At 49.4% G+C, this 119888-nt stretch overlaps 1 protein-coding gene across 8 annotated transcripts; it reads right to left on the bottom strand.

Moving 5' to 3' along the window:
* Window positions 1-6331: 6331 nt before the first annotated feature.
* APCDD1L (APC down-regulated 1 like) lies at window positions 6332-58629 on the bottom strand. 8 transcript variants are annotated; one of them, XM_082428322.1, is made up of 7 exons: window positions 57777-57857; window positions 45848-45939; window positions 44264-44363; window positions 17885-18060; window positions 16465-16603; window positions 13144-13696; window positions 6332-8688 (listed from the first exon to the last, which is right to left on the bottom strand). In XM_082428322.1, the coding sequence occupies exons 4-7, from the start codon at window positions 18045-18047 to the stop codon at window positions 7933-7935; spliced, it is 1611 nt and encodes a 536-aa protein (XP_082284448.1). In that variant the 5' UTR covers window positions 18048-18060; window positions 44264-44363; window positions 45848-45939; window positions 57777-57857; the 3' UTR covers window positions 6332-7932. The 8 variants fall into 8 exon arrangements, with proteins under 8 accessions (XP_082284448.1, XP_082284446.1, XP_082284444.1 ...); XM_082428320.1 differs by lacking the exon at window positions 45848-45939 and having other exon boundaries at window positions 13144-13606; window positions 57777-58629; XM_082428318.1 differs by lacking the exon at window positions 45848-45939 and having other exon boundaries at window positions 57777-58625.
* Window positions 58630-119888: the final 61259 nt, after the last annotated feature.

Genomic DNA, 119888 nt, shown 5'->3' with positions numbered 1-119888 from the left:
TGTTCCTTCACCAGCATGTTGCATCGTCCACCTTTTTGATCTTTGCTCATCTGAAAAGCGCACTTGGTTTCCCAGCGTTAATTTGTGGTTTCTTTACGTGAGGCTGAGCAGCTTCTCATACGGTAAAGGATCTGCAGGGACATTAAAAGGCCACACAAAGGGCTGATGACAGAACAGCAGAAATGAAGATTCTGAGGACACACATTTATGAATGTGCAAATAGGAATCTATACATGATTTTACTAATAGGAAAATCACAGGCAGCGAAGGGTATAGAAGTGGATTGGGCAGGGGGAGGAAATCACCCTTTGTGGCCAACAAATTGAGCTTGGACTGTTGACCTGCATTAGCAGCCTCACTACTGCACCAGTCCAAACATCTCATGTCACATTCCTGGGGTCCTTTGACTATGGAGTCCACAGAGGATGCGAATGAGGTGGGATGTTTCAGCCTCCCAGTCCCTAGGGAGCTTCTGTAAGAGCGACTGAAAATGGTGGTAATCCTTAAAGGGTTAAAATCCAAGCTGTGAAATAGAGGCCTTTTTAACCACAAAAGGTGCCATTCTGAGGAAATAACCACACCAGTTTGCCATGAGCTTTCGTTAGTGCATTAGAAGACAAATCTCCCTGAGAATCTGCCAGGGTCCTGTAACGGGAGTGGCATGCCCCGTCAGAAACTGAGAATACCCTCGGAAATTGTACTCGGAGTCTAGACTTCCTTTTTTTTTTCAAGTAGAACTTCTGTTTCTTAGCAACGTTTAACTGCTAAGGTCACGTCAAAGAAGCAGAGAAATAGCAAAACTTTGGAGAAATACAAAATTAGTGTTATGGACTTTTGGAAAAATGTACTTTTATGCTATTTAAGAAAATGTTAGGAAAATGTGTATGCAAGGCAAGACTCTTTAAAGTCAAACCAAGACCTACTGTTATATTTTAAGCCCCTCCTTGCAGTCACGTTGCCAGTCCTAAACGTGATTCCAAAACATAGGAGTATCGTCCATTAGTAAAGATAAAACCATCAAAGAATAGCTATCCAGTCCCTGTGGCCCATACTTTGGGTATTTCCCTTCAGTATCAGACATTGAGGATAAGCCCACTTTGCAGACTGAAGATGTTATCTTCTCTCATCATCTGGCACTGCCTGCTCTACGGCACCCTCCCTACCCCACCACCCCTGCCCCCCCAACTCTCTGTCCCTTTACTGGATTAAGAGCAATTTGAAGGGATGTTCTAGGTTTTGTCATTGGATTTGGTCGTGTGGTATTTTTAGTTTTGTTTTTTAACCGAAGCATTTTGTGTACATGGTGTAAAAAGCCAAATAGTTGTAATAGGCTCATAATGAATACCAGCACACCCCCATCACTCCCAGCTTCCATCGCCTAGAGGCAGCCGTTTTAGCACTAATTTCTTCTGGGTATCAACCTCTATATTTCTGAATAATGTGCCTGTATTACTTTTTCTTGATTTTTCACGTCTAGATACTATCTATTGATTTCCTTCTCAGGAAGATAAGGATTTAGCTCCATTAACCTTTCTCTCCATCCCTGTCTGAAGCAGAGCCTCCTTCCCTGTCCCTCTCAGAGTGTTATGTCATCATTTCTGGCTGTGTCGGTATCCTTCTGCATGATTAAGACTACTTAAAATATTGTTCACAGCTCTGCCTTGTATGTTCTATGATTATATTTCCCTTTTATCCACAGTCCTTTTGCCCCTGGAGTAACTAAATCTCAGTGCTTTGTTTGCTTAGTTTCTATGATAAATTCAGCCCCAGACTCTGGCAGAAGTATAACTCTCTTTAGTACATTTGCACATCGGGTAGTCTGTGATGTTTTTCTTAGAAAGGTCCCTCCTTGGAGCTCTGCGTTCTCTTGCTACTCTCTGGGCTGACGGCTTCCTAGGCTTGCTGCACAGCTCTCATCCCAGGAGGGCTCTTCCCTCTCTTTCATCTTGGGAACTCCCTATGTTCTCTTCTGGGTTGGATTTCTTGTTTCCTGGATCTCTAGCTTGCTCTTCTTTTACTACCTCCTTTTGGTGGAGCACATCCTTTAGCAGGTTTCTGACGGAGGAGTACGTGGGAGATCATTTTTCTGAGAACTTTGCATTTCTGGAAGTGTTCCATTCTGCCCTCCCACTTGGTTGATAGCTGTACTGGGTATAAAAATCAAGGTTGGCAATCATGCAGAGGATTTTGAAGCATTGTTCACTGATTGCCAGTTTCCAGTGTTGCCCATAAGAAGTCTAAGGCCATTTTAATTCCTGATCCTTTTTCTATTTCTGGGGAAATTCTTCAACTTTAATTTCCAACTTTCTTTTGATTTTTTTTTCTGCTAACGTATTTATCATTTTCAAGAATTCTTTCTTTTCCACTTACTATTATTTGTTTATAGCACCCTGCTCTTGCTAGATATATATATAATTTTCTTTTCACTGCGGATATTATCATTCTTTTGTTGTTCTAGAAGCTTTCATTTTGATGTTCTGTATGAGGGACTAAAAAATGGTTGTGGTCTTTAAAAGGTTAACATTCTTTTCACCGAGGAAAGTATAGTTTTTGTTGTTCTATCTCCTGCATTATCTACTACTTACTACTCACTTTGGACTAGGTTTGTGTCTCTGTCATTTTGGAGGTTTTCTCAAATGCCTGGTTATCCTTGACCATCCTTAGGTATTTATTAGTGAAGCACTAAAAAGCTGATGGGAAGCTGCATGGGGGAAGGTGGGATTTGTTGAATGGTGGGTTTCTATGAAAGCTAACTGGGTAGGGACCTAACAGACACCTTTTTGGGGAATGTCTAGCTGTCGGTATCTGTAGTTGGTTTACCTTGGGCTCATTTCTCTAAAGAGGAATCTTACAGTCTCCTTCCTGGCAGCATTAGTCCGGCCATCATCTCTTAAGAAGGAAGAGACTGTACAACCTCACTGTTCCATGTGTAGAGTTGTCTTTACTACCTCTATTTTCAGCTTCATACCTGACCTTGCCCTGGGTGGTCTCCACGTATCAAGATCCCCTGATTAAACTGCTGGTTGTTAGAGGGGTTAGGGAGAGAATCTGGGGGCAAAACTCCTTTTATAGACTTGCAAGTGGTCCTCCTGTTTTCAGCCCCACTGCTCTCCCGCCTCTGAGGTGCCTTGGGCCACCAATTCCTAAGCCTTCAGAGCATGAGTAGACATGCTTCTGAGCTCTACCCCTCTGACCAACCTGCCAGCCCTTTTCTTTTGCTTTCTGTAGCCTGCTGTCCATGATAAGTGGCCCATCAGCTTTCCAGATGCCAGAATTTTGCTGACATCTCTTGTTGGCTGTTTTGTCTTTTCCTTTTTTTGTTTATCTGTGTGATTTTGTGACTTTTAATTCTTTTCCTGTAATTTATTGGGACTTCAGAAGGAATTGGAGGGAAAAGCATGTGTTCTACCTGACCACTTTAGCCAGAAGTTTGGAAGACCGTCCTTCCAAGGCACCCAGTATAGTCTTTGGCTCATGGTAGGTGCTAAGTCAATATATGTAGGTCTTATTAAACTGACATGGCTGATTTTAACAGAAGCAGTAACCACCTAAGTTTTGTGTTAACTTTTTTTCTCCTGAAGGATTAAAAAAATACCAAATGTAAGCGGAAGAGTAGTAAGTTGTTAATTAATAGCCCTTAGGAAATAAATATGACATCACTGAGAAAAGACCCATCCTCACTGAGAGTTTCCTGGTTTAAAGCCATTTCTCCTAGAATATATATCATTGATTCCTCTGGATTCACTTGCCAGCTATGGGCTTTCTGGGTGTTGAGGCTGGGTGGCTCCAGGAATTACCAGGTTTCAACTCATTTTGCTGGTGGGGAAACTGAAGCAGCGAGAAGGAGAGTCTTAGGTGTGTCTGTGAGGCTGAGGGGCCCCAGTCTCCCTGACCTCTGTTAAGTGTGAGAAACCTGAGGTGGACTCTCGGGGGACCCCGTGTCAGGCCGTGTTTCCCCCTGTGCTGGGACAGCAGTCCCTAATGTCCTTCCTAGAGAGAGCCTGGCTAGCAGAAAACAGGTATCCTCAAGATCACAGAGGTGTGCTCTGCCCATCTTATTAAAAAAAAAAAAAAATCAAAATTCCAAGCTGCTATTTAAAGTATGTGGCTATCATCTTGATGCTTGAATTCAGAGTACTTCCAGCCAGGTCTCAGAGCATTTCTTCAAGTAATCGGTGTTTATTGAGCCCCTACTCTGTGCCAGGCTCCGTTCCACACACGGGGGCACAGCGGGGATCCAGGCAGACAAGGGCTGGCTGTCGAGGAACTCGTGCTGTAGATGAGGGAGGCCGACCGGAAAGAAGCAAACCAACAAATAGGGTATTAGAGACCCTGAAAATTGCTGTGGTGGAATTAAAAGGGTGCCCTGGTGGGCAGAGCACTCCAGGGAGAGGGGGGAGCCGAGGCAACGAGCCTGAGGGGGACCGAGTTCCAGAGAGCAGGGAGGCCAGCTGGCTGGGGCTGAGGGAGGATGGAGGTGGCAAAAGGGGGATCCGGGGAATCCGGGGGTCGCAGGAGGGTTGGCCTGGAAGCTGAGAAGGTGGGTCGTCAGGAGTATTGGCAGGTAATTGACTCCATGCTCACCTCCGTCTCATGGGGGCTATGGGTGACAAGGAACTGGCTGGCTGTCACTTAAGGCCATCGGGGGCAGACTGGGGGTCACACGCTGCTGCCCAGGTCCACCCCCTCCCCCCCCTGGGCCACGGCCCCTCCTGCAGCAGGAAGCGCCGCCCCTCCCGGCTCCAGCCTGAGTCACCGGCCCCAGGGACCAGGGCAGTGCCGCATAGCCCGCGTCAACCGTGAGCCGTCGATCAGGCCAGCAGCACCACTGGGAGATGAAACGCATTCACTTATAGAAAGCAAAGAAATAACTTCTTTTGATAACCAGCATCTGTTAATGGGCCTCTGAGAGCTGTATACAATTTAAACTTTTTATTAAAAAAAACAAAAACAAAAACAAAATACTCATTTACCCTCCTGGGAGCCTGTGCTATGAAATTACAAACTGCATGGCTTTGTTTTTGTTTTTGTCTTCCTTTTAAACGTGACTGAACATACAATGGAGAACATTTGTTTTGTTTTGAACTAGAACTGTGGGTTTTACTTTCCCCTCTTCTGCTTAAAGCTATCTTGGGTTCTAGGTGGAGGGTCCAGACTTAACAATAAGGTGGGTCCCCATCCCTAGGAGAGTCCCCTCAGCCCTCGGACCCCAAACCCACCCCTCCCTGGAGCCTAGAGTCTGGGAAGCATGGCTTCTTGCCCGGGAGAAAAGAGCCTGGGATTTTCTGTCAGCACCAAATGCTCCAGAACCGAGAAGCCGGGGATGGGAGGGGGCCTCAGTCCAGTCAGTGGGGCCAGGAACATTCTCTCTTCCTGAGCACGGGCCTCCTAATTAGGGGAGGCTCAGCCAGTCCCACAAAGCAGCTCTGGACTGCTTTCCCCAGATACAGTCACGAATCCCACCCCTGCCAGGGACCAGAGCCCCAGAGGGACACCCCGAGATGGAGGCTCAGCTCTCGGGCTCTGGGGCCTGGCTTCGGAGGCCTCGGGCTGGTCCCTGTCTGCTCCGAGCCTGCATTCTCTCTGCAAGTTGCAGAGTCACACCCTGCACTGGGGGGCATCCTGTGAGGGAGGCATGCTGGGCATGTGGCAGTGACTTCTTCGCCAGCAAGGGTTAACCAGGATCACCAACGACCTGGTTTAGCCAACTGTATTCACTGAAGTTCTACCGGGGCCAGGTACAGCTGAAGCTGCTGGAAAAGATCCCAGTGACTGACTCAGTCCTTCCCTTGAGGCAGAGAATAAGCATGAATAAATCAGACACTGATCAGTAAGCATTATAAAGAACATAAAGCAGAGTGATGGGATGGATAGATAGGACAGCCGGCAAAAGGAGGCTGCTTTTCGGGGTGGGGGTGGGGGGATGCTCATGGTGGCTTCCCTGAGGAGGTGACATGTGGTCTGAGACTTGAATGAGAGGAGCTGAGCCTCTGCAGATCTGGGGGAAGAGGTGCTGGGCAGCGGCCGTGGCACGTGCAAAGGTCCTGAGGCAGGAAACAGCTTGGTGTGATCAAGAAACAGAAGGAACCCCAGTGCAGCCAGGGCAAGGGGAGGTTATCGCTAGACCTGGGATTTTATTCTGTGTGCACTGGAAGCCCCCAGAGAGCTTTAATTAGGACAGGGCAGTGGCGTGAAGTGAAGGTGCGTAACAGAGAGAGCTGGGGTTTACCTCCACTTGTTTTATTCTCTTTCACACGTTCTCTCAAGACACTTCACTTCCTTTCTTTAGAACCATAATCCCCTTGGTTGACTTTAATAACCAGCAGGAACATTTTTCAGGCTGTTTAATTTTATTAAAAGATTCAAATTTGATGATAAATGGTGGTATGGCTGCCTCAAGCCTTGGATACAAGACTTGCTCAGCCGTGGACATGTTCCCACCACCCACCCTCATCCCCACCAGGAACACTGCCACACCGCCCACCCCGATGCAGTCTGAGACTGTAAATAATCTAATTATTTCTTGTACTTTGGTAAATATGCCACGAACACTCATAGCTCTCTGAGACCTACAGAGAATATTAACTCGGTGGGTTTTTTGTTTTGTTTTGTTTTGTTTTAAGAAGGCTGTGTAGATAAGTTAGGGCAATTTCAGCGGGCTGATTGAACCCCACACAGCCGAACAGAGGACAAGGGCTTCCCTCTGAAAGCACCATTAGCTTCACAGACAATTGTTGTTCAACATCTGTGATAAGAGCCAGAGACAGGGTTCGGGCAGAGGAAGGAGGGCGTGAACCGTCGGCACAGCATCCCAGAAACCCTTGAGCCCACCAGGATGCCAGGTAATTTCACAGTGTACAGACGAGGCCCTGGGAACACAGGGTCCCTGGAGAGGCACAGCCTGTCCCCACCTTGGTGACAGCCCCCTCTGAGCAGGGAACGTCAGCACATCAGCACTGCAGCGAGCAGGCTGGGTGAGGTGTGGCCCTCTTCTCCCTCCTCCTCCACATGTGGCTGGGTAGCCCGCTGACCCTAGGATGGTCCCAAAGACGCGTCGGAGGTTTCTCTCCCTCCTTGTCAGCCAAGCACAGGGAAATCTTGAAAACAGAGGACGCCTGTGCAGGGCTAATTACAGAGCACATTAGTGTCACTGCTGTCATTAGTATTAATTACTTTCCAAAGGCTGGAAACGCTGCTTTCCTCCAAAGACCTGACCCCGGCCGCCAGCCCCACACGCTGGGGTTTGGTGTGGATGGGGCCGCCTTTATTTGCTTGCTGGCCCCGGGAGGGCTGGATTTACCCGCTCGCGGTGTTGACAGCTCGAGGCCTGACTCACAGGAGCATAGGCAGGCGCAGACAAAACGCCAGCAGTCACGACTCAAGAAAGCCGAGTTGCCCCCAAAGAGACGAGCCCTCTGCCAGCTAGCTGAGATGTGTTGAAAGCCCGAAGCAGCATCTTTAATTCATGGCTCGGGTTTCAGTTTGTATTGCTAAATCCGAATTAATAATCTTTAAACAACAACCCACAGACTCAGCAGAGCAGTGGCAGCCCGCGCGTGCAGAACTGTGTTTCCATTTCACTGAATCTCAGGGGCTCAGGGAGGGAACTGGGGTGCCGTCGGGCAGGGAGACGGGTGAGGTCCACTCCCCGGCGCCGGCCCGCGCACTGCCCAGGAGAGTCAGGAGCGAGCACTTAGGAACTCGGAGCCGTTGACGTTGCTGCGATGCCTGAGTTTGTGGTCATGATTCGAGTTGCTGGCCACGGTGTAGACTCTGCAGGTGCTGTTGAAACTCAGGTGCTGAGCCACTTAGGACGCAGGCCGGGCTGTGTAACTGTCCAGGGCAGTCACGGGTGGAGGGGTCTGTGCCAGCAGGGAGTCCACGGGGTCGGATGAGTGTCCTGAGGCACCGTCTGGAAGTCAGAGACCAATTTCATAGCCACTGGAGGAAGGCCAGCCCGAGAACCAGGAGCAGGAAGGGGAGAGGGGCCGCTGGGGGACCCAGCCCCCCACCGCCGACGGGCGTCTGCAGCAGAGGCCTGGAGAAGCCCCAGGCCACCCTGTCACAGAGCACCAGGGGTGCTTGGTAGGACGTGGGCCTCTTCTCCGGGGTGTCGGGACTGGAGCCGTCCGTGGGCCTCTGTCCGATGAAGAGCAGGCTTTGCCCGAGGGGGTCCTGCTCCATCCTGAAGAGCTCGTACTCCACGTGGGGCAGCCTGATGCCCAGCGGCAGGCACCCGTTGGTGGCCGTGACGTCCCGCTCGGCTCCCAGGTACCAGGCCCCCGGGCCGCCACAGCTGCTCGGCTCGGAGAAGTTGAGCATGGCCGTGGTGACCCGGTCCATGGGGGTGACGCGGGCCCGCGTGACCTGGAACACCAGCTCGGTGCCGCCACGAACCTTGGCCGACGGCGTGCCCTTGGTGTAGCGGCCGGCGGCGTAAACGGTGAAGGTGGGCTGCCGGCAGGTGGGGTCCGAGAAGTGGTGGTAATACCCTTCCCAGGAGCGGTTGTGCGCGTGGAAGGTGAAGAACCTGGTGAGGAAGAGCACGGCGGGGCGCACCTCGCACCCGGGGCTGACCCAGCGGCCGCCCAGGCGCAGGGGCAGGGCCGCCTGGCGGGGCAGCACGGGCGGGTGGTGCTCGTCGGAGCGGGCGATGAGGCTGCAGGCCGGGCAGGGGCGGGCGTGGTGCTGGCAGAGACAAAGGGAAGGCGGTGACGTCCGAGGCGGGGAAGCCAGGGTGCACCTGCGGCGGGCTGGCTCGGGGTCCCGCCCCCGGCCGCCCGTCACCCCTTCACTCCCCCCCTCCAGCCCGGACGGCCACTTCACTCTTCGTGGACCTCAGGCGGCTCCGCCATCCTCTGGGCCTTTGCACCTGCTGCTGCTTCTACCTGGAACTCCCCCCGGCACGTAGCCTGGCTGCCTCCTTCCCGACCTCTCAGTCTCAGCTCAGAGGCCTTAGAGAGACCTTTCCCGACCACCCCTTGTGCGGTGGGCCTCAGCCCCTTCTAGTGCTTGGGGACGTGTCATTCCCTATTTCCTCTGCGCTCCACTCCTCCCCCTTCATTGGAGAGTAAGCTCCAGGAAGCCCAGGCTGTCTCTCTGTGGCTGCACCATCCCCAGGGCCTAGCACAGTACCTGCTCGCAGCAGGTGTATTGGGCAAACGAAGGAAGGAGAGATGGAACTTGTGTCCTGGGATTTGAAAGAAGTTGTCCTTTCCCACACCCGGCCTGCTTGGTCCCAAAATTCGACCGTTAATGTTTACTGTCTTTCTCCTGCCTGTTGTTACTTCCCCCACCCCCAACTCATTCTTTTTTAGGTGCTTCGTAAGGGCCAGGAGCCGCGCTGAGCACTTTTCATGCACTGTTGCCTTACAGCCACTAAAATTCTCATGCCCTTGGCACCCCCTTGCTGAGCGTCTGTGCTGAGGCGTGGCTGAAAAGTTGCAAAGAGATTTGGCACAAAGATGTTCATGCTTGTGTTATTTATAATTGGAAACCCAGCCCCTCTGCGTTGTCAGTTGTGGCCACAGTCCTCAGTTGCCCGAGGCTGTTTTCCTCTCGCTTTGGCCTTATTTACAGTTGCCCCTGTCTTATAAATTCTCATGAGCTGGGTTTACAGTAAAACACGTCAACAGGAAGCAGATGCTAAACCAAACTGCGTGGGAGTAGTCAGTCTGCATTTTGGAGTGAAAAAGCTCAGTCCAGGCCAAAAAGAAACCAGATACAGACTTTTTTTTTTTTTTTTAAGGGAGCTGCTGCCCAGAATTTAGTTCAGAGCATCATTCTGAGAGGTAAATGTCCTGGAACAGCCACTTGTCAAAGCAGGCATCCCCAGCGTTTGCAGTTCCAGAAGGACACCCAGGGCCACGGGTGCACACAGGACAGGGAAGGGGAAAGGCATCTTGAAGCCCCAGCTGGGAAAACAGCTCCAACTTTTTTTGTTCAAAAAACAAAAGATTTCCACAGATTGCTGCTGGATGAGTTTCTTGCCAAACAAGGGGGCATTTGGGAGTTCTAGTTTAGAAAGAAAATATTGGACGATTGAGAACAGACTTTTTTTTTTTTTTTTCTATTTTGGATTGCTACATTATAAGCTCTTCTTATTTATTTCTATGATGAACCTAAAGTTGCCTTTTTTTCCATAATACAGAAAACGATATTATTTTTGGTTGGAGGATTTTGACCCAGAGGACTAGAAGGCACTTGGAAATGCTAATAAATGGCTACAGAAAGGTTTGTGACGGAAAGAAGCAAGAAAGCTGGGTAGTTAGCTGGAGTGCAGGTAATTGGAATGTTGGCTGGTAAGAGTCTCCTCTAATTTAGGCATTTTAACCCACATTCCAACTGTTGTTACACTAATGTGTATTGACAGGACATAGTGCATTACATCAGAGTAATCTCAGGGCTGCCTTTCTCCCTCAAAAGAGATATCTTTTGCAGACAGGACATCTGGGGATGCTGGTTGGTAATTTGGGGCAAGCAGTTTTCTGCATGGCAGAAACAAACGGAGAACTAGCAAGACTTGAAGGTGAGAGAGGGAGAGAGAAAGCATTTCCTTCTCTGATGCTCTGGAAGGGGATGGAAGAAAGCACCTGTCTCTATCAAAAACCTTCCAGGCATCGTTGTGCACAGGTCCGGAGTTGCACGTGTTAATAAACAAGGCCCCAGCCAGCAGAATTCACACTTGTGTGCAAGCCAAACTCTTACTGGTTTAAACCTGTTATATAAAGTTATACCAACAGCACATACAGTTTCTAATGAACCCCCAGAGGTGACACCAGGCTTAGATGATTTTGGTTGAGCGTTAGCTGATTGATTAGGATTCTATATCCAGGCAATGAATCTGGGGATCAAATTGATTTTAAATTAATTAACTTCTAAAAATGTTCATGTTTACCATCTGGTTTGGGTTGTGGGCAAGGCTTGGGCTCCGGAGAGCATAAGGTAATGACTAATTCGTTACTTGGGGGGTTTATCTGCACCGTATCCTTCTGTGAAATTATCTTCCTTTTTCTTTTTTTCATGCGGAGGGGGGCAGTTGGTGAGTGAACATTTAATTTAACATCCGTACATCTGGCCCTGCTGGTCCTGTATGTTCTGCTTGGCAATTGCACTGCAGGTTGCATGGGCCACCCTGGCTGGTCAGGCAGCGGGAGGGCAGGAGTCTGCAGCCCCAGAGCCTGGCCTGGGGACACATGACATTGTCATCCTCTGTGCCCTGGGGTCCGTTCTCTCTGCATTCAGAGCAGTTTGTCCTCCTAATGAGGTGGTGGGTGCCGGTAATCACCCCACCACCAGTGCCTTCTCCGCTCTAAGAAGGATGGACGTCAGACCAGCCTAGAACATTGGCTGCCAAAAGGGGAATCGTTTCGAGGTCATGAAGAGAACTCAGGCTGATTTTCTGATCATGAGAGCTTCATGTTGTGCTTCTTCTCTGCTACCCAGATCTTCGGTTGGAAGGAGGGAGGTGGGAGAAGGAGAGAAAGCAGATGGGCTCAAACCTGGTGCCCCTTTCCCCCACACACACACTGGGGATGCTTTGACAAGAAGCTGCTCTCAGGGGTGAGATGTTGCCCCATCTGGTTTAATTCCTTAAGTGTCTAGTATACAGCAGGCACTCAGTACATGCTGAACATGTGAGGGTTGCCTGTGGGCTCAAAGAGCACTTGATAGGGATTCCTGAACTCATCCATTCCCCCATCCATCCATCCATCCTCACCTTTGAAAAATATCCCTTGGGTATTTCCTACAGACATTCTTAACCCAGAGTCCTAACCTCGACTTCATTTTTACAAACCTCAACCTAAAATCAAAAGTTTCTTCTCATTGTGAATGTGGGCAACAAACCCCTGTAGCTTCAGTGGAACCTTCTGCTTTGTGGCCGATCTCATATTAACAGTGTTGCAGATACTAGAAACACTGTTTACACTCATTGCTACTTTGAAATAGGGAGAATAAAGAATTCCCATTCATAGTATTCCCACCTCAGAGTGTTTTAAGACTTGGGTAACTCTTTTAATAGAATTGGTTTCTGTTTAAATCCCATGTCTTTTATTTTATGCTTTTACAAATATTTTTCTGAGGAGGGGTCCTGGGGTTTCACCAGACTCACTGGAGTAGTCACAAGGCCCTAGTCTTGCCCACCAGGCTCTGTGCTATGTGCCAGGAGAACTTTACACACATGAAGTTCAGTTTCTTTTTGCCTGTGTGCTCATCGGACAAAAAAGGGCTATTAGATCTTCCCCAAATCAGGACAGCATGTTTGTGATGTCTTTAAGTTAAAGTCTAGGTTAATTGACTTCCGTGAAATTCACTCTGGGGTGGGCACATCTCAAAGAGAGGGCATCTCCCTTTAGACTGCAGCCTCCTGCCCAGAGGGTGGTCCATGGACCACCTGGGAGCTTGTTAGAAATGCAAAATCCCAGGCCAGACCGCGAACGTGACCGTGCTTTCTAAGAAGATGCCCAGGTGCCGGCATCTTGAGAACAGTCAGAGTCTGAGAAAGCGCTGCTCCGCCTGATGTTAGTATGATGGGGAGTACCCAGTGCCGCCGGCTCCAGGGTAACACTGGGTCCACATGGAGCTTTCGAGAGGGGCCTTCCGAGGGCTGTGCGGCCGCCTGGCAGAGCTCTGGAGGAGCTGCCCCCCTACTTCATTCACCAACATTTACTGGCCCAGCCCGTGTGCCAGCCCCTGGGCCAGGTGTGGGGACACGGAGGGGCACAGGGCCTCCCCCCGCCACGGGTGCTATTGGGAGAAGGCGGTCAGCCAGTAAACAGTGCAGCCCAGAGTGTGCCGAGTGCTGGGACCCGTGCAGAGTGGGGATGGGAGGGAACATCTGAGCCGGGAACTGAGGGAGGGGGGACCTGCCCGTGCATAGCAGGGGCAGGAAGGGACCCTGCCGGGTCCATGAGGAGGATGTCAGGAGGACCACACTCCAGAAGACTCCCCAGGAGTTCCTTCTGTCCAGACCTGAGAAAAGATGTCTCGAGTGGCGGGAAGAGCATGTGCAAAGGTCCTGAGGCAAGCAGACCAGTGCGGGTCGCGGTTGGGGGGGTGGAGGGGGGTTGTGCAGAGAGGGCCCTAGGCAGGGACAGATCCCACAGGCTCTCAGAGCTCGCCCTCCCGGGGCCCCAGACTCACCAGGGCGCTCTGCAGCGGGCGCTGGTAGCCGGTGGGCCGGTAGTGCCGCCGCTCGGCCCGGTCGGTGTGGATGTCCCCCAGGTAGAGCTCCTCCACCAGCCGGGGCGCGGCCCGGGGCTCGGGCTGCAGGCGGCGCTGCACGCGGACCAGGCTGAGCTCGTGCATGGTGAAGCCCAGGGCGGCCGCGCAGTCCCGCTCAGCCCCGGCGCCCAGCAGCTCGTACAGGGCCCCCGGCAGCCAGGCCCGGGCGGCGGGCAGGCGGCGCGCGCAGGCCCGGCCGGCCGGGCTCTGGTCCAGGCGCCCGGCCACGTCGAGCAGGGCGCGGCGGCTGTGGAAGACGACGCCCACCTTGTGCAGGTAGTAGTCGGCCTCGGTGGCGCCCCGGGTGACCCAGGAGGCGCGGCGCAGGCGCACCTTGCCCTTGATGAGCAGTGAGTGGGCGGGCTCCCGGCACGAGGGGTCCCTGTAGTAGAAGTGGTAGGCGCGGAAGAGGCGGTTGGGGTAGAAGGTGTAGGAGCGGGTGAGGAACTCCGGTCCCGGGCGCACCTCGCAGCTGCGGGGGCAGAGGGGGGTTGGGCGGAGCAGTGAGTCCCCCAGCCTTGCCCCGGGATCTCCCTCCTATAGCCTCTGTTTCAGGCCTCAGCTCAGGGCTGGGAGCCTGCAGCCTCAGTTTCCCCAACTGCTCTCAGCCCCACTTTGGGGGCTGGGGGCCTTCCACACTTGCCTTGTGGCCTCAGCAGAAGCTTTCCTTCCACGCCATCCCAAATGCCTTTTTCAGCGGACATCCCCCCTCCTGGCCCGGCTCCCCGTGGGTCCCGTGGATCCCCCTTGGCCCAAGAAACACACAGGCTTTGCAGCCAGAGGACCCGGGTTCAAATCCCATTTCCGTCCCTCCTGAGGAATGTGAGCCTGGATAGCGCCTGGCTCCTTCCTCTGGGACTCGGAGGTCCAGGATGCACAGTCAGCGTTTCCGGGAAGCAGCCAGCACAGTGGTGGCACCTGGGAGGAGCTTGAGAAACGGGGGCTCCTTTGCACCATTTGGGGGGCCCTGTGCTCTGAGCTCCCGAGGGCAGGGTCCTGCCTGTTCTCTCCCCGTTGGATTCCTGGCACCTGGTCCAGGGCCTGGCACACACTGGACCCCCCAACCCTGGTCCTCGCTGAGTGAATCATGAATGATGGGTGCTTACATTGTCTCCCCCCTGGCGAAGCTGACGGGCCCCCTGCCACCACATTTCACCCACATCTGTGACAGGCTTGTTGATCTAAACCAGTGAACTTCTCCAGTGAAGGGTCGGATAATAAGTATTTCTGTCTTTGTGGCAGTTACTCAAGATCGTGGTTCTGGAGCTAAATAGCCAGAGACAGTATGTACCTGGTGGGCGTGGTTGTGTGCCAATAAAACTTTATTTGCAAAGCCAGGCGTCAGGCTGGCCCTGACCCCCCAGGCCCTATTCTGCTGGTGATGAAACCATGACTCCTAGACCCCCAGTCACACCCTGGGCTGGGGGGCAGGAAGCCTCTGGGACTCTCCCAGCGGGGCTCCGCTGGGGTGGATGGTGGACAAGCTCCCGGGGAAGAAGAGCAGGCAGGCACCCCCTGCACAATGTTACGCTAACCAGGGAAATGTTTCATACCAGCGCTGCAGGAGCAGGAGAAATATGTTCTCGCTCACCCTTTTCTTTCAGTCTTTCTGGTTATATTAAGGAGAGAGTCTCGGTTGGAGTTCATGTGTCTTTAATACCAATCTCCCTTTTCTCCCAAAGTGAACAGACTCAGGGCCTTAGGCAGGCAGCGAATCAGGTGAAAATTTAATGATGTTGTTTTGCTTTCATTGACTTTCTTTTTATGGTTACCTCCTATTTATGGCAAGTGGCTCAGCTCCCCAGAGCCATAGTGATGTTACACTTCCTTTAAAAATAATCATAGTGCTGTAAATGTGTACAGTATGCCAATTATCCCCCAATAAAGCTGTAAAAATGCATGAATATATTTACACCAACAAAAGCAAGATGGTTTAAAGAAAAATCGTAAGGAAATACCAGTACAGGCAGTAGTTACAAATGGAGAGAGGTGACTCACATGCCTGAGGGTGGGAAGATTTGCCCAAAGGAATGCAGCAGGTCACACCAGACAGCTCGGTGGTTCCCAGACCCTGGGTCTTTCCCTGCACTACTCCCAGAAAACAGCAAAGCCTGTCTGAAGGGTACAATGGGGGACTTTCTGGGAAGAAAATATTAGAAGTTTCTAGAACTATCTGGAATGCTGTTGTCTTGGGGCAGGAACAGCCTGCAGCCAGTCCCCATCCTCCCCATGTCTCAGTTCTGTCTCAGAGTGACCCCGGCCAGTGGTGCATGAACCCCACCTGGCCTGTGGAGTCGAGGAGGGGGCAGAGCCTGGGAATGCATCCAGAGCATCTTTGCAGAACTCAAGTCCCCTTCCTCCCCCAGGGCGCTAGCAGATGTTTGGCAGTTGGATTTCTCCCTGACCTCGGGAGGTGCGTGGAGGACATGGAAAGTCCAGTTCCTGACCCCAGAATGGGACTGGCCCAAGGGGCCGGCCGGGGAGGAGGGGATGTACTGGGTGTGGAGGAGGACACTGCCTTCCTTCTCCCTGACCCTGGGAGGGAGGACCCAGCTGGCTGCCCCGCAGATGAGGGCAGAGCACAACGCCTATCGCCCCAGAGCAGCACTGGGGCCTCTGAAACGTCAGGTGAGCCTGTCAGGTTAGAAGGAGAATTCGATGGGCAGGCAGGACCCCTGGGCCCTCTCTGGCCTACTCCTTTCGGCCTCAGGACCTTTGCACCAGCTGCTGCCTCTGCCTGGCTCTGCCCCTGGCTCCCTGGATGGCTGACTCCTTCCTCCTTTCAGATCTCGACTGAATGTCACCACCTCCGAGAAGCCTTCTGTGACCGCCCTCGAAAGAGCCCTCCCAGGCCACTCACTCTCACATCCTCCATTTTATGTCTGTCACCATCTCAAGTTTATGTCACTTATTTCTGTGTTTAGGGCTTGTCTCCACCGCAGCTCCCCCTGCACCCAGCTCATAGTAGCTCCTCAGTAAGTGTTTGCACAGCAGGTGCTCAACGTGTGGAACAAGTGCATTTCATCCACTTGCTGTCTGTGGCTGGGGCAGGATGCCCAACACAGTCCCGACCCGCCAGGCTCGCTCTGGGGAGGGCGACAAGCAAGCACGTGCTTGGCAGGCCTCTGGACAGTTGGACGAATTGTGCCCATTTCACAGATATGGGACACTGAGGCTCAGGGTGGGTGAAGCCTCCAAGCCCAGGGGCCTGTGGTCAGCGTGACCTCAGCAGGGTCTTACCCAGTGGAGATCCAGGGCCCGTCCAGGCGTGGGGGCAGCAGTGCGGTGACGGGCGCTCTGTTGGGCAGGAGCTGCTGGCAGTGTGGTCCCCAGCGCAGGCGGCTACCCCCTGCCATCCCGGCTGCCTCTGCAGAGTGGGCTGCAAAGCAGACGGACCCGGGTCAGCGATCCCAGCACACCCTGGTTCTTCACCTGCCCGGCCAGCAGCGGGCTCCCCAGATCGGGGCGCCTCGAGTCAGCCTCGGGACTCACCTGCCTTCTGCGCGCCTGCCTGCCGTGGCCGAGTGCCGCCGGGCCCTGCACCCGGGACGGGAGGCAGCCTGGACTCAGAGGAGCCGGACGGTGGGACTTGCACCCCCTCCCAGCAGGAGCCCAGGCTCTGCTTGACCTCTGCCCCTGGAGCAGCCAGACCTGCACCCGCCGCTCGTGGCCACTCCCTTCGTGGTCCCCCCGTGGTGCCAGGCCCGGGTGTCGTCCATCCCCACGAGTGGGACCTGGCCGGCGCCGGCTCACCGTGGTGCTCGCTCGGGAGGCGTGTGGTGGGGTCAGGCAGAGGCGTGAGGCCAGCAGCGGGGCCGGGGAGGGCTCGGAGGCCTCGGGGAGGAGGCTGTGAGCGGTGGGGCAGGCCCGGGGTCCCCGCCCCCACCAGCTGGGCTCATCTCGTGGAGACAAGCCAGGCCTGGCCGTGGCATCTTCACTTCTAGGAGCGGCTCAGAGGTGAGACCACCAGGGCCTTCAGCTGCTAAAGAGCAGCGGTTCCCCTAGAAACTGTCATCCGCGCTCAGCGAGTCGGGCCTGACGCAGCCCAGATGGCGGGACGTATGGGAAGCTCGGTGAACGCGAGCAGCATCCAAATGTTACGGCAACAGGCTGCGCCCAGCGGCGGCCGCCTCGACCCGCCGGCCCCGCTCCTGCAACAGGCCTTCCCGGGGCGCTTCTTCCCACCACGCCTGTGGCTGACGTGGGTCGGGGGGCGCGGGGGCCTGGCGGAGATGGCGGGCAGCTGGCGAGGCCGGCTGGGCCGGTCCAGGAGGCCCAGGAGGGCGTGTGGGCTGAGGGAGGAGTGAACGAATGATGCCCCCTGCCGCCCACCCCCAGCACACAGTCACGTGGTCCTGTCCGGGTCAGGAAGGGCAGTTCGGCCAGGGAGGCTGGGGTCCCCGCCCTGCCCCTTGGAAGCCGTCTAACGGGGCCTGTGGCCCCCAAACTCTCTGCCCACCTCGGCCTCTCACAGTGGATTCCTCACTTTCCTGGAGGTCTGGGGTCTCACCGGGAGACTCTCGGGGTCCCCAGGGACCAGCTGAGAAAACTGGAGTGACACCGATGGGGACCACGATGTGGCATCAGTGGCTCCTGTTCACTCAGGACCGGCTCCGTGCACTTTTATTATATTATCTGAGATTTGTATACGTTAGCTCACCGTTGCAATGACCCCAGGAGATGGTGTTAGCATCCACTGCCTCTGATGGGTAGAGCCACGGGCTGGGCGAGCCGGGCTTAGCTGGCCTGGGGCCCAGGCTGCCCCCGGTGACAGAGCCGGGCTTCAAGCCAGGCCATCGGCTCTGGCCTGACGGCTTAGCCATGGCTCCTTTTGCACTGCAGGCAGGGGAAGGGGCTGAATGAAGGAATGAGTAAAAATCCTGTGTAGCACTGGGTCCCTGTATATTCCTGCTGTATCCTACACCTGATGTATAGGCTTTAAACAGCCAAATAAGAGAGATGAAAATAAACAACCAATGTACCAGGGCTGTGGTGTCCCCACAGACAGCAGGCACTTGGGCTGCCCCAGGGGCTCTCAGGGCCATTCTGCAGTGAGACCACGCCAAGGGGAGGCTTGAAAGAGTGGTTCTGTGTTAACTCGGGCACATCTAGCCTTTTGGGGACCAGAACCAGGATGTTGGGGTGGACAAGTGGGCATCCACGTTGGGCCAAACGCCCAGCATGGCCCCGTCGGGAATCCTGAGCTGGGACATACATGCATCCGTGCCCACGGCTCCCGCCTTCCTGTGCTCCTGAGATCAACTTCACCCGGACCCCCTGGGTCCCCTGGATCCAATTCTGTGGGTTAATTTGAACATCACTGGTTGTCAGTGAAGCTTGACAATGAAAGTGTTGATTTGGGGAATGGATGGGAGCAAAGGGAAGAAAAAGGTCAAAAGGGGGTGTGTGTTATTTGCCTGGTAGGAAAATCAAGCTTATGTCTCAGAGCAAAACCGTGAACAGGCCCCGAATATGACATTGGCGCTGTTTCCACAAAGCTTGGTTTCTTCTTTTTTTTTTTTTTTATAAATTTACTTATTCATTTATTTAGTTTTGGCTGCGTTGGGTCTTCATTGCTGCATGCAGGCTTTTTCTAGTTGTAGCGAGCGGGGGCTACTCTTCGTTGTGGTGCGCGGGCTTCTCATTGCGGTGGCTTCTCTTGTTGCAGAGCACGGGCTCTAGGCGTGCAGCCTTCAGTAGTTGTGGCATGCGGGCTCAGTAGTTGTGGCTCACAGGATCTAGAGTGCAGGCTCAGTAGTTGTGGCACACGGGCTTAGTTGCTCCGCGGCATGTGGGATCTTCCCAGACCAGGCTCGAACCCGTGTCCCCTGCATTGGTAGGTGGATTCTTAACCACTGTGCCACCAGGGAAGTCCCAAAGCTTGGTTTCTTGAGGAAATGTTTTCTGTTCAAAAGGAAACGAGCCTTTCCCCCAGGTACTCCCTCTGAAGGCACCTCGAAGAGATGTCGCCTTCACGACGTTAGATTTTGACACGAATCCTGAGATAGTATGTTCCCGCTAAGTGTGTTTTAGTTTGTCTTGCTTTTCTGCGAGAAATTGGGATTTAATTAAGTCAGGAGACAAAGAGATACGGTGAAATCTCACCATATTCAGAACATGTACATGCAAAACACAAAACACAACTGGAGCCCTTCTTTGTAAAAACCCGAGCGGAGCGTGCCACTGCCTCTCGGCTGAAGCTTCAACTTCAAGGTTGCAAAAATGAAGCCAACCGATTAGAAATGAACACACGAAATGTTTCCAGTCCCAGCTTTGGAGGTAGCTTATAGATTTTCTTTCCTTTCTCTCCCTCTTTTCTCCCCTAGAAAAGTCTGAGCTCAGGGAGCCACAGCTGAAAGCAGATGATGCCGTGGGCCGGCTTGCACAACTTTTCCTGGGGACCTGATAGACTGAGTTTAATGCGTGGGCCAAATTGATTTTTATCAACCATGGATTTTTAATTAACAGTGGTGTCCACTTACCGCCATCCATTATTTACTGTTTACCCACTAATTAAAAATTATGCTGCTTTGGCACTCATAAGAGCAGGACATTTGAAATTAGATCGCATCGTTCAAATTACCTGCAGAATTAAATCCAGAGCGTCGAATTGCTCAGACCAGGCTACTGGGGTTTAAAATATGATCTGCTCCAGCCTGTTGTATGATCATGAGTCAGAATGCCAGGAGCAGGCTACATGGCAAACATCGTGTGGAACCTGCCTGGGGTCTTAGGGGGGAGGGAGACCTTGGAGTCTGTCTTGAGCGGAGGTTGTCTCACCCAGGAATCCCAGGGAAGGCAGCCTGTCAGTGCACTGATGGAGTGCTTCCAGGTGCCGGCCATACCTATGGACCAGCAGGTGTCATCTGCACAACTGCCCATGGTCCAGGTTCAGTCAATGCCCCCATTTTGCAGATGAAGAAACTGAGGTTCAGAGGGTGGAGAGACTTGGCCACCCTACCCCAGGCAGATGCTTCTTATCCAATTAACAAATAAAATATGGTAAAATACACCTAACATAAAAGTCACCATTTTAACCATCTTAAAGCATACAATTAAAATTCGGTGGCATTTAAGATGTTCACCAGGCTATGCAAACATCAGCTCTGTCTAGTTCCAGAATTTTTCATCACCCCAAAAGGAAACTCCATACCCATTAGCAGTCACTCTCTACGCCTCTCTCCTCTCAAACCCTAGCAGCCAGTAATCTGCTTTCTGTCTCTATGGATTTGCCTATCCTGGATATTTTGTATAAGTGAAATAAAAAATATCTGCCCTTTTCTTATCTACTTCCCTTTTCTTATCTACTTTTCTTATCTGCTGTTCACAACACTTCTATTAGATGGACGTGATTATCTTCATTTTCCAGGTGAAAAATGGAGCCTTGGGAGAAGATTTACACCCAGGTCCACCATCCGTGTTTTCTTCAAAGAACATGAAAAGCGTAGGTCTGAATCAATGGCCGGGGGGTGGGAGGGGTGGAGAAAGGACATGGGGTTTGTAGCCAGAGCAGATGGAGAAATAATCAGGTCTTCAGATACCTTTCTTTTAGGGGCAAAAAGCAAAAGAAAAGCACTGTTTTTTGGGTTTTTTTCCCCCCTATCCTAATTGGCTTGTTCTGAGGTTCTGGGAGGTGTGCCAGGTGATTTTAGGTGCAGTGGTCAGCATTTCTTATTCCAGTGGTTATGCATCGATTTTAGAGGGTGTTAAAAAGCAGCTGCAGTTACCGTAGCAAAATTGTGCTCTCACAGCCCACATTGCCAAGGACAAGACTGAGTTTTAAAAGGGGCCTGGTCTGAACTGGATTTTAAAAAATTAAGTAATACTTTAAGTAAATAATATTTAATAAGTAACTATTTAATAAGTAAACGTGGTCAATAGCCTGAGGGGGGTGCACAGAACGAAGAGGGAGAGACGGAATTTAACTCCTCACTTCCCCTCATGGCTGTGCGTTCTGGAGCCACCACCACAAAGGACAGCAAACTGGGGGACCGAAAACAGCAGGACATTATTCTCTCACAGTCTGGAGACCAGAAGTCTGAAATCAAGGGGTGGGCAGGGCCGCGTTCTGTCCTGAGACTCTGGGGGAGGGTCCTTCCTGCCTCTTCCAGGTTCTGGGGGCTCCAAGCATCCTTGGCTTATAGCTGCATCCCTTCAATCTCTGCCTCTGTCGTCACAGGGCCGTCTTTCTTCTCTGTGTGTCTGCAGCTCTGTATCCAAACCTCCCTCTCTTTCCCTTATACAGATACCAGTCAGTGGATTCAGGTCCACCCTGATCCAATATGACTACATCTACATCTGTAAAGACCTTATTTCCAAATACGGTCACATTCACAGGTACCAGGGGTTAGGATTTGAACATATCTTTTTGGGGACGCAATTCAATTCACAACCGATACCAAGGGCCACCCAGGTCTCCCAGCACCCTAACCTTTGTCCGTCTACTCCTCCCCCACATGACCCTTGCATGGCTGTCACATGCCTTTGTAAAGCGGCACATGATGGCCGGAGTTCCTGTTCTCTCGGAGAGGCTGGCGTTAATCAAATAGTCCCACTATGGATTATAATTTCAAAGAATTGTAAGTGTCTCAAAGGAAATTTACACAGTGGCCAAAAACTTCCTAACACTTGGAGTAACATTCCGTGCTTTTCCTTATGATCTCCAGGGCCCTTCAACATCGGTTGTCTTCCTGTCTTTCCAGGGCCATACATCAGATCCCCCCATAATTCTCTATTGTGTGTTCCTAGGGATGAATAGCAAACTCTTTCCTGCCTCAGGGCCGTTGCAATGCTGTTCCTCGGCCAGAGCACCTCTCCCTCTGCTTTGAGCTGGGTGCTTCCCACGCACTGGGGTCTCAGCATGATCGGCGTTTCCTGGCAGGCTGACATCAAACATTCCCTTCTGCTATTTTCCCCTTCCCATCTCACCTGTGCAGCACTCATCACCTCTCTCTTACCTGCTTGCTGTTTTTTATTTACTTTTATTTTTTGACTTTTCAAGTTGATATCATTTCAGACCTACAGAAATTTTGCCAAAGCAGTAGAAAGAGCTCTAGTATACCTGGTTTCCCCAAAGGTTAACATCTTGCAAAGATATATAGTACAATGATCAAAACCAGGAAATTAACACTGATCCCATGTTAGAATTAGTCTACAAATCCTATGCAGATTTCACCAGTTGTCCCAGTAACGTCTCCTTGCTGGTCCAGGATCCAATCCAGGATCACACATCACACTTAGTTGTCACGTCTCTTTAGCATCCTTCAATCAGAGATGCTTCTTTGGTTTATGTCTTTCACAACCTTGACACTTTTGAAGAGTACTGGCCAATTATTTTGAAGTGTGTTCTTCGGTTTGGGGGTTTCCGATGTTTATTCATGATTAAATTCAGCTTGGGCAGTTTTGGCAGGAACCCCAAGGAAGCAATGTTTTGCCCCTCTCAGTCATTGCTTCAGGAGGTACTGAGATGTCAATTTGTCCCAACGCTGGTGATGTTAACTTCGACCACTTGCTTAAGGAGGTGTCTGCCAGGTTTCTCCACTGTTAAATTACTCCTTTCCTCTTTGTAATTAATAATTATCTTATGGGGATATACTTTGAGCTCATGCAAATATCTTGTTTTCCATTATACTCCCCCCACTAATTTTAGCATCTATTGACGAACATTGACGATTCTTACTTACAACAGTTATTACTGTGGTGTTTTCCAAATGGTCATTTTCTAGTTCCATCATTCTTTCTGGATTTATTTATTTTTTTATTGTTTTATCTGTAACTTTCTGGATTTATTGATTGGAATTTTGCTGTAAGGAAGCACCGTCCCTTCTCCCTGTTTATCTCTTTATTCAATTATTATTTGTCTTAGTATGAACTCAGGGATATTTATTTTATAGGTTACAATCCATTGCTGTCATTATTTACTTTGTGGCTCAAATTGTCCATGATTTGGCCATTGGGAGCTCCATCGACTTAGCTCCTGGGTCCTTTTTACATGCACTTGTCATTTTTTTTTTTTTTTTTTTTTTTTTTGAGCATGTCCTCATTTTCTGGCACTAGAAGATCTTCCAGGCTCAGTTTGTACTTTTCCTGACCCAGCCCTGGAATCAGCCATTGCTCCAAGGAGTCCTGGTTCCTTTTATTGGAGAATAGTATTTAGAAACCAAGATGTAGGTGCTGGGCGCTCACTGCCACTGAGGTGTCACCCTAGGTGCCTCAACTTCTTTCTTCCTTCCTCCCTTCCTTCCCTCTTTTCTTTCTCTCTTTCTCTTCCTTCCTTCCTTCATTTCCCCTTTTCTGCTTCCTTTCCTTTTCCTTTCTTTCCTTTCCTTTCTTTTCCTTTCCTTTCCACGAGGATAGGCCCTTATCTCTCTTGCTCCCTGCTGATTCCCAGCCCCTAGCACAGTGCCCGATGGATGCTAAATAAATATTTGTTGTGTCAATACATGGAGAGCACTTAGAACAACGCCGTCACATAGTAGACACTCAGTAAGTGCTAGTTGTGATTGCTACGTTTAGTTGAACGGATGAATGAATGACTTGTGCTCCGTAAGACCAATGCACATGAACTCCTTGTTGACATTTCTCCCACCCCCTTGAGGTTTCTCCTCCTAAAAATTGGCTGGTGATTTCCATCATGTGTGTGGCTATTAGGGTCAGGCTTGAAATGGACGTGGAGAAAGAGAAGGCTTGTAGCTGTTGGGATCACTAAGAATCTGGCTGAGGGTGAAAGGGTAGTCAGTTAGGGAGTTCCCAGCAGGCTGGGGACCCTGATTGATCCAAGCAGGTAGAGAGGAAAGAGAAGTAGGCAAAGGGAGATTTAAGTCTGAGCATCAAGTCCTGCCGAGAGTTTTGAGGATGGGCCAGATCTGGCATAAGAACCTGATGCTGGGTCCTTGGCCTTATAGCCTTTTTGACCCTTGGGACCTGCCCCAGCCAAACCAGGACCCTGATATGGTTCTACACCCCCAAGGAAGGCTCCATCTAGCTCCACGGCACTGTTCAATAAACAGAGACTGTGAGTCACACATTAAAAAGGCTAAAAAGTAGCAGGTGAAATTAATTTTAACGATATTTTATCCAGCCCCCAATAGTATATGTAATACATTCAACATGTATGAATTCAACATGTAATAGATATGAAAACTAGTAATGAGATATTTTATATGCCTTTTCAAATACAAGTCTTCGAAATCGGGCATATATTTACACTCACAGCACAACTCAGTTTAGATGGGTCACATTTCAGGGCCTCAGGGGCCATATGTGGCTGGCGGCTGCTGTATTGGAAGCATAGCTCCAGCTCAAGAATGGGATGTGTGTGTGTCGAATTTCGCTGCATCAGAGGTTTCAAGCTGTTTTCTGAAGCCCACAGGTGTTTTTTTCAGGAGACAAGGGGAGACCCAGTGAGTGGGACTCTGGCCTCCCGCCTTCTGCTTTAGCCCCCGCAGCCTCCGCCATTTGCTCTGGTTTATGTACTGGGGGGCTAATTAGGATCTGCTTTGAAAAAAGGGTTCTCTTGCTTCAAAAAAAAAAAGTCTGAAACCCTCTGGTTTATTTCAAAATCCTTAGCTTGAGGTAATTCACCTAGAATGTTTGTACTTGGAAGCTTATGCACATTTAAATAAAAATCCCCACCCAAAAACATAACCTCTCTTGATTAGAGGCGGCCGCTTTTTACAAATCAAGATGGGCTGGCGTGCAACAGCACACAGAGAATGTTTCGCCCACAAGCTTCAGAAACCGGCTGTTGAAATGGCAGCTGTCACTGTGTTGCTACAGCAAAAGATGTGCTTTCCAACGAAGCCATTGCACAAAAGGCACGCAGAGTCTCCGTTTAAACTCCCCGGAGAGGGTTACAGATTGGCACACTATGACAGTACCAGCAAATCACAGAAATATGAAGACAAACTTTGAATTCTAAGGAGCCTAAACGTCCCCTCTGGTGTGGATGGCTAGCCTTCACATTCCTCATATGTCCCTCATTTGGCCATAATTGAATCTCATTATCCATCTAATCTGAGAGTCTTTGCCTTCAAGGCTGGGGCGTGGGCCTGAGGCAGGATGGACTTTGCATTCTTGGGAAACTCAGAAATGGTGTGCTCTAGAAAAAAGTGCACACCACTTCCCAGCCCTGCAGCATCCCAGGACTGTGACATGTGCCCTCTTTTGCTTGGTGAGCTCAGAGTTTAAAGTTGCCCTGAGGAATTCTGGAGGGACCATGTGCCCGGAAAAACAGATTCTGAGCCGTTGAGGCGCAGGAGGGCCTCAGACTTGGATGTCAGTGTGTTGAAAGGCTACTGAAGGGACATAGCTTGGTTTGTCACTGTTTCCCCCGTTCTGGGTTAAAAGTCCCAGCTTGGGCTGGACCAGGGGGGTCGGTGGAAAAGGTGGACCTAATTGGTCCCACTTGGAGAAGGGGACTGTTTTATGTTTGTGTTTCCAAAATTGAAAACATTTTGTCAAAGGGAGTGGCTGACCGCGTAGCTATCTCCCCGTGGCCTGTGTTGAGCATTTCCTGCTAATGGAAGTGGAAACGCACAGCTCACGGGATGGGAAAGGAATGGGGGATTTGGAAGACAAAAAGTCTAGCCCACCAGGCCTGGCTCATAAGCCAGTTTTTGTTTGTTTGTTTGTTTGTTTAGGATTGTTCCAGCACAAAAACCGTTCACATCAAAACTCCCTCAGCCCCATGATAATGCTAATTATTCCTCGCTCTGGCTGGGGCTTCCACCCAGATGAAAACTGGAAAATTCCAGCCAAAGCCCAGCTGTTTCCAAATAGCCAAGGCATCAGGGTGATTGATGGAAGTGTTTCCCTTTTCACCCAGATGTTCTGGTGTCTTGGAGACAAGGCCTCCTTCGCTCAGCTTTAGCGCCTGTGTTCCCAGATCTGCACGTTGGCCCCTTAGATGTTCCTAATTTATACCAAATTTGGTCAGTGCTCTCCATGGATACCAACGTTCAGCCCTGTGCTTCGAGGGGTGCGGCGAGGGGGAGTTGGGGTCTGGAGAGATGGAGTGTGAGATCTCTCCGGGCTTCTGAACCTGGCTGGGTCTCGCGGAACATTCTGGTGCCTGCCCTGAGGGATGTAGTTACAAGTCAGTGTTTGCTAAACAGAACGTGTGTCTAGAAGTCTCCCGTTGGACTGAATCCTTCTTCGCTCTCTTGGCAGAAGACTGAAGGTCCCATTGTTCTACAGAGCAGGAATTTGGCAGAGGTAGTCCCAAGGTTTTGACACATTCAAGAAGAACAAGACGTTTGTGTAATCGCGGTGAAGACTCCCGGAAAAGGGCGCAGGAGTAGGGATCTTGGGGCGCCAGCTTGAGGAGCTTAACTCTTCATGGGGCCTTAGGAACTGGTTCTCCACCACGTCTTCCCCGGAGGGGCCAAGAGCCTTCTTGTCTCACAGAAGTATTTAGGCTTCGAGGAGAGCAGGATGGAGTCTGTCGGTCTCCATTGAGTGCCTTTGGGTCTGAGAGCTGCGCAGAGATGTGTGTGTGTGTGGGCGGGGGTCCGGGGAGCAGCCCCAGCGCTGGGGGAAGTGCATCACTTACGGGGCTGTTCTCGGGAGTTTCCACAAGGGGGCCCTCTTGAGCTTTGGCTGGGGCGGTTGGGCGGCCCCGGGTGAAACCCGGCGCCACCTCCTCCAGACCCGGCCTCCAGCCGAGGGCCTCCGGGCTCCCTCCGTTCACCTTGGCTTTGGCGAAGAGGGAGCCCCTGGAAGGCCAGCGCCGGGGCGCATGCTTCCTTCCACGTGGGCGGTCTTGGGTTCCGCTTGCACAGAGGACGTATTTGGAGACCGAAGGGCGAGGGTCACGGGCTCACCTAGCCTCGCCTCCTTTCCTTCTTCTTTCGAAGAAGTTTGCAACGCAGAACAAACACTCCGGTTGGAACCACAAGAAAGGGCATCTGGGAAGCTTCATCAACAGTGAAACCAACCATCTTGGCTCCTTGGGGCCTTTCCCCAAACACGCATGCAGGGGGGCCTTTGGGTCAGCCATGACAGGAGGCACGGAGGTTTTAAACGCGAGGAAATTATTGTAATTTAACAAGTCAATTTTTCTTACACTGTGTTGAGATTAAGTTCGTGGTCTCTTCCATACATTCGAAATATGGAATTTCCCTAGAGTGCGATTTTGAGGGAAAACCTACATCATGTTTCGAAAAACCCATTTTGTTGGGAGTTACCGGATTTTATTTTAAAAGAAATGGTAATATTTAATTACGGTATTATTTTACTGTCTAGAAAATTAATGTGCTTTTGGAGTTTCGGGAGAAAGGCCGGCTGTAAGTCCGAACCCTATTTTTAAATTACCATACAAATAGAATTCCCAAAGACGCACATATTGGCTTAAGTGTCGCAGACAAGGTACAGGAAAATGCGCCGGCTTCCTAAATGGTAAATAAACAGGCTTGTAATTCTTGCCCTCCCTTGCGACCCTGGATGGCTGCGTTCTTATCCTGGGGAGAAAGCACGCCGCTCACCGAGGGGACGGCAGCAGTGCTAATTGGATGAGCACAGTGGATTAGTCATCGGGCGTCTTGTCACCATCCTAATAACGAGGCGCACATTTCTGTGACGCTCTAGAGTCTGCGAAGCCCACGATTAGTTATCCACTGGGTCCTCACATCGAGCCTTTGGGGTTGGTACTGAGATTGTCCCCCCATTCTACGGACGAGCAAACAGAGGCTCCGAAAAGGAGTCTCTCAGAGAGTCTAGCTTCCATCGTGCACATCGGTCGGTGGAAAGGCCCAAACTGCAAACCAGCCCTGTTACCTGGAAACTCCACTCTCCTTCCAAAGGCACACACAGCCCCTGGTCTCTGCACGACAGAGCACCTACCGTGTGCCTGACCACGGGGGTGGCAAAGATGCTTCTACAAGGGCTCAGGGCCTGATGCTCTGAGCCAGGGCAACCCCGAGGGCTCGGCGTGAGGACCCAGTGGATAAGTGGAGGTGTTCTGGTCCGGTTTGCTGAAGGGAGGGACAAGGAGGGGGCCGCCAGGAGGAGCCCCGCCGCCCTCGGGCTCCTTGAGAGTCATAGGAACTAGGAGCTGCTTGACAGGTGGAGAGAGCCGTAATGGGAGCTCGGGCGGAGGCTGAGGAGGTAGCAGGGAGGTGTGAACCAGCAGCCGGGCTGAGCCAGAGGTCATCAGCGGCAGGAGCTGCAGGGGAGGCCTGCTGGCACCAACGGGGGAGCTGGGAGTGTGCTTCAAGCAGAGGGAGCGCCGCGGTACGGGGGCGGAGAGCAGGTGGACGTTCTGAAAGGCAGTGCTTTCCCAGGGGCCCCGTGCTTACCTGGGTGGCACTGCCGGTGATTGCAGGCGTAGGTGATGGACAGTTTACATCTGAATAGTTACATGTCTATTTCGACTCAGCTGGATAACTGACACATCCAGCCTGGGATTTTGTTAGCATGAGGCTAAAGCATACAAGGATAGGTTATCTTTAAAAATAAGTGAAAACGAGTTCGTTGATTTGGAGGGAAACGTTGACCCAATTATAGGACAGTAGCAATCAGATGTGGCCAAATTGCTGTTGGTGGCACACAATGACGGGCGGCTGGGGACCAAGGCGCTAAGGCCCTGCTGGCTTGTGTTAAGGATGACCTAGTGGATGTCGCGGAGGGGAAGGAGGGGCTTAAGGTGACCCGTGGGAGACCACCTCAAATCCCAGGTGTGGAGGCGAGGCTGGGGAAGTGGGGTGCTGAGCAGTAGGTACTGGAGATGGGAAAGCCAGCCTGGGGCTGCTGAGACGTGGGGTGAAGGCAGGGAGGGAGGTGTCGTGGCTATGCGGGTTCTCAGCCAGGAAACTGGGGGGGCTGGTGGTGCTATTCCTGAGATGGAGACCTGGGGAGAGTTGCGTTTTGGGGGTGTGCCATTTGAGGAGCTGACAGGCCATCCAGGAAGAGCCAGTCATGAGGAGCTGGCTGGGGCCACACATCTGTCTACAAGGCGCACGCGCGGCGAGGACAAAGGGTAAAGTTGGCCAGAGGCAGAATCCCAAGGAAAGCAGCCCCACGGGAAGGGCCAGGCAGGGGCCAAGGAGGACCACCTCGGGAGACGCAGAAGTGCCAGGGGGCAGGTTGTATATAAGTAGGGTGGCAGATACAACGCAAGATGCCCACTTAAATTTGATATCCAGATACACAATGAAAAATGTTTTAGTATCAGTGTCTCAACGATTGCACAGATGAGTGTAGGGGTTTGGAGAAGAGAGACAAGACCAAAGCGATAGAGAGATTGTGTTCTATGGCTTAATTATTATTTTTATATAAGTTCTTTCATGCCATACAGAGGGCAAAAAAACAGAATCAGAAGATATAGAAAAGCATGAAGGTGATATAAAAGCTCACGCCCATTGCCTCATGCAAAGTGCCTTGCCATTAACCTGCTGGTACATGTTACCCTCTGGATTCTAGAGTCTGGGTTGTCAAGAGAGCCCGAGCACAGGGACCGTGGTCCCCTTTGAACCTCCATCTCCACAACAATATCTGACCCATGGCAGGTACACAGTAAATTTTTGCTGAATGAATGAATAAATCTTTCTAGACTTTTTTTCTTTTCACACACACATACCTGCATTTATTCAATTTTTTTAAACAAAAATGGGACTGTCCTATGTATATTATAGGAAATCTATGTTTTTAACTTAATAATGGATTTTGGAAATCTTTGAGGAAGGTTGGCCTTTTAGGACTGGAGGGACTAAGACATATTCACGGTCTTTGAAGGAAGAACCCGAGGAAATGATGAAGTGGCACAAACAGGAGATGTAATAACCAGGGAAAGCAGGTGCTCTAATCAAGAAGAGTCCAATAAAAACAGGCTAATCTCTTCAAACAAAAGCAATATGTGGCTTGCAGTGGAATTTTCAAAATGTATAAAAAAGTTGTAAAATGAAAAGTGAAAGTTGCTTTTTACCCTGAAGACCTGGTTGCTCCCTCCAAAGTGAATCATTTTAACAGTTTCTTGTGCATCCTCCCAGAAAATGCATTCATGCCGATCTCTGCATATAAATGTATATGTTTTTTATTTGGCTATTAAAATTTTTGTGTGAATGCAATCTTTCTATATACATCGTTCTGCATTTTGCTTTTTACACTTAAATTATCACGGATATCTTTCCATCTTAGACTTATCCCTTTGTGGAAAAGACAAAATAGTATTCCATTATACAGATGAATCTTGATTTAGTTAACCAATCCTCTGTAGATGGTCATTTAGATTGTGGTCAATTTTTTAACATACAACAATATGTTGGACATCCTTTTAATGTAGCTTGGTATAAGTTTTGTGGGTGTCATACAAAGAAATTGTGCATTTAACATCTTGATGGATTTGACCTAACTGCCCTCCAAAAATGCCGTTTCAATTTACCGTCCACCAATGGTATAGGAAAGTATCTATGTCCTTACACATTTGGCCACACTGGATATTATCAAACTTTTCACTTTTTGCAAATCTAACATATGAACAATGGAAGAGAAATTACAAGCTGATGAAAGTTTGTGGCCAAACACACATTTGTGTGTGTGATTGTGAAATACCTATAAATAAAGAGGCACAAGTTATTAAGCAGATACTCCACTTGGATTCATACCCTTTTGCTCATTTTCACTGCCACCACTCTGGGTAAAGCCATCATTTCTCACCTGAAAGACTGACCTTGGTCCCTCTCTGTTTCTCCAGAATCTACTCTTCCCCCTGTAATCCATTCTCCATGGAGCAGCAAGTGTGATCTTTAGAAAATGTAAACTGGCATCCTGATTCTGCAGTGTGAGTCTGAATATTCTGAGGGACACCCTCCCTATGCACAACTAGATTTGATGTAAAGCATAATTTTCCAGAAAGTAGGGAAGCCTCTGAGTTCCCTGGTCCCCAAAATGAGCTGAAGTGGGAACTGTGGAGACTCTCCTGAGAGCAAAAGTCAGTGTCAGCATTGAGGCTGTGGGGAACCAGGATTTAGGGGGTTGCTAGTGCCCCTTGACTCCTGGGAGAAGCAAATATGAATGTTCTCTTGAGAAAAGCATGATCATTTTAGGTTCCAAAGTTTTCCATGAGTTTCCAATTAAAGATCGCCAAATAAACGAGTAAACAACCCACTATGGAGTAAGAGTTCACAGAAATAAAAAGCTTACATCCCAAGAGCATCAGATATTGCAGTTACTATAACAAAATAAAGAAAAGTATGTATGAAATGTTTAATGAAATAAAATATGGAATTTAAAAAAAATGAACAACAGACATGAACCTATAAAAATGACCAAACAGATTTGAAAAAAGAATCAATGGAACTTTAAGAAATAAAAAAATATAATTGTTTATATAAAAACTTAGTGCTTAGGTCATGGGGTAGATTAGATACTGTTGAAAAGGGAATTAGTGGACTGGAAAATAGATGTAAAGAAATTACTCAAAATTCAGGAAAGAGAGGGGGCTGAAAACTAAAACGGGTTAAGAGACATAGCAGCTACAGTGAGAAAGCCTAAGGAATGTCTTCTGGAAGGAGAGAAAAGAAAGTTATAGGAGAAGCAATAGGTGAAGAAAAATTGTCTGATAATTTTCCAGAAGTGATAAAAGACACCAAATATTGGTACCAGCAAGGAGAGTGAGTACCAAGCAGGATTAGTAAAAATAAATCAACACTTGAATCTTCAGAACACCAAAGAGAAAAAGAAGAGAAAAGAGCCAACAACCTAGATTTTTTTTGTACCCAGCCAAACAACCTTTCAAGATCAAGGATGAAACAAAGACATTTTCAGATAAGCAATACTGAGAGTGTTTACCACTATATGAAATGATATTGTATGCAAAGGAATTTGTGATGAAGGAAGGTCTGATTTTTAAGAAGGTATAATGAGCAAAGAACTTGAAAATTTAATCCAAAAAAGTGAATAAACTGATGATCTATAATTTTGTGGAGTTTAAAAAAAAACGACATCAACTAAAATACTGGAAAACAGTAGCATGTAATTTGGAAGAGGAATGATTAGGTTAATGTTCTAAACTCCTTGCACTATCAGGAAAAGGATTAAGATATTAAGATGGTATACTTTCAGAAGTAGCCACTAAAATAATAGAAGTATCATATAACTTCTAAATCCAAAGAAAGAAAGAAAAAAAAAGTAATAGGAATAAGTACAACCCAACCTTATTTAAAAAAAAAAACAACACCTTATTTTAAAAAAAGACAAGAAAGTAGGAAAAAAGCATAAAAAGCACAATTTGTAGAAAACAAAAATATGATAAAAACAAATCTCATTTACTTGCCAGTTAACAGACATTATCAAATTGGATTTTTAAAACTCCTCCTATATGTTACTTTTATACTTGAAGCTTAAAGACACAGAAAGGTCAAAGTAAAAGGATTGAAAATCCTTACCAAATACAAAATAAAAGAAAACTGAAACCAGATAAAATAGGATTTACTATAAAAAGCATTATTAAGGATAGAGGTCTCTCCATAAAAGGTCCAATCTGCCAGGAAGACGTGACCATCACATAGCATCAAAATATACAAAGCAAAAATTGCTATATAGGGAGATATTGAAAAATCCATCATCATAATGAGAGATTTTAGCACAACCCTTTCAATTATTTATAGGTCAAGCAGACAAAAGATTAGTAATGATACAGAAGATTTAAAAAACAGTGAATAGACGTAATTCATTTTATACACGTGTGTGCACATATACATGTATGTGTGTACATCTGTATGTGTGTTGTGTAAGTATATACACAATTATATATAGATAACTGTGCCCAACAATTAGAGAATGCACATTTTTTTTGAGCACACATGCAACATTTACAAAAACTGACTCTATATGAGGCCATAGAATAAATCTCAACAAATTCAAAGAATTGGTATCATACAGGTGATACTTCTGCAACTAAATTAAAAGTCAGAAATAAAAAACAATTTAAAAAATCCTGTGTTTGGAAATTTAAAATACTTCTGAACCACTCAATGAAGAAATCAAAATAAAATAAAATAAAAAACAGAAATTAGAGCTAAGCCCAAAGTGAAAATAGTACCTATGAAAACACGTGAAATGTGAAGAAAGACTCTGAGGAACGCTTATAGGTTTACATTTAAAAGAAGAAATTCTGAACATTCAAGATACTTTTCCAACTTAAAAAGTTAGAGCAAGAGAAACAGCATAAGCCTAAATCAAGTAAAAGGAAAGAGATAATAAGAAAAAAAAAAAGCAGACATTAATAAAGTAGAAAACAAAGCTTCGAAAGACAGAATCAACAAGGCCCAAGTTCATCCAATAAATTGGATCCACCTCTGGTAAGACTGACCAGAAAAAGAAAGAAAGAAAAGAGTGGCACAGTGGGTGGATGGGGAGAGAAGAGAAGAGAGGGAGAGTAATAATACTGGGAATGAAAAGGGGACATAACTACAGATCCTGCATACATACACGAATAGTTCTATAACTGAGAAATCAAACAGTAATTTACCACTGTCACTCCCCCAAATAAACAAAAAACAAACAAATAAAAACCCCAGGCCGGTGTGTTTTTACAGAGGAGTTCCACTAAAGTCTAAAGAAACAGATCATTCCAATTTTACATAAATTCCTCCAAAGAGCAAGAGGAGAGGGCCCACCCCCCCCCTCCAGCTCCTCTGTGAGTCCTTTGTCACCCAGGGCAGATCCAGGTTTTGTGGAGCCTGAAGGTTATTCAACTTGTGAGACCCTCCGAAGAAAAAGGGTGCAAATTTATACAAAAATTCAAAATTAGCATAAAAGTACATATTGATTGAGAATGGGAAAAATCATATGAAATTACAAATTTTATACAGTCGACAAATATTACACACATTACAAAATCCAGAACATACTATTTTTATTAATCAACAGCTTGAATCTTCTACAGCAGTTTCTTCCTGCATCTTTTGGGTTGTATAGGCTTCAATGGCCTCTTTATAAGACAAAGACTTTGTATTTTCTTTTTCTATGGTAAGAACGGAAAGGCCATTCAGTCCTTCTTTCGCCTTTGTTGATTGAATGTGTTTTTGGCTTTTGATAATTTAGAAATGTTTCTTTTTAGCTCCACAGCTCCTTATAATGTCATACATTTTTCGGGTTGTAATCAAGCTTTGGAAAACCTCTGTTAAGTTTCTTTCACCTATAAGCTATGAGATGTGAAACAACATTTCCTGCATTAGCTCCAGCTCTGGGCAGCTCATGTCTTGTCTCTTCTCTACCCTTGTGGTTCTGGTGACTGGTGCCAGAGGACAAATTCATGTACCTTCAGGACATGTGCCTTCATGTCCTGACAGTGGGAAGGGAGTCCAGTGAGAGGCTAGAGTCTTCCTGGAAGCCAGCCACCCACCTGCTCAGCCAGTGATAACTTAACAACACAGGGAAGTGGCTTCGAGACACAAGAACACATCTCACTAAATAAAAGAATTCCCAGCTCACCTTCTCCTTAAGCTGGATCCCTGAATGCCCGTGGTCATTCCAACACTTCACAGCAAGAGGCAGTGATAGAAGGTAGTCAGAGGGAAAAGGACCAGCGAAAGAATGGGAAGAGACTGTCTCCTAAATGACTAATGTTAACATAGCTTACATTTCCAATGTTTACAAAAATGGATGTCCACGTGAAGACCTTGCTAGGGTCCTGCCCCTCCTCCCGGTTTTGGAAAGGACCCTCACAAGAGAGAGACCCTGAAGCCTCTTGAGGACAGTGTGAGGAAGGGAAATTACAGGACAACCTCATTTTATGGACACGGTTGCAAAAATCCTAAATAAAATATTAGCAAATATATAAAATAGATAACTAGTAAGAACCTGCCGTATAGCACAGGGAACTCTACTCAATACTCTGTATGAGTACATGGGAAAAGAATCTGAAAAAAGAAAAGAGTGGATATAAGTATATGTATATACATATATGTATATATATAACTGATTCACTTTGCTGTACACCTGAAACTTACACAACATTGTAAATCAACTATACTCCAATAAAAAAAATTTTTTTTAAATATTGCAAATGGAATACATAGTATATAAGAAGGTCATGCATTATGTCCACATTGGGTCTATCACAATAATGCGAACGTGTTTAATATTAGAAAAATCTATAAATGTCATTCACCACGTTCACATATGGTGAGAAACACCATGTGATGTATGACTCATAGATGCAGAAAAAACTTTTGATAAAATCCACACCCGTTCACAATTTTTTAAAAATCTTATCAAAAGAGAAATAGTTTTAAATATCCTTATGCTGATTAAGGGCATTACCAAAATCCCTACATTAAATGATATTTCTTAATAGTGAAATACTAAACTGTTGGGATCAGAAATAAGAGATGCTTATCAGAGTGGATGCCAATTACTCTCAACATTTACTGAAGGTCCTAGCGGTAAGATAAGAAAAAGAAATAAAAGGCTTAAGGATTAGAAAAGAAATAACATGGTCACTATTTGTAGATGATATGATTACCTTCAAAGAGAAGTCAAAATCTACAGAAAAGTTATTGGAAACAATAAGAGTGTTTAGCAAGATGTCTGGATAAAATAAATCAATGTAAGAAAGTAGATTACATTCTATAACAGCAACAAACAGACGGAGGGGAAAAGATACCATTTACAGTAGTAAAACGTATAAGGTACCTAGGAATACATCTCGTAAAAATAAGCAAGACATATTTGGAGAACATTATAAAAATGTATGGAAAGACATTCCAGAAGATAGAAATAAATGAAGTGACATATTCATGGGTAGGAAATATCAAGAGATGCCTTTTTCTCTACAAACTGATCCATAGATACAGTGCATTCCCATCAGAATCCCAACAGATTATTTTATTTTACTTTTTATTTTATTTTATTCTTTTAGGATCTTGACAAGATGGTTATAAAATTTATATGAAAGAGCATAGGTGTCAGAAAGTGAAGAAAAATAAGGGATGGGGGAGTGTTGTATCAGAGATCAAGATTTATGGAAAACTAGAGTAATTGTAACATTGTATATTCTGTGAAGAGGTAAACAAATTGACCAAAAGAATAGAGTAGAGAGCTCAGATACTGACCGCGAAATTTGTAAGCTTGATATATGACAGAACTGCTTGGTTATCCACAGGGAAAACAAAAAGAAGTTCTACCCCTTCCTCACACCAACCCCCCAAATCAATTTCCAATGGATAAAAGAATTAAATGTAAATTTCAAAGTGCTAAAACTTTTAGAAGAGAATGTGGAAGAATATCTTTTTGACCTCAGGACAGGGAAGGATTTCTCAAACAAGATGCAAAAAGTGTTACCACTGGGAGACAAGCTAATAAATACATTAAAATTAGGAACTTCTGTTATTCAAAGACACCACAAAGGGAATGAAAGGAAAACCACAAACCAGGAGGAGATACCTACAACACACAGAACAAACAAATGATTAATGTACAGACTATATAAAGAAGTCCCAAACATCTTAAAGACAACACAATAGAAAAATAGGCACAAGACACAAGCCAGTATCTTACAGAAGAGGAAACAGAATGGTAAATAAAGCTAGGTAGAGACATTCAAGCCCATTAATTGTCAGGGCCATGGAAATTAAGGCCCAGTGAAGTAACATTTTACACTCATGAGATTAGCAAAAATTATGAATTCCAAAAATAGCAAGTGTAGGTGAAGATTAGTGGGAAGGCTGCTGCTTTGTAAAACCACTCTTGTAAATGAACATTATAAAAGTTTACAGGGACTTCCCTGGTCATACAGTGGTTAAGAATCCGCCTGACAATGCAGGGGACACGGGTTTGAGCCCTGGTTGGGGAAGATCCCACATGGCACGGAGCAACTAAGCCCTGTGCACCATAACTACTGAGCCTGTGCTCTAGAGCCCGCGAGCCACAACTACTGAGCCCGCATGCCGCAACTACTGAAGCCCGTGTGCCTAGAGCCCGTGCTCCACAAGAGAAGCCACCGCAATGAGAAGCCCGCACACTGCAACGAAGAGTAGCCCCCGCTCGCCGCAACTAGAGAAAGCCCACGCACAGCAACGAAGACCCAACGCAGCCAAAAAATAAAGTTAAAATGATACTTAAAAAAAAAAAAGTTTACAACATGAGATCAGTGGCTTACATTTTCCGTGACTCACAGTCAGAAATCTGTTTTACATCAACACCCAGTATGTATGCACTTGCACATGCAAATTATGGAAATGGAGGATTCGGGAAACAGTATTGGTTCTCACTATGAGACACCCACGCCCTTCTTACTGGTGCTATTTTGTAGAATAAGTAACAAGGTTGACAGGTTTTGTGGCAGTTGTTTTATACACTTTAAAAAATAATCTCAGGCTTCTCTTTTCATGTTTTAACATTTTCTTAATTTTTCTTTTGGTAACTAGAGCCATGTAACAAGTATGGGAAAAAATTGTGCATTGTTTCAATAGCTTTGCTAATTTTTAGGCTGAAAGATGATGGATGGATGCCTAGAGTTTGCCTTATTATGTTGAATTAAAATCAGTATTTCCTCTAACAATAACAAAAGAAAGCATTTAGGAAAACACACAGATTGGGGTCCTCTGGTGTGATTTCCTAACCCATTAATAGATCATTACTCAGATTTTATAACTCTTGCACATGTGTACCCGCAACAAGTACAAGAATGTTTGTAACAGCCTTGCTTATAATAGCCCCAAATTGAAAACAGATGGAATAGACCAAAGAACAGAAAGATAACCTTCAGCATTCTACATATTGGAATATTACACAGCAGTGAAAAATGCATGCCATGCAGCCACACAGAACAACACACACACACAACTTAGAAACCTAATATGGAGTGACAAAAGTGCAGAAAAACACGTACAGCACATAATAACTTATATAGCTCAAGAGCAAGGATCGAAAAATACATTCAGGGTGCACACACCCTGAAAAAAGCAAGGAACAGATAACCACAGAATTTAGGAATATAGGTGGCTAAAGACACTGGCAGTGTTCTGGTTCTTGGTGGAAGAGATGGGTTCACATGGGTCCATTTTATGTTATACTTCAGAGTACATATATTTTCATAGTTATCAAATATTATGTAATAAGAAGGTACATGGGAGCAAGTCACCCTCCTGTTTAAAACCCTTCCCATTTCCAAGTCCTACAAATCCAGTCTTTGCCTAAGATTGCTCTCTCTTCTTTTCTGCCAGCGTTTGGCACACCACACGCACTGACTTACTGTCAACTTTTTGTCACACCCAGTGCTACAACTGAATGTTTGTGCCTGCCCCAAATTCAAACATTGAAGCCCTGCTCCCCAGTGCAATGGCTTTTGGAGGTGGGGGCCTTTGGAGACATTAGTTTTAGATGAAGTCATGAGGGTGGAGCCCCCAGGATGGGATTAGTGATCTTATAAGAAGAGGAAGTCTTGAGCCCCCTCTTTCTTGGTGCTGTGAGGACACAGCAAGAAGGCAGACCAGGAAGAGGGCCCTCAGCAGACACAGAATTTGCTGGCACCTTGATCTTGGGCCTCCCAGGCTCCAGAACTGAGAGAAAGACATGTCTGTGGTTTAAGCCACCCAGGCTGTGGTGTTCGTTACAGCAGCCTGAAATGACTAAGATGCCCAGCTTGTACTCACCCCGGGGCCTTTGCACTGGCAGGTCCCTGGCCCAGGAATGCTCTTTTGGGACCTTCCAGCTCATTCTCATCCTTCAGCTCAAATGTCACCTCTTTAGTGAGAACTCCCCTGTGACCTTGTTGCAAGTGGGGCCCTCCAGTGCCCCCCAGGGCCTGCTGCCCCCCTTCACTGCCTCCACAGGGAACAGTGGGGGTCTGGTCACTACCTTCCCAGCACTGACCGCTGTTAGTGCAGATCAGGTCACTTGGGGATCACAGGCCTCCTCAGCTGACTGTGAGCTCAGGGAGGGCTGGAACACCTCTGCTGGGCCTGGTACCACACCTGCCAGACTCATGCACAAACACTGACCACCAGGACCAGCTCCATAAACTGCGGGGCCCAGTGCATACGGAAAAAGCAGGGCCCTTGTTCAGAAAGCATTAAGAATTTCAAGACAGCGAGAGCAGAGCACTACAGCCCACATGGGTCCCTGTGTGAATGCCCACAGCCGTGCCCTCTTGCAGATCAGTGTGTTAAAGGGCCGTGGCCTTAGGAAGGCAACGCAGGGCTTTGGAGCCACATTGCGTGACCTAACCACGCACGTGTGTCACTTTCCTGCTGAAGGCCTCTGCCGGGGGAGCTTCTCCACCCCCAGCACACACCTGTTCTTCAGCCCCCTGTGCCGAGGCTCCTTAAAGGCAGGGACCGTGGCCGGCGTGCCCCGTGGCTGGAGCCCAGGCTGGACCAGACAGATCCAGGCTGGAATCCGGGTTAGGTGGCTTTGGGTGAGAGGCTGGTGCTTCACCTCCAGACGCTCGGTTTCCTCACCTGTTCAGAGGCTGGCCATGCAGAAAGAGGTAACACAGGTGAAGTGTTTACTTCAGGTGTCTGACACGTAGGAAAGTCTCAGTCCACGCGTGTGATTCTTGTTGCAACGCAGAACGCGAAACGCCGGGCTGTGACGCGACGCCCTGGCTAAGGGTCCCCCAGTCTCCTCGGCACGGATGGGGCCACCTGCAGAGCAGGGCGCTGCCTCCTTGTTTTCCACCAGCCCCCGCAGGAGCCAGGACCCCCAGTCCTGGGGTCCCTGCTTGCGTGTTCGTGGGCACCTCTGTTTCCTCTTCCCCAGCCTGGGACTAATGCAGCCGCATCAGTCATTCCCGGCGCGGGGCGTGAGCACAGACGACAGGATGGCGGAGAGCTGAGCGCTGGGCCTGCTGCGGCGGGCTGTAGCCACGCTCACGCTCTATGAATATTTTTATGAGCAGAGGAGGGCAAGGGGCATTTCTATTCAGTCCTGCTCTCCCTGAGGTTAATGAGTTCAGGTTGATTTTCTGAATCCTGAAAAGAAATTTTAGTGTATGCAATTAGCAAGAATCTACACCAAACCCCAGGTCAGGTGTGGGAGAGAATAAAACCGATTGTGCCCCAGAGGGGTTCACTGCCTGGCCTGGGAGTGGAGGTGGGTGCCCAGGACGGGGGCGGGTGCTGTGCTGGGTGGGTGGGTGGGTACAGACGGTGTTCACATCATTTCAGGGATGAAATGTCACAAAAAACCCCGACACGATGGTGCGGGGGATGAAGAGGAAAACCAGTGAGGAGGGATCCCCCAGCCTGCAGGTCCAGGGAAGTTTTGGGAAGTGACACGTGGGTAATAAATTGAGGCTAAGGGAGCGGCATGTGCAAAGGCCCTGAGGACAGGCAAGGAGAAGACAGAGAGCAGCTCTGCCTGCAGAGCGGGTGGGGTCCACAGGTGGGGGACTCTGCCTGGGCAGAGCAGGCCCTGGGGCTCGGGCAGGGGTGGCCATATCCCGAGGCACAGAAGCCCTGGAGTTGCTCCGAGCAGGTGCAACTGAGGGAACACAGGGCTTGCAGGGGAGAGAGGGGTGGAGGAGCAGGAGACCCCTCCGGGCAAGGATGGGCAAGGCTGTGCATGGGGTGGGCGGCCGGGGAGGGGGGGAAGGGGCTTCTTATGAGCGGCACTGAGGAGGCGTCGTTAATAAGACTCGGATCTAATGTTGCGTGAAGCAAAAAAGTAGGCTCTGCAAACCGTGTGAAAAACAAAAGTCACTATGTGAACTTGCGTGTGTGTATTACTAGGTCTGAACTCACAGATCTGGTCACGGGGGCCCTCTGAGGAATGGGACGGCAGGAGAGAGTTTGAGGAGAGTTGAGGAGAGTTTCAGATTTACAGAAAATTTGGGAAGATAGTACAGAGAGTCCCCGTCTACACCAGCCCCATTCCCGTTATTAGCATTTTACATGAGTGCAGTACACTTATAACATTAAGCAACCAATCTTGGTACATCATTATTAACTAAAGTCCATACTTGATTCGGATTTTCTTCGTTTTTACCTAATGTCCCTTTTCTGAGAAACATGATTTTAAATTAAATTTAAAAACTAAAATTCAGTTCAGTTATTAGAACACTTTTAGGTTTTGGAACAACTTGGGTAAGTGCGTGCATGTCTTTTTCAACTGTAAATTTTATAAAACCTAAATACATAGCGAGTATTTTTTTTTTTATACTTTAAAAAAATTTTTGGCTGCATTGGGTCTGTGTTGTGGTGCGTGGGCTTCTCACTGCAGTGGCTTCTCTTGTTGTAGAGCACGGGCTCTAGGCGCGTGGGCTTCACTAGTTGCGGCGCGTGGACTCAGTAGTTGTGGCTCGCAGGGGCTTAGTTACTCTGAGGCATGTGGGATCTTCCCGGACCAGGGATCGAACCCGTGTCCCCTGCATTGGCAGGTGGATTCTTAACCACTGTGCCACCAGGGAAGGCCGTATCAAGTATTTCTGATGGAAATTTTGTGTCCAAAATGGGATGTGCTGTCACACCAGATTTCGAGTATTATTGCACATTATTTCAAAAATAATGCGAACTCGCTCAGTAATTTTAAAATATTGATTGTGTGTGGCCATATTTTGGATCTCTTGGGTTAAATAAGTTTACCATTAAATATGAATCAAAATGTATAATTATATAATTTCACTTCATTCTTTTTACCTTTTAAAAGTGTGGCTACTAGAAAATTGAAAATTACCTATGTGGCTGGTGCTGATTTGAGGGGCAGAAGCCTGTGAAAAGACAGAGGAGGGGTATTTGGAGAGGAAGGAGGGGTGTCAGAGCGGGAAGGCTGGGCGGGCCGGGCCTGGGGGCTGGGTTCACTGGGCCTCCAGGAAGCTGGCAGGGGGGATGGGGGAGGAGGGGAGGAGGAGGGGGGAGGGGGGTGGGGGAGATGGGGGAGGGGAGGGGGAGGAGGGGAGGGGGAGGGGGAGGAGGGGAGGGGGTAGGAGGGTAGGAGGGGAGGGGGGAAGAGGGGAGGGGGAGGAGGTTAGGAGAGGGGAGGGGGAGGAGGGGAGGAAGGGAGGGGGAGGAGGGGAGGAGGGTAGCGGGAGGAGGGTAGGAGGGGAGGGGGTAGGGGGAGGAGGCGAGGGGGGAGGGGGAGGAGGGAAGGAGGGGAGAGGGGAGGGGGGAGGAGGGGAGGAGGGGAGGGGCGAGGGAGGAGGAGGGGAGGGGGGTGGGCCCTGGGGCAGGGCACGCCCAGGAGGAGCCCCGCGGAGGCCTGGATGCCCTGGAGAATGAGGGGGGCGGGGGCCAGTGTGGGGACGCCCCTGAGGGGGGTTATAGGATCTCGGTGGGGACACCGGAGGGCTGGCCAGCAGTGCCGAGGTCTAGGGGGCCTTTTGAGGACAGAACAGGGGAACTGGGGTACGGTGCCGGGCCAGCGTGAGATCTGATGGTCACAGTCCCTCCAAAACCGCCTGGCGTGGCGTGCAAACAGCGGGACTGATTCCGGGCTGCGGGGTGGGGCCGGCGTGAGAGCGGCTTGGGTGGAGGTTGGTGGAGGCAGTTGGGGCGCCGAGGCTCCGTGTCCAGCTCAGGGCAACCTGGACGCCCCACTTCACGGGGGAGGACGCTGGACCCGCCGTGCCTCACTGTGTTAGGTCCCGGGGGTGTCACGCGGCCCCCCACTCTGGGGGCTTAAGCGACAGAAATGGATTCTCTCACGCTCTGGAGGCTGGGCGTCCCAGATGGAGGGACAGCAGATGTCGCAGGGTCGGCTCCTTCTGAGGCCCCGCTCCTCGGCTTGCGGACGGCGGCCTTCCCCTGTGTCCTCACATCGTTTCCCTGTAAGTGAGCCTTCATCCACGTTTCCCCTTTTTACGAGGACACCGGTCATACTGGATCAGGGTCCCCCCTAATGACCTCATCTTAACTCCATCACTCTGTAAAGGCCCTTTCCGCAAAGAAGGTAACATTCCGAGGTACTGGGGGTTAGGACTTCATTATACGAATCCTGGGGCGGGGATACAGTTCAACCCATAACACTTGCCCCGGCTCACCCCGCATTACTAAGAAGTGTGGCAGAGAAGCAGAATTCCCTTTAGTTCCCCTCAACATCCTTCCCTCTTCCCAGCTGCAACGATTATTATTAGTATCTTTCCAGACCTTTTTTATGGAGAAATATACATAAATATGCGTTGTATGTGGGTGGGTGGCAGACTGTTTTTAGAATAAAATTTAAATCCCCTTTACAGTGAAAAACTTAGCTAATGAAAATTATGTTTCAAAATAGATGGAGGCGTTCTTTGTGCTAAATATGGTGTTCTTTGTCTCATTTGCAATGGAAAAATCCCTCGTTTCAAAAAAAAATAATAATTATTAAGAAGCCTTACAATACAAACCACATTTTCCAACTCAATAGCCTACAAGGTCAGCCAAGCAAAGACAATGTAAACTAGCTTCGAAAGTGTGTTGCTCAATAATGAAATTTGTTCAGGGGGCAGCACGATAATCAGGCCTGGTGTAGGCTGGCTGTGATGCGGCTGAAATTTCAGCCTCCGCAACGCACCCCTTCGGTAACTGGGGACGTGTTAAAGGATGCTTAAGAGCAGCTTCAGATATTGCGTTCCTGACTAACAGGGATGTAATTTCTTGAAGGGAAAAAGGATTCCGTTCACATCCTTGGTTATCCTGAATTGGCCCTTGGGCAAAAGGAAAGGTCATTGGTCAGGTGGAAGCTGATGGGACACACTTGACCCGGAAGAGGGCTTTAAGGGGCTGGCAGGGGTGAAGGAGGAAGTTTAAGGGTGTCCGTTTAAACTGGCCACCCAAGTCCTGTGCCAAACCCTTTCCTCCCGTGCCTGATAACCTTGGTCTCCACCTGAATGTCAGCCTTCCTGGTGGCAGGTCCTAAGCCCATGCTGCTTCTAGATCATGGTTCCTCCTTCCTCAGGGGCAAAGCCGCTTGTCCGTGGGGGCTCCCCTGACACTCATCACCTCCTGGTGGACGTCATCTCCAGCCACCGGCCACTGCTCTTTCCTCACTGAGGCCCTGGGTCCCACTCTCACACCTCTGTCCCCTTTCTGGAGTCGCACATCCGTCCCGTGTCCACCTGGGAGGGCTGCGTTTCTACCAGGGTGAGGAGAGAAGGGGCGGGTGTGCCCTTCCTGTTATTCACACATCACTTCTCCTCCCAAGCCGTGGCCACACCAGCTGCCAGGGAGGCTGGAGAAGGCTGCGCCGTCTGCACGACCAAGCGCCCAGTGGAAATAAGGGTTCTAGAACAGAGAGGAAGGAGGATGGGTATCGGGAGAGACCCCCCCCCCCCGACAGACCGCAGCCCTGGCCATGCCTGCCGTCGCCAAGAGAGATTTTCTCCCACATCAGCCAGCGCCCTCTGCTTTCCCCAGCTCCTGTGCTGCCTGCCTTCTGGCAGCCGTGGCCTCGGCCATTTGGTTTCTTAAGGCTCAGTTGCTGGACCCACCTTCACTGACCCCAAGAGCTGCTGGAGAAAAGACCCAGACGTGCGCGGGGACTAGCGCTGCCCCTGGACACACCCGTGGCTCCTTCTCAATCAGCTCTGTTCCCTCCCCCTGGTGGCCCTGCGGAGCCTTCGCTGGCCTGGCCCCTACCTCTCCGGCTCCGGGGGTGACAGCCCTGCTCCCACCCCCATCCCCGAGACAGCGAGCTCCCACGTCCTCAGAGCGTGTGACCTGGGAGTGTGGGGTCCTCCTGTGCTCCAGAGGCCCCTTCCCCTGGCCCAGACCCCCCTCTCTAGCTCCTCTTCCAAGCTCTGTCCCCTCTCTCCTCTGGGATCTTCGACCTCCTTTCTCTGGCCTCAGACAGAGTTAAGCCTTCTCGACTCCCTCTCTCACCCCCTTGGCTTCACGTCACCAACAGGCTCTGTTCTCCCATTCATTCTTTCAACAAATATTCTGTGTGTGCGCCTACTTTGGACCAGGCATTTCCATCTCACACAAAGATTTTTTTTTAAAAATCTAATATTTTAGCTTTTTTTTTTTTTGAAGTATTTGTTTATTTATTTATTTATGGCTGTGTTGGCTCTTTGTTTCTGTGCGAGGGCTTTCTCTAGTTGTGGCAAGCGGGGGCCACTCTTCATCGCGGTGCGCGGGCCTCTCACTGTCGTGGCCTCTCTTGTTGTGGAGCACAGGCTCCAGACGCGCAGGCTCAGTAACTGTGGCTCACGGGCCCAGTTGCTCTGCGGCATGTGGGATCTTCCCAGACCAGGGCTCGAACCCGTGTCCCCTGCATTGGCAGGCCGACTCTCAACCACTGCACCACCAGGGAAGCCCTATGTTAGCTCTTAAATAAAAGGATAGGATAGATAGGCTAGGACACGTTACACGTAACATCTTTTAAATAAAGATGGCGGTCAAAGGGAGATTGGTATCACGTGGATCCGAGTGTGTCCTTCCTGGGCTGGACTCCAAGCTCCCCACTGGCCTCAGGATGGAGCCCGAGCTCTGGGCCAGGCTGGAGGCCACCGCTACGTGCCCTTGTCCGGCTGTCCACCTCCTACCCAGCCTTGTGGGGCACAGACAGCACTTCCTTCTTGTAGAGTGAAAAACCCCGCAACAGTACATGGCGCCCCGACCACCACAGTCTCCATCCCCCCTCCCCAGGTCCCTTCATCCCCCTCACATCAGACCACACATCCCGGAGTCATCTCTTTATCCCCTGTTTTGGGTTGAATTGTGTCCCCCTCGAAAGATACAATCAAGTCCTAACTAACTCCCGGTACCTGTGAATGTGGTATTGGAAATCGGGTTTTCCCAGAGGCTATTAATGAGATCATCCTGGCTGAGGGTGGGCCCAGATCCAGTGACTGGTGTCCTTAGAAGAAGAGAGAAATTTGGACACAGACACAGAAGACACAGGGAAGAATGCTGTACAGATGGGGCAGAGACCGGAGGGAGGTGGCCACAAGCCAAGGACACCGGGAGCCGCCAGAAGCTGGAAGGGGCAGGAAGGAGGCTCCCCTAAGCCTTCAGAGGGAGCATGGCTCTGCCGATATACTGACTTTGGACTTCTGGCCTCCAGAACTATGAAAGGATAGATTTCTGTTGTTTTAAGCCCCTAGTTTGTGGTATTTTGTGTGGCAGCCCCAGGAAGCCCCTGAGGTGCCCACGTCCAGTCCACGGACAGGTCCTGACCCTCCTGCCTCCACGCATACCTGGAAATAGTCCCACCTCTCCCCATCTCCACCAGTGCACCCCAGCCTTCACCACTGCCTCCCGTCCTCCACTGGGCAGCCAGAGAGTCTTTTGAACCCCCAGACCTGCCCCTGGCTTCCCAAAGCCCTTCAGCTTGACCACAGCCTCCCCCGAGGTCTTCAGGCGCCCCGTGAGCCGGGCTGCCCACCTCTCTGGCTCTCCATCGCTCTCTCCTGCCCCAGACATTCTGATTTTCCTTCAGTTTCTTACACGGGCCAAAGCGCCTTCTGTCTTAGGGTCTCTGCACCTGCTGAGCCCCTACTCAGGTTCCTTTCGTCCCGATCGTCACGCGGCTGCTCCTTTTCATCTTTTAGGAGCGAGCTTCAGTGTCACCTCCTTGGAGGGGCCTTCCAGGGACACCTCATCTGGCAACCCCACCTTCCCAGTCACTATCTTTACTTCTTTTCATAGCGCTGTTGCCCCGAGACGTTTTCTCGTTTGTTTGTTTGTTTTCTTATTTATTGTCTGTGCTCCCCCAACCACCCCCCCCCCCGCCCGATTAGATGCCAGGCCCCTTTTGTTCCTTACTGTGTCCCCAGGATGGGGAACAGTGCCTGGCACATCGTTGGCACCCACTGAACGCCCCTTGAAGAACACTGGAATGAACAAGTATTTCCATCGTTGAGTTGAAATGATAGGAAGTTATGTAAAAACATAGTAAATGCACGCTCATTCATTTAGTTCTTCTAAATCAGAATTTGGAGGAGAGAGAAGTTTGTCTTTGTATTAATACTTAAGTGGGATTAAAAAAAAGAGGAAAAGAGCTTTCTGAGCAAATTATCTGTGTAGACAGGGAATATGTTTCACCCTCTTAATAATGAACTCCAGCAGCTCTGGCCTCAAACACACTGAGAAGCTCTCTGGCGACAAATACGCAAATTCCAAGTGAGTCCATGTTCCGCTGAAGCCCTTACAGGATTCTGGAAGCTCAGGATCCTAACCTCTGTTCCCCGGGCCCCTGTCCACAGCAATAATGCATGCCCGGAATGGGACTGGGCTTAGTTCTTTACACGTAACCTGGAACTCTGACTTTTCAGGAAGTCAGGCTGCCCCTAATCACCATCAATGGCAGAAATGGATACATCTCGGAATTGCCCCAAACAGGCATTTTACAGTCCCTGAAAGCTTGGGGTGGGGTTTACAGGAAAATGCAGCGAGTCGCTCAATCACAAGGTTATTACCTTTTCTGAGATTTCAATGGTTACTTTAAGTTGACCTCCCCTGCAAAAGGCAGATGAAATGCAAAAGTATTGTAAGACTATGAAAGAAAAAGTAAGTCCAAACATCAGTTGTAAAAGCCCAGGCACTCTCACCCCCTGGCAAGTTGGTTTTCATTTCAGTACCTGTGGTTTGCTGTTAAGGAAAGTGGAGGGCTTCCCTGGTGGCACCGTCGTTGAGAATCTGCCTGCCAATGCAGGGGACACGGGTTCGAGCCCTGGTCTGGGAAGGTCCCACATGCCGCGGAGCAACTAGGCCAACTAAGCCCGTGAGCTACAATTACTGAGCCTGCGCGTCTGGAGCCTGTGCTCCGCAACAAGAGAGGCCGCGATAGTGAGAGGCCCACGCGCCGCGATGAAGAGTGGCCCCCACTTGCCGCAACTAGAGAAAGCCCTTGCACAGAAACGAAGACCCAACACAGCCATAAATAAATAAAATTAAAAAAAAAAAAAAAAAGGAAAATGGAACCCATCAGAACTAGGTTAAAGCTGACGGGCCAAACAGTAGACTTCAGTTTCAAACTATCTAGAAACCACACCCAGCCACCAAAAACACATGTTAAAACAACTCTAATTGTACATTTCAAAGAACAAATAATTTCATTTTGCTGTGGTCACTGGTAATTCCAAACTAAACACATCTATGTCTTGTGCTTTGTTTTTATGCATATTTTTGGGAAAGATTGGTTGGGTGTGAGCTATTGCTTTGCTTCCCTTTTTGTGTATAATTTAATATTGAGCCTTGAGGAGGGCAGCTCAAATATTGTAATGCACATTAAGCTCTGGGGATAGCTATTTGCCCGGCCTGAGACTCATGCCCCAGGTGGAGGGGAGGCACTTTGATTGACAATTCCTCCAGGATTAGAGCCAGTAAGGGAAGCTTTGCTGTTGGCAGAAAAAGGGAGCATGGAACCTAGGCAGGCAAACTTGTCCACTTGTCCGCTGCAGTTTGGCTTCAAGCAGAAGAGGACTTGAGAAGTAGTTGGGGGGCAAAGCCTCCACTTTGGTCCCACTTCATGGGAGCAACAGGTAGCACAATGAATCTCCCTGGCATTGGACGCCACCTTCCCTGCTTCCTCTGTGTGTTGGGTGGTGGGTCTCCTGGCCCTGGGCTCACTGCGTGGACAGACTGTCAGTACCTTAGGGCCACCAGGGAGCCGTGAGTTCTGCGCTAACTGGGGCTGGGATCTCACATGCTGTGGATGGTTCCTGAGCAACCAAGAGCCCCCCGGGCTGCAGTCTTTCCAGGCTTCTGCCCCTTCAGAAGCATCCTAGTCCAGTGGCCTCCATCTCCTCAGGTGTGAAATGGTGATAACAGCGGTACCCAAATCACAAGGCAATCGTGAAGAAATAATACAATGCTCCCACAGTGCTGAGCAAGAGCAGGTGCCCAGTGGATGCTGGCTACCGATGATATTGATCCATCCATAGCTATGGTCTGGCCTCAGCCACCCTAGTAGGACTCCAGTTCCCTCTTCTGAAGTCCTGTCTATTTGACTGGACACAGGGCACCTTGGCATCCCCCTCTCCTTGCAGCAAGGAGGGTACAAGTTCCTGTCTAAATATCTGAATGGTTGGGACACTGCTGTTCCTCACATCAGCACCCAGGACACCTGCCTGCCTAAGAGCATCTCTACTGCCCAGGAGAGATGGTGCCATTGGGGCCGATCCCACTTCTGATACCAGGACCCAGCCCTGCAGCTGGGTCAGGTTTCACAGGCCCCAGCCTCCATCACTTCTCTAACCAACCTCTCCTGCTGAGATCCTAGCAAACGTGCGGGAGTGCAAATCTGGGAGATTTGGGGCAAACTCAGCCCCTTTCCTTGGACTCCCCAGCCCCAGATGGAATGAATCCTATAGGAAGTACAGAAAAACACATACAAAGACAAAGGGAGAAATCACCCATGATCCCACCTCTCAGAAATAACCACCCATTTCATATGATTTTGTCTGTATTTTAAAAGATAAGGATGCCCCCCTCCACCATGAAAACATAACTGAGATCAAATGCACATACACTGGGTTTCTGTTCTAACATTATGCCCAAACTATCTTCCCATCATTCAATGTTTTTTAGATATATAATTTTTTGTGGCTTCATAATTCCCTCAAATGTTATTTAAGTCACTGCCTAATGGTGAGTATTTAGGTTCTGGTCTCCTGGCCTCCCTTCCCTCCCAGGTCCCTGGGTATGGCTTGGTCCTGTCCCACTAACCTCTCAATTACAGGCTGATCCCATAACTTCTCGAATCTCCTCTTCCCAGAAACACCTGGTGCCACCCCACCCAGCAGGGTGGGCCCTTCAGATACAACAGTAGGTGTTATGCGTTCAATTGCATCCTCCAAAAACACATGTTCAAGTCCTAACCCCCAGTACCTTAGAATGGGACCTTTTTTTTTTTCTTTTTTTTTTAGAAATAGGAATGTTACAGATATAAATAGTTAAGATGAGATCATATTGGGGTAGAACGGGCCCTGACCCAAGATGCCTGGTCTCCTTATAAGAAGAGGAGAAAATAGCCATGGGACAACAGGGGCAGACTGGAGTGATGCATTTAAAGTCAAGGAAAGCCGAGGACCGTCAGCAAACCCTAGAAGCTACGAGAGGCAAGGAAGGATTCTCCTCTGCAGGTTTCAGAGAAAGCATGGCCCTGTTGACACCTGGATTTCAGACTTCCGGAATTGTGAGACAATAAGTTTCTGTTGTTTTAAGGCACCTAGTTTGTGGTACCTTGTACAGTAGCCTTAGGACACAAATACAGACTTCCTGAAATGCATGACACTGACCCACCCACCAGATGGGCACTTTGGATACATTACCGGACAAAGGCAACCCAAGCTCCCGCACGCCTTTGGAAGCAGGGACTTGGGCTTCTGACTCCCTTTTCTTACTCTGCGCCCCCATCCTCCTCTGACTGTGTCACCACCCTTTCTGACCCTTCCTCTCCAGCCACACTCCTGATGTCCCAGAATGCCTTGCAGCCACCCCTAAGAAGGGTAGTATAGGATAATCCCAAGATTGGACCCTGCAGGGCAGTATCCTGTCACCTCAATAATGATGTGAGTGGGACTTCCCTGGTGGCGCAATGGTTAAGAGTCCGCCTGCCAATGCAGGGGACACAGGTTCGAGCCCTGGTCCTGGAAGTTCCCACGTGCCGCAGAGCAACTAGGCCCATGAGCCACAACTGCTGAGCCCACGTGCCGCAACTACTGAAGCCCGTGCGCCTAGAGCCCGCGCTCCGCAACAAGAGAAGCCGCCACAATAAGAAGTCCGCCCACCACAACGAAGAGTAGCCCCTGCTCGCCGCAACTAGAGAAAGCTCGCTCACAGCAACGAAGACCCAACGCGGCCAAAAATAAATAAATAAATAAATTGATTAATTAAAAAAACATAGAAGAAAATAACGATGTGAGCGACACCACCAAGCCCTTGTTGTGTGCCTAGCACTGTGTTAAACTTTTCACGTGGACAGTAACACCTATTTCTCAGAGCAACCCCTTGGGGTAGACGTCGTTTCACAGAGGAGGAAACTGAGGCACGGAAGGATTAAGTAATTTGCAGTCAGCGGGGCAGCTGGAATTTGAAGGCGGGAAGTTGGATTCCAGAGCCCAGCCAGCTCTGCGGTCTCTGCAGATGGACCATCAGGATCCTTCCCTCGTCAACAACTCTCAGATTAACATCTAATTGGGGATTTAAAACGCTGCTCTTGTTAGCATGCCTGTGGTCTCTGCGCTGCAATCTTCCCCATTAAGTCGTGTTATGTAAACCACCAGCCCAGATGCCTCCCAGCGCGTGTATCTCCTGGTGCCCAGACTTGGCTCTAAACCCTGGTTCTTTCAAACCGGCAGCAGGGCAGGGAGGTCCTTGCCTGAACTTCGAGCTGAACTGCCCCAGGAGGGGCCCACAAATCTCAGCCCCTGGGCTTGCCGGCTGGATGACCTTGGGTGTGTGGTCTTGCTTTCGTCTTCTGTAAAATGGTGCCCATGGCATGGGAGGTTGCAAGAATCAAACGGGGTATCACTGATGCTGTGCTTAGCACAGCGCTTGGGCTGTGTCTCTCCCTCTGAGGAAAGTCAGTTTCTCTCTCACACACAGACCCCATATATGGTCATTTATGGTAAGCATAACTGGCCATCTATTCTCCTCCTGGGTAAAAAAATGCACATTTAGCTTAAAACCCATGTGCCTCTGCACGTCTCAATGGAGTAAACATGAAAGAAACGAGGAACAATGAGTAAATTCTCTTTTAGGAAGCTTCGGTGGACAAACGGCAAGCTGGGAAAAACTGCAACATATACAGGAGACAGCTACTCCTCTCTACATAAAGAGCACTGACAAATCAATAAGAAGAAAAGTTGTTTTAAAGTCTAATATAAAAATCGGCAAAGGATACGACCAGACATCTCACAGGAAAATCAATGAAAGGGGTAAGACAGATAAGACGTTCCTCTTTGCTCATAATTAAAGGAATGCGAGTCTAAACAACCAAGCATTGCCACTGGTGAGATTTTTAAAGAACGATCATGACCAGGGTTGGCAAGGATGTGGGAAATGGGGGCTCTCATAGGCCATCCATGGGGGTTGTTGACTGTGCAACCCGTTCGGAAGGAAGGCTGGTAGAAGAATTTGACACACACATTTTGCTGCAGCAGTTCCACGGCTAGGAATTTATACCCAAATCTGCAGGGGAAGGGGAGGCTAGGGGCAGGGAACGGCGTTCTAAGCCGAAGGAACAGCATGTGTGTGTGTGGAGACTGTCGTGGAAAGGGGTGTGGCTGGATGGACAGGCGGACACAGTGTGACTGTGTCCTGGTCACAGAAGGTGGCTGGTGACATTTTCTCTGAGGAGGAAGAAAGCTTGTCTGTGAAGTGTGTGGGGATGAGGGTCACATGGGGACCAAGGAGCAGGGGCTCAAAGGAGGAGGCCGGGGTGTGAACACCACTGAGCTGGATGGAGGCTCTGGCTGGGACTGAGTCCCATAAAACATAAGTGACTCTAGTTGGTGGACTTTCTTACCTCCTACATCTTGATAGAATATAAGTGTTTTAAATCGCAAAATGCCCCTGAGGGTGGCTGACCGCCTCGATTAGATGCTAATGGTGGTGGTGAGGAGAAGAGACCAGAGTGATGACCTAGAGGAGGTGTCTGGGGAGAGGCTGTGCGTCCCACCCTGCTCCTCCTCCCGGGGATGCTGTAAGATGGGGACCAGGGCAGAGCCTGCCGCAAGTGCTGAAGCAGGGGCGGCACTGAGCCCGGGATGGCTGGACACCTTGAATGCTGGTGAGTGTAGCCTATCACCATTACCAGTATCCTTACTGGGCACTCAATTTTGAGGGGGGGTCTATGGGGGGCCAAAATGACAGTTGAAAGCCCATGTCCTGTACTAGGAGGTTGGTGGGACTCCTTAGAATCAGAGGCTTTCGGGGCTAGAAGCAAATCCAGGCAACTCCCTAGCCAGTGCTACCCACCATCATCCCGTTCGATTCCAGTGGTGAGGAACTCACTACTTCTCAGTGAGGCATCCCCTGCCCCTCCGCACCCTGCTGGAAGCCCTTCAGGGGACCCTCCATCGCCCTTGACATAATGTCCGACTCCTTCCGAGGCCCCATGGCCCTCGACGATTGAGCCCCTGCTAACCTCTGACCTCGTCCACACTCTGCACCTTCACTCCCTCCTCACCAGCCTCAGCGGCCTTCTCTCTGGTCCCTGAACATGTGGCTGTTTTCTTTCGCATCCAGGCACATGCTAGTTCCTCTCCTTGGATGTCCCTCCTCTTCCTCCTTCTCCTCTAGTTAAACCGCCCACTTTTTTTCAAGTTTCAGCTCTTTCACCTTTTCAGGGAGGCCTTCCTTAACCTCCCAGCCCAGGCTAGATGCCCCGGACCTGCTCTGTACAGTGCTCTTCACTCTCGTATTGTTATTACTTGCTCGCTGGAGATTTCATTGTCTGTTTGACTCCGACTTCGACAAGGGCAGGAGCTGCCCCATTTGTTCCTCGGTCCTCAGCACCTCCCCCCAGTGAGTGGCGCATACACAGCAAGGCCCCCAAAACGCATTCTCTGATCGGAAACTCAGCTGGGCCCCTCTCTGCTAGACAGGCCCGACCCCAGCAGTGAGGGCGGCCACCCTTCCCATTTCACAGGTCAGGAAACTGAGGCTGACGGCTGGGGCTGGAAGAGGGTTATAGAAGATGGTGTACAAGGAGGGCTGACCCTGGTTCGCTGAATAGGAACAGTTGCTAATTTTGCTGCTGTTGTCGGTATCATTAGACTAGCCATGGTGTTCTTGAGGACACACGGAACATCAGAGTGGGAAGAAATTACAGCACCCACCAAAAGGAGATGGCCAGGAAGTGACGCGCCCAAGCTCAAGTTGAACTGGCGCCTGGCTGAGGGCCCTGACCTGCCTCTTTCTTCTCCGGGTCTGGAGAGTCGAGTGCAGGGTCCGGCTCTCAGCACTAACAGCAGGGAGGGGTCACAAGGTTCTCGGTGTCCAGTGCTGACCACACGACATCTCATTTAACCCTTCGATCATCCCTTGAGGGTGGAGCTATCACCATTCTCAACTCACTGATGGGGACATAGGTGACAAAGCTAAAATGGGACCCAGGTCTCTTCAGTTCCCAAGATGTTGCTCTCAAGCTCTCCGTAGCACACAAGACGTGTTAGATCCAGCCGAGACCAGGCAACCTCCCGTTGCACAGGTGGAGGTCCTGGGTGGGCACCAGCCCTGCCTCCCCGGTGTCCCAATGCCCAGTGGACTGGTTGCCCTTCCCGCTGGGAGGCCCGACATTCTCTGGGACATCCCGTTCACCATGACACCTGCACTCCCGGCTCCAGGGTCGGGGGCGGGCTCTGCACAAAGGGCTTCTGAAAGCCATTCTGGTTTGAGGGACAGTCACACCACCACCCCTGGCCACAACTCATGGCCACCTCCGGCGCCAACTTCAGAATTCAGTTCCTTCCCTAGAGTCCCCCCAGCTCGGCTCAGATGCCCTCAAGTTCAGAGGCTGACTTTGGCAGTGAAGCACTGTATCTTGGAAGTCTTACCAGGGGCTCATTCTGGCTTACAGTTTTCATGAACATAGTGAACTTCCAATACATTTCCCAAATACTTCTTCACATGTAGCTTCTTACTAGTTTGCCATCCAGATGGTTTGGAAATCAAGGAAGCTGCTCTATTAGCCTTGAGTTGGTTGTTTTGAATTTGGAGATTCCAGCCTCGGTCAGAACATAAGTGAAACAGCTGGCCATGATGATCTGTCTACAACGTGAGCCTCACAAAGCAGCAAGGGGCAGATTCTGTTCAAAATTCTTTGTTTTAAATAACGAATACAATTACCGACCTCTTTTCACCTTTGATTTTTCAGACGCGTGTACTTAAGTTAATTTTCTCCCCAGTTTTTAATTTACTCTTGGTTTTGAAACAGAGCCCCCATATCAACAACTAATTTATTATGGAATGGCCCGTGATTTTGTTCTAGTTAATCTGTCTCTAAATGATAACTTGCCATTGCAAAGTATATGGCTAGAGATAAAAGCAGGACTGAAATTAGAAAAAAAAAAAATACAAATGAGAGAAAAAAAAGAAGCTGTGGTTTTTCATTTTCTCCCTCAAGCATAAATTGTTGAGTAAGGAGATTTTTAAAAGCCAGAAGTTGCTGAGGAGTGAACCAAAGCTGGAAGCCACTGCACTGGCACAAGACACATCTGGCGTTGCAGGGTTTTGAGGAGGGTTTGCTCCAGCGGGTAACTAACCATGTTTACCCACAGCCTAGCTCCTCTTATCCCCAGGGAGGACATTTTCAGAGACAAGAGGGAGAGAGGACAAATGGGAAAAATCAACATCCAAATTAGAAACTACCTAGATTGTGTTGTTTTTCTTGGGCCAACTGTGCCTTTGATTTCCTGATTGCTCAGAGCAAGAATAACAAAATCCATCCGACCCGGTGATTTTGACAGATTCATCTCAAAAGCTACCAGTTGAATTTGATCTGCCCATACCAGTGAGTCTCAACCGGGGACAACTGTGGCCCCCAGGGGACATCTGGCAGTGTTTGGGGACATTTTTGGTTGTCATAACAGGGGTGTGTGGCTACTGGCATGTGGTAGGTGGAGCCAGGGATACTGCCACACCTCCTGCAGTGCACGGGACGGCGCCCAGCAGAGAAGGATCTGGACCACAACATCAGCAGCGCCGAGGCTGAGAAACCCTGGTGTGTGTGTGTGTGTGTGTGTGTGTGTGTGTGTGTGTCAAGGTGAGTTCCCGCGCTGGGGCCGTTGGTGTGCCTACACTAAAGTTTGTGAACCTGGAGACGTGAAGTTCAGGCTTCCCTCAGCTCAGGTACCCAAATTATCTAAGTATCTGAAGGATTAACGGGGTTCTGTTTCCTTTTGCTAAAGCACAAAGATCCTCTTGCCTGGTGATACAGCCAGTGGTGAAAAGGACTTTTGAAAAAGGGTTCAGTGGAAAATGGTTCCTGGCTTAGAGCAGGGAACTTTGAAGGCAGCCCGCATGGGACCGGCGCCCTTCCTAGCGTCTGGGTCTGAATCACGGGCTCCACAGTGGGCTCCTGCGCTCGCCTGGGCCCGCCGGGCACTCTTGGCTTCTCTCCTGTGGAACCTGTCTGACTTGCGGTGGTGAAAGGTCGCCAAGGAGCAAAGCAGCAGGACTCCGGAGAACGAGCCGCGAGGCTACACTTGCAGTGATTTTATTGGCATGACAGAAGCTCGGGGCTTGCCAAGGACAACAGCGCTGCGTGGTGACCAAGACTGCAGGTTTCTGGGGTAATCTATCCTACTGCGCTGGACTGTCCCATTCCCACGGGATGGAACAGCCGGGGAGGAGGCGGAGGAGAGATGAAGACACAGCATCCCCCTTCTCCCCTTCCCAGCTCCGTGCCCAAAAGGAAAGTACACAGACTCTTTTCTCAGCCACCCCCTCCTCGCCCCCTTCCTTCCACTCTTACTGTCCTGGCACAGGGCTGCCGTGGCCTATTTTTGCTCTGAGAGAGGACTCCATGACGGTGGACGGCTGTGTGACCTCTCACCCCAGCCCTGAGATAAATGTCCCCTTTTGGTGGATGTATCTGCAGCTCTTCAAACTGCTAACACACCTTCCCTCCACTTTCCTTCAGACCCCGTTCATCTCTTCTTCAAATATCTTGCTTAGAAATTCGGGGCTGATTGCAGAGCTCCTGCAGGGAGACCTGACTTTGCTCCTTGCCTGTAAGTGGAGTAAAGCGCGCTTGGCTGTACCTGCGCAGCGTGTCTTCCTGCAGGACCTGACACCTCAGGGCCAGGAAGCAGGTGCTAGGTGCTTCTCCTGCTCTCCTTGAAATCCTCACAGTAATCCCAGACAGAGGTGAGGATCTGGTGAGCCCATTTGACAGATGAGAAAGTTGAGTCTAAGAGAGCTGATGGACGTGCCTGCCCAAGGCCACACAGGTTGATATGAAGCTGATCTGGGCTTTGGAACCAGGTGGTCTGACTCCAGGGCCAGAATTCTTAACCCGTCACAAGGTGGGGGTGCTTGGGGGTGAGCCTGGCACACTGTGGTCATCATTGTCATTTTTGCCAATGGTGGCGCACCAGGGGCAGCTGGCATTTGCAGAGTTTTGTTCATTCCTACGCCCTAAGAAGAGGCAGCGGGACAGCAGTTAGTCCTGGAAATGGCACTTGTCTCCTCTACCAGGGGTCCTGTGTTCCCTTGCCTCCCCGGCCCAGGCCTGCTGGGCACCAGAAGCTAGGGGAGGGCCCAGGGTCACTGTGCCCGCCCCTAACTTCTTCCCCAGTTCTGCTGCAGGACACGACTCTGAGTCCCAGCAGGTCTAGGGTTCAGTGGGCAAGACCAGATTCTGCAGCCTTGGTCTGAGTGACGTGGAGCTTGTACCTTGCCGAGGGAGTCTCAGTGGGCCTGGGATCCTCCTGAATGTTTTTGGAGGTCCCAGCCACCCCAGGGCCCGGCACCAGGAGCTGCTCCGAGTGCCTGGAGGTCAGCCTGCGGCGGACGTGCATGTGGTGCCAGAACCGGCTTACCCCACACAGGGCCCAGGAAGAGCCTGGAGGTGAGGCAGGTGCTGGCCGGGTGAGGCTGGAGAAGAGAGCGGAAAGCGCAAAATCGCCGGCCCGGTTCACAGGCACGTACAGCAGTCCCCAGGAAGCCCCAAGGAACTTCAGACGGCAGCTCCCTCCCTTCCGACCTTAGGCGGCGAGCCGGTGGGGGGAGGGTGGCACCTACCTCCCAAAAGCATCAGGACGCAAGCGTAGGGAAGCATGGCTGCAGGCATCCCGTCGGGGTGGCAGGACGGCCCCCAGGGAGAGGAGGCGTGGGCGCGCGGCCGTCCGGTGGCAGCGGACTCCGGCAGCCCGCTGGGGTCCTGCGAGGAAGTGGCGAGGGTCCTGCGCCCCCCTCGGCGCTCGCACGCGCTCACCTCCCGGGCTGTTGATGGTTGTAAGTCGAGCTGCGCACTCATAGGTCCAAGCTGCCAGAAGAGGTGGAGACAGCCTGGGGCGTTGCGCGCACTGCAGCGCCTCGCGCCCAGCCCTCTGGCGCAGCTCCTCCTGCCATTCAGAACCCCCAGTCGACCCCCCTCCGTGCCCGGGTTCTTGCCTCCCCGCCAGGTCTTTGCAGCGAGCAGGGAGGCCTCCCTCAAACTCTTGTCCGGGACAAGTCAGACGGTGCGGTGCGCTCCTCCAGCCAAAGCGCACCCCTATCCAGGCTGTTTCCTAGAAGGGCGAGGGGGTCAGGGGAAGCTCCTGTACGCCCTCTGGGCCCTCAGACCCCCAAGGCTTCTATTCAGGCCTTACAGATACTCTTGGAAAAGTTGCGTCAACTTGGAGGCCGGCGAGGGCAGGAGCGCAGTGAATGTGGCCGACCTGGGGCGCCCCGCAGCCCACATCCGCTCCCTGTGATTAGCTCGTCTCGGCTCCAAAGAGCATCTGGGCAAACAGTGTGGAGTAGACCAGGGCGGTCCCCCCCCCAACTCCTCCCCCCCCATTTCCCATCTGAGTGAGTCAGCTGAGGGTGGCAGCTCAGAGGCAAGGCAGCTGGGAGGAGGAGGAGGGGGATGGATGGGACGCCCCCAAAACAGTCACCTCCCCCCCCCCACCCCCGACCCCAGGCCCTGGGCCTCCCCAGGCAGCTCCCCCGTGGCAGGAAAGCCTTGAAGAACAGGAGTAGCATCTGGGATGGAGGACTTCCCAAGTTCTTGGATTTATGAATGAAGAGGAGACAGAGAATCACGTGGATTAGAGAAATGTAACTGGATTGTTCCTACGTGCACAGATCATCGGGAGAACGGAAGTAAAGCTGTGTGGGGATGGGGGTGGAGGCCTGAGATGCATAGATCAAGGTGTCTGTTTTCATTGTGTTGTCCTTAACTGGGAGAGGGAGAGAGAGAGAGAGAGAGAGAGAGAAGGTAGAACCAAGAAAGGAGAGAGAAAGTAAAAAGGGAGAGGGGGAAGAGAGAAAAGGGCAGAGAGAGAGAGACAAAGAGAGAAAGGCGGGGACAAAGGATTAAGGCTGAGAGGAGAGAGAGATGGACAGAAAGGAGAATGGAAAAGGGAGAAAGAATAAGAGAATGAGAAAGAGGGAGGAAGAGGGGGAGAGAATAAGACAGGAGAGATGGAGATTGTCCCCTTGGGGAGGACTTGGGCACGTAGGGACAGGTCCGTGTCCAGGGTGCACGTCCAGGTGGTTGACCTGCCCTCTAAAGGGCTCATAGACCCACCCGCCCACATCTGCGGGCTGCTTGGCCCTGGGGGTTGGTAGACAGCACCCCATCTTTTGATTCCTTAGCAGAAGCTTGGGTGAGGCTCCCAGGGGCCTCTGGAGCCTTTCAATTTCAACTTCAATCCAAGGACCCCCGACTGGGGACCCCTGGGCTGTCCTTAGCTTTCCTCTTCTCCGGAGGCAACAGAATAGCAAAGTGAGGAATGAGGCCACAGCGTGATCTTACACAAATGGAAATGTGAGAGAAACGATCAATTCCCTTCCTGAAAATGACATTTTTTTCTGGTCTCTGTGAATTGCTGAGAACAGCATGAGACTCGAGGTGGCCTTCCTGAAACCGCGATGGCACCAGCTCCCCGGCAGACAGTGGCCGCACGCGCGCCACATGTTAAGTTTCCGTGAAAGGGGTAACTTATGGGCGGGAGGAGAGTTGTGAGGGGTGATTATTTATAATTGCATAATTGTGATTATTTGTGGCAATTATGTGCCTTTAAATTTTCAAAATGTACAATTATGGATAGTTTTAAACACTGCATGCTATTCTGTCCGTGAGTGTTTGAGGCTGTACTCTCTGGACTTCCTGAATGCGGGCATTTTGCTGTCCCAGGTCGCTGACGGGGCTTTGAGTATTAATGGTTTGGCTCGGGGAGGAGGCGTGACATTGATGTCTCAGGTGGGGTTATGATTCAGTACTTTCAGAACCTATTGTGCTATTAGAAATGGGAACTTCCCTGCAAAGCCTGGTGCTCATGTAGTAATTGTTGTATTGGCTTATTTATAAGTAAGAGGAATTTCTGATAATTATTTCGACCTTGGTGTGGGCCAGGTGCTTTAGATGCATATACTTTATATCCGGACAACCTGACGAGAAGTAGAAAGTCTTGTTGGCCCCATTTCACAGAATGAGGAACCTGAGTTCAGAGAGGTTGGACCACTGTCCCAAGGCCAGACAGCTGGAAGGTGGCAGAACTCCCGAGTCCCTGCTTGTGTCTGGGATGCTCTTGTGTCTGCACAGGATGCCCTGTCTGACCGTGCTCTTGGCTTCATTCTGAATCTGGAGATCCTAAACGAGAAAGCCCATTCTATAATAACCGCCATTCTTCGAAGAAGCTTAGGAATGACAGGGAAACACTATTGCAAAGTGATGCCTAAGTCTTAGCTAAACTCATCTGTTGAGATTGAGAGTTCCAGGTGGTACCCGCACCTGCCCAGCCCCACACTACCGGTGGGTGGTGCTTGGAAGGATGGGGGAAGCCGGAAAGGGCCTTCGAGGCCGACTGGAGCTGCTCTCCTGGTTTTACAGGTGAGAAAACAGAAGCACAAGGGCAGATAAGCTCCCTGTTCAGTGCAGATTTTATTCCAAAAAGAAAAAAAAAAAAAAGAAAGAAAAGCAAAGAAAATGAACAAATAGCAAAGGAGCTGTTACAGTGGAGGATTACTGGACTGAATGTCGATATTATGACATAGAAAAAAATATATATATATATGTGTCATCTTGGGCATGTTACTTAACTTCTTGTCTCATATGTAAAATGGGATAGTAGTAGTATTGTTGGGAAATTATGTGAGATAGTATATGTAATGTAGAGCACTTAGAATGGTATATGGTCCAACCAAAGACTATATATGTGTTTGCTTTCTTCATGGTATTTTATTGTGTATATGCAATATAATTAATTTAGCTAGCTTTGATCAGACACCCTTGATAACAAGCAGAGGAAACAGACCATTTTATAGCAAGATTTCGTGGGGGTGATCTTATCTTCCCGTGGTGTTTTTAACAGGGACAAGGACGAGGGGGTAGGTGCTTGGCGGAACTTGCAATGGGAACATTGATCAATGTATAGCATTTTCAATTCCTCTGCTATCCCAATGTTGTTGTCAATATCCTTACATATCCATTACCATTGGCAAAAAAAAAAAAAAGAAAGAAACAGGAAAAAAAAAAGAAACAGAAAAAGAAAATGAACAAATAGTGTTTGAACGAGACTCCCCTCTGGTCACAAGGAGATCAAACAAAAGAGAGAGAAGGAACTGAAGCTAAACTTATTTGGCTTCAAACATAGATATTTATTTTTAACCAATAAAGTTATATTGTCCAGACCTCGCATTTTGCTGAAGAAAGGGTGGTTTTCACTCGATTCCTGACCCCTTTCTTACCTACAGGACCATCACCCGAGAACACTGGAAATGGTAGTAATTATAAGGTTGTTTGGGGGAGAAGCCAATTATTTCTTGAGCCCGGACTCTGCTGGCCGTGAGTCATGTCCGTGGGCATTATCGCGTTTTGGCCTCCAGAGGTGCGCTTTTCTGAGTTGTCAACCGCAGGGCCCCCCCCCCAAGTGGTCAGAGCGGCAGGGGGTATGTGGGGGACACAGGGCGGGCTTTGCTGGAGCCAAACACAACCCGTGTGAGGGAAGGCCATGAGCCAGATGTCCAGGGTGGGCGGGAGGCCGGCCCTCTGTGCTCTGTGTTTATCTCCCACCCCACCCTCCCCCCCAGATCAAAGTCCGGGGCTGGGCCGATAGGAGAGCTTTGCAGAATGGGCCTGCTTCTTCCCTCTCCGCCAAGCACCTACCCCCTCGTCCTTGTCCCTGTTAAAAACACCACGCGAAGATAAGATCACCCCCACGAAATCTTGCTATAAAATGGTCTGTTTCCTCTGCTTGTTATCAAGGGTGTCTGATCAAAGAAGTGGTGCCCGGGCCTGGTTATCTAATAACCAAATAAGCATCCAGGCCGGCTTCCCTGGCTGGGAAAGGCAGGCGGGGGCTGCTCTGGATGAAGTGAGGGGCAGATCAGAGCAGGCTGGACGCCCCCCCCCTTGGTGACCGTTCCTGCCTACAGAGCATCACATTTGCTGGCCCTGGAGTCAACCAGACCCTCACTACCGCCCCTGTGTCTCAGATGGGGAAACTGTTCTTGTCCTCTGGGAAAGCCCATGGTCCCAGGGTAACGGACACTCATTTGTCGCCTCTGGTAGTTGCCGTGGTGTCGGTCTTGCCCCCATTGCACTGGTGCATCTCCCTGCCTGCACCCGCCCCCCCATGCCTCGCACAGGCCTTGTGTGTGATGAGGGCTCACTACGTTTTGTTGAATGAATGAATGAATGAATGATCGAATAAACTATCACAGAGTGAGCACTGGGTCATGTCAGAAGACTTGACTGCAAACCTTAATGCTACCACTTAGCAACTCGCGAGGGTTACGGCCAGGGCGAGGGGACCAGGGCTCGAAAGCTGAAGGGGTGCTTGCTGTCAGGCTCTGCAGGTGCAGGGTGAGTGCCTGAAGCCGAGCACCTCCTTACGTTCTGAGCCCTGGGGGCCTCCCTGGCCTCATCTGGTCCCAGCCCTGCAACTCACCCTGTCTCAGTTTCCTCCTCTGTAAAATGGGGATAATGCCCACACGACCCTGTAGGATTAGGAAGACAGTGCCCAAGTGGGCACTGGGTGCAGGATCCAGTCTTCTCAGGCCCTGAGACTCCCTGGAGGGAAGTCAAAGTTCACACAGCTGGTGTGAGATGGAGCCTGGATGAGACCTGCTCTGGGGCTTAAGGTCCTGCTCCTCAGCCTGACCTTAACTGCCTGGGTCCTAAATGACTCCTGGTTCACCTGCCCCTGGGGGAGGCAGATTGTGGGAATGCCCTGGGATGCCCAGAAGCTCCTCCCACCAGCCCTCACACCTGTCTCAATCTTCTTGCCCCCTCAGGCTGTTGTGGGGAGGAAGGGGGCACTGGAGGGCTCAACCCAGCACCTGACACGTAGGTGTTCAGTGAACACATTTTGGATGGTGGGAATGGATGGGTGGGTGGTGGGATGGCGGGATGGATGGATGGATGGATGGATGGTGGGATGGATGGATGGATGGGTGGGTGGTTGGATGGATGGGTGGATGGATGGGTGGGTGGATGGGTGGATGGGTGGATGGATGGATGGGTGGGTGGATGGATGGGTGGGTGGATGGTGGGATGGTGGGATGGGTGGATGGATGGGTGGGTGGTTGGATGGATGGATGGATGGGTGGATGGGTGGGTGGATGGGTGGATGGGTGGATGGGTGGGTGGGTGGATGGGTGGTTGGATGGGTGGATAGTTGGATGGGTGGATGGATGGATGGATGGATGGATAGATGGATGGGTGGATGGATAGATGGATGGGTGGATGGATAGATGGATGGGTGGATGGATGGATGGATGGATGGATAGATGGATGGGTGGATGGATAGATGGATGGGTGGATGGGTGGTTGGATGGGTGGATAGTTGGATGGGTGGGTGGATGGATGGATGGGTGGATGGGTGGATGGATGGATGGATGGATGGATAGATGGATGGGTGGATGGGTGGATGGATGGGTGGATAGTTGGATGGGTGGATGGATTGATGGGTAGAATGACCTACCATTACAGGTGTCATGATTGTTGTTCTGGGTGGTACCCAAGCTGAATGGTTTGTTGATTTTATCCTCTCATTTATTACTTTGTTAGTAATAATTCACTAATCCACTAACTTGCCCTTGGGTTGCTGGTCCCTAAGCTGAGGAGATACATCATAGTCCCTGCGTTCAACGTGTGCTCATTCACCTACGTGGGGCCATATGTTCCCCCATGAGCAGCCGCAGAGCCCAGCATAGTGGGCAGATGCTTCAACTCTTTCCTGAGTGAAGAGCAAACACTTGTTCTCGTGTCACCAGGCTCGCTTGCCTGGGAAGTTTGTCGTCGGTTTTCTTTTGAAATCTCTGGGTCCCCAGCCCAACCAGCATCTCTAACTGATGCCAGGGCTGCTCATGGTTGGCACAAAGTTGATTATTTCTCTCCCAGTATAACATGAACACTGTTCCTAATATACTTTTTGGAAAATACAAAGTAGAAAGAATAAAAATGACGGTCACTCGGAATCTGACCACACGAGGACAAGCCTGGCTGACGTTGGGATGTATGATTTTCTTCTCCATTTGTATTTTTCTTTGATGTTGGGCAGAGTTCATGTCTTGGCGCTGCCATGCATGAGGTGTGTGAGCTTGGGCAACCTCTCTGAGCCTTTCTGCTCATCTAAGAAGTGAGAATCCTCAGAGAGGTGATTCCGGAGGTGATGCAAATAAGCTGTCAGCGTGGGGCCTGGTGGGTTGTGGCCCTTGGTAAGACGGTGGCCTTTTCCATTTGTGGGTGACTCCTGCACGCCCGAGACCCCACGCAGGGCACGGTACTCAGGGCGCTGGAGCTGGGAGGGCCTCAGGAGATGGACAGTTCACTAGCTTTCAAATGGTCCCTTGGGGGCCTCCTTGGGCAGAGGAGATGGGAAGGGGGCAGGTGCAGGGCTCTGAGCTCCCGTTCCTCCCCGGCCAAGGCTGTCTTAGCTTCATCCTAGTGTCTTTGTCGGGGAGGGAAGTGGCGGCCCCCTAGATGTCTGTCCAGCATGGGGACTGCACTGGGGGTCCTTGATGCTGTTGGAGAAACCAGCGAGATACACACAACCCTACAGAGAGATCTAGAAAACGTAGTGTCTCGGGAAAGAGGTAGGAAGCAGAAGGGCTTATTCATGGAAGCTCTGAACACAGACCCGCATCCACAGGTTTTCGTGTGTGTTTATCTAAGGCAAGAGGCTGCCTTTAGGCGGGAGAGGAGGGAAGTGGGCATGGAGATGGGGCGGGGGAGGGGAAAATGACAAAATACAACAAAGGAGGAGCCTCACACAGACCCAGGTTATTAGCCCACCATGAGCTCAGTAACGTGATTGCAACTTTATGCTCAGACTCCAAAAGGGAAGATGAGCAAAAGAGAGAGGAAAACGTGGACCCCCCTTCCTGCAGCTGAGGCCCAGCGAGGGCAGGAGACATCACCCAGGTGGTCCTTCCCTCCGCTTCTCTCTGCCTAGACCCCGGGGCGCCGCGCGGGTGCTAACTTCTCCTTCCTGCAGGTGTTTGCAGAAGAGCTGCCCGGAGCAGGGTCTCACCTGTCCTCAGCCGCCAGCCTCCCCCCCTGCCCACCCTCCAACTGGGTGGCAAGCCAGCAGACCTACTGTGACAATTCCTCTGTTTTGAGGGGCTTTTGTCAGAGGAGAAAAATTAAAAAAGAAAAGTTGGAGGGCATGCATGGCCGCAAACTGTTGGTTTTTTTTTTTAACAATAAAGTTTATGGTTGTCCCCCAATTAGAAAAATCAATCTACGCTCCTAACGTAGCATTTAAAAAGCACAAAGTTGATTATTTCTCTCCCATTATAACATGAACACTGTTCCTAATATATGTTTTGGAAAATACAAAGTAGAAAGAATAAAAATGACGGTCACTCGGAATCTGACCACACGAGCTCAAGCCTGGCTGACGCTGGGATGTATGACTTTCTTCTCCATTTATATTTACATTTTCCAATCTGTGGTCAAATTTAATAATGTGAATGTCTAAATAAACCACTAATTCCCCAATTTCACCTTTTGGCTTAATTTTCCAGCCTTTAAGGAACTGCCAGGTGCAAGGCCACGGGGGCAGGGGAGACAAGAGGACAGAAAGCGAAGTCGTATTAGTCATATTCTTTTTTGGCCTGTGTAGCCTGAGTGTTGGATTTGCTCTTGTTTTATTTTCTTTGAGCCTTTCGACATGTTAGGCGTCTGTAAACTTTCCTCTGCTTCCGATTTCAGTCTGGAAGCAGCAAATTGATTTTAAATAGAAATACCTTGAAGGTGGTGTTGTTTGGGGGCTGAAAAATCCATCCAGAGGGGTCCCACCATCAACTGCCAAGTGGGAGTTTTATGACTGGTTCACTACGTCAATAGAAGAGGCAGTGCGTCGTCCGGGGAGCAGATGAGCTATGTTCCAGGGGAGCAGACAGAAATTTGGGGGTGGGGGGAAGCTTACAAGTGCTCAGGGCACAGCCCAAGCAGAAGAACTTACTTATTTTTTCTTTCCTTCTTTTCTTTTTTTTATCAGTTTACAATTAACATTCAGAGTTCAGTCTCCACCCTCCCTCTTGAAATGGAATTTTTATCTCTTGATTCACGCTACAAGATAAAATCCCTGTTTATCCAATTGCATGAATAATTGATAAGCTGTTTCCAACTTGCCAGAAGCAACTTAGCAGTCTCGCCTTGCAGCCTGGAACCCCTGGCAATTTCCGGAGTTCCAGCGACAGACCTTTGCACAGTTTCTGCTTGGGGTCCACAGACTTTCTGTCTCAGGGGTGGGGCTTATCTCTTGATCCAGATTCGGGAGTTACAGATTAGGTACCTAGGGTTCCAGCGTCGGGGATGCGGGAAGGAGGGGAGGGCACGTCAGTGCCCACTTCGATTTTCTGAAATCGAGTCTGTGGCAGGTGTGGATTCCGCTGGGAGCCTCTGGCTGGCGGCTTCAGAGTTCACGGCATTAATTAACTCTAATCTGTTCCCTGATAGTTTAAACCAGACACAAGATGTGAAGGTATTTTCTTTCCTAAAATTTAATGGGCTTAATGAGATAGCAATGAGGGCCTGTGTCTCGCCTCTTTAATGCACTTGGCTCTCTGGCCCGTGTTTATATGATAAAAGCAGTGGGGTGTAATTTATGCGCTTAGCTGGGGTTTATCCTTTTTAAGCAGGTCTGGACAGCTTACCTGTTATATTTGGCTCAAAGTAGCTTAAAAAAGAATTTATAGAGTGTACTGCAGAATGTCCCAATTCTGCAACACCAAGGTAAAAGTGACTTGGGGTAATGGTGCAAAATGCCCCTAAGGAAAAGGGTTAACAAGATAGTGTGTCTTCCTCCCCCTCCCACACTCCCAGCATCTTCCCACCGGGTTTCAAGGTGGGTTTGATGGGGCTGAGATTGCCTGTGCCTTGTGGCTGGCGGGGTCTCAGATTGAAACCCGTTGAGAAGAGCCGGCTCGGGAGCTGTGTAGTCCTATCTCGCCTCCGGGGAAGTGGGGAAGCAGGGCTTTACGCAGCCACTCTCATTTATCAACCACACCATTCATTCCGTTTTCTCTTTCATTTGCAGAAGGTGGAGAGAAAATGAATCAGAGGCGGTTTTTTGTTTTTTTTTCCCCTGGCCTGTTTCCCCAAAGCTCCAGGAAATTAAGAAACATGCCATGAGTTTTTTTTTTTTAATAAATTTATTTATTTATTTATTTTTGGCTGAGTTGGGTCTTCGTTGCTGCCAGTGGGCTTTCTCTAGTTGCGGCGAGCGGGGGCTCCTCTTTGTTGTGGCGCGCGGGCTTCTCATTGTGGTGGCTTCTCTTGTTGCGGAGCACGGGCTCTAGGCGCGCAGGCTTCAGTAGTTGTGGCACGTGGGCTCAGTAGTTGTGGCTCGCGGGCTTAGTTGCTCTGCGGCATGTGGGATCTTCCCAGGCCAGGGCCCGAACCCGTGTCCCCCGCATTGGCAGGCAGAATCTTAACCACTGTGTCACCAGGGAAGCCCATGCCATTAGTTTTAGGAAACAATTTAAGCAAACTCAAACCAGAGGTCTCACCAAAGGCCTAGGATCTGGATGAGACCCTGTTAGTGGTCCTGGTCTTCCTGATGGATGCTGCCAGAAATGGAGGAGGAGCCAGTGGGGAAGGAAAGGGAACAGGGGGGCATCTGCGGGCTGCGACTGACCTCCCTGCAGACCCCTAGGGCCAGTGGGCCTTTCCTTGGAAGCTGGTCCCCGACATGGCACTGGGTGGCCTTCTCCTGCCCCACCTAAATCCATAGGTTCCTGCAGTGTCTCCAGGCTGTGTGGTTTATTGGGAAGTAGAGTGTGTGGCGGGTTTCAACTGTCTGCGCTCTACCAAAAATGTTAATGGGATGAGCTCTGCCCCAGCGCGGACACAGTGGAACGCAGATCCTACGGGCTGCACCATCACGAGGGTGATTCTGGTGTTTAAGATGCACGTTTTGTTGGACCACACTGATGGTCTCCAATAGCTGTTCTGAGTAAATGAGAAGATGCATGTAAAGCTGCAATCCTGGTGCTTGGCCCAAAGTGAGCGTCAGATTGTGATGGCAATGACGATGACCATGACGATGACCGTGACGATGGCCATGACGATGACAATGACGATGGCCATGACGATGACCATGACGATGGCCATGACGATGGCAATGATCAGGAAGAGTCAGGGTGTTAGGAGTCAGGAGTTCTGGCTCCAGCCCAGCCAAACCACTCACCGCCACAGTGACCTCGGCACGTCCCTGTTTACCTCTGGACTCACGTTATTCGTCCATAAAACATCCAAAATGCATTGGAGGGAGGTGAGAAGTGATCTTGAGAAACTGACACCCCACAGCTTCTGGCCTCCAGGGGTGCAGGTTTCTTTCCTCTCTTTTTTTTTTTCTAATTCCAACGTGAAATACATGCCTATTACAGAAAATTGTGATAAGCAGAAACACACCCCTAGGAAGACCAGAGTCTACTCATCCTTCAGTCATTCATTCAGCAGACACTTGTTGGCGGTGTGGTGGGAATGGAACCAAGACTTGGGCTTTTGCGTAGAAGTCAACACATCGATTCTAAAATGCAAAGAGTTGTTTGACAGGAATTGTGTTGACTCTATAAATTGGTTTTAGAAGGACTGACACCTTAATATTGACTCCCAATCCACTGACATGGCATCTCTCCCCATTTACTGAGGTCTTTGATTTCCTTCATTACTATTGTTTTGCTTTTAGCATATAGAGTTTGTATGTATTTTGTAAGATTCATACCTAATTATTCATAGATTTGGTGCTATTGTAAATGGTACATTAAAATATTTCAATTTCCAATTGTTCATTGCAAGTGTCTAGAAATACAATTAATTTTTGTACATAGACCTTGTACCCTAGAACCTCACTAAATTCACTTTCTAGTTCTAGTAACTTTTTCATAGATTCTTTGGAATTTTTTGTGTAGATAATTATGTAATCTATGAATATAGAGAGTTTCATTTCTTCCTTTCCGAAGGAGTTGCCCTTTTCCCCCTGGATTTATTGCAGCAGTACCATATTGAGTAGGAATGATGAGAGCCAATATCCTTGCCTTGTCCTGGATCTTAGGAGTTAAGGCATTTACTCTTTATTATGTGTGATGTTAGCTGTAGATTGTTTGTAGATGCCCTTTATCAGTTTAGATGCTCTTTTAGTCCTTGTTTTCTGAGTTTTTTCTTTTTTGTTAATCATGGATGTGTCTTTATAAAATACTTTCTCTGCATCTTTTGTGATGATCATATGACTTTTCTTCTTTAACCTGCTGATATGGTGAGTTTCATTGATTGATTTTTTAATGTTGAGCCAGCCGTACATTCCTGGGATAAAGTCCACTTGACTGTGATGAATTATCCTTTTTATATATTGTTGGATTTGATTTACTTGTATTTCATTAAAGATTTTTATCTATATTCATGGAGGTTATTCATCTGTAGTTTTCTTTTACTGTAATGTCTTTGATTTTGGCACCAGGGTAATACTGGTCTCATAAAATGAGTTGAGAAGTGTTCCTTCCTCTTTTGTATTCCGGGAGAATATGTGAAAAATTAGTATTATCTCTTTCTTGAGTATTTGGTAGAATTCAACATTGAAGCCATCTGGGCCTGGGGTTTTCTTTTTAAAAAGGTTTTAACTGTACATTTAATTTATTTAATAGATAAAGGATTATTCAGGTTATTTATTTTTTCCTAAATGAGCTTTGGCAGTTTGTGTCTTTCAAGGAATTTCTCTATTTCATCTAAGTTGTCATATTTGTGGGCATAGAGTTGGTTGTAATATTCCTTTATTATCTTTTAACCTTTTCAATGTGATGTCCAGTCTTTCATTCCTGATATTGATAATTTGTGTTATTCTCTTTTTCTATTCATTAATCTGGTTAGAGTTTTATCTGCTTTATTTTTTCAGAGAAGAAGCTTTGGGTTTCATTTATTTTTCTGTTCTCAGTTTCAGTAGTTTCTGCTCTTATCTTTATTATTTCCATTCTTCTATTTATGATTCTATTTTATCTACCCTGTTGGCTTAGTATTTATATCTTAAAAATTTTTTTTTAGTGGTTGCCCTAGGTTTTTTTTTTTTTTTAGATTTTTTTTTAAAACTTATTTATTTTATCTTTGGCTGCGTTGGGTCTTCTTTGCTGCATGTGGGCTTTCTCTAGTTGCGCCTAGCGGGGGCTACTCTTCATTGTGGTGCGTGGGCTTCTCACTGCGGCAACTTCTCTTGTTGTGGAGCACCGGCTCTAGGCGCACGGGCTTCAGTAGTTGTGACGCACAGGCTTCAGTAGTTGTGGCACCCAGGCTCTAGAGTGCAAGCTCAGTAGTTGTGGCGCACGGGCTTAGTTGCTCTGCAGCAGGTGAGATCTTCCTGGACCAGGGCTCAAACCCGTGTCCCCTGCATTGGCAGGCGGATTCTTAACCACTGCACCATCAGGGAAGCCCTGCCCTAGGTTTTACGATATAAATCTTTAATGAAAAATTCTGACTTCAAATAAAATGATACTGCTTTATGTCTAGTCTAGGAAACTTACAACAATATGCTAATAATTCTTCATTCAAATGCTTTGTGTCATTGGTGTCATGTATTTTAGTTTTGCATATGATATGACCACACAGAAGCTTGCTACTACTTTTGCTTTTGCTACTACTTTTTTGAAAATCAGTTATCTTTTAGAGCAGGAGTTGGCAAACTTTTTCTTTAAAGAGTCAGATGTAAATACTTTAGGTTTTGCAGGCCACGTGGTTTTTGTCACAGCATCTTGACCCTACCACTGTAGTATGAAAGCAACCATAGACAATATATGAATGAATTTTATAAATTCAATACAACTTTATTTACAAAAATAGGCAGCAGGCAGTATATGGCCCACAGCCTGGGAATAAATTTGGGGTTGATAGTTTTTTTCTTCTAGCACTCCAAAGATGTCACTTCCATTGTCTTTTTAAAAAATCTTATTTTATTTTATTTTTTATTTTTTTTGGAGTATAGTTGATTTAAAATGTTGCATTAGTTTCAGGTGTACAACAAAGTGATTCAGTTATATATATATATATGTATCTATTCTTTTTCAGATTCTTTTCCCATTTAGATTACTACGGAATACTGAGTGGAGTTCCCTGTGCTATACGGTAGGACCTTGTTGATTATCTGTTTTATATATAGTAGTGTGTATATGTTAATCCCAACCTCCTAATTTATCCCTTCCCCCCACCTTTCCCTTTTGGTAACCATAAGTTTGTTCCATTGTCTTTTATCTTGCCTAGTTTCTGATGAGATATCTGATGTAATTATTATCTTTGTTCCTCTGCATGTAATGTGTTTGTTTTTCTTCTGCCTACCTTTGATTTGCTCCTTGTCCTTAGTTTTCGGCAGTGTGACTATGATATGCCTATTTCGGTGTTTGTTTTTGTTTATTTTATCCTGGTTTGTGTTCTCTGAGCTCCTTGGATCTGTGGTTTGATGTCTTAGTTTTGGAAAATACCTTTTTTTATAATTTCAATAATTTATTTTAAAGTATTAGCATTGGTTTCATGGCCCAGAATATGGTTTGTCTTGGTGAATGTTCCTTGTGTACTTGGGTGGAGTTTTCTATAAATGTCAGTTAGATAATTATTTCTTCAAATATATATATATATTTTTTATTTACGGCTGTGCTGGGTCTTCGTTTCTGTGCGAGGGCTTTCTCCAGTTGCGGCAAGTGGGGGCCACTCTTCATCGCGGTGCGCGGGCCTCTCACTATCGTGGTCTCTCTTGTTGTGGAGCAGAGGCTCCAGATGCGCAGGCTCAGTAATTGTGGCTTATGGGCCTAGTTGCTCCGCGGCATGTGGGATCTTCCCAGACCAGGGCTCGAACCCGTGTCCCCTGCATTGGCAGGCAGATTCTCAACCACTGAGCCACCAGGGAAGCCCCAAATATTTTTTCTGCCTCATTCACTCTTCTCCTTCTGGGATTCCAAATACACTTCTGTTGGACCATTTGTTATTGTCCCAAAACTCTTGGATGCTCTGATTTTTTTTTAATTAAATTTATTTATTTATTTATTTATTTATTTATTTATTTATTTATTTATTTATGGCTGCATTGGATCTTCATTGCTGCACGTGGGCTTTCTCTAGTAGTGGCGAGAGGGGGGCTACTCTTCATTGTGGTGTGCGGGCTTCTCATTGCAGTGACTTCTCTTGTTGCGGAGCACAGGCTCTAGGCATGTGGGCTTCAGTAGTTGTGGCGTGCGGGCTCAGTAGTTGTGGCACACGGGCTTAGTTGCTCTGTGGCATGTGGGATCTTCCAAGACCAGGGCTCAAACCCATGTCCCCTTCATTGGCAGGAGGATTCTTAACCACTGCGTCGCCAGGGAAGTCCCGGATGCTCTGATTTCTTAAAAACTCATTTTTCTCTTTGAGTTTCAATTTGAATAATTTCTATTGACCTGTCTTCAAGTTTGTTATTACCCGTGTTAGGTTTACTAATGAGTCTGTCAAAATCGTTCTTTGTCTTTGTTACTGAGGTTTTTATTTGCAGTACTGCCACTTGATTCTTTCTTATAGTTTCTACTCTTTTGCTGAAATTACCCCTGTGACCGTTCATGGTGTCTTCATTTCGACTTGAGCCGTTAACATGTTAATCAGTTATTTTAAGCTCCTGTCTGATAATTCCAACATCTATACCATATCTGAGTCTGATTCTGTTGATTCTTTTGTCTCTTGATGGCTTGTTGCTCTTTCTTTGAGTGCCTCAAAATTGTTTTATTGAAAGCCAGACATCTAGTGTTGGACAATAGGGACTGAGGTAAATAGTTTTTATGTCTGGAAACAGAGCATGCCTTTATTTCTGCCAGGCCTTTAGTATGGGGAGATGAGTCAATCCACTTAGGAGTTCAGCTGGGTTTAGGTTTTGTTGTCGCTACAGTTACCCTCAATGTACCACGAGCTTCAAGCTAACCTCTTTGGTTAGCTTGTGTTTATGTGGGGAGCTGCTTTGCAAGAGCGTTTTCCTTAATGTCTGCTCCACCCTCAGCTTTAAGTCTTCCTTTGCACTTGGCCAGAGAGGATCTCTCTGCATCCTGTTGCCCCCCTCCTGGCAGCTGATGCTGTTACTTGTGACTCTACACTGATTTACCTGGTGGTGGGCTGGGGGGGGGGTAGTGTTCTCTGTTATGAGTATGCCTTGATCTGAGCCAGGCCCTGTGTGAGCCTGTCCAACCACAGCTGTGGGTCTGGGCTCAGGATGTCTTCCTTCGCATCCCACCCTACCCCAGGAATAGAGGGGTTTTGTTGTTTTTTTCCTTCAATCAGCTTCATTGGTTTTCACCAGTGTCCTAAGGGTACCAGGTTTTATTGCCCTTCCCCTAGAACTTTTAGGAGATGGGGAGAAGGACCTGCGTGGGGCTTTGTGCTTTTCCTGTGGTGGCCGCTGTTCCCCTCCTTCAGGCCTGCCCTACGAGGGAGCTCTCTCAGAATTCTCACCCTGCCCTTTCCTATCTTTATCTGAGCACCAGTCCAGCAGTAGAAGCAAACCTGCATATAGAATGAATTCCTCTTATGTCTGTGGCTCCCAGAAGTCCTACACTGTCTAAAGAGCCCACATCAACCTTTAGCAATTTGTTAAATATTTTAGCTTTTTGTCATACCAGTGTCCAATGGTATGTACTTCCAGTAAGCAAGTGCCCCAGTTCAGTCTCTCCCTAGAGGCACCTATCTTTCCTTAGATTTCAGATTAGTTGATTCCCCAGCAACCTCAGATCTCTGCTGGATTAAAGAAAAGCTGCCAAGTTTCAACTTGTCTGGCTTGTTTTTTGTTGTAGTAGTAAGGATGGGAGTGATCCCCTTTCTAGCTTTCTACATCTGAAGCTGTCTGACTTCTTTTAAAGATAAATTGTTTTTCAGTAAAATTAACGTTTCCTTTAAATAATAAGTTCATAACAGGAAGCAAACGGTCATACAGGTGGTAGAGGAAGTGGCAAAAAAAATGGGGAGGTGATAGGTGAAGGTGTGATGTGGGGAAACACTGCGTTAGGGACAGGAGCTTTGGAAACCACGTTCCACCTCATGATATCTGCATGAACTTGGGTGAGGGACTCGACCTCAGTGAGTCTCAGTTACCACTTCCTCTTTTGTACAATGGCAATCAAATGTGATCTACTCCAGAGGATTAAAAGTGCTAATATATAAATAGTGCTTGGTTTGGGGCTCGGCTCGTGTTAAGTGCTCAATAAAGAGTGGTTATTCATTTTCATGGATCCAAAGGCCATTTTCACACTGTGGGAGGCACTTCTAGATGTACACAGATGAGAAGGGAGTGGCTTATTTTCTTTTTTAAAAAATTTATTTTATTGAAGTACAGTCGATTTACAATGTTGTGTTAGTTTCTGCTGTACAGCAAAGTGATCCAGTTATACATATACATATATATATATTCTTTTCCATTCTGGTTTATCTCAGGATATTGATTATAGTTCCCTGTGCTACACAGTAGGACCTTGCTGTTTATCCATTCTCTATATAAGAGTTTGCATCTGCTAATCTCAAACTCCCGGTCCATCCCTCCCCCACCCCCTCCCCCTTAGCAACCACAAGACCGTTCTCTCTGTGAGTCTGTTTCTGTTTCATAGACAAGTTCATTTGTGTCATATTTTAGATTCCACATATAAGTGCTATCATATGGTATTTGTCTTTCTCTGTCTGACTTACTTCACTTAGTATGACAATCCCTGGGTCCATCCATGTTGCTGCAAATGGCATTATTTCATTCTTTGTATGGCTGAGTAATATTCCATTGTATATATGTACCACATCTTCTTTATCCATTCATCTGTCGATGGACATTTAGGTTGTTTCCATGTCTTGGCTATTGTGAATAGTGCTGCTATGAACGTAGGGGTGCAAGTATCTTTTTGAATTACAGTTTTGTCTGAATATATGCCCAGGAGTGGGATTGCTAGGTCATATGGTAGCTCTATTTTTAGTTTTTTAAGGAACCTCCATACCGTTCTCCGTAGGGGCTGTACCAATTTACATTCCCACCAACAGTGCAAGAGGGTTCCCTTTTCTCCACACCCTCTCCAGCATTTGTTTTTTGCAGACTTTTTGATGATGGCCATTCTGACGGATGTGAAGTGATACCTCATTGTGGTTTTGATTTGTATTTCTCAAATAATTAGCGATGTTGAGCATCTCTTCATGGACCCGTTGGCCGCCTGTATGCCTTCTTTGGAGAAATGTCTATTTAGGTCTTCTGCCCATTTTTTGACTGGGTTGTTTGTTTTTTTGTTATTGAGTTGTATGAGCTATTTGTAGAGTTGGTTATTTTCTATATGATTCCCAAGTCCCCTAGACTCTGGCTGGTGTGTGTGTGTGTGTGTGTGTGTGTGTGTGTGTGTGTGTGTGTGTGTGTGTGTGTGTGTGTGTGTGTGTGTATGAGACTCTGATGGGATTTTCTTAACCACTGCGCCACCAGGGAAGCCCCTGATGGGATTTTCTAAAGTAGCTTCTGCATTACTCCCACTGTGGAATTGTATGTTAAGAAAATGTATTGATCAGGAAATATTTTAACGAGTGAGAGAGAGGGGAAGTAAGCAGCCCAGCACAGGGCATGCAGAAAGCCCTCAGTAAACACTGGCAAAATGAGAAGAAGAAGGAAATCTTCACCTGGGGCTGGGGCTAAACTTCCAGCTTCATCTCACTTTTGTCAGTCATGTGTCTGCTTGACCTTGGGAGACCCTTGACCTCTCTAAGCCTCAATTTCCCACCAGCAAGATGGCACACACCTTTGCTGCCCTCACTTAGCTCCTATGATTGTTATGAGGTTGAAACAGAGCGATGTCTGTGACCATCTGAAAACTCTACGAACATACAAGGCATTAGTGTTAAAAATGATCACTCAAATCCATTCTGAAAGGTTGAAGGATATGTGAATAGTGGACCCTGGGGCCTTCTCAATTATGGCTTCAGGAATAGTTAAGGTAAAGTCGGTCAGCAAGTGATCAATTCTTTTTGAAGTGTCTCTCCCAAGGAGGCATTGGGATTTTTGCAGCTGCCTGACGTGTTTCTTAACAAGTTATCTCCAACTGGAGAAACGTCAGTAGTTGTCGAGGCCACGGTTTGTCTGCCTGATTTATACAAATTGGTGAAACAGTATCTGCAGCCTGTTCTTTGATCCTGGTTTGAAGCAAGTCAGCTTAAACACTCATGGGAGCTGGAAGGAGATCCTTCATGTAAATGTGTCCACAAATCTTTCCTGGACGCTCAGGGTGAGGCCTCCGCCAGTTGCTTCAAAGGCCTCATCCATCACAACAGGGGGAATAAAAACTCAAGTTAAGCTGTATTAATCTTATTGATTGCCATCCTTGACCCAACTCAACCCATATCCAACTGCGGCAGGAATTTCTAAGTCAACTTTTGTTCTAGAACTTCACTCTCTCCACCATCCCCCCACACCGTTCCCCCGCGGCCATACCTCTCTTTAATCAAGGAGGAGGATGGGTGGGGAAGGAAGCTCTCATTGCTGGAGACTGAACACTGGTGGTTAATTGCAGCTCTGGAGCCCAACTGCCTGAGTTTGAATCTCAGCTCCAGCCTATTCTAGCTGGGTGACCTGGAACCAGCTGTAGAAGCCTGCCCCTGTTTCAGTTTCCCTGTTTAGAAATTTGGATGGTGTATCAGTCAGGGTTACACTAGAGAAACAGAACCAGTAGGATATTTATGTTAAGGGGTGCATTTTAAGGAATTGGCTTATGGGATTGGGGGGGGTCTGGCTAGGTAAGCTGAAATCTGTAGGCGGATGCCTGAGGCTCCTGTCCACAGGCAGAATTTCTTCCTCAAGGGATCTTCAGTTTTGCCTTTCAACTGACTGGGTGAAGCCCACCCCCCCGGCCCCCGCCACACACACATTATTGTGGATCATCTCCTTTATTTAATGTTTTTCCCAAAAGGTGTTTGATTTTTGCTTTAGTTAGAGCAGAAAATTTTACTCATAAAAACCCTAAAATTGGGGGAGGCAGTTAAAATGTCAGTTTAAAAACTTTATTTTCTGAATGAAGTCAATTTACAGCTCAAAAACAAAATTAAAAAAGAAAAGGGCACGTGGAGTTCCGGTGTATGCAAACAATTGCGCTGCTGTGCTCTGTTCCAATCTCTTGGTCCCATGTGTGTGGGGTGATGAAGAGCAGGACATTTGGGGAGACAGAGGTGAATTCAATATCAAATTCATCTCTTGCTACTTTATGATCTTTTTGGGTTCTCTATCTCATTTAACAAGACTACAAAGTGAGATAATAATAGTACATGACCTACAGGGACGTTGTGAAAATTCAATGAGAGAACACAGATTGCTTACCCTCAAGCTTTGCGTGCATTTATAAATGTTCATTATTAATAATGCAAAAAAAGTAAAGTCACCTGTCAATGCTCACTCGTCTACAAAATACCTTCACCACAGCACCTAGGTTAGTGTTTGGTGGAATAACAAGGTTCAGTAGCCCAGCCAAGGTGACACGTGACATTGACCATCCCAGATAGCATAGAATTGACGGGAAAAGAAGATGAGGGGTTACATGTAAAGTGGGGCCTGGCAAATAATGTTAGATTATTATTGGGAAGAGGATTAGGTGAGAGAATACTCACAATAGGCCGGCACATAGTAAGTGCTCAGTAAACATTAGCTATTACGCTGTCTTTGCAGTTTCACTCAGTAGATCTGTATGGAGCCTCTGCCACGTGCCAGGCATTGTTGGGTTGGGGATATGATGGTGTGTGCTCTGACTCAGGCCTATGGTAACAAGTCATTGCGTGTGCGCACTCACACTCACACTCACACCACACACACACACACACACAGAGCTAATGACAATTGGTGGCTCCAGAGGCTGACACGAGAGCTTATCATGGAGAGTCTGGGGGCTTGGGGATGCTTCCTTGAAAGTGTGAGTTTGGAGCTGAGGTTTGAAGGGTGAGTGTGGGGGGCTAGGACGTGGGTGGTGGGGTGGAGGGGGCGGGGCTATGGAAGCACATCTTGGGGAAAAAGACGGGCACAAACACAGGCCCCCTACGCAGGGGCCAGGAGCCACGGGCCGGTTCCCAGCCAGCATGGGAGTCTTACCTATGGATATTTGATTGCTTAGATTTTATGTTTATAGTTCTTTTCTCTCTTAGGCTGCAAATAATTAAAGTCGTTGTTTATTGGCTCTTTCCAGCTATTTCAAAATAATAATACCAATATTATTACTAACACCATCATTATTCCTAAAAAGAGTTTACGATCTCTTTGCACTTCTTTTTGTCCAACCAGGATGCATAACCGTATCAGTGTATTTTTAAATCACCGGATGTGACTCTTCTCTGGCTGGTTAAACCAGGAGTTGGCAAACTTTTTCTTAAAGGCCAAGTAGCCCAGGTACAAAATAGGCTCTTTTTTAAAAATTGAAGTATAGTTGATTTACAATGTTGTGTTAGTTTCAGGTGTACAGCAAAGCGATTCAGTTATACGTGTATATTCTTTTTCAGATTCTTTTCCGTTATAGGTTATTACAAGATATTGAATATAGCTCCTTGTGCTATACAGTAGGTCCTTGTTTATCTAGATTATACATAGTAGTGTATATCTGTCAATCCCAACCTCCTGATCTATCCCTCTCCCCCACCTTTCCCCTTTGGTAACCACAAGTTTGTTTTCATGTCTGTGAGTCTGTTTCTGTTTTGTAAATAAGTTCATTTGTATCATTTTTTTAGATTCCACATATAAGTGACATCACATGGTATTTGTCTTTCTCTGTCTGACTTACTTCACTCAGCATGATCATCTCTAGGTCCATCCATGTTGCTGCAAATGGCATTATTTCATTCTTTTTTATGGCTGAGTGATATTCCACTGCATATATATATACCAGATGGTCTTTATCCCAAAATGCCCGCCCCCCAAAGGATATGAGGAGGGAGAAGTCGTTTGGCCCGGGCGTCGTGCTTGGCCCCTTGTCCAGCAACCCCACCGCAGGTCAGTGTTGACCAGCCCACGCTCACTAATACACCTTATAGCTTCCCGGCCACCACCGTGACCCCACCCATCCTCCCCTCTCGCCTGACAAGTGTCACAGCTTCTGAAATGGTCTTCCTGCCCCATGCCTCACCCACATCCTATCATCCATGGCAGATAAAGTGATTTTTCTCCCCAACTGAAATGTGACATCATCCAGAAAAAGGATGAAAAGGATAATCACCAGTGCACCTCTGTGGAGCCTCAACCCAGATCGTGAAGTCACCTCTTCACCCCGTCTCAGAAATGGCCCCTCCTGGGGACTTCCCTGGTGGTGCAGTGGTTGAGAATCCGCCTGCCAATGCAGGGGACACAGGTTCGAGCCCTGCTCTGGGAAGATCCCACATGCCGCGGAGCAGCTAAGCCCGTGCGCCACAACTACTGAGCCTGTGCTCTGGAGCCTGTGCTCTAGAGCCTGTGCTCCGCAACAAGAGAAGCCACCGCAATGAGAAGCCCGCACACAGCAACGAAGAGTAGCCCCCGCTCGCCGCAACTAGAGAAAGCCCGTGCACAGCAACGAAGACCCAACATAGCCAAAAATAAATAAATAAAATAAATAAGTAAATAAATTTATTTAAAAAAAAAAAACGAAAGAAATGGCCCCACGGTCTTGACATCCCACCCTGCCGTTTCACGTTGCCTGCTTTTGAATTTTCCTTAAACCAAGTAATTGAGATCGTGTTCTTTTACATCTGGTTCCTTTTGCCCAACATTTACAAAATGAAACTCAAGCACGCTGTTGTGTGTGGGTATAGTTCTTTCATTGCTTTGCTGTATAGTATTCTGTTGATGAGTTTGCTATAATTTTCGTACCCCTTTAACTCTTGATGGCTATTTGGGTTGTTTCTGTTTGGGGGCTCCTACAAACAACACTTATATAAACTTATATAAACATTCTTGTACAAATTTATTTCTATCACATATCTAAGCCAGAAGTTGACTTTCTGGCTTATAGGGTATGTTCAGTTTTCACAGATATCACCAGATAGTTTTCCAAAGCTGTGGTCCTAGCCTACATGCCTGCCAGCGGTGTACGAGAGTTCTTGCTCTCCTATACCCGTGAAATAACTTGCTATTGTTCGGCAGTTTTGTGTTTATTTTTGTGTCTTTAGTTTACCATTCTCTGGGTAGATAGGGTATCTTTCTGTGCTTTTATTTTATGTATTAGATTTTTTACCACCTTAACCATTTTTAAGTATACACTACGGTAGTGTTAACTATGTCCTGCAATAAATCTCTAGAATTTTTATATCTTGCCAAATTGAAACTCTTTACCCATTGAACAACAACTCCCATTCCTCCCGTGCCCCAGCCCCCAGCCCCTGGCGACCACCTTTCTATTCTCTGTCTCTATGAGTTTGACTATTTTAGATACCTCGTGTAAGTGGAACTATACAGTATTTGTCCTTTTATGACTGGCTTATTTCACTGAACATCCTGTCCTCTAGGTTCATCCATGTTGTGGCAGGTGTCAGAATTTTCTTCCTTTCTAAGGCTGAATAGTATCCCATTGTATGGATGGACCACATCTGTATCCATTCATCCATCCATGGATATTGAGGTTGCTTTCACCTCACGGTACTTTCAATTTGCATTTTCCGGATGGTTGATTAAGTTGAGGCTCTTTTCCTTTGCTTATTGGCCATTTGCATATCTTTTTTGTGAAGTGCCCGTCCAAGTTTTTTGCCCTTTTTTTTTTTTTTTTTTTTGCATCAGGTTGCTCGTATTTCTCTTTGACTTGTAGTAGTTCTTGGTATAATCTGGGTATGACCCTTTGCCATTTGTATGAGATTCAGTGGTCAAAGTGAATCTGCTCCAAAGAGAAATCTGATCATGTCCCTCTCATGGAGCCTCCTTTTTTTATGTCTCATGTTCTGGCCTCCTTACTTCTCTAGCCTCCCCATGGACCACCCGCTTTCTGCCTTCTCTCCTTCAGCCACGCTGGAGTCTCTTGAATACTCTGCTCTCTCTGCCCCGGAATCCGACAAAAGGCAGAGGCTAAGGGCACAGACTCTGGAGCCAGACCGCCTGGGTTTCCTTCCTTATGTTTAAAGTGGTGATAATAATAATAACTCATAGAGTTGTTGTGCAGAACCCAGGTGCTGGAGTGCTTAGAAGGATGCTTTGCACGTGGTAAAGGGGATGTGACACTTATCATCGATTGGCAGAGCGTGGGCTAGTTTTCAGTCCCTGCTTGCTCCTTCAGCGGGAAGACTTGTGCAGTGCACACCCTGCCCAGCTGTATGTGGCGGCCCTGGCTTGTTCCCAGGTCTTGAGTTCCTCCAGAGTGACTCTGTTCTCAGGAGGCTCTCCCTTTTGGTGTCACCAGTGACTTTCAGCAGGACCAGACTTACATCCTGCCAGTTTTGCAACCCCCTCCAAGAGAGAGCACCTCGCTCCCAATAATTAGAGCAGGAAATTATTGGAGAGCGCATGTCCGGGCTGGCACGTGTATCCTTCCCTGGGGGCAGGGAGGATGGGAGGGGTTGCTGCAGGGCCACCTCATATGAACCTCTTGGACTGAGAGCCTTCAAAGTAAAATGGAGGGTTATTACTAGAAAAAGAGTGAGTTACTTCTGGGCAGGAAAAAACCACCAGCTTTCCCATTCCTTCCCTTGCCCCCATTCATGGAATCCACCCACTCCCAGTTACCCCACTTCAGGTTGCGTTATTCCACTTTCTTACAAGAAAACTCACTCCCCAAAATGTTCATTCTCTGCCTAGAAAACCCATCTGGTCACACATGAGCATCAGACAGAGGTCTTCATCTGTTATGAGTTTTTTGGGCATCAATTTTTATCAACAGCCCCTGTCTTTAATCAAGAAGGAATTACCCAGTGGCAAGGCATTATGGTTTTCTTTTATAACTGGCTTGTTTAAAAGAAATTAATTTCAGTTTCAACTTTTAAGCGAGGGAAGAGAAAGGATAATTGTGCCGCCTTTCCTGAAAAGTTATGAAGGCAAGCGAGGGGTCATTTTTCAGAACTCTGCTCTTCACGATTAATAATCATCAGTCTTGGGTCTTTCATGCATCTTGCAGCTGAGCTGGGAGCCCTGGAATTAGCTGACTGAGCTCTGCTTCCAAGATGCTTCTTGGATTCTCCTATTTCCAAGGAAGGGGCTTGGAATTAGGGAAGAAGCTGGGGTGTAGTTGGGTGGGGGAAATTCTTGCTCTAAAGGGTGACGGTTTCCACATTCTGCTGGGAAGAAGGACCCTTCCCACTCCCACCCTCTCTCCGGAGCAGCCCTTCCCCGCCCCCACCCCGCCCCCCGCCTCTGTTCTCTCTTCTCCAGCCTGATTTTTATTCGAATCGTTGGCTGTGTTGTGCTCTCAAGCCTGAACACGGATGCACGGAGTTTTCAAACTGTAATTTATCATGTGTATGAAGGTTTTATCTCTTGTCTGGTGCCCACAACATTGGGGTTCTAATTTCCAACCCAGGACCGGTTCCCTGTGGAGCAGGGCAGGCTTTGTCTAACCTTTCTGTGTTAGTTTCATCTCCTGGAAAATAGAGTTAATATCAACCCTGCTCACAGTAGCACAGGAATTAGTCACTGTTTTTCAGAGGGCTAATCTCATACCTTTGCCGGCGGAAGGCAATTCCACCCACAGCCCCCAGATTATATCTGATAGCATCGTTGCCGATGAGTAGTATTTATTATCACTATTTCCATTGTGAGGCTCCAAACTCATACTTATGAGGTCGCCACTTAATTCATAAATCCAAGAAGCTGTCATAGTCACCGCAATGAGTGGGGATCAGGGCTGAGGGCCACTTGGAAAAAAAATCACCACCCACCCAGATCTGGTCTCCATCCTGAGGCTGGGCAGGCAATCACAGTGGAAATTATAAGGTCACAATGGGATGTGGCTTCATCCCTTTCCATTTCAGGCTATGATTAATCTCTTCTGATGTTACTTTACTTGAAAGAATAGTCTAAAACAAGCCCCAGACAAAATCAAGTCTCCTGAAAAGGGAGATCTAAGTGAAAGGAGATAATGTTCGTGGGGAAGAAAAGGCATGAACACACGGCGAGTTTGGAGGCTACAGAGGAGACTGAGAGGCCGGGTCCCTTAATTTATGGCTTAGAAACGGAGAGCTCTTTCTTCTGGAAAGTTGGTGATTCACGGCCTCATTTTGGGTCCGACTCCATCAAAAATATGTCTAGTTGCAAGAGCTGCCAAAAAAAGTGGGTTTCCGCAGCCCGTGAGACCCCACACAGTTTTTCCTCTGGCCAGGAGACCTGGGTGTACTGTGTACAGTGAATTTGTGAGGTCCCTCAGCTTGAGTTTTCCTGCCCTTCTGAGTTGTAAATAGTCCACGAGAAAGACCCTTCAGGAGGCAGGCTGCTTTGGTCCGGATGGTTCACTAGGTCAGGGATTCTCAGCGGCAGTGCTACTGGTACTTGATGCTGGGCTATACTGGGACCTCAGTGTGGTGAGGTCGTCCTCTACATTGCAGGGTATTTAGCAGAGCCCCTGGGTCCTCGCAGGTGTAGAGCGCTACCTGAGCATCTCAGGTGTGAGGGAGAAGGGCCCCCAACCGTGGGTAACGTTTGAAGGATGTGAGCCCTTGGGAAGCCTTTCATTTGGATGCCTCGTGCCCCATCATCGCCAGCAAATTAAAACACACCCGCACTTCAAGTATAATTTATTTGCAGTAAAAATATTTGAAAGGAATTTAATGATTTTGCTTCTTAAATTATCTGGCGGCAGATAATTCACCAACGTCATAATTACCTGTGATTCCCTCACAACCAATAGCACCCTTAGGAATTCTTGCAACTGTTTTCTCAAATGTAATGAAGTTTTTATGACTACGACATCATGAATACTGCAGCCAACAAGCGGCGAGGAGGTCTCATTGCTGCGTTTGGCAGGCGTTTAATGAAGCACTTATTAATTTTGATTTTCTTGCTTTCTTGTCGAATTTTGGAGCCGATCGTTTTTCTCCACATGGTACGCACTTGCACAGGCCCCGGAGAGGGCCGTGCTTGAGGCTCTGAGGACCAGCCTTGCTCTCACCAGAAGGTGAGAAGAAGATTCCAGAGGCCGCTAAGCAGTCGCTGTGCTGTGTGGGGTTGGTGGCGGGTGGGGGGGGAGGTTCGCCCAGCTGTTGGATCCACTCCCAGTTTTCTCTTTCTTCATTTTTATGGCGGTAAAAATTAAGTTGAAACATCTGGAGATCCACATGTGCGATTCGCAGACATCAAACACGGGCGTTCATTCCTTATTTCTTGATTAATTTATTGGACGGCGGCTTTCTGATCAGCCTGATGCTTTAATCACGGGGAAATTGCCTACCAGCTGGGTATTTTACTTTTCTCTGTTACAGCAAATGAAGCATAATTGCCGGGATGCGGACCAGTCGGAAAAACAAGGAGAAATTAGGTGTAATTGGGCAGCATTTCCTGATGAGTTATAACACCGAGCCCCCAAATGGGATTAGCTGGTGTTTTATTTTCTTTTTTACAAAGAGGGACCTCCCGATTATTAATAGTGCGAGAGTAACCCTCCCTACTGCTCTGGGACGTGTGGGATTGAGCCGTGGGGGCCATTTCCTCCCTCCCAACGAGGGGTGATGTGTCTCCTAGAAGCTTATGGTAATATTTAAAGATATAAAAAGGGACAGGACAATTAAAAATGTGCATGAGTAGCTTTAGGGCTGACGTTATTGATGCCTTTGTGATCAATAGCACTATTTTTATTTGGATTGCTGGGTAAGAAGGAGCCTTAGGAAGCTCTGGCCACAAAATTGAGAGCCTTACAGAGGGGTGTAAAACCTTGCAGTAACTCTAGCGTCAGGCCTGGGAGTAACGGCTGATTTAAAGCTGTGGGTGATGGAGTGAGGCGGGGTTTTCATCAGTGTATTGCCCAGGAGAGGGGATTACCTCTGCCTGGCTTCCAGACCCCAGGTGGAGTGAAGCCGTTTATAACAGAATTTGGCCGCAGTTGAATTTTAATCTTGGGATCCACCGATTGCTTTAAGGGCAAGCTCCAGAGACCACCATTCGCTTTCACTAGCTTTACCCAGAGCCTAAAGAAATCCTCTCCCCGCCCCACCCCCGCCGCCCATTGCTCTGTCTGGGGTTGTTTTTGTGGAAGGGATTTGAGAGAGAAAATTTCATAAATAGGAGCCATGGATCAGAGTTCTTTCTGGATGAACTGTTTGACGCTGGTTTTCTGATAATAATCGCAGCTCATGTTTACTGGGTGCTGGTGACACGCAGGGCACTGTTAAATGCTTTCATGTCTTGTTTGTTTTCAAACTTGAAACCTAAGTTAGACTCGATTCTCGGGCCCATCCTCTGGACCTGCGCCGGCTGATACCGTAGCCACTCATGGCGAGTGGCTCTCGAGCACTTGAAGTGTGGCTGGTCCTCATTGAGAGAAGCTGTGAAACACACAGCGGATTTCAGACTTTGGGCAAAAAAAAAAAAAAAAAAAAGAATGTGAACTATTTAATTAATTTTCTGTCTAGATTACATGTTCTGGAATGCTACTCTTTTGGACATACTGTGTTACATAAAATGTATGATAAAATTACCTTCTTTATACTTTATACTTTTGTTGTTACTGTATAAAATTTTGACTGCCAGAAAATGAAAAATTACAGATGTGGCTTGCATTATATTTCTATTGCACGGTGCTGGTCTAGAGGGAGAAAAGAGGCACAGAGAGGTTAAGTAACTTGCCCTAGGCCACACAGCATCCTAGTGGCAACACCTTTTAGAGGCTAACAGCATCACCCCCAAACAGGCGCTCGTACATGGGTCTGCTCTTCTCGGTCAGCTTTCTGTCATCAGCCCTCCATCCCTGCAGACCCTGCTTGAAGTCATAACCATAACTCTGTCCTCAGTTTCCCCAGCTGGGTCACCAGGCCGGTTGGGCTATATCATTGTTGTGGTTTTTCCCAGAGAATGACATTCTCAGTTTTGTACTCTTTAGCACATTGCTGTGTAGTGTGGGGAGGGGAACGTCAGTCTCTCTCTTAATGCTTATTTAATTATATTTAATTAGGAATCTTGTCATATTTTAGCCTGCAATTGGTCTCCTGCGGCGTCTGCTGCAAAGATGTTTGAAAAATCCAAACTTTATTCTTTGCCATCGATCTGTGTGGTTAATGGGGCTGGGTAGGAATGATTTCATCCATCCTTCTAACTAGGAACAAGAGACGAAATGAGAGACTGAGCAAAGACGGCCAGGAATCTGAGAGCCACCCTCTGAAAGCAAAGGTGGCCGGACTCCTTCATCCGGCCGCTAGTCTAAAGGTCCCCAGAGTGTGCCCCGTGTCGGGATCCCAGAGAGACCTGGGTCCTGGTATCATCTGTGTCCTTGTTGACATGGTACCCTAAAACTGATGAACTGATGCTTGCTCCTGATGTAAAGAGGGGGTCTGCAAGACTTTGCACCAGTTTTCCCCGTCCAGTGCCCTTGGAGCAGCCATCGGGCCACCCTCACGAAGGCTGGCATTTTCTTGCTGCCCGCTCCCCCGCTGCTGGGCTGGGCAGGACACCAGCAGCAGGGGGGTGGGTGTCCTGGGGTGTCATGCCCAAGACACCCCAGAACTGGGGCACGACAGAGAAGGGGACTGTCTTTCAATATCCTTGCTGGAAAATCAGGGTAGGATTCAAAAGCTAGATTGACGTCACCTACCCCCTTCCAGAAGCAGGCTGAGAGCTCACCTCCCAGATGAGGCCGGCTTCCCCCAGCCAGGGCAGCCGAGGGTGGCGGGCACTCCTCCAGCCCGCCTTCTGCGCCCCTCTCTGGGCATTTAATCAGTGTAGTTGATTAGTTGCAACACCACAGAATGGTCGAGGACCCTGGCTGGCGGCCCCCCGCTGTCATTCATGGCTGGGTGATTTGAGGCCAGCCTCCCCACCCCACTGAGCCTCCGATCCCTCATTTGCAAAATGAGACTCATCATATCTGCCCTGCCTCCCCTCCCTGAGTTGTTGAGAGGTTCCAACAATGTATGAGAGAGTGATATGAAAATGTGGGTAAACAGGAGAGTGGTATTTAAATGCGTGCTATTACCATAATTGCCTCGTATTGTGTGTGTATATCTCATCTCCCCAATTAGATGCGAGATCCTCGGTGACAGCCGCCATGTCTCCCCCCGTTTGATATTCCCCACACAGCCAGGATGGTGGTGAGCATATGGCTGCCACTCGATAAATATTTACTGAATGGAATTGAATTTCAGATCGGTTCCAAATTACCCTAAAAACTTGGTCAGGTGCGGCTCAAAGGTTTTCTCAGGGAGAGGGCAGAGTCCGGGAGGTTCCACTTCAGGTGTCAGGAAGCGTCTTAGAAGGAACGACTCCGTGAATGAATGAATGCCTGGTGGCATTTGCTTTATTCTCCCAGCTCCTGGCTTGTGACAGTAGCTGTGAAATCTGCCGCCTCCGCTCAAAATGACTTCTCCCTCCGTCCTTCAGGATATGCTTTCCGCACGGCGCCCACTATAGTTCAGATTTCTATTAAGTAGTCAAACATAATATAAAATTGCCAACAAAAAGCTCATTCCTGGATTCATTAATCTCCCCTTTACATAGGGAAAGACATAAAAGAGAGCATAAGATAAGACAAGAAAATGAAATTAATCTTATACTTTCGATGGCTGCCTGTTAATTTCAGGCTTTCCTGCATCCGGGCGCCTATGCTCCTGCCCAGTTTCTAGATGGCTCAGTACTTAAATGAAGCATCTTATTAATCATTTCCTGGGAATGCTGTGCAGCCAAAAAGAGTAAAAAAAGAAACCAGGCGTGTGGGAGCCCCAATGAGTTTATTTTTATAGGAATGCATACCTTATCATCAGGTGTGGCCAATACATCAAAATGATAAGCCAAATTTGGATACCATCTCACACCGTTATCGATAAATCAGGTTAACACTAAGTTGCCGAATCAGTGCTGCCCTGACACCAGCCTCTCCTCGGAGGGGAGATTCGAAAATAAATGTGGAGGGAACCAGGGAGTAAAACTGTCTGAGAAGTTTCACAAAAGAAGCTGAACTCTGCTAATCAGAAAGTAGATGCATTTTTAGTTCCGAGACGACTGAGCAGCAATTCAGCATGTCCTGACGACAGGCAGAGCATCTCAGCCCCCGGGGTTGGAAGAGATGGCTTACGTATTTTGCCCTGCCAAGCCTGCATTCTCACATTTTCCAAAATGTCCATTAACCCCAGAGGACATTCCAGCTGGCCCCTCACCCCACTGAGACGATGTAAACACAACGATTAACCAATCCGCACAAGCATCAGGATTTCTTGACGTTCCTCTTCACTGAAAAATGCATTAGCTCCTGGCAGTACCGTCTAGAAATTAATTCACAGACAACCGAGCATCATTACCCATGATCTGCCTTGGCTAACTGCTCTCTGTTAGTGAATTTGGGGATGGAAATAAGCTATTTCCATCCACTTTATCATCCGGAGACCTCAGGACACAGGATGTCTCTGGTGAGTGCTGTTATTAGAACCTGTTTGTAGAATTGCTGTTACTATTAATTCTGCAGAAACAGGCTCCCACCCAAAGCCATCAGACGGGTGCCTTTAAGTCTCAAGATCAGCTTCTAATCTATACTGTGAAGTTACTGGCGGAAGCGAGAGTTTTATTTCAGCCCGATGACGGGTTGTTTTAATTTTTTAAGGAGTGAGCTATTTCCCCACACATGCTGAAGTCCAGAGGCCGCTCTCCGAATGAAGCCCAGCTTAGGAGAAAGCCATTGTGAGTGCGTCCAGGTGCCTGCGGCTGGTTTGGTGCCGTGGGTGTATGGAGGACCACAGGGCTCCTAGAGGGACAGCACTGGGCTCATCTGTCTTCTGAGCTCCGGACCCACACAGAGGACGTCCTGTGGACCTTTCTTCGGCAGTGCATCTTGTCCCGCCCTTGTCCCCAAGACATCTCTTCTCTGTGTTTTAAAACCTTGCTCTGGGGGTCACATCCCTCCCCTGAGTGCAGAGACAGCCCCATCTTCCCGCGGACCTGGTACCTGTCTGACCACTGTATTTATTACCCAGATTTGCTTCTGGTTCATCAAGGAAGCACGAGTGCCCCACGCAGCATGGCCTGGTCCTGCTCATTTGAATTTCCCTGCGAGGGCTTGACACCCAGTAGGTCTCTGCAAGTACTTCTTAAATGAATGCACATGTATTCAAATCCAATCGACAGGGAAGAAAGATCGGAAAGAGGATTTGATAAACAGAAGGCTAAGAAATGGCTTCCGACTCAAGTCAGTCCTGATCAATTTCACTGCAAATGATTAAACCGAATGACGATTAAAAAACAGGAAAAGACACTCAATATACATTGGCCCCCTTGGGAAGGTTTTAATCGTTATCGTCATCACGACTCCCATGGACTGAGCATCTAGTTTCTGCTGAGCTCCATGCCGAGGGCTTTGCACAGAGTAGCTTGTTTTGACCTTGCACGATTGTCTAACGCAGTTCCTGCCCTGACCCTGGTTGCAGGTCAAGCAGTGGATGGTCAGAAAGCCTAAGCCACCATCATCCAGCCAGGAGACCCCTGAGCTGAGCAAGCGAGTCCTCGGGGGTGGACGCGAGGCCCCTCCCACTGCCGTGCCTGTGGTCTCCGGGCTTCTCTAAAGGTTGTGTGATGCACAGGTCCCGGGGCGGACCGTTAGGAAAAGGGCATGTTCTTTGTTTGGGGCCTGGTGCAGAGCGTTGTCTACCCACCAGTGTATTCTGTTTAGTCTCCAATACGGCCAGTAATATACGTTCGTCAGAGGGAGGCCGGCGTAGGGGCTGAAGCAGAGACTCTACCTCTAAGAGAAGCTAATGGGCCCAGGGTGGGGGGTGGGGGTATGAGCCCCTGACCTTGGCTGGATCAGCCCCAAGCGCTAATCAACATTGCCGAGGCTGTCTGTGTGTGCTAACAAAGCATAAATATTTGTTCTCTGTTGAAGGCCTCCGGGGCCGTGGCAAATAGCGGCCTTAAACAGACACAGTCCACCTGCCTGTTAAGAAAGAGAAAACACAGAAAAACAGCCCTTCGAATCCATTCCTCCCCATAGAAACAGAAACGATGTTCCGATCATTATGTCTAAAAAAGCAGTAGATACGAAAATTGGATTTGGTCGGAGCTGGATTTTAGCTGCAAATGGGTGGTTTTTAATAAAGTGCCTCATAGCAACCGATCTGTGAAAAGCTGGTACTTAAAAGCAAGTTCATATGATGTTGGAAAATGGCTCGTCCAGACAGGGCAGTCTGTAACTGTTTATTTATAGTCGTCTGCGCCAGATCAGATAAGCTGGGGCTCGTGGAAGTGGGGGGCTTCCAGAAAGTACCATCCTCAGACTGTTTATGTGACCAGGAAACAGATCATCGGCTCTGGCGGGGTGGGAGATCGGGGGTAGGTGGGCTCTGCCCTTGGATAGACGTTCTCCAAGTGCTGAGACCCAAGAGCTGCTTGTGAAGATGGGGCTGCAGAAAAAGCCCCGGGGGCTCGAATGATGGTCTTTTAGGGAGCAGACTTGGACGGAGTCGGGGCCCACCATTTTCCGGCTGTGTGGCCTCGAGCTAACGCCTTTCCTTTCCTTTATTTCTGTTTGAGCAGCTTTATTGAGATATAATTCACACGCCATACAATTCACCCGTTTAAAGAATTAGAATTCAGTGGATTTTAATATATTCATAGATGTGTGCAACCATCTCCCCAGCCTGATTTGGAATATTTTTGTCATCTCAGAAAGAAACCCTATACCTTTTAGCTACCCGCCCCAGCTCCCCCAGCTCTAAGCAACCTCTAATCTGCTTTCTGTCTCTACGGATTTGCTTATTCTGGACAATTTTATATAAATGGAACCCTCCCATGTTGGTCCTTTAGTGTCTGGCTTCTCTCACTCAGCGTCACGTCTCAAGTTGTACCAGCACTTTGTTCCCTTTTAGGGCCGGCCCTTTCTGGACTTCAGATTCCTCATCGGTCAAACGGGTCGAAAGCTGCCACTGTAGGACGATTCTGCAGGTGTTGTTCGTGCTTCCTGCTACTACCTCACTGGACTGAAATTCGAGGGACGTGGTGGTGAGAGGTCAAGCTGAGGAACACTCCCCCAGTGGGCAGCTGCTTCTCTATCCCGAGCGACCCCGCACTGAAAATCATGAGAATAGTTGAAGCCGAGTACATTTCATCCATCACAACAGAGAGATCCCTTTTTTCCCCTCTGTGGCTCCTGTTTTCCCCACGAGATGCGTCAATTTGCATTTGTCTTGATAATAGCAGTAACACAATTTGCTCATATTTATTTAGAGGGGCCGGGCCTCGTGCTTGAGGCTTACATACAACAGCTCATGTCAACCTAGAGAGGCAAGAGAATCGTGACCACCCCCCCAATTAACAGATGAGGAAATTGAGGCTCAGGGCGGGTAAATGAAGCCTTCTGAGTCTTCTGCAGAAACCTTAATTCTTACATAAATGCTTTGGGGTTCAAGAAATGGGGTTTGCCTGGACTTGAATTTTTTAATACACCCCACTTGAGTGGGTCTAAGGGGACCCGGGGTTGCCAGGAGGCTGGTCTCCAAGCCCTGTACTGGCCACCAAGCACCTGGACCCCCATGGACGCAGAGAAGTCAACGGGCCAGGCCAGTAAGGTGGTATGACAGTGGGGTGTGGCCTGGGGTGGTGGTGAAACTCGGCAGGCCCCGAGCAGGTGCTTGATGGGGAAGGGGACTTGGAAAATGTCCCCCAGGAGGTAGCGTCTGAGCCGTGTCTTAAAGCACAAAGTGGAGTCCCCGAGGCAGGAGGGGGGAGGCCCTCTGTCCATCCTTTGATTAACTGTAATTAGAGGCGGTAGGTACAAAATGTCGTGGGAGCACAGGGGCGGAGGTGATCAATCCCCCTGTAATCTGTTGGCCGCAGTTTTGCTGTTGCAGGAGCTTTTGCTGGAGAGATCGATCCAGACTTAACAGAGTGGTGAAATGGTGTCCGTGGCTGAACCCAGCAGAGCTTCACCCAGAGTGGGGGGGACCTCACCCCCAGAGCCACTTGACTTTGGTGGTTCCAGCTAGTGTTTTGCTTTGTGGACCGGGGGAGATTTTCTCAAAGACCCCACTTGTGCGATGGGGGAAGCAGGAAGGCCCAGAGGAGAGGAGAGGAGAAAAGGAAAAAAGGGAGCCTGAACAGTCATAACAATGCCTTTATTCCATCAGTTACTAGAAGGTGAAGGTGTGCCTTCACCTGACATCCGTGGTCATCCTTTCTCCCAACCCTTTCTCCCTGCCTTTCACCACAATCCTGCGAGGCAGGGAATTTGGGGGCCCAAGAAGTGGAGTGACTTGCCTGACGTCGCATCAGTAACCAGTGCCAAATCCAGGATTTAAACTGAGGATTAGGAATTCCAGGTGCAGTGCTCAGCCGGGAGCAAAGCAGGAACTAGGGCTGCCCATTATGTACCCGGTCCCCCCGGAAACCCTAGGGTGTGGGCTGGTGCAGGGATTGTACAAAGACAGTCTTGCCACACTGCTGGGCTGGAGGGTAATTTGGGATGTGCGTGTTGGGCTACAGAAGCACAGGGAGAGTCACCCAAATCCACTGGGGCAGTCAGGAATGGCTCTTTGGAAGGAGGGGATGTTGAGTCTGGGTTTTGATGGATGCCTAGGAGCCCTTGAGTTCAGTAAAGGGGAGGCTCACTCTGGGAATGGAAGCTGTATATGCAAAGGCTTGAAGCTGAGATTGACGATGGCATATCCAGGGAACGATAGGACTCGCAGAGTAGCTGTTGTGTAGGATGTGAGGCCAGTGGAAGAAGAAAAGAGAGAACTGGAAGGGCATCATGATGCCCAGGTGCTCATCCAGCCCTGCCTTGTCAGGGTGGACACAGGTCGCCTTTTCCTGGGGCGGGATTTCATCAGGGACAGGGAACTGTGAATGGCGTTAAACACTTTTGCGCTTATTGCCCACAACCCCTCTTGGAAGCTAAAGTTGGATTCTCCAAGGACTGAGAGCAAAGCCACAAGCAGAAAAAGATTCTGCCGGTGAAATTACGTAACTGCTTCCCTCTGTCATTAGCTAATCAAGGAGGGCGTAGGGGGGAACCCCAAGGCTTTGAAGTAGCAAGAGAGAATTCTGAAATGGCTCCAGCTCCGTCCTGCTGGACGGGTCTCATTACAGAGCAGCATTCTCCAAGGATGAGGTTACCCGGTGGGCAGCGGGTGGGATGGGGCGCGTGGAGTGGTTTCAGCGTCTAAAGAGCCAGGACTGAAATATCTGCAACCGCAGACCCGAAGGCCACGACCTGCCGTGCACTTTCTCTTTCTGGGGCGATTACAGTGGACTCTGGACCTTTTCACCGAAAATCCGTGTGCGTGTGCAAGGGCGTTGCAGAGGGAACCTCAGTGTTGGGTACTCTGCTCCAGCTTCTCATGCTGGGTCTTGACAGGGGCATTTCCTTTTTCGGGATGAAAGTGAAATTCTTTCTGAAATAAATGTTCAGATCCACCAGCTCCATGGTTGGCCAGAAGGAAGGAAAGAGGAAAGGTGTGTTATCATTCCAACAGCTTCCTTCGGCCGCATGAGTGAGTTTGATGGCAGAGGCGGTACCATGAGCAGGTAGATTTTTTGAGAGGTGATGGGTACCACCATCTCGAAAGGTGGTACCCATCTCCTTTTCTGCCTGGATATGCCACTTTTAGGTATTTACTAATCTGGCAAATCCTTAGTAAGCAACTATTATGTGCCAAGCACTGTGCCAGGGACGGGTAATATGTGAGGTGAAGTGCAGTAGATACAGGTCTGGCCATCAGGAGAGTGTGGTCTGCAAGGGCAAAGATGTAGACAAATAAATATAACTCCAAATTGGAACAAACTCTGTGAACAAAGGAGGGAGCAAAGGACGGTGGTCAGAGTGACCATGCTTTGGAGGGGACAGCTGGGCTAACCAAAGGATGCTCAGAGACCACTCTGCTGAGTGGGAGGAGGGTGAGCCAGACAGAAACAGTGGCATACGCAAAGATGGATGGGGCATTTCAGAAATAGGCGTGTGGTCGACCGTGTGGCTGGAAGGGTTGAAGCAGGGAAGGGAGAGGTGAGAAGGGCTGGAAGTCCAGCCTCACTTTTTCACCATGGGCCCAAATAGGACCCTCCCTCCTAGCCCCTGCAGGCACAGTCTATATAGACCGCCTCCCTCCCCTTATGGGATGTGGGGAAGGGGCCACAGGTCGATTTCTCCTGAAATTTCTAAGCCTTTGCATCTTAAGTTTTTGTATTCTGTAGCCGCTCAAGAGGTTGTAGAGTCTTTAGTTTGAAACGTAAGATGATTTCTTCAGGAAAAATGATCAGATTCCTCACGACCTCTTGTTCCAAGGAGAATAGACAGTATTTTATCATTGCGGCATTGTATCATTGCTACAGCTAAAACCATCTGAATGCTTGCCAGTGTAACAAAGGGAAGATAAAGTGGGATGACTCAGTTTTGGGTCGTGAGAGCTCAGGAAAGCGAGACAGCGTCACCCCCCCTGCAGCCTGGGTGCAGGAGGAAGAAAGGTTGGCAGGAGCAAACGTCTTCTGAGTCTCCAACATGTTCTTCACTTAGCAGACAGTCAGCTGCCCGGCCCGGTCCTTGAGCCTGGGGTCTTCACCGTCCCCTCTACCTGCTTGGAACGTTAGCCAGTTTTAAAAACCTTGGATGAGGGCTGCTCTGTGAGTGAGTTCACCATGCAGGCTTGAAGCCAACATTTCACAAAGGGTGTTGGGCGTGTCCCCTCACCACAAACTCTCAGGGCTGTTCCATGCTAATGGACACCATGACCACACTCTAGGGGTTATGGCATGTAGTGTGTCTCAAACTTATCTAAGTATGAATATTTGTTTTGAGGTACATCTTCTGGGCTGGGGATTTCCTGGAAATCAGTTTGAGATCCGCTGCTTTAATCTGATCTTATTACCCTGTTACCACTGTTGTCATCAAGAATACATTTTAAAATGGCAGTGAGCAACCATCCGTCCATCCACTCAACCACTGATTCAATGAACCATCTGTCCGTTCATCCAATCAGTCATCCATCTTTCCATCCATCCACCCAGCAATTCATCCATCCATCCATCCATCCATCCATCCATCCATCCATCCACCCAGCAATTCATCCATCCATCCACCCATCCACTCATCATTTGTACATCCAAGCAAGCAACATCCAGGTAACAAACATTTACTGCATGGGTCTTTCCATACTCTGGGCACAATATAGGACTTTGGTAGATCTACAGTGCCTTCAGGGGAGCTTCTAGTCTGATATAAGACTACCTCTCATGTACAAATAACCAGACTTGTGGGTTGGAAGTGATTTTTGTCCTTGGGGAAATGAAGTGCTAGAAGCTCAGGAAGGGAAAAAGCTCCCCTCCTCAGGTGAATCCTTGAGGGCTTGGTGGAGGAGGTGGCATTTTTGTTGGAGGAGAGATTTGGACGTGGAGAGATAGACGCTCGGCAAGGGATGCCTGCAGTTGAGACCAGTGTGAACAGAGGACCAGAGGGCCCCAAGGGTGGGCTGGTTGGGGGGCGGCACCCTGCCGACCCCTCCTTCCTCGAGTCTCTGCTTGGCTGAGTCGTGACGGTAGCACTGATGAAAAGCTGCTGCCCAGATGCCCCGTTACTGACAAGAATGTCTCTAACGAGGCCTAATTCTCCAGTCGGCGTAGCTTTTCCTCGGGCGCTGGCTTCAGAAACGTGTAGTTCCATTAAAATCGGAGGCGGAGATGTGTCATCATAGTCCCCAGAGACAAGTCCCCAGCATGACCTGCAGCTGCACTGGGGGTGTGTTACAGGTGCTTCCACCTGGCACCCAACATTATGCACCTTCACCTGGGCCCTCAGATGCTGACTTTCCAGAACTTTCTGCCATGGGGCAACAGAGAGTTGGCGAGATCCCTATACACATCCAGAAGGAGAGGAGAGCCTTGGTACTCTGCAGAGAAATCACACATTTGCCCAATAGAACCATCTACTCAACATTCTAATGAGAGAAGACACACCGTGAGCCAGCAAATAACTCAGTAAGATAATTACATGTTGCGATTAACACTCGAAGGATGTACTAGAGGGTAACTTCAGGGGAGGACAATTTTAGATGGGGTGGTTAGAGAAGGCTTCCCAAGGAGGTGACATTTAAGCCAAGACATGAATGCCAAGAAGGAGCCAGCCAAGAGAAGAGCTAGAGGAGGGAACAGCCAGTGCAAAGTCCCTGGGGTAGATGGGACCTGAGACGTTTTGAGAAACAGAAGTCTTAGTGTGGCAGAAGCCCTTGGGCAAGGTGAGGGGCGGCAAGGAAAGTCACTGGTAAGGTGGGCGGGGGCCAAATCATGTAGGACCTGCAGACCATGGGAAGGAGTTTTGATTTTAAGTGTAGTAAAGCTATAGGAGGGCTTAGGTGAGTAACTCTGTGTCTCGTTTTGAAATCCTTGCTCTGGCTGTGGGGTTGAGAGTGGCTGATGGGGGTGGGAGTGGAAACCTGGGGACCAGTGAGGGGCTGGAGGGACCAGGTGCCTTGGACTGGGTTGGGGTAGAGCGTTGTCAGGGGTCTGGAGGGAAGAGGAGAGTTTGGGATTGTTGTGGAGGTGAAGCCTGATGGATTGTTATGGGTGGGAGAGAGAGGTGACTGAAGGTCCACTCCAAACAGGGCCTGAGAAGCTGGGTAGATGTGGCCCCATTTCCTGGGCTGCAGGAAGGTGGGGAGGAACAGGTTTGGGGACAGGAGAGTCAAAGAGCTCCATGTGACCCTGTTGAATGAGAAATGCATTTTAGACATCAAGGAGGCAGTTGCATGTGTAAGTCTGGATTTAATGGGGAAGTTTGGGGCAGGAAAAAATGGGAACCAGGAGGCGTGGAATCCACTCGAGTCAGGAGATGGCAGGGTGGAAGGGAGAGTGCACAACTGTTGTTTGATCTCCTGGATCTAGCCATACCTGAAGCTGGACCACCTTGGTCTCTAGTCATATGAGCTAACCTGTCCCCATCCCCCCGTTTTTTTTTCCTGCATCAATTTGAGTCAGGCTTCTGTCACCTGCAGTGGAAAGAGTCCTGACCCAACACAGGAGGCAATTTCAGTGTTCCAGGCTGACCCCAATGGCTCCCCTCCACCTTGGGCTGGATTTACATCACCCCAGGGTGGTGAGCAGAGAGGCAGTAACAGGTTGTTAGAAAGAGTGGACCCTTTGACATCAGGCAGACCCAGGAACCGGTCCCAGCTTTGCCTCTGGCTGCCTGTGTGACCTTGGACAAGGAGACTGGCTTCTCTGCCCCTCTGTGTCTGCGTCCTCGCACAGAAGGGTTGTGTGAGGACGAGAGGAAAGAAAACTGGGAGGGTGTCTGGCCAGGGACTGGTGCTTGGAAGATGCTTCATAAGTGTCAGCATTTTGGCCCTCTCCCCACCACAAGCACACTGATTAAAAGCGCAGGTTGGCGGTTATTTATGTCTTTGATTAATTAAACAATTGGGAAACAAATTAATTATTACTTAACGAAGGCAGTTGAGGCGACACAATCTTTGCAAACACGAGGCCTGGCAGGGAAGAGAACAAAAGAGACGCTCGGCAGCGAGGAGGATGGAAACCGCTGAAGTAGAAAATCTTCAAGGTCCTTCTCATCTGGAAAATTCGCCTTTTCTGGATGTGTAGAATGTGGCTCCCTACAGATAAATGTTGACTTATGGTTTGAGTGGCTTATTATATGTCACGGTGCCTTCAAATGGCAACCAGGCAATCACTCTGGTGTCACCGACATGGAGTTTATCCAAGGCGAGAGGCGGAGAGGGAGAAATTGGACCTGAGTCACAGCCACGTGGCCGCTCGCTGCCGTCATTCCGGCTAAATCCACCTCTGTCGCTATTCCCCGTGGTCCCCCGTGGCCAGCCCCCCCCCCAGCTGTCGGATCTGGACGGCGGGCTGCATTAAAGCATCAGTAACAGCGGCCGTAACCGTGCCCTTGGCTCAATCAGGGGGAGCAGGCAGGGGAAGTTGTTGTGCTTGAATTTCAAAACAGCCCAAGTTTTTCGCCCCATTAAGTTATCATTTGCTTCAAGGAAAAGTTCCCGGAGTCCAAGCAGCTGTGATTTCTGACCCCCCTCCGCCCTCACCCGGTAACTTCCTTGCTCTCTGGAGCCCCCTGGGCCACGGAGCACGTGGTCCCTCCTGAGGAAATAGCATTTCAGCCGTTCCCCAGTCAGCCTAATGCCGGTATCGCTTGAGTGCATCATCTCATTTTTTGAAGGCACCACAGTGGTTTACGGCTTTCTCACCTCCAAACCTGCCCTCGCCGAGTGCAGGAGAAATTCCGATTTGTCAGAAACCTGTCCAGTCATCCGGAACCTTCCCCAGGGCCGGGAAGGTCAACTCCCGCCATGGGTCATATTGATTTTATTGGATGGTTTTTTCCAAAGCAGTCGAACAGCAGCAGGGCCAGTGGGGAAGAGGTTTCCAGTTTGGCCTGGGAGTACCTTGTCTTGCTGCTGTGTTTTAAATGGCTCTCTTCCCCCCTTGAGTGTTGAATTCCCCCTCAATCAGCCCCCCCCCCCCCCGCCGCTTATTATCACAGGGGGGCCGAGCCAACCCCGTTTCCTTAAGTCACTGTGAGAGCCCGAGCTACGTGTCACTACAAAGCGAGACACCTCCATCCCCCCCCACGGAATAGAGCAGGTGTGTGTGCAGTGATGCAGCCCCTGCCAGCCCCCCACAAGGAAAGAGATGGCAGCGGATGCTGGAAGAGTTCACGCAAAGGGGAAGATGGAAAGGTGGGCACGGAGGGAAAGCCTGCTGAGTCTGGGTTCCACCCTCACCACCTTCCCAGGGAGGCTTTTATAGACGAAGTGCAGGTGAAGACTCTGCGCCCACAGGGTCGCGTGACCTGGGAGCGAGGACCAGCTGGCTCCAGAGTCCTTGTTCGTAAGAGAGAGAGCGGTCATCCTCTCCTTTCGGGTCACATCAGAATCACAGGTGCTTGTCCACAGTGCTGTGTCCCAGGCCCTTACGCCGGATCCAGGGGGGCAGAATCCTCTAGATAACCGAGTCACAGACATGGACTGCCGGGGACCAGGCGAGGAGCCATAGGTGCGCTGCTGGCGGAAGGTTCGCTCCAGTGCTGAGCAAACAGCTCAGGGGCCGCGAGAGCTGGGCCGTGGCTCAAGGGCGGCGGCCAAGCCCTGGGCTCCCAGGTTGTAACGCCTAACCGCCACAATTTACCTGATCCCTTCTGACTCAAGCTGGCAATGGTTCTGGAAAGGCCAGCACGTGTGCCACCTCCTCGGAGACGCCTTTGTGTTCTGTCAGGCGGCAAGGACGTCCCAGGCACAGGCACGGAGGCCTGCGGTCACCATGGGGGCTGTGAATCGGTTCATGTTGCTGGAGGGTCAAGTATGGGATAGGATGTGAAAGGGTGGATTAGAGAGTTTGTGAAGGTCAGATATTTTATCTCCTTTTTTTCCTCTAGAGGTGACAGGGAGCCCCGTAAGGGTTTTAATAAGGGGAGTGACACGGTCAGTGTTGGAAGGCTCACGCTGGCTGCAGTGTGGGGAGGTGGAGCTATAGCCAGGGTGGTGGTCAGGTGGGAGACCGTGTGTGGTCCAAGCAAAACATGGGGAGAGTCCAAGCTAAGGTAAGGGATTGAAGGGAAGGGGATGGCTGAGAGGCCTATTAGTAGATGCCCCTTTCTTCAGTTACCCTCACTGAGCACCAGCCAGGGTACTGGCACGCTGGTAGGTGCTGGAGAAAGAGAAGTCCCTCCCCTCACGGGGCTTGCATTCCTGTGGGATAAGCAAAAAGCCATCACACAGAGTATAAAATGTGTGTTCTTCAAAGGAGAGGTGTAAGGTGTTATGACTGGATATAATAGGGAGACACAGTCCAACAAGTCCTCCCTAAGGAAATGGCAAAGGATCGGAGAGGTGAGGAGTGACTCGGAGTTACCTAGGCAACGAGGGGAGGAAGAGTGTTCTGCGCTGAAGGAACAGCATTTGCAAAGTCCATACAGGTGAAGTGGAGAGAGGGATGGGGATGAAGGGGCGGGCAGGGGCCAGTTCGGGCAGGACTTTAGGGGAAGCGGCAGAGAGTATAGCCTTTATCCTAAGAGCAGAGAGAATTTTAACCATGATGTGATTTAAATCTGTGGATGTTCACTTCTGGCCATGGTGCATAACTGGGACTGAATGGGGTAACTAGAGAACTGGACAAAATATATGACACAACTTGTCCAACATTGGACAACGGGCAGTCCAGGATTGCGCTCACAGAGGAGGAAACAAGCCAGTTGAGCTCTGCAATCACCCTGGATTTCTGCCTGGAGCCTCTTTCTTATCTGTGGAGCAGAGATGGGCTTCTAAGCAAACATGACTGTCTTGCTAAGTTGAGGAAGTACAGATGGGAATTTGGGGAGGCCAAAGAGGCTAGAGTGTGTGGGGAGGAATTATAGAGAGGAAGGAGCTGTGCAGTAAAAGAACTCCAGAAATTTGCATGGTCTTGAGTCTCAGCTGAACATTAAGACGCATGCGTACAGGGGGAAATTTCATGAAGCTGTGCAAATGGGGAGCCAGGAGCTTTGTGCTGAATGGTTCTCAGGGCTAACGCAGGAATGTGTGTGTTGGGGGCATTCAAGGATATATTAGCCAGCATGAAGAGTCCTCATTGACTACCCAGGGCATTCACTCAGGAAACCAGAGGGCTACACCTTGGTAGTGGGCCTCAACTAATCCTCAAGTCAAGTCTACATTAGACCCACCCTAACAAAGGTTAAAAACGAGTCTCAAAAGTTCACATTGAACCACACGTTCAGTTTGTCTGAAAGAATTTTTGTCTACAAAAGTGTTTATTTCACCATCTCCCTACCAGAACAAAGCCCAATACTCTTCAAAGGAAGACAACAAAATCTAGACCCTCAACCCTGTAATAATCGTAATGTCCAGCATCCAATCAAAAATTACTCATCCTTTGCTGACGAGGGTGCCAAACAGTACAGCCACTTTAGTAAATAGTTTGGCAGTTTCTTACAAAGCTAAATATACATTTGCTATAGCACCCAGCAATCCCACTTCTAGGTATTTACCCAAAGAAAATATACACATAAAACATATACCTGAATGTTTATAGTGTACATATTCATAATTGCCCCAAACTGGAAACAACCCAAATATCTATCAACTAAATGGGTGGATAAACACACCATGGTACATCCATACAAAAGGAATTCATGCAGTGGGCCGGCTTAGCAACAGAGAGGAACAAAGGACTGAAATACACGACAACTGGGCGAGTGTGAAAGGTATTATGATGAGCGAATGAAGCTGGGCTCGAGAGACTGTGTAGTATATGGTTCCACTTATAGGACATTCACATTCTGGAAAAAGCAAATCCATAGGGTGGAGAGAGGGGACTGACTAAAAAGGGGCATGAAGGAACTTTTTGGAGTGTAAAAAAGTGAACCTCTGACACGATTAAGAAAATGAAAAGACAAGACACGGAGACGAGGAGGAAATATTGAATGCACATATCTGACAAGGGACTCATATCTACAATCTATAAACAGCTCTTACTTTTCAATAATAAAAAGACAAACTTTTTACAATAGGCGAAGGATTTGAAAAGACACTTCACAGAAGAAGATACATGAATGGCCAATGAGCACGTATAAAGATATTCAGCATTATTAATCATCAGGGAAATGAAAATTAAAACCACAGTGAGATACCGCTACACTCACCAGATGGCTAAAATTAAAAAGACAGACAACAACAAGTGTTGGCGAGGATGTGAAAGGACGAATTTTCCTACATGGTTGGTTGGAAAAGAAGTTGCACAGGTTCTTAAGAAGTGAAATATAGTCTTATCATTTGACCCAGGAATCCCACTTTGTGTATGTGCCCCTGGTTGATGATCGTTGGAGAATTGCTGGTCATCACCTTCATTAACCGTGCAGGTCTGCCATGACTGCACTTTGTGTTTGCCTTGCCCGGTCTCAAATTGCTATGTCTTTTTATGTGCTTGTGTAATTGTGATAGTTTTCCTAGCTGGTTGCTGCTGTCTGTCTGTCAGAGTACATTTTTGTCAATGTTCTTATCTGTAGCAGGCTTTCTCTAATTGTGCCTTCAGTCTGCTGAGTTCTTAATAAGAGCAAGGATAGTATTGTTATGACTGTTTCCTGGCTTCCGTTCTTCATGCCCTATTCACACATTATCTCAGCTCCTCTGCGAGGACAGGGACCGTCTCTCTCGTTACCACTGGGTCCCCAGCGCTGGCACAGTGTTGAGATTCAGATCCAAGTGGACCTGGCTCCAGTGTGTTCACAAGCGCCAAGCTGCCAGCGTGAACCTTGAACTCAGCAGTCAGCACCTTGCACGGATGGACATGGATGGGGGGAGCCGGGGAGGGGCTGCAGGGGCAGGTGGGCTTCCCAGAGTTAGACGGAATGGGATCTTAACCCTGGAGGTTCTGGGAAGCAGAGGAAAGCCTCAAGCCCAGTTAGAGGTTCTCCAGGGGGCCAGCCCAGGGGCCACCCGGCGGGATGGTGGGAGAGCCCCGTGTACAGTGAATTCAATGCAGGATTGTGCTGGGTGCTGAATGCCAGGCCACGGTGTTGGATTTGACCACAAGTCATCATGCCCAGGAGCCCCACCGGGGGGGGTGGGCCCTATCGGTCAGCGCTCCCCGATCACTAACAGCCCATGCACGTGGAGGGCATGCTGTCTAGAGGCAGCTCTCTAGGAGGCGGACGCCCTTCCCTTGCAGGGGGGAGGAGGGCGGGTCAGGATCAGGCACTGCGCAGAGGGGGCCCCTCCAGCTTTCCTGCTGCTGTTTGCAGGGCTTGTTGCCTTTCTCGGGCAATGACGGCTTCCCTTTTCCTCCCTGTCTGCTCCCCTCTGGGAGGGCGCCACCTTCCTCGGTAGGAGCAAGCGGCCACAGTGACTATGAACTTGAGAGAGGGGACAGAAGTCTTGGGTAAATGTGCTTCGCCGCTCCCCGAGCACGTCCTCGGGCAGGCTCCGAGCGGGTGGCGGGGCCCCGGCTGTCTGGACACGCAGTCGGGTCCACTGCGGAGGCGCCCTTCCTTGTCCACTGCCCGTCCTTCCCAAGCACGACCAGCTGCAGAATTTTCAGGACCTGGTGCGAAATGAAGATGTGAGATGCTCGTCCAAAAACTATTCAGAATTTCGAGGCAGTGACAGCAGAACATTAAACCGAGTGCAGGACCCTCTGAGCGTGGGGCTCCGCGAGGCTGCCCGGGTCGCACAGCCGGTCCCCCGGCCCTGCCTCGCTCCTCCCTGCGAGGGAAGCCGGGCATCCTCACGGAGCGGGGCCTCCAGTTACGCGCCCCCCGCTTGCGGGTGGGGTGGCACGAGGGGGCACTGGGACACAGCGCCTGTGTCCCCTGCTCATCTGGCCACACTCAGCTGGGTTCCAGCTCCCCTTGCTCGGCGGTGGGTCCTGGGAGGACGAGGATGTGTGTTCCTGATTCTCCCCCGACTTCTCTTGCTATTTGTCGGGCCCTACCACTGCCCCTGAATTTACAGTCTTAACATATTGTCTTCCCTCTGACCAAGCCCTCCTCCAAAACAATAGATTTCCTCAGGATCAGTACTAGTCCGGCCGCTGTGTCGATGGGTTTCAGTGCATCCTTTCGTATCCCCACGAGCTGGTCCACACTCCTTCTTCGAAGTGTGGGCTCCACAGCAGGGCGGGCAATTAGTCGAGCCGGCCCGTTTCTTCTCTGGGCAGCCCCCCTCCCCTCCTGGAGTCCGTCTCCAGCTTCTAACCCCGGGGACACCTCAGCCCACAAGTGAAGGCCCAGCGTTACCCCGAGAAGCGTCAGCCCCCAGCCCCCAGCAGGTGGGGGTTGCTGGTTCGTTCACTCACCAATCACTCTGATGAGCCAGGCGCGGGAGGCCTGGGAGGAAGCAGGAGGGATGGGAAAGCGGTCGCTGGCACCCCAGAGTCTCGGGTTCGAATCCCAGCTCTGCCACCCATTAGATTCGTACCTGGGCAGGTTTCGGAGCTTCCCCTGTCCTCAGTTTCCCCAGCACCTGCCCCACGGGGCTGTGAGGGTGCGAGGGGGCAGGGCAGCGGTGGAGTGACCACCTGCCGACAAGGCCTTGGTAGCTGTGAGTCAAGGTTAAGGAGCCGGGCCTGCACCCCCGACGTCGAGGTCAGAGCCAGACATTCGCGGCAGGCCCGGCGCTCGGCCTCCAGGACTAGGACCCCTGACGCCCCCGAGGCTCCGTCTAGCCTCGTTCTTCTCGGCCCCCTCGGATCAGGGCGCCTCCGCCTCGGGCTCCAGGCTCACATGGGAACAGGCCCGGCCCTCCTGCCTCTGGCTCTGGTCATGCTTCAGTCCCCAAAGGTGCCTTTCTCAGGGAAGTGTCCCCCAGCCCTCTCTAAAGCAGGGCCTCTTGAATGCCCTCCAGGCCCCTGTGCTTTTCTGCACTGGTATTTAAGAGTATATGTGTACATAGTTTTACATTTTAATTGTGCGTTTGTTTGGTTAACTTCTGTCTCCCCCAGCTCACCGGCCTCTCCGAGAGGACAAAGATGTGCCCACCGTTCACCATTTTGTCCTTGGTACACAGCACAGGGCCAGCTGGAAATGCTTGAGAAGTCACGGCTGCATAAGTAGATGAGTTTCTAGATCAGAGAGACAGAGACAGAGACACACAGAGAGACAGAGAGCTCCAAGAGGGCCTGCGCGTCTGGGGTGGGGACAGCAGGGGTGGGGTTAGGGGGCCGGCAGTGGGGTCCAGGTGGCTTTGGGCTGCAGACCATCTGGCCCTGCGGCCGGGGCTAAGGATCTGGGTCTCTCTCCCAAGGGTGCAGGGGCGCCTCTGAAGGGCATCGCACGGCTGCCTGCCGGCATCTGATTTGCATTTTAGGAAGATCACCGGCAGCTGTGCAGAGAATGGATTTATAGCCTGGCTGCTTTGTTCAAGTCCCCAGAGTCATTTTCTTCTTTTTTTCATAGGATTCTGCTTGTTAGGGACAGAGCCAGGAGCTGATTGTTTCTTCCTAACTCACTTTGTGACCTTGGGCGAGTCCTGGCCGCTCTGCGGGAAGCAGGGCACGGACCCCCTGCCTGATCCTCCCGGCCACGCAGCCACGGTCTCCCAAGCCCTGTGCCCCTCGCCTGCCACTGAGATGTCCCCTTGGCCTCACATGGCTACGAGAGAAGGGTCTTCTTTCCATGGAGTGTGGGGCATTCCTTTGGTTGTCACGCTTGCGATTTCTCCAGGAGGGGCGTGCAGAGAGGACACACATGCATCGCAACAAAGTTGCACCTCGTGGCACTCGCCCTTACTCAGTTGGTGACGATTACGTCTGGGTCTGCGCTCTTTGGGACCCATGACTGAGGACAATCCCATTTCCCCACCCCACCCCTACCCCCTCCCGATCTTCGCTCTTCTTGGGGGTCGCCCAGGAATCGGGGGAGCCTGACTTTTCACTCTGTGGCCGCCCCGCCACATACAGAAGTGGCAGGGGCCAAAGATGATGGGGCTCCCGTGGGTACCGTTTTTTAAAAAGCCAGCAGAAGAACCCCTCTCGGCTCCTTACCAGCGCCCCAAACAAGCTTTCCCTCCAGATTTATAAAGTTTGCCTAACTTTCCTTCCGCCACCCAGGAGGGACCTTCTCTGCCCTTGAAGAAGCTGTTGTTTCTCTGAGAAACAGACGAAGGTTTTGGCTAGAAGTCCTGGAGGGTTGAGGTGGGCCGGGGGGAGAGTAAATTTAGTCGTGGTTTATTGCCCTAAGGAAAACATACTTCGGTTATGAAGTATGCCCCCTTGAAATCCCACTTGACACTCTGTAAAGAAAGAGGAACTTTTTAAGAAGTTGGCCAAGCCACCTAATGCCTCGCCCCCAGAGTGCAGCCTTTTTGAAAGATTAATACAGAGCTGGAGACAGCCCGTCCCTGTGACCGCACCGGTCCTGGCTTGTTCCTCGGCCTGCATTGTCTCGGCCGCATGAAAGCTCCATCCGGTGTATGCCCGGGGCTGGTATACCAGCTTAGTTCCACTAAAGGCTGCCAGCCCCAAACTTCAGGGAGCCCTCCTCGCAACCCCCGGAGGCCGGCGGGTCTGAGCTGCCGTCCTTTCTTACCTCTCTTTCCGGAATGGGGAAGAAGGGCCAGGCGCTGTGTTTGGTGTTCCTGGGCATTTTTTAATGGAATTAAGGATGGTTCCCCCAAACCATCTATCTTTCACACTGCTTCCCTCCTGCCATCTACTTAAGAGCTGTCGCCCCAAGCAGGCTTTCCCACCTCCATGGTTGCGTCCCTTTAACCAGAGAAAAGTTCCATGAAAAGGAAATTTGGGGGCCCAAGGGGGCCCCTGACCTTCTGAGACACAAAGTACTCCCACAGATGCTCTTGGCCGTGCTGTCTGCCGGTTCAAACGAATTGTCTAAATTGCGGTCTTGGCCTGGGTCGGGGCAGAGCAGACTCCCTCCTCCGAGGCCATGGAGTAGCCTCTCAGATGGGACAGGTGTGGTGACAGGTTCAAACCCTACTGAAGTTTAGAAGCGTCACCCCAGGAGGACCTGTGGGTTCCTCGGGAGTGTTAGGACACTGCCTCTACCCGGAACCTTGGGGGTCAGCTTGGAGTTTACCTGTCGGCTTTTCCTTTTACCTCTTCCGTCCACTTGGCCGGTTATAACTAAGCAGGCCCTGAACCCCACCTTGGGCAGCCTTGGGACCTCAGCTTGCTTGACCGGCCAGAGGGGTGGTTGAAGTCTCCTCCACTGCCACCATCTATGGGAAAAAAGCAAAGGGCCAAGCTAAATGATTTTTTGAAAGGCATCATTCCATGCAGCATGAATTTCCAGGATTTCATCTGCGAGTGGGAATAGTTTCAGAACTGTAAATGTTCTGAAACCACGGGTTTCTTCATCCGGAGGGGGGCAGGTGGTGCAGAAAACCTGCTCTGGAGAAATCACCACGAAGGCGAGTTCCCAGCCCGGATCCGGCACCTAATCTCTCACCCGCTCTGGGCTGGATGTTGATTAACTTCACCGGGAGTTTCCCCCCCACCCCGGTGTCCGAGGGCAACTTCTGACCCGGATAAAGTCTGCGCTCACCGTGTGACCTTTACAGAGAGGCAGTGGCGTGCCCCCTCTGGGGTCCCTGAAATAATAAATCACCAGAGGGCTGCTCAAGGGGGCAGACAAAGGACAAAGAAGGGCCAATAGCTCTAAGTTCCAGAGAGCACTCGTTGTTTTGAAATGCAATTACGATCCAGTAATACCAATATCGACATCTGGAATTCTGCAGTCTTGGTCCCTGTCTGTTCTGTTTAGAAATGGAATGCTAATCAGGCACAATTTCTTTCCTGTTCACGGGCAGAGAGCATGGCGTTTGGGGAAGGACTGGTTCAGGGAGAGAGCAGATCTCTTTGCTGACTTGTCATTAGAGAAGCTCCAAGGGTACAGGGCCATCCACCAGGCCCCTGCCCTCACCGACTGACCGTCCAAAGAAACCCAAACCAACAGAGGCCTGGGGAAAGCACTCTCAGAAGCAACTTGGTTGGAAAAGCACCAAGAAAGAAGCCAGACCTGATCAGATGTTTGCACTCGTCCTGTGCACTTCTGTCCTGGGCTAAAAATATGAATTCTAGACAAGGAATTTGAAGATTTTTTTTTCTTCTGGAATTAAGGTCTGGGGAAGAAGAAGATGCTTGGCCCGCCAAGAGGCTGAATTGGCTGTGATGTGCCCAGGGTCTCTGTTATTAGCACTGAGTCCCTCTGGAAATTCTGTTTTCTATGTGTTTGGGGCCTCTTTTATTCTAAACTTTCTAAAACTTTTCCAAGCCATCAGTGAGGTTGGGGGGAAAAAATGCATGCCCCCTTCCTCACTTTCAGATCCCAAGCTCTAGAAAATCCAAAGTCTGTCCATTTCCCTGATTGGATGACCAAAGGAAAACTGAACTCAAAAAGACAAAATGGGACGTCAAAAAATACCTTGCAATAGTCTCCTCAGACATTTCAGGGGAAACGACTCAGGCGTTTTTTTCCAGCACAGTCTGAAAACAGAGACCCTTTCCTGGGCGAAAGAAAAAACAGCTTCAAAGTTCTCCAAGAGGTGATCAATCCCTCATGGTTATTAATTTTTAACTTGTGATGGCTTTTATTACCCAAGCTTATACATTCTACCTCAAAGGCCCTAAGACAGGAAAGATGGCCCCAAAGAGTTTTGCAAACACTTAAAAAAAAAAACAAAAAAACCCTACACTTTTAGGATTCATTGCTCTGACTATGCTGTTCCAGGTCCCAGTTAATGGGGTAAAGGAAAGTTCCAGGTGTCTTAAAAGTGCTGACGAATCCAGAAGGATTATACAGCTGCTCCCTTCAAACCCAGGGCCCACGTAGTTTTCATAACCAGATGTTGATCTAGCCAGAATTTGTTTAGATGTGTGTTTTTGTTTTACAAGCTGATGGTCAAAACATAAAAGTAGTTTAAGCCCTAAAAACAATCACAAAGATCGGAAATCAAGCAGTTTGTCAATGCACAAGGTTTGATGCCTGGGGGATAGCAAATCTATTTTTCTTTAGGTAATGTAAACTGGACAGAAGTCCTAAATAGGGAAATAACAAAACGGTGGTGATTTCCCACCCTCGTCCCCAGCGCAGAAGATCACAGATCTCAGATCTAGAAATACGTGTGTCCCCAGAGGGGAATGTGGGCGAGGGCGCCCATGAAGCCAGGTGGCAGGGGTCAGGCATTTTGTTCTTACTGCTTTAATAACTTTTTTCTCCCTTGACATCTTTATTGAGAGCGAGCACGGGGACGGAGGCTGCAGCCGCCTCAGCTCCCAGCAAACTCATTTCTGGGCACTTGCATTCGTGCCAGAGCCGTTACATTTTCCGTTTTCTAGCTGGGAATGGAATGTTGATACTGTGTGATTGTTTTATTTATTTTATACGTTTTCCTTGGAATGTCTACGTGTGGCCTCTGTCTTGGCTTGATGGCCTCTTGATTTACGGTAGCTATAAACATTCCAAAGTAGACATGTCAGTTAAATGATACGATAACATTATACAGTTACCATTCTGTTATAAATGTGCCCACGCTTCCAAAAAAATCCATTTTCCGGGCCCCCTCCCCGACCGCACCCCTTTCTGCTACCTACACAGTGATGACTTTGAAAGCTACTGCCTCAATGGAAAGATGGCAGAAGATCTAAGCTTTAGTCCGAAAGTGGCCTCACCACCCCCAGCCCTGCCCTCCGGAAAATATTTCCAAGAAGCCTCAGTACTAGTGTCCAGAAGCAATATGCTCATGTGAGGAACACATTTGAACTTTCTTCCCACCGAAAGTCACATTTATTTCCATAAGCAGTGTATTCCCAGGAGAAGCGTGGTTCCAAGATGGCAGCCGGTGGAGTAGCTGAGATGACCGGCCTCTCTCAGTCCACTGGCGCTTTTCCGCTTCGCCCACACAGAAAGAGCAGTTTACTTTCCTAAGAGATGTTGGAAGAGGGACAGAAGAAAACCTTTCCCCCAACGCAGCAATCCAGGGGCTTAATGTTCAATCAGAAAACTCACCTCAGTATCTCCCACAGAGAAATATCAGGGCGAGATTCCTTACACATCTTTCCACAGAAAACACCAGAACCACCATCCAGACTGCTATAAATGCCCATTTGCTAACTGACGGGTACAAATCTGACAACTGATATTTGAGGTAAAATGTGCACGTAAAGAATTTCCATTCTCGGGACTTCCCTGGTGGCGCAGTGGTTAAGAATCCGCCTGCCAATGCAGGGGACACGGGTTTGATCCCTGGTCCAGGAAGATCCCACATGCCGCAGAGCAACTAAACCCGTGCGCCACAACTACCGAGCCTGCGCTCTAGAGCCCGCGAGCCACAACTACTGAGCCCGTGTGCCACAACTACTGAAGCCCGCACGCCTAGAGCCTGTGCTCCACAACAAGAGAAGCCACTGCAATGAGAAGCCCGCGTACCTCAATGAAGAGTAGCCTCCACTCACTGCAACTAGAGAAAGCCCGCGCGCAGCAACGAAGACCCAACAAAGCCAAAAATAAATAAATAAATAAATAAATAATAAAATAAATAATAAGTAAATACCTTGAGGATTTTTTTTAATAAAAGAGTGGGATTCTTTTTAAATTTCTTTAATAAATTTGGCTGTTTGAAATGCACACCTTTGAGTAGGTCACTTGACCGTGAACTTTTTGCTGGCAGGGGCTCTGCTTATCTCTAGCCCTGGTGCCTAGCACAGGACTGGCACTTAGTATGTGCTCAGTAAATATTTAGCAGGGAGGAGTACTCGGATACCAGGAGAGTGAACGCCCCCTCTGAGATACCCTGGAGGAACCGTTCTCCGAGCTCGTGCTTCATTTCCTGCCCACTCCTGCAGAAACGGACCAGCTGCTCCACTCGGGTTGTTTAACGTCGGAGTTCCATCTTCGCCCACGCCGGGCTGGCCTCAGCTCTGCCTCCATTTATTCCCCAAGGCCATCCAAGGAGCCTCACGAAAGCAGATGTCTGCAGACGGCTCGTGTGAACCGCGGAGGGGTGTCGAGCTTCACGCCTCGCTGCCTTGCAGTCTGGCGTCTTCCGTCAGCATCAGCGGCCCAGGTGGGGTCTCCAAGCAGACACCCCCCCAACCCGCCCCAGCTCCCAGAGGCCCTGCCTGGCTGTCCCTGGGCTGTCACCGTCCCACGTCAGGGCCATCGTGGCGAGCAGTGATCTCGACTGCCGGCTGAGGAGTGTCACCTTTTCCTCCTCATCCAGCTAGCTCTGCGATGCTGGGAGAGGGCCCGTCATTCCCGAGCCGCAGTTAACTTTCTGTAAACTGGAGACAGCGCAGGGCCTCGTGGGGTAGGCACTCAACGCACCAGAGCAAGATTTATGGCCGCTGCGTGTTGATTGACGGTGAAGTTCGGGCTCCAGGGAGGCCTTGCGGTGCTGTGAAGCTAGGTCCTCTCTGGGCGTCCACGGCGGGGGCAGGGAAGGGGTGCTTTCTTCTCTGATTCTGTCCTCAAAGGTGCAGGAAACCGCTCAGCCAGGCCAGGTGGCCGGGCCTCGCTGCCCCTGTGACAGCCGCCGCCTGTCCCCCCGACAAAGGCCAGGCATTGCCCGTGCCTGCCCGTGGCTTTCTGTGGCCACGTGGAAATACCTGCTGGCAGCTGGGACTCCCTCCCAGAGACCCGGGAACGAGCACCGGCCCCGCGTGGACATGATTTAAAACGCGCTTTGTTTATGCTCTTGCGGGCGGACGAGACCTGCATGCCAAGCGGCCCAGTGAATCCCGGGAAAGGGAGACGGTGCGGTTTCGGGGCTGCAGATCTTTCTGGGGTGCAGCCCTGAGTCTGATGAGATGGACGGGTGATCGCTGGGGGCTGGGGTGGGGACTGCAGGTGACCAGCTCCTTTGTCAAAGGAGAAGCCCAGAGAACACGGGGGCAACACTCAATCCGTTCATTCAGCGTCTATGCACCGAGCAGCTACCTTGTGCAAAACCCATGGAGAAGAATCGGGCGGCAGTGGGGTCGTTTAAGACGTGACAAACCGACTCTCAAGAGGAGTGCGGCGTGGGCGGGGTTTAGGAAAAGCAAGGTAGCATGGCGTGGTCCCGGAGGGCCAGCAACAGTGGGGAGATGGTCCCACCCCTGGGGGAGGGGTCGAAGGGATGGAGCAGTGCCCGGAGCCCAGGGAGGGTGGCCCTATGTGGGCTGCTTGGCAGGACCAGCGCCTTTAGAAAAGGGACCCAGCACCTGTGCCACCTGGCCGGGAGAGAGCCAGGAGAGCAAAGGCCCCCAGGTCTCCAGTGGGCGATTCCACTGGCTAAACGACCCAGAAGCCAGAGGGCCCGGGGCCCGTTGACTGGTCCATAATGGAGCAACCTCCTGGGGCCCAGGGCAAGGAGGAGAGGACAGACGTGACTCCAAGGGGCCATCAGAACACAGCAGCACAGACCCACTCCCGTAGAATTTTCACATCTGGTTTAGGGGTTGCAGACAACCTAATGGGCCAGGCAGGTAATGTAAATGCGACGGGTGTCAGACGGGTGTGTGACATAAGGGCGAGGTGGAGAGTGTGGGAAACTAACTTGTTCACCGTGGGAAGGAAAGTGGCCCAGGGTGACCAGATCTTCCAGTTGTTTTGATAGAAACTGGAAATTGGGGTTTTTTAACGGGTGAGCTCTTGATTTGAAATTTTAGTAGTGGAGTCAAATTTTTGAGAAGAAAACATTTTGCAGGCAGGACAAATGTAATTTGTCTATAAGCGGGCTGTCACTCCTGAGTGGCTGGTCGGGGACTTGTGGGCAGTGGGGACCATGAGGTGAGCAAGCGTGGAGCACCAAGCTAGACTCACGCTCCAGGCCAGAAAAGGCTGGAGGTGGGATGGGGAGGGCCGCTGCCTGTGTTGGGGGCTGAGCTGAACCTGCTGCTGTGAACTGAACCCGGCACCGTTCTGAGTGTTCACACTCCTGTCTGGTGTCCCTGACCCCACCCCACCTTGCACGCCCCGTTCTCTACCTCTGCACTGTTTTTTAGAGCACTTATCCCAATTTATGGCTGTATACTGCTTTACCTATTTATTTGCTATTTCCCTCCCTTCCTGAGACTGGGCAGGTGTCTGTTTCCTACCTTTGCCCCAGCGCCAGGCAAATAGAAAACGATGGATGGGTATTTGTTAAGTAACCGCTGTCGCACCCCCTGGGGGTGGTATTGTTATTATTACTACTGGTAGTGGCAATGTCATCATCATAGTCATCACCCATATTTTATAAACGAGGAGACAGAAGCAGAGTGGTTAAGAGACTTAGTTAAGGTTGCACAACCAGGAAGTATGAGGGTGGGGACTCAAACCCAGGACTGACAGATTCTCAAGACCCCTGCTCTTAGCTTGAATACCGGCTCATTCCTAGACATCCCTTAGATTTGAGCATAGACCTCACTGCCTCCAGGAAGCCCTCCCTGATTTACCCACCAGCTGGATTAGGAGTTGCCACTGGGCTCCCCCTGGCGTCTTCTACGTAGGATTTATTTCTCTGTAATGCATCTTCCTGTTTCCCCTGGGTTGTCAAGTCCACCTTAAAGGCAAAGGGCTTATTTGTCCATGATTCCATTCCCAAATTCTTACAGCCCAGTGCCTGGCATGTATCAATAATAGCAATCTTAATAATCCTCAGAAAAAGAGAGGACTATCATTAAGGAGTGACTACTGTGTGCCAGGCACCGAGCTTTTATTTAATCCTCATCAGGTCCCTGTTTTACAGACCAGGAACCTGGAATGCAGAGCAGCTTGCTGGAGGCTGCACAGCTGGTTGGAGGGGGAAGTAGGATTCAAATCCAGTGCTGGCTGTCCCTGAGGCCACCATATTGGTCTCTAACCATTGTGCTGACAGATCCCACTGTGGGTACCTCCTAAATACCAGATAAAAGGGGTCGGCAGCCTTGTTCTGTAAAGGGCTAGATGCAAACACTATTGGCTTTGCGGGCAGCACCACCATCACTGTCCCAGCCACTCAACTCTGGCGGCAAAGTGCAAAAGCAGCCCTTGACAACATCTATGCAAATGGGTGTGGTTGTGTTCCAATAAAACTTTATTTACAAACACAAGTGGTGGGCCAGACTGGGGCTGTGGGCCTCAGTCTATGGACTCCTACCATATGTTGTTGAATCAAAGATGTCAATGTTACAAGGCATCCTGGTTTCAGAGAAATTATAATGTGAAAAACTCCACATCTTAGAATAAAGGAGATTTGATATTTGCTGAGTGATGAAGGAGTGAGTGAATGATGCACTCAGGTGTGCGCCCCTGAGTGTCGGGCAGGGAAGACGAGTACCTAGCAGGGGGCTCCACGAACGTCCCATGAATGTCCTCCAATAAGCCATTGCTCTTCCTGGGAACTTCTGTTATCCCACAGTGCCTAAGTGGGAACCAGGAATCCAGGAAATCCAGGATTTGGTCACACCAACGGGCCACGAGGGTCCTGGCAGGAGCCGGGCCTCAAGGCTCGAGTGCCATCTGGGTTAATGGGCCTCTGGAGGTGCAGTTCCTCATCAGCCGGGGAAGCAGCCCCAAAGTCACAGCAAGTGCACAAAGAATAACTTTGCACTTCAATTCCATCCAGATTAATTCAACGAGAGTTTATCGTACAGCTTTCATCATGGCTAGATGGGGGAGCCAGGGCTATAAAACACCACTCCTGCCCTCAGGGAGCTTAAGCACATCTAATCTTATAAACCACCCAGATGGAAAAGCGGCGTGAGAATTTGGAGGCACCGCGCCCTGTCCTGTCCCAATGGAGCCTTCCGAGGTCTGTACCGTAGATATTTTCTAGGCAGGAATTAATCACGGTTTCGTCGGCTCTCTGAGCCAGACCCTCCTTAATGCCCACTATAAAGAGCCTTATTACACGGGAACGCTGTATATTACATTCTTCAGTGCACTCCAGCCGTGTGAACAGGCTGCATCCCTGGGCCAATAAATTAGATTGAGATTACTAGGGATGGAAGGCGGCCCGGCGCGTGAATGCCTAACGGTTGCTGGGGACGGAGATGTCTTGATTTAGACAGCCGAATGGCCCTGCCAAGAGGCCGGGAGGGTGCAGACTGGCACATAAAAAGCTCGTCACCTCCGTAAGCCCACCATCACCTTGAACAAACAGGCCCGCCGTCAGGGGCCAGGCCTAGGGCTAATTGACAGCTTGGATCCAATGTCATGCTCATTTCCCGAACCCAGATCATTTCTAGCTACAGGTTATTGATCCCGCTGAGGAGCGTGGTCTGCCTCTGATGCACAGGCCCCTTGTCTGGCTCCAAACTTTCCCGACTCGGGGCATTCCTGTTTTTCAGGTGCCTCTGTGGGACCAGAGGCCAGGAAAGCCAGCGCGAAGGGTGTGCTACTGTAACCCTGGGTCCCCACTGGGATGGCGGGAGGGCTCTGGGTGAGCAGCTCTTGCCCGGAGCAGAGAGGGATGAGGCCCTGGTGGCCGCAGGACGGGAAGCAGCTGCTGTGGTGGCAGAAGGCTGCGCTCCTCAAACTGGCCCGTGTGGAGGAACCCCTGGGCTGCAGATTCTGGCTCAGTGGACCCGGGGTCGGGCTTGGGCTCTGGGGGCTTTCACAAGCCCCTCAGGTAATTGTGGGTGTCCTCAGCTTCAGGTCTTCAGGAGGCTCTTCCAGAATCTTCTAGCCAGAAAGCATCACTGAATCTGACGCTCCAGAGAGCAGGCAATGGATGCTTCCACTGCTGCTTGCCGTCCTCTGCAGGGAGTGGCCTGCTGGGGGGCTGGCCCCCCTGCTGGATGGGAGTTCTTGTGCGGGCTGGAGCTGAGCATCTTGCCTTGGCTGCCCAGAATAAGCCTCAGAAGATTGCTTGAGTGCAAGAAGGAAAGGAGAGAAAATGGGAAGGGTGAAAAGGGTCTCTAGAAAGGACCCTAAGTGATCCTTAGGAAGGACCCTAAGTGACCCTAAAGGACCCTAAGGGTCTCTAGAAAGGACCCTAGTGGACCCTAAGTGACCACCCTAAGTGGTCACCCTAAGTGACCCTTCCTGACCCTAAGGTCAGGAAGTCCAGAGGAGGGATTTGCCATGGAGAGGAGGAGGGGGAGGGTGCAAAGGCAGAGAGGGAAACCGTGCATGTACAAGGGATGCAAGAGTGCAGCCTCTCCCGGACGATTCAAAGTGGAGACGTCCCTTCATCCTCCCCCAAAGGCAGCCTCATTACCCAGTGTGAACACTTCACATTGAAAATACATTTGAACCATTTTCTTCCCTTAACAGACCACATTGTAGGTGTCATCCTGCAACTTGTATTTTCCGCTTAGAATGTCTAGAGACCTCCCCAAGTCATACCAGGAAGTCCCCCCACTTTTTTAAAACAAATCACGCTGATTATTTTTTACTCCGCTCTTTATCATTTCTAAATTGTGATAAAATACATATAACATAAAATATACCATTGTCTCTGTTTAAAGTATACAATTCAATGACATTGAGTAAATCCACATCACTATTTAGTTCCCAGTCTTCACCACCAAGGGAAACCCTCATCCCCATTAGCACTCACTTCCCACCCCCATGCTCATCAGCCCCTGGCAACCAAAAATCCACTTTCTGTCTCTATGGATTTGCCTCTTCTGGGATTTCCTATGAATGGAATCATACAAGGTGTGGCCTTTTGCGTCTGGGTATTTCACGTAACATAAAGTTTTCGAGGTTCGTCCATGTATCAGTACTTCGTTCCTTTTTCCCGGCTGGGGAATATTCCATTGCATGGATAGACCACATCTTCTTTATCCATTCCTCTGATAATGGACGTTTGGGTTGTTTCCAGCTTTTGGCTGTTGTGAATAGTGCTGCTATGAACATTTGTGTACAAGTTTTTGTGGGGACCCCTGTTTTCCTTTCTTTTGGCTGTGCACCTGGGCGTGGACATGGTCAGATGGAAACTCCACGTTTAACTTACTGAGGACTCTGTATTCTTTTAACCTGCTGTTTAGTATTCTCGGTTGTGGCTCACGCGAGCTTATTTCACACTCCTCTGTCTTATTTCACACTCCTCTGTCGCTGGAATTGCAGTTGTTTGCTGTTCTTGCCATTTCAAATCGTGCTGCCATGGGCAGCTTCATCGTGATTTTTGCGTGCCCGCACACGTGCTCGGAGACAGCGCTGCAGACACAGAACTGCTGAGCTGACCCAAGTGCACATGTAAAGTTTTACTGGGTATCAGCACCCTGTCTCCATCCAGACTAATGGGACATGTGGTCCCAGCAATGTGCAATGATCTGTCTTTTCCCCTCATCCTTGTCCTCACCACATATTATCGACATTGACAGTTTCTGCCGATCTCATGGGTGCAAAGTGGTACCTTGTCATTTTAATGTGTATTTCCATATATCTAAAGGAATAGGAGTTAGTGGGGGTAAGAAGGAAGCAAAGAACCTTCCAGGAAGGGGCAGCTGCAGGCACAAAGAGGTAGGAGGGAATAGCACGGGGTTCAATATTGCACAAGTTATGGGTCTGAAGAGGCCAGGTGAGTGGGCAACTCAGGTGTCGACCTGCAAGTTAGAATCAGGACCAGTCCGTGCAATTGTTCTGTCTCCCAGATGGGGCAGGCCACCCAGTGGAAGTTGAAGAAGGAAAGGCTTATGGGAGAGGTGGGGAGGACCCAGTGGCAAGGTACACGAGTTAGCTCGGGAGCCGGGCTGCCTGCCTTCAAATCCCAGCTCTTCGACTTGCTCGGCTGTGGGGCCTCGGGCAGCTTGCTTTAACCTCTCTGAGCTTCAGTTTCCTCACCTGTAAAACAAGGACAAGGAGAATTCTTACTCGTAGGTTTGTAAGACCAAGTTGATGGTGGGACCTGGAATAGAGAGCCTTCAAAGCTGTGGATGTAGAAGGTGTGAGCTGGCCAGGTGGCTTTTCATTATAAGGAAACAGAACCCAACTCAAATAGGTATAAGCTAGAAAAAAAGGACATTATTAGCTCCTGTACCAGAAAAGACGAGGAGTGCATCAGCTTCAGGAATGGCTGGATCCAGGTGCTCAAATGCATCAGGACTTGGATCCCCCTCACCAGCATCCTGTTCTGCTTTCTTTTATGTTGGCCTGACTCTTGGACAGGCTCTCCCTGAGTGGTGGCAAAGCAGCAGCTCCTTGCTTACATTCCCCCAGCTCAGCAATCCCAGTGGAAGAGAGGATCTCTTTCCTCATAGTTCCAGTGAAAGTCCCAGTGTTATTTCGGGTTGGACCATCTTGGGTCACATGCCCACCCCTGGAGTTAGGGATCAGGAGGTGAGTCTGACCTCAGCTGTGTGCACTGGGGGCAGGTGAGGGTGGTAAAATTGGGGTGTTCCACAGAAGGAGGACTGGTGCTGGCCAGAGCATCCTCTGTGCAGGGTGACCCAGGGGTCAGTAGGTGGAGGAGGAGAGGCTGGTGCCAGGGGTTCCTGGAGGGTGGCGTCAGTTTTCTGGAGACAACCGAGGAGCAGGGTAGAAAGGCTTGAGAAGGGGCGGCAGCCGACTCCAGAGCCAGACAGCCTTCTGCTTCTCGCTGCACCAGCCAGGGAGCTGCTAACGCATCACTGAGCTTCCCCGAGTCACTCAGAGAGAGTTGCGTGGCCCATTGCAATGATTCCCTTTTCGCCTCAGCTGCCAGGATGCAGGAGCCAAGCTAGACTACCTAAATGTATCACCATTTCCCTAAACCTGAGTATTTGGGAGCGTTTCTGACCCCTCCTCCTGTGTGGTGTTCTTGATTTTTCTCTTTCTAGTTAACAGCCTTTCCATTTTACGTGTCGTTTATCGTAAACCACCTCAAATCCTTTTTGGAAGCAGGCAGGGTATAAATTATAAATAGATTTAATTTAGCGAACTCAATAGGGCAGTTTCTCTGTAGGGCTCCTAGCAAGTGCTCCTGCTGAACATTCCCCTCATTACCCCAGGGGAGGGGAGGGGTCAGTCAGAGCAGCGGGAAGGGGCTTAACCCTTGGGGTGCTGCGTCTCGGGGGCTCGGCGCTGGCACAGGCTGACGATCACTGTTCAGAGGGGTCGAGCTGCTGCACAAGTGCGGTGACTCGTGTGTCTGTCAGCCCTCTCTCCTCCTGGGAACCCATTCTGTCCTGCAGTTGTCCCCATGTCATGTTTCCGGCCTTCCCTTGTTTCTCCCTTACCTCGGGCCTCGCACCTCCACAGCACAACAAATGCAGTCCACGGGGGAAAGAATGTGGGAGCTGAGGCCCGGCCCCTTGGGGCTGCTTGCCTTTCGTGGGTCCCCAGAGCCGTGTACAATAGCTCACTAAGTTATAAATGTAGGCCTTGCTCCAGCCAGCCAGGGGTCACACCAGGAGGAGGGGCCCTGGTTGGGGGCAGCCTAAGGGCTTAGTGTGCCCCGGGCTGTGTGACCTTGGTTGAGATACCCAACCTCTCTGAGCCTCAGCTTCCTCATCTGTAAAGTGGGTATAATAACAGGAACTATTTCAGATAGTTGTTGGGATGATGATTTAAGTTATTAAAATACATCTAAAGTACTCAGAATGCTGCCTAGCACCTTGTAAGAACTTAACCCGATGTTTGCTATGATTCTGTACTTTCACTTTTGGGGAAAACATACACACACACACACACACACTCACACCCTGATGTACATCACTTTTATGATTTTTACTCTCCTGTCCCTGGCCTCGCCCAAGAACCTCCATCATTTAATGGATTCAAAGTCATGTGAACCATTCATTCATCTACTCTTCCTTCCTTCCCTCCATCCCTCCCTCCCGCTTGTCTTTCATCATCTCAGTTGTTTGTTGAGCACTTACGTTTTTCTTGGTACACAGGGGCACAGTGAGGGGCAAAGACAGACGTGGTCCCTGTCCTCCTGGAAGCCACTTTATAGACAGTACTTAAAGAAAACAAACAAAAAGAAGTTCAGAAAATGAAAGTACTGTGAAGAAAATAAAAGAGCTTGGAGGCTAGATTGTGAGGGGTGGGGCTTGCTGGTTGGGACCCCCGAGGAGGGGATATTAGAGCTGAGCCCTGAATGATGAGAAGGAGCTGGCAAGTGAAGCTCTGGGGGCAGAGCTTTTCAGGTAGTGGGAGCAGCAGGTGCAAAGGCCCTGAGGCAGGAATGAGCTTGGTGGGGCTGGAGGGGATTGAATCGGACTGGATGGAGGGTGGGGAGGTGGGAGATGCAGGCAGGGGCTAAATCCCACAGGACCTGGGGGCCCTGGTAAGGAGTTTGGATTTTATTCCAAG

The sequence above is a fragment of the Balaenoptera physalus genome (assembly GCF_965194825.1).
Source record: "Balaenoptera physalus genome assembly, chromosome: 16".
In the NCBI taxonomy this organism is placed as follows: Eukaryota; Metazoa; Chordata; class Mammalia; order Artiodactyla; family Balaenopteridae; genus Balaenoptera; species Balaenoptera physalus.
The sequence above is the reverse complement of the archived record's forward strand: the minus strand, read 5'-3'. Positions and strand labels throughout refer to the sequence as shown.

Bases quoted from the DNA above. Each gene is read 5' to 3' on its own strand.
- APCDD1L (XM_082428318.1), bottom strand. From the start codon at position 58,011: ATGAGTGCGCAGCTCGACTTACAACCATCAACAGCCCGGGAGGTGAGC. The intron at 44,364-57,776 runs GTAGGTGCCACC...TCTCTGTTCTAG, and splicing joins CGTCCTGATGCTTTTGGGAG to AACCCTTATTTCCACTGGGC. The intron at 8,689-13,143 runs GTGAGTCTGGGG...TGTCTCTGCCAG, and splicing joins GCCCGCTGCAGAGCGCCCTG to CACCACGCCCGCCCCTGCCC.